Here is a 144,179-nt window from a genome sequence, read left to right as displayed (position 1 = left end):
CCATTATGTTACTAGTGCCTTATTTTCTAGTACATGATGAAGCATGTATAACCTGCAGCCAATTTTCTGAAAGCAACCTGCAGCCTTATTTTTTACCACTTTTTGTACAATATATTTAGCTAGAGATCAAGAATCAAATGTCAGTTGTATTATAGCCTCGAATTATGTGGGTTAGGCTTTTTTTAACAATGGAAAATCATGATTTTCGGAGGCATGTTTCTACCAGTGATAGACCAATGTTGAGCTAAAATGACCAATGAACTTAAAAATAGTTTTTTTTTTCTTGCATTGCGCTAACCTCCTTTTGCTTCGGTTAGTTGGGTATTCATTTAGAGTGGACAATAGTACACATGTGAATCATTTGTATTGAATTATATTAATTCATATATCAAAAGCTGGCTAAAGATTTTTGTAAGACAAATATTTAGGCTTCCAGGCAATTGCCTCCATTGAGACTTCCCACAACTCCAAAAGTATTTCCAACTTCTTCCTTAGTAAGTTATTAGTAGAAATGGCAGTTATAAATAGATATATAGAGAGAGAGAAAGCATCACATACCCGGCCCTAGAACTCAGTTTACTAAACTACTCCAAGATAGACAAGAGGCATGTGTGTCTTAAGGAAATAGCATGGAAGGCTTCCGAAAGCTCATGCATTCTTGAAACATTTTCCAGTGATATATCCTTGAAAATAAAAATAAAAGAGTCATCAGGTGCCCACAATCTAATTCAAAGCAGTAAAGGAATTCATATCCAAAAAATCGAGCTCCTTAACTCACATGGGCAATGGTACACTCACAGGGACGCTTTATCCCTACAAGAGATACTGATCAGTAGCTATGAGGAGATCTTGTGCAATATCCAATATAATTTCTACAGATCCAGTGTATATAAATCTGTACAAAAATAGAATGTCAGTAAATAAGAAAAGCTCAAGTCAATTTGTAGATGGAGCAGTGATGCAGACAAGATTAAATTTCCATCTGAGTTGTCCAAGGCCTAATTTGGTTCTTGGTGTTAAACCTCATTCAGATAGATCAGGAATCATTGTCCTTCTGCAAGATAAAGCTAGAAGTAGAAGGTCTTCAAGTTTTCAAAGATGATAAATTGTTTAGGATGTTGCCTAGATAGAATTGAAAAGGAGAATAAGGGAATCAAGGTGTAATTTTTTCTTCTCCCTAATATAATAAGACAACAATAGACAATGCTAAACAAGTTAAAATCTTATTTATTCAAAGCAAGTCTTCAAGGGGCATATTGTTTCAAAAGAAAAAGAAAAAATTTAATGACATTAATCAGAAATCTTCCAGAGTCAAAAGCCCCTAAATGATGTGACAATCATATTCAAGTGTATTGATATTTACCCACCTCACCAACATTGCTCATGGCAAAGAAAAGTGTCCCTGCAACAAGGAGTGTATCACCAATTAGAGGTTTCAAACCTTCTAAGAGACAAATACAAGTTTGTCTGATAGTTGATACTGTACTAATAAATAATAATGTAAAATTTTCAGTAATGAATTAGAAAATGACTCAATGACAAAACAAAGCTCTAGTTCTAGAATTTTCAGGTGGATTAAGTCATACTCTATTTTGCTGAATTTCATGATAGTTATGCACTAATTCTTGGAAGATAAAGGTTTTTGGCACCATAAAAATATGTCGCACATAACAGTCTATGCATGATTTAGACCTTTAAGTTCAAAAGAGAGAAGAGATCATGGTGATACAGTTTTTGTCCAAAGCCTAGATTCAGAAACTTCCATTTTCAAGGTTATCTTTCACTAAAAATTGCTACTTATCTGTTTCTATTCATTTATTCATGAAAAAAATCATTATAATAATTTAATTGATGAATGGTAGGATGAGAAGGGAGAGGATTTTAACCTTTAGCTTTGATAGGGTTTCTATCGTGGATTTGAGCAAGTTGATGTTTATGAATTTCTAGCCCAGCCTTTTTTTTTTTTGATAGGTAAAAAAAGTTCATGGTAAATCAAAATACCAAAGAACACGATGAAACTTCAAAAATTCAAAACCTAGAACTTTCTTACAGGTAGTTTTATTTGACTTAAAAAGATTAAAAAACTATCTGTTTTTTTAATTACAATTTCTGCACAACTAAACAGCACATTAACAAACGAATGGACTAAAAAAAACAGATCTACAATAACCATGAAAGAATCATCATCAAAAACTAATTCCCCAAAACAAAGAATCAGACCCGTGGAGGGAATAAATTAAAAATTAAAAATTAAAAACCAAAAAAGAACAAATCATAAAAAATAAAAACAAAAGGACTCGGATCCAATTTTCTAAGAACCCTATTATTATTCTTGGTTTAAACCAAAACCTACGAATTTCATCACAATCATCAAGAACCCGGATTCATAACTCACCTGTAGGGGGGCGAAAGTCTACCGATCCCGGCGAGCAAACTCCCAAGAACTTGATGCGAGTCCCTCTATCTTGCAGCAAACCTAAAGACTCAGACCTCTCGTGCTTCTTCCATGAGAGAATAAATTCAAAATTAAAAACCTAAAAGGAACAATTCATAAAAAACAAAAGGGCTCGGAGACCAAATTTTCCAAGAACCCGACTATTTTTCTTGGTATAAAGCAAAACCGACATCATCAAGAACCCAGTGGGATTCAACTCACCTGTAGGACGGTGCAAGTCAGCCGATTCCGACGAGCAAACTCCCAAGAACCCTGATGCGAGTCCTCTATCTTGCAGCAAACTTAAAGACTCCGACCTCTCGTGCTTCCTCTCCTCTCCTTGAAGAAGTCCTTCCGATCCCAAGGCAGTGGTTTTGACAGCATGAAAACCCAGTCAATCGCAAGGGCAGCCCCGCCCCTAGCTTAATCAGCCAACCACACAACCCTGACCCAAATCTAAGGTTTCCAAAATCCCACAACCACAAAACCACTACGTAATAAGTTGATTCCCCGAGCTTCCACACCGAGATCGAACCAAATCACACCGTGCCCTAGCCTCTCGGCCAATAAAACTCAAAAGTCCTCCGCCTTTCACTTCCCCTTCTTTCCGCCGAGCCCTAGATTCCACTTCGGGGAGACGCCACCATAGATGAGACACAAAAGCCTCGTCTTCCTACCTCCAGTTTCTTTCACTTTCTAAGCTAGCAGGGGAAAAAATTTGTTTGGAACAAGAAGGTGAGATCGTGACGACGATAAGGTCCATAAAAGAGAAGAGGAGAAGAAAAAGAGGTGAAAGAGAGGAAAGTCTCGAGACTAAAGAATGAGTGTGGTATATCTGAATTTATATAATATTTTCATGTCCCAATAATTCATTTCATTTGTCCTAGTTTATTTATTTTCAAGGTCTATTTAGACATGTTTTTTTAAACTTGAACACAGGGTAATTTTTAATTTAAAGATCCTTCCTAAATTAGGGAGAAAAAAAGTCATAACTAAAAGTCCGTTTAACAGTAATTCTAATAAAAGTGTTGTTCTTAAAAGTATTTTATTTTTATGAAAAACAGTTATATAAGAATCAGAAAAAACAATTCTAATAATGTTTTTGATAATATGTTGTACAAGTATAAAAACACTTTTAATATTAATAAATTACCAAAAATGACATATAATTTTAATTACAAAAAGAAAATAGTATGATAAACAAAAAACTTTTCAAAAGAATATATATATATATTGTTAAAAAAAAACTAAAAATAAATTTTTTATTTAAATAAAATTTTGAAAAATGTTTACAAAAGGATGGAATAAAAGATAATTTTGAAAATAAAATAATATATGATTACCTATTAATTTCTCAAAAAAAAAAAAACTTTTCTAATTAAAATTAATAATTTTTTATCATTATAATAAAAATTTTAAAAATATTTACAAAAAAACAGCTAAATCAATAAATAAAAAATAAACATTGAATAAAAGATAATTTTCAAATAAAACAATACATGATTGCCCAAAACCCACACAATAGAACCCCAACTTATAGCAGATTGAGTACATATCGTCTTCCACTTTGAATGGCTTCATGTATTCTTGTTGTTTGCCATATCCCATTCTACGATGAACTCCTCCTTCTACTTTGGCTTCTCATGGACCAATCATCGAACACCTGGTGGATGCAAACACAGTGGGAACTGAGAACACTTGGTGTATTGCCGATTTCAACTCCTGAAACAAATTATCTTCCTCCATAGACCAAGGATTTGAATACTGATATTATGATCGGAAAAACTGACTTATTACAACATGCATAAATGGGACCGTTGTTCTTCTCAATTGAAATTGTTGTTCCCATTATGCTTCCCTCAACCTCAACACATAGGTCATAAATAGGCTTAACCACACGGTTCAGATATGCATTCTCATTCGGAATTGACGGCAACATAGGGCGACCTATGTTTTCATCAATGTTAATTCTCAAGAACTCGAGTAGATAGAGGCTGGGGTAGAATAATCTGCAATCCGAATTGGGCATAGAATCTTGAATCCAAACAATTCGATTTCTGGCTGAACAGAGGGTCTTCCTACTATGCAGTCTTGGATAGAGAGCGATGGATGAAGAGAATGAAGGAGAGAGGTATGAGTGAAAGGAAAAGGAAGGTATCGGGAATCACTTGGGGGCATTTTTGGAATATTTCAAAATTTTTGAAGTGTTTTTTTTTTTAAAAAAAACACCTGTCAAGTGATTCTCTAAAAATCACTTTAAGTGTTTTTCTGGATTTTCAAAAGTGTTTTTAAAATTTTGCCAAACACCTTATTTTTCATCCCAAAAACACTTACAATGTTTTTAAAGGTAGAAACACTTTTGAACATCACTACCAAACAGGCTCTAAATTTTTTTAAAATAAAAGTATTTGACAAGATGTTTTAAAAAATAGTTTTTTTAAACAAAAAAACAGTTTTTTTTTTTTAAAAAAAAACAGTTTTTTAAACAAAAAAACTCATTTATAAATTTTGATTTTTAATAATATAAAATCAAATTCAAGTTAAGTCATGTTAACAAAATAAAAATTAAATCTACAATTATCTATAAATTAAAGATAAATAATTTTTTTTAATTATAAAACAATTTTTTATTCTAGTGATATAAAGATTACTAAAAGATAAAAATAATTTTAATATTCAACCATGATTTCTCATGCTTGTTTTTAAAAACCATTTTTAAGTTAAAAAATAAAATAAAAAATTTAAAAAATAAGGGTATTTGGCAAGTTATTTTTATAAAAGGATTTTAAAAATAAAAAAACAAAAATACTTGTTTGGATAAATAATTTTTTTTTAAATATATATTTTCATTTTGTAAAAATAAAATAAATTAAATTTATATAATATTAATTAATTAAATTTAATTGAAGTCTTGTTGAAAATGAAAATAATTTTGTAATTATAAATAAATTAAAAAAATAGATTGTTTTTAGTAAAATATAAATACTAATATTATAATAAAACCATAAATAATATTTTTAGTAGAAAATATACTATTTTATTATATATTAGAAACATAAGGATATTAACATCTTTGTATTTTTTATTTTTTATTTTGTTAAAATGAATAATACTAATTGTCAATAGTATTTTATTTAAAATGAATAATGAATAAAGTTTTTTTTTAACATATAAATGAGCAAGTTTTTTTATTACATATGCGCACATTTAATATTCAATTTTGAACATAATATTCTACAATGTTTTGATTTAATTTACAATTAATTGGGCCAATATTTTTATTACAAATCATTCTTAAAATTAAATGATTTATTAAATAATTAAAATTATTAATCATGTCCTACTTAATTTATAACCTATTTACCTAGTGAGAAAATTTTCAAAAGAATAGTTGTGTGTATAGGTTAAATAGTAAAATTATGACTCATGATATATATGTTTTTTTTTTCAATGATTAGATTTATTTTTGAGTTGCAAATTATTTCAAAAAAAAATTAAACTCATTAATAAATTCAATAAAAAGTACCACTTGATTTGAAGTTCATTTTTCTAGTGAAAAAAAATTATAAAAAAATAATTATGTGCATAAAATAAATAATAGAGTCATTATAAACCAATTTTTATTCATAAATTTATGGTTTTAATAAGTTTATTATTTGAGTTTTAAATTATTTTAAAAAATTATTAGAGTTGTTAATGAATCCAATATATGAAGTCTTATTTAATTTGAAGTTCATCTGCATATTGAAAAAAAAAATCATAAAATAATAATTTTATATAGAAGAGAAACAATAAAGTTGTTTTAAACCAATTTTTATTTATAAATTTTTTATATTAATGAGTTTATTATTTAAGTTTTAAATTATTTTTAAAAATTAATAGACTTGTTAACAAATCTAACATATTAAGTCTTATTTAATTTGAAGTTAATTTGCCCAACAAAAAAAATCGAAAAATAATGATTCTATGTAAAAGAAATAATAGAATGTGTGTTTTTCTATTAGTTTTAAAAATCGATGAAAACAACTTTTACTTGTTATTTAAAATTTATTCTCTATTTCACTTTGATTTTAAAAATTAGAATCAGAGAACAATAATTAAATGGTATTATGAATTTTTAAAAACAATTTTATGTTTCTAAAAAACAAAAAGTTGTTTTTAAAAACTCCGCTAAACAGGCTCTAATTTTTAAAAAATGTTTTTAAACTAAAGAACAAGAAAGAGTTTTATGATGTTTTATTAAAACCTAACTCATACTTTTAAAATAAATTTTGGTCTATAGCTTATTAATATTATTGAGTTCCTTCTTAATATTAATTAAATTGGTTTTTGAGTTTTAAATTATTTTTAAAAATTAATAAATTTTATGTATCAAGTATAATTTGATTTGAAATTTATTTGTGTAATGAAAAATTTTAAAGAAATTAAAAAAATAGAAAAATACATGTAATATAAAGGAAAATCATATTTTAAAATTTTTTATATCAGTATTATATCGTAAAAAGAGAAAGGGAATGGGATCAAATTCAATTTTATTTCTTTTTATTATTTTTCTAAAATTTTATGTGTTTTACTACTATTTTTAAAAACTGGTGAAAACAATTTTTACTTGTTCTCTAAAAACTATTCTTTATTTCACCTTGTTTTTAAAATTGTTTCCTAAGAACAACGGTCAAATAGTGTTCGGAATTTTTAAAAACGGTATTTTGTTTTTTTTATAAAGATTGTATGATATGTAATAAGACAAACATTGATATAGACTAAAAAACATTAGAAGATAGTTTCACTATACACAAGATACTATAGATCCAAAGGTATAGAGATGCAACATTCCGATTACTTCCAATACATAAGTACTTCATCATAGTGGGAGGTTTATACTCTATATATTATGATGAAGCAATGAGTGTGTTGGTGCTCATAACTTGACAAGGAGCTATGAATGATAGTTAGAATCGTTGTAATTTTAATGTAGTCTGGGTTCTTGTAGAAGCACCCGAAGGGATAAAACCCATAAGTGGAAGTTGGTCTACAAAAGGAACAAAGGAGTAGATGGAAAGGTTGAGATTTAAGTGGTTAGGTTGTAGCTAAAGTTTGTAGTTTGAAACATTGTTTTGAATATAGGAAACCTTTTCACCAGTAGTTATAATCAAATCCATTAGAGTACTCCTATCCATTGTGGTGCATCTCATTTATGAGATATTGCAATAAGATGTCAAGATAGTGTTCTTAAACTTTTATCTTGATATTAACATCTATATGATGTAACCATATATTTTCATAACAAATGGTCTTGTGTGTACAAGAAGGTGAAGGGAAGTGTGGTAGTGCTCTAAGATCTTGTAGGTAGATAACAATCTACTCATTGAGAATGATGTAGAGATATTTTCATCAACCAAGATAAGTTTTTCTACTCAATTCTACAAGGGACACCATCTAAGTTTATCTATCTAAGTTTATTGTTTGTTCCTTTGGTTATTCATCATTGGGACACCATCCTAAGTTCTAAGTTTATTCTTTGTTTCTTTGGACTTTTTATCATTGGGATGCTATCATAGGCTACATCTAAGTTAATTATTTGTTCATTTGGTTTCTAATTATTGAGACACCATCCTAGGTTCAATCTAATGTTATTCTTTATTTCTTTAGACTCTTATCATTGTGGTACTATCCTACGTTGTATCTAACTTAATTCAATTTTCCTTTGGACTCTTATCTAAATTTATTCTATGTTCCATTGGCTTCTCATTATTGGGACACCATCATAGGTGTAATCTAAGTTCATTATTCGTTCCTTTGGATCCTTATCATTAGGACGTTATCCTGGGTCCTATCTAAGTTTGTTATTTGTTCCTTTGGTTTCCTATCATTGGGATATCATCGTAGGTTCAATCTAAATTTATTTTTTGTTCCTTTGGACTCTTATCTTTGGGACATCATCCTAGGTTCTATCTAAGCTTATTATTTGTCCCTTCGGTTTCTAATCATTAGGACACCATCCTAGCCGCAATTTGAGTTTATTCTTTGATCCTTAGGACTCTTATCATTAGGATGTCATCTTAGGTTCTAGTTAAGTTTATTATTTGTTTTTTTTTTTTTTTTTCTAATCATTGGGATACCATCCAAGGTTCAATATAAGTTTATTATTTGTTCCTTTGAACTCTTATCATTGGGACGCCACCCAAGGTTCTATCTAAATTTATTATTTGTTCCTTTGGTTTCTTATCATTGGAACACAATCCTAAGTTAAATCTAAGTTTATTCTCTGTTCCTTTTAGAGTTTTATCATTAGGATGTCATCCTAAATTGTAATACCTAGCACCAATGAATTAAATAGGCAATAATGATTATCTTAGTACTTAACTTTAAACGTGCTTAATTAGATGTTAAAACTAGTTTAGTGTTAATCCTATTTAATTATAAATTAAACTTTGATTAATGTTAAGTTAGATTAGTTAATGACAACCATGCTTATTAGGTTCTTAGGGGCTGATTATAATTATGAAAACATAAAGGACTAATGGGTAATTATGGGTTTAATTTTTGATAACCTGAAAGACTAAAGTGCAAAATTGGGAAGTTGGAGTCAGTGGCAGCCAAGTGGCCTGCCACCTCCTACTTGGGTGGGTTGGTGGCCGCCATGTGGCCTGCCACCTTCTACTTGGCTGCATGGAGAACCCTATATAAGGGCATGCAACTCATTTTGCACCATTTTACCTACAACAACTTGGGTTAGAGAGAGGATCTAGAGAGAAAAAGTGTAGATTTGAGGTAAGCAAGTTGTTTAATTTAGTGCTTTCAGTTCATTTTTGTTCCTAATGGTGTACTGAAACAAATTAATGGTAAAATTTTTGTAAAAGTTGAGTATAATTAGCTATAAACATGTTTTAGTTAAAAATCAAAATTAATTAAGGATTAAAGTATTTTAGCTTAAATATTTTATTAATGGTAAGATCAGTATAAATCTTTGTTTAATTTGGTTTAATTGAAAAATAGATTAGTAAACATGTGATTAATTAGGTTATTTGGACCCTTGGGATTTGTTAATGGGTTAGGCTTTAAGAAAATCAAAACAATTAGTGTTTGGTAATTAATTAGAGAATATTAATATGCATTATAAATATTGTTTAATTCAATTCAAATTTGATTTAAAAACCTGTAGGCATGTAGATTAGAGAACATTAGAATTAAAAATTAGCAACAGTAAATTGTATAAATTTTCATCATTCGAAAGTCTAAATTATGTGTTTCATTTCAATTCCTTGTAATAGGTAAAGATCGCCTACATAGAAGAATCATAGAAGGAAAGTCTGTGTAAGGTAGGGGATTTTATGCTAACCCATGGTGTATCTGATTTCTTTCCTTGAAAGATTTATTGGAAATTTCATGTCATTTCTATGATTTCATAAAATGTTTTAATGTGTCATTGCATCTCGGTTTATTGTGTTGAAATGTTACATTGAGATTGGAACTCACATTGGTATGAAGATTCATGGTTCTGTGTTGTGGAAATGGTTCATGGTGTGGTTGCATTGACAAAAGGATATGGAATAATCACAGATGATATTCAAAGAATTGATTGGTGGGAAGTATCTGTGCGATACTACAGGCATTATCCTTTGATATATTATTTATGTGGGATCGTGGGTCCTTGGGTGAAAGTCCCTAAAGCCCTCGAGGAAGACACTCCGATGTGGGTGTATAGGGTTGGTCCTGCCCTTAGGTATGAGTCCTAAAAGGCACGGGGTATGACTTGCCTTTTGGTGATGTCCCAAAATAGTCATTATTATATTGATAATGTATCTTGTGGAGCATTGATATATGATATATAGATTAGTGGAGGTGAACAATTTATCAGTCGTGAAAGGATGTACAAGGTAAAGTAAAGATGAAACCAGCAAACACATGCATACATGTTTGACATGATTGCATATTTGTTAATGGTTATAAAATGTTTATCAGGCATGCTATTACATGTTTAATTCAAAGTTTTTAAGGGTATGTTTAGGATGGTTATAAACTTTCCTACTGAGTTGTGAACTCACCCTATCCCTTCCATCTTTAAATGCAGGTCAGAAGACCTATGCGGGAAATAATGCTTGAGCATTGCTTTACTATGATTGGATGTTGTTTGCTCGCATTGATGGTGTTTTGAGGATTTGCCTTTGTATTAAAGACCAAATCTTTTTTTAGGAATGATGTAATATATATATTTGTTAGGTACACTTGTAGTATGGGCTACCCGTAGTGAACCATGGGATTTTGGTATATGTAAATTAATGTAGTACAAGTTTCTTTTGTGAAACAAAACATATTTTGTTAACAAATAGTTACGAAGTTTAATACAAGATGCACTCTTTATAACAGATTTTGCATATTCTCTTTTTGCACAAAATCAAGTAGAAACTCGGCATTTAAATTCTTGTATCCCCATATCTTTGAGAGCACTTATACTGTATTTGAGTATCAATTGTTCAGTTTGAAAAAAAAAAAAACTGGGGTGTGACATAAATTCTATCTAAGTTGATTATTTGTTCCTTTCATTTCTTATCATTAGGACACCATCCTAGGTTGAATCTAAGTTTATTCTTTATTCTTTTGGACTCTTATTATTGGGACCCTATCCTAGGTTTTATGTTAGTTTATTCTATATTCCTTTGGTAACTCATCATTGGGACACAATCCTAGATTCTAACTAAGTTCATTTTTTGTTCCTTAAGTTACTAATCATTGGGAAACCATCATACGTCCAATCTAAATTCATTCTTTGTTCTTTTGGACTCTTATCATTGGGATGTCATCCTAGGCTATATTCTTTGTATATTATTTGTTCATTTGGTTTCTAATAATTAGGACACCATCCTAGGTTAAATCTAAGTTCATTGTTTCTTTAGACTCTTATCATTGAGACGACACCTTAGGTTCTATCTAAGTTTATTCTTTGTTTCTTTGGACTCTTATCATATATATATATATATATAAATTTATTATTTGTTCCTTTTGCTTGTAATTATTAGGACACCGTCCTAGGTTTAATATAATTTTATTCTTTGTTCCATTGGACTCTTATCATTTGGACACCATTCTACATTTGATCAATTTTAGTTAATATTTATATTGACTAATCCTAGTAATAAATTTATTTATAAGACATATATCATAAATGTATAAGATAATTAAAAAAATATTTATTTATGAGACATATATCATAGATGTATAAGATAATTAAAAAATATTTATTATAAAATATGAGTTGTTAAAGATTCATGGTTGTGTAATGCCTTTTGAGAGTATATGAGGTAAAAGAGATTTGCAATTAAAAATAAGTAAATTATTTTGATTTAATAGTTAAAAGGTTATTTTTGATATTAAGTTATGTTATTGAATTATTTTATCAAACACATTTAATTTATTCATCAATTTAAATTTAAATCATTAAATTGATTTATTGAATATCTTCTAACTATTGAGTGGATGAAGTGACAAGGAAAACTAAGGAAGTGCTTTGTAAAACTTAATATTTATTACTTAATAATTTAAGTTGACTTTAAGTTAAATTATACTTAAGTTATTGACTTAAATCTTATTATTTAATTCTTATTTTAAATATTAAAGTTGTTTGATAAAATTAACTTAAATCTTATTCTTAATCATAAAATTGACATATAACCTCATAAATTATAATTATAGCAAAGAAGGTTGAGTAATGGTGGAGGTTGTAAAGTAGCAAAAATAATCCTAAAGGTAATTAGAATAAATGAGGGAAAAAAAGTAAAATGAAGATGTTAACTTAAGAATAAGTTAATTGTTTTTACTTAATACTTGAAGTTACCTTTGACTTGAAGTCACATCATTAAGTTATTTTATTAAGCATACGTAATTTACTTAATAACTTAAATTTAAGTTATTAAGTTGGTTTACCTATAAAATGACTAGGAAGCTAAGCTTGGGAACACATGTAAAAAAACCTTGATATGGATCAACCAAAAATGATAACCCTTTTGATTTGCTTATCCAAAAGATAAGCCTACTTTTTTTAAGTCACTAAAGATTTTCTTACATGTCCAAGCAATTTTAGCATATGTGGCTCTGAAAGACCTTAATCTGTCTAATTCCTCAGAACGTTGCATCAGGCAGGAACCTCAGGCTTGGAATCCTCCAACTCTGAACACACACTTCCTTTCCTCAAGTATCCATATCCACCAAATGCATTCCTCTTTCTTAGAATTTATAACGTCCATTTCTTTGTGAATTAAACAAATTGATATAAATACACTATTGCTTCCTCTAATTCACATTTTAGCTACCACTGAAAGTTACCTATGTTTAATGAAACTTTGTAATATCGAAATTCTCTTCTAAAATTATGAATTTAACTTCAAAAACCTATCTCAATTAAAGTCTTAAAATGTGTTTGGTAGTTATTTTAGGAAGTGTTTCTAGTTTTTTTATGCTTGAAAGATAAAAAATTTCAAGTGTTAAAAAGATTAGAAACTATTCCTAAAATCACTGTCAAATGCACTCTTACTCTAGGATGATTTCTAAAATTATCAGACATTAGAATGGGTCAAGAATTCCAGATTCTTGGCTTTAGCATGTTTTTAATTTCAAGCTTCATTTTCAAAAATATGATTCATTTACGGTTGAAGAAGCTAACTGCAAATATTTTTTTTCCTTTATCCAAGTAACCATGTGGTAAAAAAATTCTGCCAAGATACCAGCTTAGGCAACACAGAAAAAGGTGTTGATGAGAAATGATGGGAACTCGTGGATCATTTATAGCAGCATTCTGTTAATGCTTAGCATCAGTCCTTCATTCTCTACTCTCAATCTCTCTCTCTCTCTCTCATCCCTCATCATCAAGTTGCCCCTGCTCACCAACTAGTCCAATTGATCGAGGTCGGAATCCTCATATTGTGTTTGAATCAATGTTATCAAAATTAATCTAGAGTAGTTAGACACTGCTAATTGAGTTCGTTTTCAGTCTGGGCTAGGGTTAAAATATGACCTCTCATGGTTGGAATTTAGGACAGATAAATAGGATGAATTTCCACTCAAAGACTCTTATATGATTGCGGTTGTTACAATGAATTGAGATTCAACAAATTACAACACTAGGTTACTTTTCCATTGCAATCTCTTACAACTACTAGGAACTGAACGCACACCTCAAATTATAATTACTAGGAACATCCGACTTCCTTTGCGTTCTCTTTTTTATATAACACTAACATTCTGAGGCAACTGCCAATATTATCTCATCAAGGGCTTATGGTAGAAAAAGATAAAACAAATCCTCACCAAGAAACGGTCAGTTGCAGCAACAAATTATCCGAACATTTTGTTGAATAATTGGCGGGTCTCTTCCATCCAAGAAAGCACCTCTAGTGCCTCTGAAACATGAGAAATACTGATCATTCCACCACTCTTGACAATATGGTCATTAATTAAACAATGAAATGAGTAAATTCATTACCGAGAAGCAACCAGAATTGTAAGTAACTCAAGTTTGTCTTAAATTTGGAGAACATGATCATACCCATAAAATCTGAAAATCCAGCAGGAACAAGATTTACTTGGCAGAAGCTTAACAACAAAATTGTTTCTTGGACAACTTGCTGGAGTTGTGTGCACGTTTTACTACGTTTTACCAGAATCAGGATTCAGTTTGGGGGAGTGGCAATATAATGCATATTTGCCATAGACTAGTAGCGCACTCGTTGTGGAGCACCCAACTTGCTACATAAATACCTCAGTAGCCCACTGCAACAGAATAACAAAGGGGGTAAAAGCGGTGAAACAATTTCTTCAGTCAACATCTATTTGAGAAAAGAACTACTTTTTCCTTTCTTAGTCTGTACGCAATATTGTAACAAAGTCAGGTGGCAGAGATTCCATGAATGGATGATATGTCCTCCATCTTGAGGAACTTCAATTCCTGCTTTAGTTTTTTCTTCTCTTCATTTGACATTCCGTTCCCGAAAGCTAATTTACTGCAAAACACATAATTTGTTAATATTTCTAAAGCACTATAGCAACCATGAAAAAAAAAAAAAAACATGGTTCAATGTTTTGCCTTAAGATAATCTTGAGGAAATGAAGGAAAGGTATACCAATTAAAGATATGACCTTCTCCCTTAAAACACTATCCAAGAGCTTGATTTGAGGGCTTTTGACAAATGTAGGGTTTGTTTGGAGCCATGCAGTTGTTTGTCAAGTTAAATGAGGATAAGACTACATCTTTAAGAGATGAGTCAACATTCCAAAACCAAGGCCATATTCAAGCATCTAGGTTTCAATATATTCTAAAACATGATATAATCCTAAGCTGACTGCACCCATGTTGAATTCAAGACCAAATTTAGATTCCATTCCGTCTTATTCACACCTCACACACCTTATAATCACCTCAGGGGTTGAAAATAGGATGAGCTTGTAGCCTAGTAAGGGAAAATAAAACAAGGAAGATCAACTAAAAGTTTGAAAGAGAAATCAAAATAGCGAATATCATATTCACAACATATTAACCAAATTCATTTTCTCAAAACAGATATCATAAATCTTTCAAATATAACCTTTTCTTTTTTCTTAGTCATGACTTGATTCCTTTACTTTTTTCCTTGTGTCAAATAAAATATGGTTAAAATATACCAACCAATCTAAAAGATCTAAAGTTCAATAGTATTAAAAAGCCTCTAACTTAACCCTCTAAGGGTTGGGGTACAATGCCTTAGAACCCCCAACAAGGGTGCATAGGATCTCAAATCATATGAGCTTAGATGAAATATATATGCAAATATTCCCAAACTACCAATTCCAATAATCAAAATGTAAACTAAATTTCACAAAGGAATTGCAAGATCTACATTTTTAGGTTCATTATACAAAAACTTAATTCACATGATTCTTTCAAATGATTCTTATAGAATGATAGGTCATAACATTGCCCTTTACCTTGGGTATTTTGATGACCAATCAGCCCCAGATGCCATTAAGCAAACTTTCTTCTCCTATTGTCAAACAAATAAATGGGTAAATATGTTGCCCTATATTCCCAATACTAGGTTGTACTTGAGTTAATCTAATTCTGTTTGGGTTGGGCCTTAACTAGGAGTGTGATCTTATATCCACTGTTGGTCTGTTTGCTAAAAGTATTAAATGGTTATCTGGTATTGGATCCATTCCATTCTTTGATAATCCTAAGTTTATAGAGCATAAAAAAGATCATGATCAAATTCGTAGTCACTGATTACAATCTTTAGTCTTAGAGCCTTTTCCTTTTGTATCAAAAGATCAGTTTTGTTTCTCTCTAATCTACTTTGTATTTATATTTCAGAAATTCAAATGGGTATTTGATATTTACACCATCATTGAGAAACAATGAGGTTATTTTAGTTAAAATCAATGACAAAAATTACATATAATGGTCCTCTCACTTCATTTAATGGAAGCCATTAGGCAATATCTTCATGGAATAAACATAGAATCAGCTGCATGTAGTAGATCCATAGCCACTTCGACCAAGAATGACTCTAAAGTGGTTGCTTGAATTCTATCTACTACAACACAAGTCATTCTTTACAAACTTTCACTAGACTCCACTCTTTCTAATGCCACACCTAATAAGATCATATCAACTATCCTGATGTAGGATAACCATAGAGTTGTAAGGAAGGGAACAAGGAATTAAGATTGTGACAGTGGGAACAAAAAATTATAAAAAAACAAAAAAAAAAAAAAGAAATATAGGTAAATCCTATGATATACAGATATGTTAACTTCAACTAAACTATTTGTGTCAAGTGTCAACATAATACCACATGGGTGCACGTATGAGATTAATGTTTGATATGCTTATATTGCATTGAATACGATCTTGTTAAAATGTTGTATTTGGGAGAGAAGCAGAGGTATCTCTTCATGGATTAGATTCGGGGAGGTTAGTTTACGGTGCTTATTGGAAGAGTAGAAGTCTATTGTAGAGAGATTGATAACTGAAGTTGGGTTCTTGGTTGGGAAGAGGGGGGAAGGAAGTATAGGCTGGAGTGACGTTTTAATGAGGCAAGAAGGTTCATTCTTTGCTCTGTCCATGATCTTGAGTAAAAAAAAAAATCAGCATTCTCTTTCCAAAAGGTTGTCTGATGGTAGGAATCCTCTGGTCGAGAGGTTGAGAGGTCTTGGAGTGGTCCCTATAGGAGGCTTAAAGGAAACTAGAGTTCCAGAGGTTTCGCTGAGGGTGAAGGGGGACCCGAAGGTTTTGTGAAGGGAAAAGGAGGTGGAGACAAAGTCCTACACATATGCTGTAAAGTCAAAATTGGGAAGAATAGGCGATTCAGTTTGGTTAGAGGTGGGGGAAAGAGAAGTGCGAGGAAGGTTACATAAGATGAAGTAGTGTCTGGTGGGCTGGTGGGGTAATAATTCAGCTCCATTACCTGAGTTGGATTTCGTAAGGAAATGGACGCATCAACATTGGCTTTTAAAGGGGAATCTGAGTGTTGCTGTGTTAGGCAGAGGACTCTTTCTGTTTGAATTTGAGATGCCAAGTGAGATTGAGCGAGTTCTAGCTAGAGGCAAAAGAAGTATTAAGGAGAATTTTCTTATTTTGGATAGATGAAACCTAAAGGTGGGGTGTCTTTGCAAGGACTCCTTTACTAATGAGGCTTGGGTGAGGGTAGTAGTGGGGCTCCCGCTTCACTTGTGGAGTCATGAGGTGTTTAAAAGAATCGACGATGGGTGTGGAGGCTTTGTTGCAGTGGATGAAGATACCGATTCTTTGACTGAGCTGCAGTGGGCTCAAATCTTGGTGAAACTTGCGGTAAGGGTTTTACTATGCTCAGGTTGTTGTGGGGTCGGGATGCTATTCCTTTCATTTGTGGTGGGAGACTCCACCTTATTTCCTGTAGGTGGTGTCGATGGGAAGAAACTATGGAGAGGGCGTTTCATGGGAAGGAGAAGAAGAAGGGGGAAGTTCACGCGTTGCTTGCTTTGGGAGTCAAAGGTAGAAGGTGGAGCAATTGAACTTGCAGCTTGGGGTACAGGATGTGTCGTTAGTTAGAGGAAACCCAACTACCCTTCCTGTTGAGGTCTCTTTTGTAGAGACTGAAGAGAGGTTTAGGGTAGGTAACTCTCCTTTCCAAGAGAGAGGGGTTGAAAAGTCTTTTTTAGACAGATGGGCGGACTTGGTTTAGGGACGGGTGGTCTTAGCTGTGGGCCTTCTGGATTGGGCCTTAGGGAGGCCTAAGGATAAGATAAGGAGCTGCAGGTGGGTTTGGGTCAAGTCTTTAAGCCCATTGCTTTAAACGATTTAAAAAGGTGCAGCAAGGGGGAGTTGGTTGTGGACCTTGAGCCCAAAGTTGTTGGAAAAATGGGAGGAGGGGATTTAATTGGGCCAGAGTCTTCAGTCCATTTTTCTAGGGCTCTAGATTAGTTTTCGCTTAGCAAGGCTAGAGAGGAAAGCGGAAACGTGGATCCTCTTGTAGGGTTGATAAGGACTGCTTTGTCATTAGAGGCCCTTGAGGTGATGGAAAGAGCGTCGTTGATTGATGAAGATCTATTTGCAGAGGCTTCTAGGTACGTCGAAAGTCTTTCGTTCTCCGTGGGGGGTCGAGAGCTCTCTTTTTCTACTAGTTCTTCTGGGTTTGGTCGGGTTGTGATGAAGGAGGGGTCTTTTGGCGGGTTGACTTCCATGGATGGTGGAGAGGAGCCGAACCTGCTGAGTATTATTTTGGTTGATGGCAGATCTGGGGAGATAACCTCTGAGGGGGAGAAGACTCTGGTTGAGGAAGGAGTGGGGAGTGAGGATGAGGAGTTGCTACAAGATTTGGAGGGGAAAGGTTGTCGATGGGACGACAACTGTCTGGCGAGGTTCAACAAGTTTTTGGGTTTTTCAACGGAAGGGTTTAAATGTGAAATTTTGAATTTGCTTCTAAGGACCAAGAGAAAAAGAGAGTAAAGTATTAAGAGGGGAACCACAGGGTTTACTAAGTTTGATCGAGAACTGAAAAGATTAAAGTGGTCCATTAATTATAATGGTGCGAGCAAGGAGAACTTTGTGGTTAGAGGAGGTGGGACCAAACTCTCAACCCTTAGATGAAGTTAAAATTTTTATCTTGGAATGTTAGAGGAGCTAATGACATAAATAAAAGGAAGATAATCAAGGCCTTGATCAGGTCTCAAAGAGTGGATTTGGTGTATTTTCCAGGAGACTAAAATTCAGGACATATCCCTAGGGGTTAGTGCACAGTCTTGGAGTGGGACTATTTTTAGGTTGGGGAGCAGTGAATGCAAGAGGGGCAGCTAGTGGGGTGGTAGTTATCTGGGATAACAAAGTTTTAGAGTTAGTAGGCATGGAGGTGGGTCTTTTCTCAATTTTGTGTCGCTTTAAAAATTGCAAGGATGGCTTCTTGTGAACCTTTACGAGGGTTTACGAACCTACCTTGAAAAGATACAGAGAATTTTTTTGGGAAGAGTTAGGTGTCATTTGAGGGGACTTTAATGTGATTAGATTTCCCAGTGAGCGTAGTAGAGAAGGAAGAATGTCTAGGTCCATGAAAAGGTTTTCGGAGTGATTGATGAGCCGGCTTTAAAAGACCTGCCTCTACAGGGGGCCCTTTACATGGAGTGGAGGGCTGAATGGTCAATCCAGGTCAAGACTGGATCGGTTTCTGGTTTTGGAGGATTGAGAGACTCATTTTAGCGGGGTGATGTAGTGTACTCTCCCAAGGCCAGTGTCTGACCATTTTCCAATTCCGTTAGATGGGGGTGGAGTGAGGAGAGGTCCAATTCCTTTTTGATTTGAAATTATGTGGTTGAAGGAGGAGGGGTTTAAGGAGATGCTGAAGGACTGGTGGCAAGGTTTCAACTTTAGTGGGTCTTATAGCTTTATCCTGACAAAAAAATTAAAGGCTTTAAAAAACAATTTGAAGATTTGAAACAAGGAAGTGTTTGAAAAAGTGGGGGTGAACAAGAGGCTGGCTGTAGACAGAGTGTCCTTTTGAAATGATCAGGAACAACTAAGAGTTTTAAACGGGTAGGAGTTAGAGGCTAGAAAGGAGGTTAGGGAGGATTTCAAGAAGTGGGCGCTTATGAAGGAAATTTCGTGGAGACAAAAATCAAGAGAAACGTGGTTGAAGGAAGGAGATAAGAACACAAGATTCTTCCATAGGATGGCAAATTCTAAGAGAAAGAGGAATTGTTTGAAAAAGATTAAAATTAATGGCCTCTGGTTGTCAGAAGAACAAGAAATTAAGAGGGGTGTGGTTAGGGCCTACCAGAATCTGTTATCGGATCCTGGTGGTTGGCACTTTAGTTTGAACAGTTTGGAGTTTGACAGAATTGGGGTTGAGGAGGTAGCCGGTTTGGAGGTGTTCTCTATGGAAGAGGTTTACTCGGCCCTTTCGGAGCTGAATGGGGACAAGACGCCTGGTCCGAACGAGTTCACCCTCGCTTTCTGGCAGTTCTGTTGGGATTTCATTAAAGATGAGTTAATGGGGTTCTTCAAAAAAATTTATGAGAGGGGAAGATTCGTCAGAAGCTTGAACACCACATTCCTGGTTTTAGTCCCAAAAAAAGGTGAGGCAAATGATTAGAAAGATTTTAGACCCATCAGTTTGGTGGGAGGATTGTACAAGCTGCTTGCAAAGGTCTTAACTAATAAGCTAAAGAAGGTAATGGGAAAGGTGGTGTCATTAACCCAAAATGCCTTTGTTGAAGGAAGACAAATTCTCGATGCTGCGTTAATTGCTAATGAGGCCATAGACTCTTTGTTGAAAAGGAATGAAAGTGAAGTGTTGTGTAAATTGGATTTAGAGAAGCTTATGATCATATTCATTGGAATTTTCTGTTGATAGTGATGCAAAAAATGGGTTTTGAGGAAAAATGGGCTGGTTGGATTAGTTAGTGTATATCCACGGCTACGTTTTCAGTTTTGATTAATGGCTCACCAACGGGTTTTTTTCAAAGACTAAGGGGTTAAGGCAAGGGGACCCCCTATCCTCTTACTTATTTGTGATTGGGATGAAGGCTTTAAGTTGTCTCATTAATAGAGCAGCAAGGGGGGGGAGGGGGTTTCCTAACAGGCTATAGGATAAGGGGAAGGGGTGGCGACGGTCTCCAAATTACTCACTTGCTGTTCGCTGATGATACACTGGTTTTTTGTGAGGCTTCTTAGGAGCAAATGTCTTTTTTAAGTTGGTTGCTAATGTGGTTTGAAGCCATTTCAGGGATGAGTATCAATTTGGATAAGAGTGAAATTTTTTGTCAGTGGGAAGAGTAGAGAATGTAGAGTTGTTGGCCCTAGAGCTTGGATGCAAAGTGGGAGCTCTTCTTTCCACTTATTTGGGGCTCCCTTTGGGTGCTTCGCACAAATCGGTGGTGGTTTGGGATGGTGTAAAGGAGAGGATTCGGAAGAGACTAGCCTTGTGGAAGAGGCAATTCATTTCTAAGGGAGGGAGAATTACTCTCATTTGGAGCACTTTGGTTAGCATGCCAATCTATCTCATGTCCTTGTTGCGTATGCCAAGAGTTGTTAAATTGAGACTAGAACAAATCTAAAGGGACTTTTTTTTTGGGGTGGGGAGCTTTGGAGAAGAGGCCCCCTCTTGTAAAGTGGGCAATTGTTTGTTCAAATAAAAAAAATGGTGGATTGAGTGTTAAAAATCTTTCTATCCTCAATAGGGCCCTTTTATGTAAGTGGAGTTGGCGTTATACGATTGAAAGGGAGTCCTTGTGGAAGCTTGTTATTAGTAGGAAGTTTAGGGAGGAAGGAGGAGGGTGGAGTACTTGTGAAATAAGGGAGGGCTATGGGGTGGGGTTTTGGAAGGAAATTAGTAAGGAAGGTTCCTTGAGGCTTAAAAATATTACTTTCTCTGTGGGGGATGGTAGAAGGGTGAGATTTTGGAAGGGCAAATGGTGTGGGAATAATACCCTTCATGATTCTTTTCCTTCTTTGTTTGACTTAGTAGTTTCTAAAGATGCGTGGGTAGTGGATTGTTGGGATTCCTTGGAGAAAGGGGGCGGGGACGGGGGGTGGAATCCTTGTTTCTCTAGATCTTTTAGTGATTGAGAGGTGGAGGCGGTGGAGAGGGCTCCTTTCGACTCTTTAAGGAAAGAGACTAGTTGTTGGTTTGGAGGACAAGGTGGTGTGGAAAGAGACAAAGAATGAGATTTTTTCCGTTTCCGTGGAGCATCATTCGGAGCCCTTGTGTTCCTACTAAGGTGGGTTTTTTTTGCTTGGGAAGCTTCATGGGGAAAGGTCCTAACCCTAGATCAACTCAAGAGGAGGGGGTGGAACTTAGGTAACAGATGTTTCTTGTGTTGTGTTGAAGAGGAGACGATTAATCACATTCTTATTCATTGCTCTAAGGCGAGGGTTTTGTGGGAGCTTGTGTTTACATTGTTTGGTGTTAATTTGGTCCTTTCACTTTCGGCTAGAGACACTCTTAGGTTGGCGTGATTCCTTTGTGGGCAAGAAGCATAGAAAGTCTTAGTTGGCAACCGCTTTTTGCTTATTTTAGATGATTTGGAAGGAAAGAAACAAGATAGCTTTTGTTAATGAGGATTTTTCAATTCAAATGATGAAAAATTCGTTTGTTTGTAATCTTTGGTCTTTGTCTAGGTCTTGTTTAGATGTAGGACCTTTACCTTTAATCAACTTTTTTGATTGGTTTGGTTCTAGTTGAGGGTTGATAAGTGTTTGCTTCTTTTTGTTCTTGCCTTTTGGCGTCTCTTGTATACTCTCTATATGCTTTGGGTTGCCTCTTAAGCACCCATTTTCTTAATATATTTTCTGTGTGTTTATCTATAAAAAAAAAAAAAAAAATACGATCAGGCTAATGATTTGGTTTATCTCCTTCTTTAATTTTTTAATTTATTTTTACATTGCATACATGTAGTTATTTTTCTCTTTCTCTCCTTTCTACTTTTTATTTTAGATTATATCAAATAATAGTATAAAATAAAGTGTAATAAAAAATAAAGAATTTTTAAATCAATTTCCAACTCGTTGGTTTTCTTTTTTCTTTTTTTTTTTCTTTTTTAAACAAACATTATAATAGATAGATTTTAAAGATAAATATAATATAAAATTTATAGATAAATATAATAATTAAACCTATGTATTGTGGTGCTCTTTTTCGCTAAGCACTATTAATTTATTTGCTTCATTTGCCTCTTAAAAAAGATAAATATAATAATTAATAACATAAAAAATCTAAATATAAATATCAAAATTATTATCTTAAAAAATCTAAAGCTTAATGATTACTACTCAAAAAGTTTTATTTTATAGCTTGTAATTAACTCTTTTAAACACTTTTGAGTAGTAGTTATTACTTTTTAACTCAATTGAAGGACCCTTGCAATCGTTTCTAATCAAAATTGTGTTAAGTTTTGGTGTTTTTGATAGCTTTTTGATTACCAAAGCAATCTAAGATGAGGGACAGTTCTATATAATCCATGGCAAAGCAAATGGAAGCTCATTTACAAGAAGAATCCAAACTTTGGAGCTTTGTAGTCCTTTGCCAAAAGCAAATCATGAATGCAAGGAGGGAAAGCAAAGAGAGAAATCTAACATGAAGAATTCAAGAGGACAGCAACTGTTGGACACATTTCGAGTACTTCCTGGAGATGCATAATATATGTCGTTTTGAAGCTCGCGAAGTCAGGAGTCCAACACTTCAAACGGTGCGTGAATTGGAGTTGAAACGAAGAAGTTATGGCCATTTGAAGACAACTGCATCAAGTTGTGCGAAAATTTCGCAACTACGAAATCAGCTGCGAAATCAACATTTCGTTGTGAAAATTTCACAGCCCAAAGCCCATATCGTAGTTGCGAAATGAGTTGCGAAATCCACCTGTGTAAACTCAGATATTTGCAATCGACTTAGTTAGATTTTTTCTCAAGATATTTTGTGTAAATTTCTATTTTCTCTTTGTAATCAGTCAAAGATATTATTGAGATATTTATTAGAAAATATCTTCTCTATATATATCTTTGAACCAATGTAAAGAACGAATCAATCCATCATAGATCTGATATATGTAATCCACGAGAAGAGGATCATAGAAGAAATATATTTTTACAGAGCACTTGCTCTGTTTTTCCTTCATATTTTTGTTTTCTCGTTATTTTTATTTCTAGCAAATCAAACTTTGAGGATGTTTCCTAAGAGGATGAGTGGCTAGGCTCTTTGTCTCTTGGAGTGAAGAAAGCCGGGTAAGTTTCCACATGCAAAAATTGGAAGTTTTGTTGTTTCAGCTTTTAATGAAGAGAAAGTGTGACCCGTTAATGGTTTTTATCTTTTTAGTTAACTTAAAACTCCTTAAAATCACCTGGGCCAACATTTGGTAAGGCAAGTGGTCTCCATCCATTGAGATACACTAGTTTATCTCTTGCGAGCCTTTGGGAGGTGGTTCAAAGGTAGGATTTTCTGGAATAGCCAACACTTGGTAAGCTTTTGGACTCTAAGGAGACATCCATTGGTTATCTCTTGCTAGCTTTTGACAGGTAATCCAAGGTTAAGGATCACCTTAAATGGCAAAATGCTAGGTGAGGGGCACGAGCCATTGCAAGATGCATCAGTGAGAGGGATTTAGTGTTTGAACCTATTAAGGGGAAGCATCTGTACCACACCGGTTCGGGAAATAACTATATGTTAAATCCCTAACGCGAGGAAAAGATTCAAGTGACCGGAGCTCCCTTTTTGTATAAGGAACCTGAGCCTAGTGATCTGAAACTCCAAGAAACACTTTTCTTTGTAATTAAAATCAGTTACTATTTTTGTTAGCTTAAAACCAACTTTTTCAAACATCTTTATGTCTTCTTTTAAAGCTAACATTGAAATGAAAAGATACCAATTCAGCTTTAAATTAATATCAATTGTGGAGTGAAAACCCATCCCAGTGAACGATCCTAGAGCCACTATGCTATGCTAGCTAAGGCTATCTTAGTACATGGTGTAATAGGTTATAAATTTTGTTGATTACTCCCGTCTGAGGACAACAATCAAGGTATACCAGCTGGGCATGAATCAAATGGCGCCGTTGCCGGGGACCATTGAGAGGACATGAATCAGTTGATACACCAATTGGGAACGAATCACTTAATTATAATAATTGATATAAAAATTCAAAATTTTTCCATAATAAAAAAATTGAATATGAATTATATTTTATCAACATCTAATGTATTATAAGAATTTTATGACAAAATCATTACAACTTTTTAATACTTTAAACTAATCAAAGTTTACTAATAATGTGACATAATATTTTCTTAAAGATTTTTTCTCAGCATTCCATTAAATTAGGTTCTTTAAGTACAATTAGCATTAATATCATGTAGTATTATAGATAACTTATACTTACATTACTATGCTTATGTTTAGTGTTAATTTATTTATTTTTATTAATGTTGTATCCAAGTACCCACACCCATAGTTGAGATCCTTTTAAGCCAAATTCCTATGTTCTAAAATTTTAGGATGCAAATGATCCAACACCTAGACATATACCCACACTTACACATCCAAATGTAATGTAGGGAAAATCCTATAATAAGCCTTACCATTAGAAATTCAAAATATGCATGAAAAAACAGAAACAAAAAAGTAAACATGATTCATCATTTTATTCATTTTTCTCTTGGTTATATTACATAGCCTCGTTTATAAGCTCTAGATAACCTAAAAGACTCGACAGACTATAGAAAAAGAAACCTAACCTATATAGTAACTTTGTAGAAAAACCTAAAAGACTAGACAGACTATAGGAAAAGAAACCTAACCTACATAGTAACTTTGTAGAAGTCATCATTCTTCTATACCATTTGAGCCTTTTAAATAACTGAATTAAAAGGAAAATAGAAACTTTAAGCAAATAGAGAAACTTTAGAAAATAGATGCTTTTAGAAAATAGAAACTTAAAAAATATATCATCTTAGAGAAAGACATCCTTTTAAAAAATCAGAAACTTAAAAGTATAAGAACTTATTGTAATATATAAGAGATTTCTAAGAAAGAAGACTAGAATTCTAAATAACCAAATAACCAACTACCATAAACTTGAACTCCAAATGATTTGAATAAGAAGAATTACAAAAACGCCTTTCATTCCTTTTCATGAATGACTCATATCGCCAACTTTTCTTGTATAGCATGTAGCCTAAATCAAATTCACTTTCTACACTAAAAATTTTCTCTTGGCTGCCCAAAATGCCAACTATAAGAATAATCAATGCATTGGCAACACTCATTGATAGCCACTCCCCACCGGTAGAAGGTGGTGCATGAACTCTTAGCATAATTTCCTTTCCTTTCCTTACAACCACCTAATTGATTGCCCTATTTGCCACAACATTTAAGTATTACTACAATTTTCCATTGTCATCCATTAGAGCAAAATGCTTTTGATTGCCATGGAGTTGAGATCTTTTGGAAGCTTTGAGTACTCCTTAAACTTCTTGAGAATTGGAACATATGCCTCAATAAGAGATACGACTCATCAAGTAAACTTTCCTGCATAAAAATATGTCCATAGGATGATATAAAAAAATGACCATATGCTCCTTACCAACCATAGCGATGTTTTCTTTGGGAAATCAAACATTGACTTCCCTTTGGCTTTTAAAGCTCCTAAATGACAAGCAATTCGAGTATAACCTAGGGGTCATATTTCTCTATGTTGGTAATTGAAACCTGTGTCATGACACACATAACATGTGCTTGGTGCATTTGTTAATCCGAAAATCATGACCAAATCCCTCATATAATACATAAAGATTTAATCTTTCTTCAATATTCTTCAATAAACAACTCATCAACTCATCTTTTAAGCTCTACATACTCCATGCAATGTGTATGGTACATCAGTAAATTAGGGAAAGAAGAATCTAAAGCTAGATTAATTGCATTTGGTAGGTTTGCATAATTGACAATTCATACCATAGTTTATTATTGGGAGTCAAGTTGCTAGAATCAACCAGTAGCTATTGCACTTCTTTTGCCACTTTCACAATCTGTTTTGGGATGGGTTTTACTACATCTTGAGGTATAGATGCATCATAGGCAAAACCTTTCCTCTTTGCCCTCATCTTCAAATTGCTATTTGATGAAAGTATATGATGGTTCTTTTGTTTCAAAGGATGCTAATTTTTCTACTAGTTCTTTGATGGTAGAATTTCTTTCATTAAATAAAGAATCTTCATTCGCCTAATGCACAAGAGTACAAATGTTCTCAAATCCATCAGGTTAGACTTCTTGATATAAAAGACAAGGTCTTCTTAGTAAAATATGGGCAACTATCATTGGCCAACAACAAACCATATCAACTACTTAAAATTATTATTTATAAGAAATGTTAATAGACAACAAAAACTCCAAAAGTCAATTCCAGATCACCCTACTTTCACAACAGAATTGGCTTGAATTTCAAGGGAGAATGTGATTCTTTGAGATTAATCTAAACCCAATGTGATTCTTCGAGATCAATCTAAATCCCTTAAGACAACTAATTAAATGCCTTCTTTAAGTTCTATAATCCCCGTATGATATGAATAGAATATTTCTGAAAGAAGAAAAAAAAAATATTAACACCTTTTTGTTTCTCATAAAAATTGTTATCAAAAAAGGGAAAAAATTATCTATAAAGAAAATTTTAAAAATAAGTTAAAAACAAGATATTGATCATATGTAAATCTTGCTATTTGACATGAAAACATTTTGAAAATATATAACACTTATATAACATAAGTTCACTTAGTACTCCTTTAGTTTTATTATTATTATTTTTTCTGTTAATTAATATTTACTGACATGTATATCAAAGTAAGGTGAACAGATGGTCTACATTTCTTCCCAAGATGGTAAGTGATATTAATTCACAGGTTTATATAAATTCATTGTGGGAAACAAGGTCAGTTCAACAATAAATATAAAACAAATTCATGTATATCATCAAGAGGAATCAAAAATCAATCAATCGCCAAACAATCATCTCACTTGAATCAATATTGAAGGAGATAATGTGGATGTTGGGTCCCCACCAAAACCTATTTATTTTGCATGGATTGGTTTAATGAGTTCCATTATTTGGAACCATGAAGTTTGTTCATGCTTATTGAAAAATCAAGAAAATTATTAAATAAGTTGAGAAAGGTGCTTGCTGAAGGAATATGGCAGCAAGTGTTATTAAAAACTGAATTTTATTTTCTAAAAAAAAATCTCCTAAGGATGAAATTTGAAGAAAATTGAAACCGTTTTAACGAAAAATATTTTGAAATCCAATTTTAAAATGTATAATATCACAAGAAGAAGATAAAGAAACATTAGGGGGAGGATGATGTGCACCAAGGTGGCCAAGTTAGAGAAAGACGCGGGAGTGTGATTGGGACAACATTGTTGGTGGTCACATGAGGAGTCTTCTGTAGATTATTGATAGGTCTAGTTTCTCATAACCATAACTCAAATCATCAATAGAAGCTTGCGGTGAAGCAATAAAATCCAGTTTCAGATCAGATCTCCTGTACTGTTGCTCTATTCCGTTAGTTGGAGATGCATTCTCAAATTTATCAATATACTCAAATTCAATTACTGAGTTGCTTTTCTTCCACTTTAAGTTTCTGTGCCCACTGCTCCCCAATTGGTAAGCCATCTCTTATCCCAACAGAACTCCGAATTAAGATAATCGATGTAGACACAACCATATTAGCATGCTACACTGCCACTTCTTGGAGAGGCACTCAAGCTTTTTGTAAGAAGGTAGTTGCTTTTTGCAACAGTTCGCGAAGCATGGCAACGTTTGAGAAAGTAGTCATTTCAGCTTTCCTGATGTTTTTGAACCTGGTAAAAAGGGCAATGTCGTTGTAGATGGTGCTGAATCATCTTCGGTCTTTAATCAGTATCAATTCCAATCGAAACCATGCGATCTACTCGTGTACTAGTGCTTTCAAAATCATTTTTTGGCTTTCCTCTACATACTGTTGTTTGACTATGGTACTGTTGCCTGTGTCCTAGAACCATTTGCATAGGGAAAAATAAAGCCTAATGTAGTTCCAGTGTATAGGTGGCCGATTCGTCTCTAGTTTCTCACTAACCATCGCCATCTTTCATACAATGAATGAATGACAACGAATGCATTTCATGATACTCCGGACATCTGGACTATCAAAGGATGGAAGATCTTGAGACTCGGAATTGATAAAACTTGAAAGAAAGACCAATACGAACTGAGGAAACCAAACCTACAGCCAAGGAAACAAGGGCAAACCAAATAGATGATGCATAATCTTCAAGGTTACAAAGGAACTCAACAAAAGTAGCAATTGCTCCAATTGTTTTTTCAAACCAATCAATTTGGTCCAATGCATTCTCTGCCTAACTTTGAACTCAATAAGTGCTCTTGGATCCAACCAGGAGGTCATGATTATCCATGTAATTAGAGTGCAGGGCATGTGCCATGTCAACAGATACAAGAAAACTCCCTTGATAACTACTGATATTTTAAACTGGCCACTTGATGTATAATGGTGCATGCCACGCAAGGTTTTGGATGAAGAGATTGTGTGAGAAAGGGGTGGCATCTGTAACTTGTCTATGAATCATGGAAATCCACTTGGATTTTAAGTGGATTATGATTAAGATTTGAAGAGCTTCCAATGCCAAGATAGTGGACCTATGATGCTAAAAAGGATGAAATTGGCGTGTTCCAAGATGGTCATGCATAGGTGGGGGCCCAAGATGCAATCTAGGGTGCACCATCTGCAATTGGCAACAAGTTGATCGTTCGTCAAGTAAAATCTGGGATTATTCTAAACATGTTCAGATTTCTCGAAACCAGACATCTCATGCCATTATGGTTACCCAAACTTGGAGGAAGTGTGAAACTTGCCCAATTCATGTAAGTGATCCTCAAGTCATTCAATTTTTCCAAACGATAAATGCTATTTAGGGATAGGTCCTTTCATTCCATTTGCATTATGACCGCACATTCTAGAATCTTCTACATAGTTCTTTTCTATTCGAAACCGCATTCCCATATTCGTAGATGTTCCAAATTCCATTATCATTTTTCTTAATGCTGCTCAAAACCCCCACTGAGATTGCATCCTGCTCCTGACATTCTGCACCTCATATCTAGCTCCCATTCGAACATCTTAGTTTCGAACAGATGCTTTGGGCAGAGATTATGAAAATTCTAGCTTGCAAGTGATTTCAGGAAAGTGTGAGAAATTCCATACTGAAGTAGCTTCTGAAACATTGCATGGAATTAGATCATTATCAAGGAAGCGGCAGATTTCTCAATGCTACTGTCTAAATGACATTCAGGAGTTGGAACCAAAGGCTTCATTTCCGAAAATAGGTATAGAAGAATGGTCTAGATGACCCCTACTGAGTAACCAAAATCACTATGCTCACAAATCTCCTCCTATTGAGTTGGTTCATAATTCTAACTTGAACCTGAATTGGGATGATGACCTGATCCAAGTAAGATAACATTTGAACAAGGTTTCCCATGCACATCGAATTCATGTTGATCAATATGCCCATTCTTGTTATATCCTAACTTTCCTAAGTGTCTTTACTATCACTTGTCTGATGAGTAGCAAATTTTCCTGAACAAATATAAATGGAGCGAGGTAATATGAGGGGGTTGTCCTCAAACCCTTGGAAGGCCTTATGGGTCACAATAGATTGAAAGAAACCATAGGAACTAGGTGCATCATACTCCAAAACTGACAAGAATTGATCGCAGTCCTTTAGATGTCACAGTTGCTGTAAGTTGCTTCTTATGAATTTGTTCAATTTTCTTGCGGCAAGAACGAGGGTGCAATGTTCGCATGTATGGCAATAGCACTACTTGGGTCATGACTGATGGCAGGATGTTGCAAGTATGGTCTAAGAATTGCAAAATCTAGTAGCCTTGCACCCATCAAATGGACGTCTAGAGTCATCTTCATTGTTCTTTGTCAAGTTGGCCATAGGGACTGCTAGATACTGAGGATACCAAGGCTGAGGACAAGCAAGAACTAGCCACACGTACACTATGGTGGCCATGCATGCACATGCGAAGGAGAGTGCACCTGGAACTCCCTAAGCATTTTGGACCTCTTGCAAGCTGAAGTCCGATGAAATAGGTTGAAGAGAAGATCAGATGGTTGTATCATCTCAGACTCAAATGGGATGAAATATCGACTTCAAGGTGGTTTAAATAGTGAACTTCAGTTTACCAAAACTAAAAAAATATTTAAACCTAAATGCTCAAGGTTCCAAGAAAACCCCCAAACATAATTCATTTACGTTATACCTAGTTCTCCAATACAGACCCAGATGGGTAAGAGAGCTAAAACTCTAAAACCCAATTGAGAGATAATCTGGTTTAAGAAAATCAACAAACAAGAAGAATTAGTTGGACAAAAAAAAAAAAAAAATCCAAATTGAAGATGTCAGTGGTTTCTCTCGGCGACAAGTGTTGGTTTGGAGTGGAGTCGAAGACCTTGAGATCTCAGTCGACGAGGCCAAGGGGAAGGTGTTGGGAACAGTTTGCGAAAAGAGCCCTAACTTTTCTTCTTGGATTCATTTCAGCAGCAAGGGCTTCTCCTTCCTCTTGGAAGGAGCTAAGACATGCTACTTTCTCAAAATGGGGAAGCGATTCAAAAAAGTTTGGATGGAAGGAGGAAGAAGATATTAGTTGGAGTTGCGCTCAAACAAAGCAGGTAGGTTTTTGTTTTGTTCGGTCTAGGACGTAGAAGGTAAGAAATTCTCATTAGCTTTCCCCGAAGGCAGGGGTGTGGTTGGAGGTTGGCAACTCTTGGCCGGGAAACTAAGAAGCCTGAGCTTCTCCTTAGCTCAAAGGGATGACGAGTTCTTAGCCACTCCCTCAGGAGGGAGGAGTCTCAACGAGACCAGTGTAGGAAAGAAGGACCTACTTCCTAAGACAGTTATTTCTGATTCTTTTGAATTCCGAAATGTTGTTTGGTTAGAAACAGAAAAGAAGGTGATTGACAGTAACAAGGAGGTTTTGAGGAGGAGCTTGGTGGGGAGTTGGGGGGGTTCCGTTCAGCCCCCTTCCCCCGACTCCCTTAATTCTTGGGCGCAGTCCAGCTGGATGTTGAGAGGACATCTTCGCTTGGCTTTGTTAGGAGGGTCGTTTATACTCTTTGAATTCGAAGATGGCGTTGAAGTTGAGCGGGTGCTACACTCAGGGGTCAAGTGGTTTAAAGGTAAATGTATTCTCTAGGACTGGTGGAATCCTTCTGTTGGTTGCCTCTTAGAGGATAGGAAGAACCGAGAAGTGTGGGTAAGAATTTTAGGGCTTCCTCTACATCTTTGGGGGATGAGTTTTTTTTAAAAGTATAGGGGATGCCTGTGGCCGTTTTATGAGTATTGATGAGGATACGAAGGAACGACAGGACTTGCAATGGGCTAGAATCCTCGTCGTAATAAGAGGATGGAATTTCCTGAGTTCATTACAATTAGTATCAGGCTCCACTTGTTTCGCGGTCTAGCTATGGTGGGAGTCTGCCCCTCGGATCAGTGAGGTGCAGTCTTCTTGGGGTTGTAGGGAAAGTGGAAGTGGGGGTAAGGTTGAGGGTGAGGTTGAGTCACGCGCCTTCTTGAGAGTTACTGAAGTCCGTCCTGGGAAAGTGGTTGGCCAAGTGTCATCGTTTGACACGCTTCCCTCTGCAAAAGAGAGAAAGGACGCTGGAGTGGTCGCTGCTCCCTATCTGACAGGTTTAGCGGCAGCTTCTGTTTGGAATGGACATCACAGCGGGGCGGGACTTCTCAAAGGGATGGGGGCTCGGTTGGGCCTTGAGTTAGAGGCCCCTGCCTTTGAGGCTTTGGGCTCTGCTTGTGGTCAGGCCCAAGGTCAGACCCAACTGGTTGTGGATCGGGCTTGTTCTTCAAAAGGGGAGGAGATTCTTCTCTCCCCCAGACGCCTTATTCCTACTCGGAGCCCTAGCCCTAACCTCCATACCTTAGCGACGAATCCTTCATCGTCGACGGGCCTTCTCTTTTCCCGATGGGATCTGCGCAAGAAGCTCCCTGTGGGTCTCTTCCCACACGAAGCCCTAGGCTCCTTCTCGCGGTGAACAAGCCCTTCGCAAGTCTTTGCTCTTTGCGTGTCTTGCCCAACGGCCCCTTTGCATGACGATCCCTGCGCGCCTCTTCCAACGGCTCCAACGACAACAGCGAAGCCCCTTGCCGATGCCGCTCTCTTAGAAGAAGTCCTCAAATTCCAAAAAGGTACGCTTCCTCCGTCTCATTCTTCTTGGGGGGAAGGGCCATCTTTTTCTTCTACTCTTTCTCGGGTGCCGCTTTCTTCTTCCTTGGGCAAAGGCCGTGGAGGGCCATCTCTGTGCTTAAAAATCTGGGGTGACTCCCCTGAGTGGGAAGCGGGTGTGTCGGAAGTAAGGGCCGACATCATAAAAAGGCCTCTCTCCATGGTTCTGCAAGATGGATCAGAGGTGGTTTTCCTTGAGAATGCCTCCTCTAAAGAGGAGAAACCATCTGACAAAGAACTCTCCAATTTCAAAGACTTCAACAGATATTTGGGAATGCCGGTTGAGGGGTACGAAGATAAAATAGTTCTGTTGTTAAAGAAGTTGAAGAAGATGACTGGTGGGGGGACACTATGTAAAAAAAGGAAAAAGAAAGTGGTATCCGCATCGCGCTCTGAAAGGGAACTGAAGAGGTTGGATTGTTCGATTAGCTATGGAGAGCCTGCGAACAGAAGGAGTGGTAGGAGCAAATGGGAATTGATCCCTGTAGATTGATGAAGATCAAAATTCTCGCTTGGAATGTTAGAGGGCTCAACGACAGGGAGAAAAGATGGATGATCAATTCAGTAGTTAGAGCCCAGAAGGTAGATTTAGTTTGTTGTTTAAAAACAAAGGTATCGGAGATGTCATTAAAGTTGGTTAAAAGCTTAGGAGCTGGAAGGTTCACGGATTGGGGGGCAGTTGATGCTGGGGGTGCCTCAGGAGACATCGTGATTTTTTTGGGACAATAGGGTTCTAGAACTCTTGGAGCTGGAGCGAGGTGTTTATTCCATTTTAGGACGCTTTAGGAATGTGGAAGACGACTTTATTTAGGTATTTACTGGTGTCTACGGACCAGTCGTTTCGAGGGCAAAAGAGGAGTTTTGGGAAGAACTAGGCGCTATCAAAGGCCTGTGGGATGAGCCTTAGTGTGTTGGGGGGGATTTCAATTCCACTAGATTTCCAGGGGAAAGGAGGTATGGTCACAATCTAACTGTAGGGTGAGAAGGTTCTCTGAGGTGATTGAAGAATTGAATCTAAAGGATTTACCCTCTCCTGGTGGTCAATTCACTTGGTTTAGCGGTCTTAATTCACAAGCTACTTCTAGATTGGATCGCTTTCTGATCAATAATGAGTGGGAAGATCACTTCTCGGGTGTCTTTCAAAGTACCATCCCTAGAATAGCCTTCGATCATTGTCCCATTCTCTTGGAAGGCGAGGGGATAAAAAAAAGGCAAGACTCCCTTCCGCTTCGAGAAAATGTGGCTTCTTTCGGATGGGTTCAAAGAGCTGGTTCGAGCATGGTGGACTGGTTACTCAGTTGTAGGATCTACCAGTCACTGTCTTGTTGAAAAACTGAAATCCCTTAAAAGGGACCTAAGAAAGTGGAAAAAGGAAGTTTTTGGTAACGTTTATGCTAAAAAAGCTGAGGCTCTTTCTCGAATACAATTCTGGGATTCAAAGGAGAGACTTAATCCCCTATCCTCTAAGGAAGCATAGGCTCGTTTGGGGGATTTGGAGGAGTATAAGAAGTGTGTTTTAATGGAAGAAACCTTTTGGAGGCAAAAATCCAAGGAGACATGGCTAAAAGAGGGGGATGAGAATACCAAATTCTTTCATAAGATGGCCAATGCCAGGGCGAGAAAGAACCTCTTATCCAAGGTGAACATCAATGGAAACCCCCTCACTAGTGCGGAAGATATCAAGGATGGGGTGTGTAGGGCTTATAGGACTTTGTTAGCGGAAACTGAGGATTGGAGACTGAGGATGGGGAATCTATAGTTTCGGGTTTTGGGTTCAAAAGGGCCAGAAGCTTAGAGGAGCCTTTTACAGAAAGAGAAGTTTTTGAAGCCCTTTACAGCCTCTTTGGAGATAAAGCGCCAAGTCCGGATGGGTTCACCATGGCCTTCTGGCAGTTCTCCTGGGATTTTACCAAAGCTGAGATCTTGGCCTCTTTTGACGAGTTTTTCCGCCTTAGCACTTTCCAGAGGAGCTTAAATTCCACCTTTCTCGTCTTAATCCCAAAAAAGGGGGTGCAGAAGAGTTGAAAGACTTCAGACCAATAAGCTTGGTAGGGAGCCTTTACAAATTACTAGCCAAAGTCTTGGCTAATAGGCTTAAACAAGCTATTGGGGAGGTTGTTTCAGAGTACCAGCATGCATTCATTCGTAATAGGTAGATTCTGGATGCTGTTCTCATTGCAAACGAGGCAATAGACTCCAGGCTGAAGGTTAACATCCCTGGACTCCTCCTGAAACTAGACATTGAGAAAGCGTTTGATCATGTCAACTTGGATTGCCTTATTTCAGTTATGTCCAAGATGGGGTTTGGGCAGAAGTGGATAAAGTGGATCAGTTGGTGCATTTCCACAACCAACTTCTCAATTTTAATCAACGGGACCCCTTCAGACTTTTTTCACAGCTCTAGGGGCTTGAGACAAGGGGATCCTTTATCCCCTTATCTCTTCCTATTAGTCATGGAAGTTCTTAGCTAGCTGCTCTTCAGAGCCAGAAGTAGGGGCTTCATTGAGGGGTTTAAGGTGGGAAATAATAACGGAATAGAAAGGGATCTGATTCATCTTCTATTTGCTAACGACACCCTTTTATTCTGCAAGGCCGACAGTGGGCAGTTGCGTTACTTGAGTTGGGTGCTCTTATGGTTCGAGGCGATCTCAGGGTTAAAAGTGAATAGGGATAAAAGTGAGGTGATCCTTGTAGGAAGGGTTGACTATCTGGAGAATATCGTCTTTATTTTAGGGTGTAGAATTAGGAATCTTCCTTCCTCTTATTTGGGACTTCCCTTGGGTGCTCTTTTCAAATCTCCAAGGGTGTGGGACGTAGTGGAGGAGAGATTCAGAAAGCACTTGTCCTTGTGGAAGAGACAATACCTTTCCAAAAGGGGAAAACTTACCTTGATAAAAAACACCCTTTCAAGCCTCCCGATTTTCCTAATGTCTCTCCTTGTTATTCTGCGGAAGGTGTGTGCAAGACTTGAAAAGATCCAAAGAGACTTCTTGTGGGGCGGTGGTGCTTTAGCCCTTATTATCTCTTTTACGCATTGACATTGATTTGAGCATTCAACCCATATCTCTTACATTGTATATAACTAGGGTGCATTAGGAGTTGCATAGAGGATACAAATCATGGGTTCCTTTTATATAGATAAGTTGTTCATAGTTAGTTCATGAATTTGGACAACCTAGCAGAGATTATAGTGTACTACCTCTTAGTTGAAGAAATGACTTGTCTTAACCATTGAGATGAGTTTCCCTTGACGAGTGCACTAATGTATGTGATGCACACTAGATAGGACTTACAATGAATCATGACGTAAGACTATCAATTGTCATGATTCACCAAACTACTATACTGCATAGACTCTGAACCTTGAGAGGATATCAAGCCTATGTTGAAATCAATAAGAGGCTTTAACCTATGGTTGAAACCTTAAAGTGGTTATAAATCCTTATAGATTGGGTCATTATTGATCAAGGCTGGTGGCAACATGAATTCTTAATATAAGAACCATGATATCTCATGAGATTGAAAGTGTGTTCCCTTGGATGATCCAAAGGACATGTGATCATGAAAACTATGATTGTAGCAATTCCTTTAATGGAATTTGACATATGCTCATTGGAGTTAGAGTATGTTAGTTGATCATATAATAAGTGAGATATGTAACTTAAGGATTAGAGAGATAATATTGATAGATGGTAACACAGCCTTGTTAGATTATGGACACTAGTTCATGGGAGGGGTCTACATGTAGTGGATAGTAGCTTACGGACCTGAGCTTTGTCTCGTTATTGTTTACATAGAGTACAAGAGTGCAATTGATTCTCTATAATGGGATGTTGAATCAACTTCAAAATTGAATTATGAGGATTCAATACTCTTGTGGGTCATAGTGGTCCTTAGAATCCGTGTGAGTTCCGAAAAATGGTAGAATCCGGGCGAGTACTAGGAAAAGGTAGAATCTGTGGGAGTACTGAAAAACTGTCCAGACTAGTATCGAAAAATGGTAGAATCCTGGCGAGTACTGCAAAAAGGTAGAATCCGTGCAAGTACCGAAATATTGTCCGGGCGAGTACCGAAAAAAGGTAGAATCCGTGTGAGTTCTGAAAAATGGTAGAATCTGAGCGAGTACCGGGAAAAGGTAGAATCCGTGGGAGTACCGAAAAACTGTCCGAGCTAGTACCGAAAAAGGGTAGAATCAGTGTGAGTACCGAAATATGGTAGAATTCGGGCGAGTTCCGAAAAATTGTCCGGGCAAGTACCGGAAAAGGGTAGAATCTGTGTGAGTTCCGAAAAATGGTAGAATCTAGACGAGTACTGGGAAAACGTAGAATCCGTGCGAGTACCGAAAAACTGTCCTGGCGAGTACCAAAAAAGGGTAGAATCCGTGGGAGTACGTAAAAATGGTAGAATCCGGGCAAGTACCGGAAAAAGGTATAATCCGTACGAGTACCGAAAAACTGTCCTGGCGAGTACCGGAAAAAGGTAGAGTCAGTGTGAGTATCGAAAAATGGTAGAATCCGGGCGAGTACCAAGACATGGTAGAACCCGTGCGAGTACCAAAAAACTGTCCGAGCGAGTATCGGAAAAGGGGTAGAATCCGTGTGAGTACCTAAAAATGGTAGAATCTGGGCGAGTACTGGAAAAAGGTAGAATCCGTGCGAGTACCGAAAAACTGTCAAGGTGAGTACCGAAAAAGGGTAGAGTCAGTGTGAGTACTGAAATTGGTAGAATCCGGGCGAGTACCCGGAAAAGGTAGAATCCGTGGGAATACCGAAAAATTGTCTGGCGTGTACCAAAAAATGGTAGAATCTGGGCGAGTACCGGGAAAAGGTAGAATCCGTGTGAGTACCGTAAAACTGTCTGAGCGAGTACCAGAAAAGTGTAGAATCAGTGTCAGTACCGAATAAGGGTAGAATCCGAGCGAGTACCAAAAAATCATAGAATCTGGGCGAGTACCGGGAAAATGGTAGAATCCGTATGAGCACGTAAAAATGGTAGAATCCGGGTGAGTGCCGGAAAAAGGTAGAATCCGTGTGAGTACCGAAAAACATTCCAGGCGAGTACCGGAAAAGGGTAGAGTCAGTGTGAGTACCAAAATTGGAAGAATCCGGGCGAGTACCCGGAAAAGGTAGAATCCAGCCGAGTACCGAGAAAAGGTAGAATCCGTGGGAGTATCGAAAAACTGTCCGGGCGAGTACCGAAAAATGGTAGAATCAGTGTGAGTACCAAAAAATGGTAGAATCCGAGCGAGTATCGGGAAAAGGTAGAATTCGTGCGAGTACTGAAAATTTGTCCTAGGGAGTACGGGAAAAGGGTAGAATCCGTGTGAGTACGTAAAAATGGTAGAATCCGGGCGAGTACCGGAAAAATGTAGAATCCGTGCGAGTACCGAAAAACTGTCCAAGCGAGTACAGGAAAAGGGTAGAGTCAGTGTGAGTACCAAAATTGGTAGAATCCGGGCGAGTACCCGAAAAAGGTAGAATCCGGGAGAGTACCGAGAAAAGGTAGAATCCGTGCGAGTACCGAAAAACTGTTCGGGCGAGTACTAGAATAGGGTAGAATCAGTGTGAGTACTAGAAAATCGTAGAATCCAGGCGAGTACTGGAATAGGATAGAATTAGTGTGAGTACCGAAAAATAGTAGAATCCGGGCGAGTACCGGGAAAAGTTAGAATCCGTGCGAGTACCGTAAAAACTGTCCGTGTGAGTACCGGAAAAGGGTAGAATCAGTGTGAGTACCAAAAAATGGTAGAATCCAGGCGAGTATCAGAAAATTGTAGAATTCGTACGAGTACCGGAAAACTGTCTGGGCGAGTACCGGAAAAAGGTAGAATCCGCGTGAGTACCGAAAAATAATAGAATCGGGCGAGTACCAAGAAAAGGTAGAATCCGTACGAGTACCGAAAAACTGTCCGGGCGAATACCAAAATAGGGTAGAATCTGGGGGAGTACCGGAAAAAGGTATAATCCTTGCGAGTACCGAAAAACTGTCAAGGCGAGTACCGGAAAAGGGTAGAGTGAGTGTGAGTACCAAAATTGGTAGAATCCGGGCGAGTACCCGGAAAAGATAGAATCTGGGCGAGTACCGGGAAAAGATAGAATTCGTGCGAGTACTGAAAAATTGTTCGTGTGAGTACTGGAATAGGGTAGAATCAGTGCGAGTACCAAAGAATCATAGAATCCGGGTGAGTACCGAGAAAAGGTAGAATTCGTGCGAGTACCGGAATAGGGTAGAATCAGTGTGAGTACCGAAAAATAGTAGAATCCGGGTGAGTACTGGGAAAAGTTAGAATCCGTGCGAGTACCTTAAAAAATGTCCAGGTGAGTACCGAAAAAGGGTAGAATTAGTGTGAGTACCGAAAAATGGTAGAATCCGGGCGAGTATCAGAAAATTGTAGAATCCGTTCGAGTATCGAAAAACTGTCCGAGCGAGTACCGGAAAAGGGTAGAATCCTTGTAAGTACTGAAAAATAATAGAATCCGGGCGAGTACCGGGTAAAGGTAGAATTCGTGTGAGTACCGAAAAACTGTCCGAGCGAATATCGAAATATGGTAGAATCCGTTGGAGTACGTAAAAATGGTAGAATCCAGGCGAGTATCGGAAAAAGGGATAATCCGTGCGAGTACTGAAAAACTATTCAAGCGAATACCGAAATAGGGTAGAATCCGTGAGAGTATGTAAAAATGGTAGAATCCGGGCGAGTACCGGAAAAGGGTAGTGTTAGTGAGAGTACCGGGAAAAGATATAATCCGTGCGAGTACCGAAAAACTGTTCGTGCGAGTTCCGGAATAGGGTAGAATCAATTTGAGTACCAGGGAATCATAGAATCCGGGCGAGTACTTAAATAGGGTAGAATCAATGTGAGTACCGAAAAATAGTAGAATCCGGGTGAGTACCGGGAAAAGTTAGAATCCATGCGAGTATCGTAAAAACTGTCCGGCTAGTACTGGAAAAGGGTAGAATCAGTGTGGGTACGGAAAAATGGGAGAATCCAGGCGAGCATAGGAAAATTGTAGAATCCGTACGACTATCGAAAAACTGTCCGAGTGAGTACTGGAAAATGGTAGAATCCGTGTAAGTACCGAAAAATAATAGAATCTGGGCGAGTACCAGGTAAAGGTAGAATTCGTGCGAGTACCAAAAAACTGTACGGGCGAATACCGAAATAGGGTAGAATCCGTTGGAGTACATAAAAATGGTAGAATTCGGGCAAGTACAGGAAAAGGGATAATCTGTGCGAGTAGTGAAAAACTATCCGGGCGAATACCGAAATAGGGTAGAATCTGTGAGAGTACGTAAAAATGGTAGAATCAGGGCGAGTACCGAAAAAAGGTATAATCTGTGCGAGTACCGAAAAACTATAAAGGCGAGTACCAGAAAAGGGTAGAGTGAGTGTGAGTACCGAAATTGGTAGAATCTGAGCGAGTACCCGGAAAAGGTAGAATTCGGGCGAGTACCGGGAAAAGATACAATCCGTGCGAGTACCGGAATAGGGTAGAATCAATGTGAGTACCAGGGAATCATAGAATCCGGGTGAGTACCGAGAAAAGGTAGAATTTGTACGAGTACCGTAAAAATTGTCCGAGCGAGTACCGAAATAGGGTAGAATCAGTGTGAGTACCGAAAAATAGTAGAATCGGGGTGAGTACCGGGAAAAGTAAGAATCCATACGAGTACCGTAAAAATTGTCCGGGCTAGTACTTGAAAAGGGTAGAATCAGTGTGAGTACCGAAAAATAAGAGAATCCGAGCGAGTATTGAAAAGCTGTAGAATCCGTACGACTATCGAAAACTGTCTGAGCGAGTACCGGAAAAGGGTAGAATCCGTGTAAGTACCTAAAAATAATAGAATCCGGGCGAGTATCGGGCAAAGGTAGAATTTGTGCGAGTACCGAAAAACTGTCCGAGTGAATACCGAAATGGGGTAGAATCCATTGGAGTACGTAAAAATGGTAGAATCTGGGCGAGTACCGGAAAAAGGTATAATCCGTGCGAGTACCGAAAAATTGTCCAGGTGAGTACCGAAAAAGGGTAGAGTGAGTGTGAGTACCGAAATTGGTAGAATCCGGGCCAGTACCTGGAAAAGGTAGAATCCGGGCGAGTACCGGGAAAAGATACTATTCGTGTGAGTACCGAAAAACTATTTGTGCTAGTACTGGAATAGGGTAGAATCAATCTGAGTACCAGAAAATCGTAGAATCTAGGCGAGTACCGAGAAAAGGTAGAATCCATGCGTGTACCGTAAAAACTGTCTGGGCAAGTACCGGAAGAGGGTAGAATCAGTCTGAGTATCAAAAAATAGTAGAATCCGAGCGACTACCGGGAAAAGTTAGAATCCGTGCAAGTACCGTAAAAACTGTCCGGGCGAGTACCGAAAAAGAGTAGAATCAGTGTGAGTAGCGAAAAATGGTAGAATCCGGGAGAGTACCGGGAAAAGGTAGAATTCATGCGAGTACCAAAAAACTATCCGGGTGAGTACCGGAAAAGGGTAGAATCAGTGTGAGTACCGAAAAATGGTAGATTCCGGGCGAGTACCGAAAAAACGTAGAATCTGGGCGAGTACTAGGAAAAGGTCGAATCTGTGCGAGTACTGAAAAACTATCTGGCATAGTACCGAAAAATGGTAGAATTAGTGTTAGTAGCGGAAAATAGTAGATTACGGGCGAGTACCAGGAAAAGATAGAATCCATGCGAGTACCAAAAAAATGTCTGGGCGAGTATCGAACAAGGGTAGAATTAGTGTGAGTATCGAAAAATGGTAAAATCTGGGCGAGTTCCGGAAAATCGTAGAATCCGGACGAGTACCGAGGAAAGGTAGAATCTGTGCGAGTACCAAAAAACTGTCCAGGCGAGTACCAGATAAGGGTAGAATCCGTGCGAATACCGAAAAACAGTCCGGACGAGTATTAGAGAAGGGTAGAATCAATGTGAGTACTGAAAAATGGTAGATTTCGGGCTAGTACCGGAAAAACGTAGAATCCGGGCTAGTACCAGGAAAAGGTAGAATCCATGCGAATATCGAAAAAACTGTCCGGACGACTACCAAAAAATGGTAGAATCAATGTGGTTACCGGAAAATGGCAGAATCAGGGCGAGTACCAGGAAAAGGTAAAATCCGTGCGAGTACCGAAAAATTGTCCGGGCGAGTACCAGGAAAAGGTAGAATCCGTGCGAGTACCAAAAAATTGTATGGGCGAGTACCGGACAAGGGTAGAATCAGTGTGAGTACCGAAAAATGCTAGAATTCGGATGAGTACCCCGGAAAATGGTAGAATCCGGGCGAGTACCGGGAAAAGGTAGAATTCGTGCGAGTATCGAAAAACAGTCCGGGAGAGTACCGGAAAAGGGTTGAATCAGTGTGAGTACCGAAAAATGGTAGAATCAGTGTCAGTAGCGGAAAATATTTGATTTCGGGCGAGTACCAGGAAAAGATAGAATCCGTGCGAGTACCAAAAAACTATCCAGACAAGTACTTGATAAAGGTAGAATCAGTGTGAGTACCAGAAAATCGTAGAATCTGGGCGAGTATCGGGGAAAGGTAGAATTCGTGCGAGTACCGAAAAACTGTCTGGGCGAGTACCGGAAAAGGGTAGAATCAGTGTGAGTACCGGGAAAAGGTAGAATCCGTGCGAGTACCGAAAAACTGTCTGACATAGTATTGGAAAAGGGTAGAATCAGTGTTAGTAGCGGAAAATAATAGATTCCGGGCGAGTACCAGGAAAAGGTAGAATCCGTGCTAGTACCAAAAAACTGTCTGGGCGAGTACCGGATAAGGGTAGAATCAATGTGAGTACCGGAAAATGGTAGAATCCGGGCAAGTACCTAAAAATCGTAGAATCCGGGCGAGTACCTGAAAATGGTAGAATCCGGGCGAGTACCGGAAAATGGTAGAATCCAGGCGAGTACCGAGGAAAGGTAGAATACGTGCGAGTACCAAAAAACTGTCCGGGCAAGTACCGGACAAGGGTAGAATCTGTGCGAGTACTAAAAAACTATCCGGGCGAGTACTAGAAAAAGGTAGAATCAATGTGAGTACCGAAAAATGGTAGATTTCGGGCGAGTACCGGAGAAACGTAGAATCCGGGCGAGTACCAGGAAAACGTAGAATCCGTGCGAATATCGAAAAAACTGTCTGGACGACTACCAACAAAACGGTAGAATCAATGTGAATACCTAAAAATGGTAGAATTAGGGCGAGTACCGGAAAAAGGTACAATCCGTGCGAATACTGAAAAATTGTCCTGGAAAATAACAGGAAAAGGTAGAATCCATGCAAGTACCAAAAAATTGTTCGGGCGAGTACCGGACAAGGGTAGAATCATTGTGAGTACCGGAAAAAGGTAGAATCCCTGCGAGAACCCCGAAAAATTGTAGAATCCGGGTGAGTATCGGGGAAAGGTAGAATCCGTGAGAGTACTGAAAAACTGTCCGGGCGAGTACCGGAAAAGGTAGAATCAGTGTGAGTACCGGAAAATGGTAGAATCAGTGTGAGTTATGAAAAATAGTAGATTCCGGGCGAGTACCAGGAAAAGGTAGAATCCGTGCGAGTAACAAAAACTGTCCGGGCGAGTACCAGACAAGTGTAGAATTAGTGTGAGTACCGGAACATGGTAGAATTCGGGCGAGTTCCAGAAAATCGTAGAATCCGAGCGAGTACCGAGGAAAGGTAGAATTTGTTCAAGTACCGAAAAACTGTCCGGGCGACTACCGAAAACGGGTAGATTCTGGGCGAGTACCGGAAAAACTGTCTGGCATAGTACTGGAAAAGGGTAGAATCAGTGTTAGCAGCGGAAAATAGTAAATTCCGGGTGAGTACCCGGAAAAGGTAGAATCTGTGCGAGTACCAAAAAATTGTTCGGGTGAGTACCGGACAAGAGTAGAATCAGTGTGAGTACCGAAAAAATTATAGAATCCGGGCGAGTACCCCGGAAAATCGTAGAATCCAGGCGAGTACCGGGGAAAGGTAGAATCCATGTGAGTATCGAAAAACTGTCCAGACGAGTACTAGAAAAGGGTATAATCAGGGTGAGTACCGGAAAAGGGTAGAATTAGTGTGAGTACCGAAAAATGGTAGAATCAATGTGAGTAGCGAAAAATAGTAGATTCCGGGCGAGTACCAGGAAAAGGTAGAATCCGTGCGAGTAACAAAAAACTGTCCGGGCGAGTACCAGACAAGTGTAGAATTAGTGTGAGTACCAGAACATGGTAGAATTCGGGCGAGTTCCAGAAAATCGTAGAATCCGAGCGAGTACCGAGGAAAGGTAGAATTTGTTCAAGTACCGAAAAACTGTCCGGGCGACTACCGAAAAAGGGTAGATTCTGGGCGAGTACCGGAAAAACTGTCTGGCATAGTACTGGAAAAGGGTAGAATCAGTGTTAGCAGCGGAAAATAGTAAATTCCGGGTGAGTACCCGGAAAAGGTAGAATCTGTGCGAGTACCAAAAAATTGTTCGGGTGAGTACCGGACAAGAGTAGAATCAGTGTGAGTACCGAAAAAATTATAGAATCCGGGCGAGTACCCCAGAAAATCATAGAATCCAGGCGAGTACCGGGGAAAGGTAGAATCCATGTGAGTATCGAAAAACTGTCCGGACGAGTACTAGAAAAGGGTAGAATAAGGGTGAGTACCGGAAAAGGGTAGAATTAGTGTGAGTACCGAAAAATGGTAGAATCAGTGTGAGTAGCGAAAAATAGTAGATTCCGGGCGAGTACCAGGAAAAGGTAGAATCCGTGCGAGTACCAAAAAACTTTCCGGGCGAGTACAGAACAAGGGTAGAATCAGTGTGAGTACCGAAAAATGGTAGAATCCGGGAAAGTTTTGAAATATTGTAGAATCCGGGCGAGTACCGGGGAAAGGTAGAATTCGTGCGAGTACCGAAAAACTGTTCGAGCGAGTACCGGAATAGGGTAGAATCAGTGTGAGTACCAGGGAATCGTAGAATCCGGGCGAGTATTGAGAAAAGGTAGAATCCGGGTGAATACCGTAAAAACTATCCGGGCAAGTATCGGAAAAGGGTAGAATCAGTGTGAGTAGCGGAAAATGGTAGATTCCGGGTGAGTACCGAAAAAACGTAGAATCCCGGTGAGTACCGGGAAAAGGAAGAATCCGTGCGAGTACGGAAAAACTGTCTGGCATAGTATCAGAAAAGGGTAGAATCAGTGTTAGTAGCGGAAAATAGTAAATTTCGGGCGAGTACCAGGAAAAGGTAGAATCCGTGCAAGTACCAAAAAACTGTTCGGGCGAGTATCGGAGAAGGGTAGAATCAGTTTGAGTACCGAAAAATGGTAGAATCTAGGCGAGTACAGGAAAATCGTAGAATCCGGGCGAGTACCGGGGAAAGGTAGAATCCGTGCGATGACCGAAAAACTGTCCGAGTGAGTACCGGAAAAAGGTAGAATCAGTGTGAGTATCGAAAAATGGTAGATTCCGGGCGAGTACCGAAAAAACTTAGAATCCGACCAGGAAAAGGTAGAATCCGTCCAAATATCGAAAAACTGTCCGGACGACAACCAAAAAATGGTAGAATCAATGTGTGTATCGAAAAATGGTAGAATGAGGGCGAGTACTGAGAAAAGGTAGAATCCGTGTGAGTACCAAAAAATTGTCCGGGCGAGTACCGGACAATGGTAGAATCAGTGTGAGTATTGAAAAATGGTAGAATACGGGCGAGTACCGTAAAATCGTACAATCCGGGAGAGTACCGGGGAAAAGTAGAATCCGTGCAAGTACGGAAAAACTGTCCGGGTGAGTATCGGAAAAGGGTAGAATCAGTGTGAGTACCGGAAAATGGTAGAATCAGTGTGAGTAGCGAAAAATAGTAGATTCCGGGCGAGTACCTGGAAAATAGAGAATCCGTGCGAGTACCAAAAAACTGTCCGGGTGAGTACCGGACAAGGGTAGAATCAGTGTCTGTACTTGAAAGTGGTAGAATCCGGGCGAGTACCGAAAAAGGGTAGAATCAGTGTGAGTACCGAAAAATGGTAGAATCAGGGCGAGTACCGGGAAAAGGTAGAATCCGTGCAAGTACCGAAAACCTGTCCGGGCGAGTACCGGGAAAAGGTAGAATCTGTGCGAGTACCAAAAAACTGTACGGGCGAGTACCAGACAATGGTAGAATTAGTGTGAGTACATGCAAAATGGTATAATCCGGGCGAGTACAGGGGAAAGGTAGAATCCGTGCGAATACCGAAAAACTGTCCGGGTGAGTACCGAAAAAGGGTAGAATCAGTGTCAGTACCGGATAATGGTAGAATCAGTGTTAGTAGCGAAAAATAGTAGATTTCGGGCGAGTACCCGGAAAAGGTGGAATCCGTGCGAGTATCGTAAAACTGTCCTGGCGGATACCGAAAAAGGGTAGAATTAATGTGAGTACCAAAAAATGGTAGAATCCGGGTGAGTAGCCGGAAAAGGTAGAATCCGTGCAAGTACCGAAAAACTGTCGGGACGAGTACCGAAAATGGGTAAAATCAGTGTGAGTACCGAAAAATAGTAGAATCAGGGCGAGTACCGGCAAAAGGTAGAATCAGGTTAAGTACCGAAAAACTGTTCGGGCGAGTACCAGAAAAGGGTAGAATCAGTGTGAAAATCGAAAAATTGTAGAATCCTGAGAAGTACCACAAAATTGTAGAATCCGGGTGAGTACCGGGGAATGGCAGAATCCGTGCGAGTATCGAAAAATTATCAGGGCAAGTACCGAAAAATGGTAGATTCCGGGTGAGTACCGAAAAATGGTAGAATCAGGACGAGTACCAGGAAAAGGTAGAATCCGTGCGAGTATCGAAAAACTGTCTGGGCGAGTATCGGAAAAGTATAGAATCATTGTGAGTATCGAAAAATTGTAGAATCCGGACGAGTACCGGGAAAAGGTAGAATCCTTGTGAGTACCGAAAAATTGTCCGGGTGAGTACCGGGAAATGGTAGAATCCGTATGAGTACCGAAAAATGGTAGAATCAGGGTGACTACCGAAAAAGGTAGAATTTGTGCAAGTACAGAAAAACTGTCCGGGCGAGTACCAGAAAAGGGTAGAATTAGTGTGAGTATAAAAAAATCGTAGAATCCGAACGAGTACCAAGAAAAGGTAGAATTCTTGTGGGTACTGAAAAACCATCCATGCGAGTACCGAAAAAAGGTAGAATCCGTGTGAGTATCGAAAAGTGGTAGAATCGGGGCGAGTACCAGGAAAAGGTAGAATCCGTGTGAGCACTGAAAAACTGTCCGGGCTAGTATCGGAAAGGGGTAGAATAAGTGTGAGTACCGAAAAATCGTAGAATCCGGGCGAGTACCGGAAAATGGTAGAATCCGGGCGAGTACCGGGAAAAGGTAAAATCTGTGCGAGTAACAAAAAACTGTCCAAGCGAGTATCGAAAAAATGTATATTTAGTGTGAGTGCCGAAAAAATGGTAGAATTCAGGCGAGTACCGAAAAATTGTCCGAGCTAGTACCGGAAATGGGTAGAATCAGTGTGAGTATCGGAAAGTTGTAGAATCTGGGAGAGTACCAAAAAATTGTTGAATCCGAGCGAGTACCGGGAAAAGGTAGAATCCGTGTGAGTACCGAAAAATTGTTTAGGTGAGTACCAGAAAAGAGTAGAATCAGTGTCAGTTCCGGAAAATGGTAGAATTCAGGCGAGTACCGGGAAAAGGTAGAATCCGTGCAAGTACCGAAAAACAGTACGGGCGAGTACCGGAAAAAGGTAGAATCAGTGTGAGTACTGGAAAATGGTATTATCCGGGCGAGCACCCGAAAAACGTAGAATCCGTGTGAGTACCGAAAAGTTGTTCGGGTGAGTACCAGGAAAAGGTAGAATCAGTGCGAGTATTGAAAAAGGGTAGAATCCGTGTGAGTTCCGGAAAATATTAGAATTCGGGCGAGTACCGAAAAATTGTAGGATCCGGGTGAGTACTGGAAAAGGGTATAATTTGTGCGAGTACCTAAAAAATGTTCAGACGAGTATTGAAAAAGGGTAGAACATGTGTGAGTTCCGGAAAATGGTAGAATTTGGGCGAGTACCGAAAAATCGTAGATTACAGGTGAGTACCAGGAAAAGGTAAAATCCGTGTGAGTACCGAAAAACTGTCCAGGCGAGTATCGAACAATGGTAGAATCAGTGTGAGTATTGGAAAATTGTAGAATCCCAGCAAATACCGAGAAAAGGTATAATCTGTCCAAGTACCAAAAAAACTGTCCGACGTCAACCACAAAATGGTAGAATTAGTTTGAGTACAGAAAAATGGTAGAATCTGGGCGAGTACTGGGAAATGGTAGAATCACAGTGAGTACCGAAAAATGGTAGAATCCAGGCGAGTACCGGGAAAAGGTAAAACCCGTGCGAGTACCAAAAAACTTTTCGGGCGAGTACCGGAAAATGATGGAATCAGTGTGAGTTGTGGAAAATGGTAAATCCGATTGAGTATCGAAAAATCGTAGAATCCGAGCGAGTACCAGGAAAAGGTAGAATCCGTGCGAGTACCGAAAAATTGTTCGGGCGAGTACCAAAAAAGGGTAGAATCAGTCTGAGTATCAAAAAATGGTAGAATCCGGGCGAGTATCAGGAAAAGCTAGAATCCGTGTGAGTACCGAAAAACTGCTCGGTCGGGTAGTGAAAATGGGTGGAATCAGTGTGAGTACGGGAAAATTGTAGAATCTGGGCGAGTTCCGAAAAAGTGTAGAATCCATGTGAGTATCGAAAAATGGTAGATTCCGAGCGAGTACTGGGAAAAAGTAGAATTCATGTGAGCACCGAAAAATGATAGAATACGAGTGAGTACCGGGAAAAGGTAGAATTCGTGCGAATATTGTAAAATTGTCCGGGTGAGTACCTGAAAAGGGTAGAATCAGTGAGACTACCGAAAAATGGTAGAATCCGGGCAAGTACTGAAAAATCGTAGAATCCGGGCGAATACCGGGAAAAGGTAGAATCCGTGCAAGTATCGAAAAACTGTCCGGGCGAGTACCAGAAAAGGTTAGAATCAGTGTGAGTATCGAAAAATTGTAGAATCCAGGTGAGTACAGGAAAATCGTAGAATTCAGGCAACTACTAGGAAAAGGTAGAATCGTGTGAGTAATGAAAAACTGTTCGGTCGAGTACCGAAAAATGGTAGAATCCGGAAGAGTACCGGAAAAAGGTAGAATTTGTGCGAGTACCGAAAAAATGTCCGGGTGAATACCGAAAAAGGGTAGAGTCAGTGTGATTAGCGAAAAATGGTAGAATCCAGGAGAGCACCAAGAAAAGGTAGAATTTGTGCGAGTACCAAAAAACTGTCCTGGCGAGTACTAGAAAATGGTAGAATAAGTGTGAGTATCGGAAAATTGTTGAATCCAGGTGAGTACCGAAAAATCGTATAATTCGGGAGAGTACCCGGGAAAGGTAGAATCCGTGTGAATACCGAAAAACTGTCCGGGCGAGTACCATAAAAAGGAAGAATCAGTGTGAGTATCGGAAAATTGTAGAATCTCGGTGAGTACCGGGAAAAGGTAGAATCCATGCGAGTATTGAAAAACTGTCCGGGCGAGTACCGGAAAAGGGTCGAATGAGTGTGAGTACCGAAAAATGGTAGAATCTGGGAGAGTACCGGGAAAAGGTAGAATTCGTGTGACTACTGAAAAACTGTCCGGGCGAGTACCGAAAAAGGGTAGAATCAATGTCAGTTCCGAAAAATCGTAGAATCCGGGCGAGTACCGGAAAATCGTACAATCCGGGCGAGTCACCAGGAAAAGGTAGAATCTGTGCGAATACCGAAAAACTCTTAAGGCGAGTACTGAAAAAGGGTAGAATCCGTGTGAGCACCGAAAAATGGTAGAATTTGGGCGAGTACCGGGAAAAGGTAGAATTCGTGTGAGTACGTAACAATGGTAGAATCCAAGAGAGAACCAGGAAAAGGTCAAATCCGTGCGACTACCGAAAAACTGTCCAGACGAGTACCAAAAAAGGGTAGAATCAGTGCGAGTACCGGGAAAAGGTAGAATCCATGCGACTACCAAAAAACTGTCCGAACGAGTACCTAAAAAGGGTAGAATCGGTGTGAGTACCGAAAAATCGTAGAATCCGAGCGAGTACCGAGAGAAGGTAGAATCCGTGCGACTACCAAAAAGTTTTCAGGGCGAGCACCGGAAAAGAGTAGAATGAGTGTGAGTTCGAAAAAATGGTAGAATTCGAGCGAGTACCCAAAAAAGTTAGAATCCGGGCAAGTACTTGGAAAAGGTAGAATCCGTGCGAATACAGAAAAACTGTCCGGGCGAGTACCAGAAAAGGGTAGAATCTGTGTGAGTATTGAAAAATTGTAGAATTCGGGCGAGTATCAGAAAATCGTAAAATCCGGGCAAGTACAGGGAAAAGGTAGAATCTATGCGACTACCAAAAAACTGTTCGGATGAGTACCGAAAAATGGTAGAATCAGTGTGAGTATCAGAAAATTGTAGAATACAGGTGAGTATCAGAAAATCGTAGAATCCGGGCGAGTACCGAAAAAATGTCCGGGCGAGTACCGGAAAAGAGTAGAATCATTGTGAGTTTCAAAAAATTGTAGAATCCAGACGAGTACAGAAAAACTGTTCGAGAGAGTACCAAAAAAGGGTAGAATCCGTATGAGTACCAAAAAAAAGATAGAATCCAGGCGAGTACCGGGAAAAGGTAGAATCCGTGCAAGTACCATAAAACTGTCCGGGTGAGTACCGAAAAAGGGTAGAATTAGTGTGAGTACCGGGAATTGGTAGAATTCGAATGACTATCCGAAAAAGGTAGAATCCGTGAGAGAACCAAAAAACTGTCAAGACGAGTAACGGAAAAGGGTAGAATCCTTGTGAGTACCAAAAAAGTGTAGAATCCGGGCGAGTACCAGAAAGGAGTTCGGGCTAGTACCGAGAAAAGGGTAGAATCTATGGGAGTACTGAAAAATGGTAGAATCCTGGCGAGTACCGGGAAAAGGTAGAATCCGTGTGAGTTCCGAAAAACTGTTCCGACGTGTATCGAAAAAGGGTAGAATCCGGGTGAGTACCAAAAAAGTGTACAGTCCGAACGAGTACCGGAAAATGGTAGAATCCGTTTGAGTATCGAAAAATGGGTAGAATCGGAGTGAGTACCGGGACTAGGTAGAATCCGTGCGAGTACCAACAAACTGTTCGGACGAGTACCGGAAAAGGGCAGAATCCGGCGAGTACCAGAAAAGTGTAAAATTCGGGCAAGTACCGAAAAGGGTACAATCCGTGGGAGTACCGAAAAATGGTAGAATCCGGGCGAGTACCGGGAAAAGGTAGAATACGTGCGAGTATTGAAAAACTGTGCAGACGAGTACCGGAAAATGGTCGAATCAGTGTGAGTACCAAAAAAACTGGTAGAATCCGGGCGAGTACCGGGAAATGGTAGAATCCGTGTGAGTATCAAAAAACTTTCCAGGCGAGTACCGGAAAAGGGTCGAATCAGTGCAAGTACTGAAAAATGGTAGAATTCGGGTAAGTATTGGGAAAAGGTAGAATCTGTGTGAGTAACGAAAAATTGCCCAGGCGAGTACCAAAAAAGGGAAGACTTAGTGAGAGGACTTAAAAATGGTAGAATCCGGGCGAGCACCGAGAAAAGGTAGAATTCGTGCGTGTATCGAAAAACTGTCCGGGCGAGTACCGAAAAAGGGTTGAATCAGTGTGAGTAACGAAAAATGAAGAATACGGGCAAGTACCGGGAAAAGGTGGAATCCGTGTGAGTATCGAAAAACTGTCCGGACGAGTACCTGAAAAGTATCGAATCAGTGTGAGTACCGAAAAGTGGTAGAATCCGGGCGAGTACTGGGAAAAGGTAGAATTCGTGCGAGTATCAAAAAACAATCCGGGCAAGTACCTAAAAAGTATTGAATCAGTGTGAGTACCGAAAAGTGGTAGAATTCGGGCGAGTACCGGGAAAAAGGTGGAATCCGTACGAGTATCGAAAAACTGTTTGGGCGAGTACCGAAAAAGGGCAGACTCAGTGAGAGGACTTAAAAATGGTTTAATTCGGGCGAGTTCGGGAAAATGTAGAATCTGTGCGAGTATTGAAAAACTGTCCGGGCGAGTACCGAAAAAGTCTCGAATCAGTGTTAGTACCGAAAAATGATAGAATTCGGGCGAGTATTGGGAAAAGGTAATATCCATGCGAGTATCGAAAAATTGTTCGTGCGAGCACCGGAAAAGGGTCAAATCAGTGTTAGTATCAAAAAATGGTAGAATCAGGGCGAGTATCGAGAAAAGGTAAAGGGAGACTCAGTGAGAGGACTTAAAAAAGGTCGAATTCGGGTGAGTAACAGGAAAAGGTAGAATCCGTGCAAGTATCGAAAAACTGTCCGGGCAAGTACCAGAAAAGGGTCGAATTAGTGTGAGTACAGAAAAATGGTAGAATATGGGCGAGTATCGGGAAAAAATAGAATCCATGCAAGTATCGAAAAACTGTTTGGGCGAGTAACGAAAAATGGTGTAATCCGGGTGAGTACCGGGAAAAGGTAGAATCCGTGCGAGTCTCGAAAAACTGTCCAGGCGAGTACCGGAAAAGGGTCGAATTAGTGTGAGTATAGAAAAATGGTAGAATCCGGGCGAGTACTGGGAAAATGTACAATCCGTGCGAGTATTGACAAACTGTCTAGGCGAGTACCAAAAAAGGGTCGAATCAGTGTGAGTAACGAAAAATGGTAGAATCCGAGCGAGTATCGGGAAAAGGTAGAATCCTTGCGAGTATCGAAAAACTGTTCGGGAGAGTTCCGGAAACGAGTCGAATCAGCGTCAGTACTGAAAAATGGTAGAATCCAGGCGAGTACCAGGAAAAGGTCGAATCCTTGCGAGTATCGAAAAACTGTCCGAGAGAGTACCGAAAAATGGTCGAATCCGTGTGATAACGAGAAAAGGTAAAATCCGGGCGAGTACCGGGAAAAGGTAGAATCCGTACGAGTATCGAAAAACTGTTCGTGCGAGTACCGAAAAAGGGTCGAATCAGTGTTAGTATCGAAAAATGGAAGAATTCGGGCGAGTACCGAGAAAAGGTCGAATCCGTGCGATTATCGAAAAACTGTCCGAGTCAGTATCGAAAAATGGTCGAATCCGTGTGAGTGCCGACAAATGGTAGAATCCGGGCGAGTACCGGAAAAGGGTCGAATTAGTGTGAGTACAAAAAAATGGTAGAATCCGGGCAAGTATTGGGAAAAGGTACAATCCGTTCGAATATCGAAAAACTATTCGAGCGAGTACCGAAAAAGGGTCGAATTAGTGTGAGTAACGAAAAATGGTAGAATCTGGGCGTGTACCGGGAAAAGGTAGAATCCAAGCAAGTTTCGAAAAACTGTCCGAGAGAGTACCAAAAAATGGTCGAATCAGTGTGAGTAACGAGAAATGGTAGAATCCGAGCGAGTACCGGGAAAAGGTAGAATCCGTGCGAGTCTCAAAAAACTATCTGGGCGAGTACTGGAAAAGCATCAAATGAGTGTGAGTATAGAAAAATGGTAGAATCCGAGCGAGTACTGGGAAAAGGTACAATCCGTGCGAGTATCGAAAAACTGTCCAGGCGAGTACCGAAAAAGGGTCGAATCAGTGTGAGTAACGAAAAATAGTAGAATCCGGCCTAATATCGGGAAAAGGTGGAGTCCGTGCTAGTATCGAAAAACGATGCGGGCGAGTACCGAAAAAGGGTCGAATCCGTATAAGTACCGAAAAATGGTAGAATACGGGCAAGTACCAGGAAAAGGTAGAATCCGTGCAAGTATTGAAAAACTATTCGTGCGAGTACCGGAAAAGCGTCAAATAAGTGTGAGTATAGAAAAATGGTAGAATCCGAGTGAGTACTGGGAAAAGGTAGAATCTGTGCGAGTATCGAGAAACTGTCCGAGAGAGTACCGAAAAATGGTCGAATCCGTGTGAGTAACGAGAAATGGTGGAATCCGAGCGAGTACCGGGAAAGGGTAGAATCCGTGCGAGCATCGAAAAACTGTTCGTGCGAGTAACAGAAAAGGGTTGAATCAGTGTGAGTAACGAGAAATGGTAGAATCCGTGCGAGTATAAAAAAACTGTTCGTGCGAGTACCAGAAAAGGGTGGAATGAGTGTCAGTATCGAAAAATGGTAGAATCCAGCCGAGTAGTGGGAAAATGTGAAATCTGTGCTAGTATCAAAAAACGATGCGGGCGAGTACCGAAAAATGGTCGAATTCGTATCAGTACTGAAAAATGGTAGAATCCGGGTGAGTACCGGGAACAGGTAGAATCCGTGCGAGTATCGAAAAACTGTTCGTGTGAGTACCGGAAATGGGTCTAATTAGTGTGAGTACCGAAAAATGGCAGAATCCGGGCGAGTACCAGGAAAAGGTAGAATCCGTGCGAGTATTCAAAAACTGTCAAGGCGAGTACCGGGAAAAGGTAGAATCCGTGTGGGTATAAAAAAAATTGTCTCGGCGAATACCGAAAAGGTGTCGAATGAGTGTGAGTACCGAAAAATGGTAGAATCGAGGCGAGTACCGGGAAAAGGTAGAATCAGTGTGAATATCAAAAAACGGTCCTGACGAGTACCGAAAAAGGGTCGAATCAATGCGAGTACCGAACAATGGTAGAATCCGGGCGAGTATCGGGAAAAGGTAGAATCGGTGCGAGTATCGAAAAAGTGTCCCGACGAGGACCGGAAAAGGGTCGAATTAGTGTGAGTACCGAAAAGAGGTAAATGAGTGTGAGTAACCAGAAATGGTAGAATCTGGGCGAGTACCGGGAAAAGGTAGAATCCGTGCGAGTATCGAAAAAACTGTCTCGGCGAATACCGAAAAGGGGTCAAATGAGTGTGAGTACTGAAAAATGGTAGAATCCGAGCGAGTACCGACAAAAGGTAGAATCCGTGCTAGTATCCAAAAAGTGTTAGGGCGAGTACCAGAAGAGGGTCGAATCAGTGTGAGTACCGAAAAATGGTAGAATCCGGGCGAGTATCAGGAAAATTTAGAATCCGTGCGAGTATCGAAAAAACTGTCTCGGCGAATACCGAAAACATGTCAAATGAGTGTGAGTACCGAAAAAATGGTAGAATCTAGGGGAGTACCGGCAAAAGGTAGAATCCCTGCAAGTATCGAAAAAGTGTCCGGGCGAGTACCAGAAAAGGGTCGAATCAGTGTGAGTACCGAAAAATGGCAGAATCCGGGTGAGTATCGGGAAAAGGTAGAATCTGTGCGAGTATCGAAAAAACTGTCTCGGCGAACACCGAAAAGGGGTAAAATGAGTGTGAGTACCGAGAAATGGTAGAATCCGGGCGAGTATCGGGAAAATTTAGAATCCGTGCGAGTATCGAAAAAACTGTCTCGGCGAATACCGAAAACATGTCAAATGAGTGTGAGTACCGAAAAAATGGTAGAATCCGTGCGAGTATCGAAAAAGTGTCCGGGCGAGTACCAGAAAAGGGTCGAATTAGTGTGAGTACCGAAAAATGGTAGAATCCGGGTGAGTATCGGGAAAAGGTAGAATCTGTGCGAGTATCGAAAAAACTATCTCTGCGAACACCGAAAAGGGGTCAACTGAGTGTGAGTACCGAAAAATGGTAGAATCCGGGCGAGTACCGGGAAAAGGTAGAATCCGTGCGAGTATCGCAAAAATGTGCCGACGAGTATCGGAAAAGGGTCGAATTAGTGTGAGTACCGAAAAATGGTATATTTTGGGCGAGTACCGGGAAAAGGTAGAATCCGTGCGGGTATCGAAAAAACTGTCCCGACGAATACCGAAAAGGGGTCAAATGAGTGTGAGTACCGAAAAATGGTAGAATCCGGGCGAGTACCGAAAAAAGGTAGAATCCGTGCTAGTATCGAAAAAGTGTCAGGGCGAGTACCAGAAGAGGGTCGAATCAGTGTCAGTACCGAAAAATGGTAGAATTCGGGCAAGTATCGAGAAAAGGTAGAATATGTGCGAGTATCGAAAAAACTGTATCGGCGAACACCGAAAAGGGGTCAAATGAGTGTGAGTAATGAAAAATGGTAGAATCCGGGCGAGTACCGGGAAAAGGTAGAATCCGTGCGAGTATTGAAAAATTGTTCCGACGACTACTGGAAAAGGATCGAATCAGTGTGAGTACCGAAAAATGGTAGAATCCGGGCGAGTACCGGGAAAAGGTAGAATCCGTGCAAGTATCGAAAAATTGTCCCGACGAGTACCGAAAAAGGGTCGAATTAGTGTGAGTACCGAAAAATGGTAGAATCCGGGCGAGTACCGGTAAAAGGAAGAATCCGTGCGAGTATCGACAAAGTGTCAGGGCGACTACCAGAAAAGGGTTGAATCAGTGTGAGTACCGAAAAATGGTAGAATCCGGGCCAGTATCAGGAAAATTTGGCATCCGTGCGAGTATCGAAAAAACTGTCTCGACGAATACTGAAAAGATGTTAAATGAGTGTGAGTACCGAAAAATGGTAGAATCCGGGCGAGTACCAGCAAAAGGTAGAATCCGTGCGAGTATCGAAAAAGTGTCCGGGTGAGTACCAGAAAAGGGTCGAATCAGTGTGAGTACCGAAAAATGGTAGAATCCGGGTGAGTATCGGGAAAAGGTAGAATCTATGCGAGTATCGAAAAAACTGTCTCGGCGAACACCGAAAAGGGGTAAAATGAGTGTGAGTACCGAGAAATGGTAGAATCCGGGCGAGTATCGGGAAAATTTAGAATCCGTGCGAGTATCGAAAAAACTGTCTCGGTGAATACCGAAAACATGTCAAATGAGTGTGAGTACCGAAAAAATGGTAGAATCCGGGGGAGTACCGGCAAAAGGTAGAATCCGTGCTTGTATCGACAAAGTGTCCGGGCGAGTACCAAAAAAGGGTCGAATCAGTGTGAGTACCGAAAAATGGTAGAATCCGGGTGAGTATCGGGAAAAGCTAGAATCTGTGCGAGTATCGAAAAAACTGTCTTGGCGAACACCGAAAAGGGGTAAAATGCGTGTGAGTACCGAGAAATGGTAGAATCCGGGCGAGTATCGGGAAAATTTTGAATCCGTGCGAGTATCGAAAAAACTGTCTCGGCGAATACCGAAAACATGTCAAATGAGTGTGAGTACAGAAAAAATGGTAGAATCCGGGGGAGTACCGGCAAAAGGTAGAATCCGTGCGAGTACCAGAAAAGGGTCGAATCAGTGTGAGTACCGAAAAATGGTAGAATCCGGGTGAGTATCGGGAAAAGGTAGAATCTGTGCGAGTATCGAAAAAACTATCTCTGCGAACACCGAAAAGGGGTCAACTGAGTGTGAGTACTGAAAAATGGTAGAATCCGGGCGAGTACCGGGAAAAGGTAGAATCCGTGCGAGTATCGAAAAAATGTGCCGACGAGTATCGGAAAAGGGTCGAATCAGTGTGACTACCGAAAAATGGTATATTTTGGGCAAGTACCGGGAAAAGGTAGAATCCGTGCGGGTATCGAAAAAACTGTCCCGGCGAATACCGAAAAGGGGTCAAATGAGTGTGAGTACTGAAAAATGGTAGAATCCGGGCGAGTACCGAAAAAAGGTAGAATCCGTGCTAGTATCGAAAAAGTGTCAAGGCGAGTACCAGAAGAGGGTCGAATCAGTGTCAGTACCGAAAAATGGTAGAATCCGGGCAAGTATCGAGAAAAGGTAGAATATGTGCGAGTATCGAAAAAACTGTCTCGGCGAACGCCGAAAAGGGGTCAAATGAGTGTGAGTAATAAAAAATGGTAGAATCCGGGCGAGTACCGGGAAAAGGTAGAATCCGTGCGAGTATTGAAAAATTGTCTCGACGAGTACTGGAAAAAGGTCGAATCAGTGTGAGTACCGAAAAATGGTAAAATCTGGGCGAGTATAGGGAAAAGGTAGAATCCGTGCAAGTATCGAAAAAACTGTCTCGGCGAATACCGAAAACATGTCAAATGAGTGTGAGTACCGAAAAAAAGTAGAACCCAGGCGAGTACCAGGAAAAGGTAGAATCCGTGCGAGTATCGAAAAATTGTCCCGACAAGTACTAGAAAAAGTGTCCGGGCGAGTACCAGAAAAGGGTCGAATCAGTGTGAGTACCGAAAAATGGTAGAATCCGTGCGAGTATCGAAAAAACTGTCTTGGCGCATATCGAAAAAATGTCAAATCAGTGTGAGTACCGAAAAATGGTAGAATCCGGGCGAGTACCGACAAAATGTAGAATCTGTGCGAGTATCGAAAAGGTGTGCCGACAAGTACCGGAAAAGGGTCGAATCAGTGTGAGTATCGAAAAATGGTAGAATTCGAGCGAGTATCGGCAAAGGCGAGTACCGGTAAAAGGTAGAATCCGTGTGAGTATCGAAAAATTGTCCCGACGAGTACCGGAAAAGGGTCGAATCAGTGTGAGTACCGAAAAAAGGTAGAATCCGAGCGAGTACCGGGAAAAGGTAGAATCCGTGCAGGGATCAAAAAAACTGTCTCGGCGAATACCGAAAAGGAGTCAAATGAGTGTGAGTACCGAAAAATGGTAGAATTCGGGCGAGTACCGGCAAAATGTAGAATCCGTGCGAGTATCGAAAAGGTGTGCCGACGAGAACCGGAAAAGGGTTGAATCAGTGTGAGTATCGAAAAATGGTAGAATCCGGGTGAGTATCGGAAAAATTTAGAATCCGTGCGAGTATCGAAAAAACTGTCTCGGTGAATACCAAAAAGAGTTGAAATGAGTGTGAGTACCGAAAAATGGAATAATCCGGGCGAGTACCGGCAAAAGGTAGAATCCGTGCGAGTATCGAAAAATTATCCCGACAAGTACTAGAAAAAGTGTCCGGGCGAGTACCAGAAAAGGGTCGAATCAGTGTGAGTACCGAAAAATGGTAGAATCCGTGCGAGTATCGAAAAAACTGTCTTGGCGCATATCGAAAAGATGTCAAATCAGTGTGAGTACCGAAAAATGGTAGAATCGGGCGAGTACCGACAAAATGTAGAATCCGTGCGAGTATCAAAAAGGTGTGCCGACGAGTACCGGAAAAGGGTCGAATCAGTGTGAGTATCGAAAAATGGTAGAATCCGAGCGAGTATCGGCAAAGGCGAGTACCGGTAAAAGGTAGAATCCATGCGAGTATCGAAAAATTGTCCCGACGAGTACCGGAAAAGGGTCGAATCAGTGTGAGTACCGAAAAAAGGTAGAATCCGGGCAAGTACCGGGAAAAGGTAGAATCCGTGCAGGGATCAAAAAAACTGTCTCGGCGAATACCGAAAAGGAGTCAAATGAGTGTGAGTACCGAAAAATGGTAGAATTCGGGCGAGTACCGGCAAAATGTAGAATCCGTGCGAGTATCGAAAAGGTGTGCCGACGAGTACCGGAAAAGGGTTGAATCAGTGTGAGTATCGAAAAATGGTAGAATCCGGGTGAGTATCGGAAAAATTTAGAATCCGTGCGAGTATCGAAAAAACTGTCTCGGTGAATACCAAAAAGAGTTGAAATGAGTGTGAGTACCGAAAAATGGAATAATCCGGGCGAGTACCGGCAAAAGATAGAATCCGTGCGAGTATCGAAATAGTGTCCGGGCGAGTACTAGAAAAGGGTTGAATCAGTGTGAGTACCGAAAAATGGTAGAATCCGGGCGAGTATCAGGAAAATTTAGCATCCGTGCGAGTATCGAAAAAACTGTCTCGGCGAATACCGAAAAGATGTCAAATCAATGTGAGTACCGAAAAATGGTAGAATCCGGGCGAGTACCGGCAAAAGGTAGAATCCGTGCGAGTTTAAAAAAGGTGTGCCGACGAATACCGGAAAAGGGTCGAATCAGTGTGAGTTTCGAAAAATGGTAGAATCCGAGCGAGTATCGGCAAAGGCGAGTACCGGTAAAAGGTAGAATCCGTGCGAGTATCGACAAATTGTCCCGACGAGTACCGGAAAAGGGTCGAATCAGTGTGAGTACCGAAAAAAGGTAGAATCCGAGCGAGTACCGGGAAAAGGTAGAATCCGTGCGGATATCGAAAAAACTTTCTCGGCGAATACCAAAAAGGAGTGAAATGAGTGTGAGTACCGAAAAATGGTAGAATCCGGGCGAGAACAACCAAAAGGTAGAATCCATGCTAGTATCGAAAAAGTGTCAGGGCGAGTACCAGAAGAGGGTCGAATCAGTGTGAGTACCGAAAAATGGTAGAATCCAAGCGTCTACCGGGACAAGGTAGAATCCGTGCGAGTATCGAAAAATTGTCCCGACGACTACTGGAAAAGGGTCGAATCAGTCTGAGTACCGAAAAATGGTAGAATCCGAGCGAGTACCGGCGAAGGCGAATACCAGGAAAAGGTAGAATCCGTGCGACTATCGAAAAAGTGTCAGGGCGAGTACCGGAAAAGGGTAGAATAAGTGTGAGTACTGAAAAATGGTAGAATCCGGGCAAGTACCGGCAGAAGGTAGAATCCGTATGAGTATCGAAAAAGTGTCAGGGCGAGTACCAGAAGAGGGTCGAATCAGTGTGAGTACCGAAAAATGGTAGAATCCGGGCGAGTATCGGGAAAATTTAGAATCCGTGCGAGTATCGAAAAAACTGTCTCGGCCAATACCGAAAAGATGTCAAATGAGTGTAAGTACCGAAAGATAGTAGAATCCGGGTGAGTACCGACAAAAGGTAGAATCCGTGCGAGTATCGAAAAACTATCTGGGCGAGTACCAGAAAAGGGTCGAATCAGTGTGAGTACCGAAAAATGGTAGAACCCGGACGAGTATCGGAAAAAGGTAAAATCTGGGCGAGTATCGAAAAAACTGTCTCGGACAATACCGAAACGGGGTCGAATGAGTGTGAGTACCGAAAAATAATTGAATCCAAGCGTGTACCGGGAAAAGGTAGAATCTGTGCGAGTATCGAAAAAGTGTGCCGACAAGTACCGCAAAAGGGTCGAATCAGTGTGAGTACCGAAAAATGGTAGAATCCGGGTGAGTAACGGGAAAAGGTAGAATCCGTGCAAGTACCGAAAAAACTGTCTCGACGAATACCGAAAAGGGGTCCAATGAGTGTGAGTACCAAAAAGAGGTCAAATGAGTGTGATTAACGAGAAATGGTAGAATCTGGGCGAGTACCGGGAAAAGGTAGAATCCGTGCGAGTATCAAAAAAACTGTCTCGGCGAATACCGAAAAGGGGTCAAATGAGTGTGACTACCAAAAAATGGTAGAATCCGGGCGAGTACCGACAGAAGATAGAATCCGTATGAGTATCGAAAAAGTGTCAGGGCGAGTACCAGAAGAGGGTCGAATCAGTGTGAGTACCGAAAAATGGTAGAATCCGGGCGAGTATCGGGAAAATTTAGAATCCGTGCGAGTATCGAAAAAACTGTCTCGGCGAATACCGAAAACATGTCAATTGAGTGTGAGTACTGAAAAAATGGTAGAATCTAGGGGAGTACCGGCAAAAGGTATAATCCCTGCGAGTATCGAAAAAGTGTCCGGGCGAGTACCAGAAAAGGGTCGAATCAGTGTGAGTACCGAAAAATGGTAGAATCCGGGCGAGTACCGGGAAAAGGTAGAATCCGTGCGAGTATTGAAAAAGTGTGCCGACGAGTACCTGAAAAGGGTCGAATCAGTGTGAGTACCGAAAAATGGTAGAATCCGGGCGAGTAACGGGAAAAGGTAGAATCCGTTCGAGTACCGAAAAAACTGTCTCGACGAATACCGTAAAGGGGTCCAATGAGTGTGAGTACCGAAAAATGGTAGAATCCAGGCGACTACCGGGAAAATTTAGAATCTGTGCGAGTATCGAAAAAACTATCTCGACGAATCCCGAAAAGATGTCAAATGAGTGTGAGTACCGAAAAAAAAGTAGAACCCAGGCGAGTACCGGGAAAAGGTAGAATCCGTGCGAGTATCGAAAAATTGTCCCGACAAGTACCAGAAAAGGGTCGAAGCAGTGTGAGAACCGAAAAATGGTAGAATCCGGGAGAGTACCGGGAAAAGGTAGAATCCGTGCCAGTATCGAAAAAGTGTCCCGACGATTATCGTAAAAAGGTCGAATCAGTATGAGTACTGAAAAATGGAAGAATCCGGGCAAGTACCGGGAAAACGTGGGATCCGTGCGAGTATTGAAAAATTGTCCCGACGAGTACCGGAATAGGGTCGAATCAGTGTGAGTACCGAAAAATAATAGATTACGGGAGAGTACCAAGAAAAGGTAGAATCTGTGCGAGTATCGAAAAATTGTCCCGGCATTTACTGAAAAAGGGTCGACTCAGTGTGAGTACCGAAAAATGGAAGAATCCGGGCGAATACGTGGAAAACTTGGAATCCGTGCGAGTATCGAAAAAATCTCCCGACGAGTACCGGAAAAGGGTCGAATTAGTGTGAGTACCGAGAAATGGTAAAATCGAGGTGAGTACTGGGAAAAGGTAGAATCCGTGCGAGTATCGAAAAACTGTACCGACGAGTACCGGAAAAGGGTCGAATCAGTGTGAGTATCGAAAAATGTTAGAATCCGGGCAAGTACCGTGAAAAGGTAGAATCCGTGCGAGTATCGAAAAAACTGCCTCGGCGAATACCGGAAATGGGTCGAATCAGTGTGAGTACCGAAAAATGGTAGAATCCGGGCGAGTACCGGCAAAAGGTAGAATCTGTGCGAGTATCGAAAAAGTGTCCCGGCGTTACCAAAAAAGGCTCGAATCAAGATGACTACCGAAAAATGGTAGATTCCGGGCGAGTACCGATAAAAGGTAGAAACCGTGCGAGTATCGAAAAATTGTCCAGTCGATTACCAAAAAAGGCTCGAATCAATGTGAGTACCGAAAAATGGAAGAATCCGGGCGAGTACCGGGAAAAGGTAGAATCCGTGTGAGTATCGAAAAATATTCCCGACGAGTACCGGAAAAGGTTCGCATCAGTGTGAGTACCGAAAAATGGTAGAATCCGGGAGAGTACCGGGAAAACGTAGAATCCGTGCGAGAATAAAAAAACTGTCCTAGCGATTACCGAAAAAGGGTGGAATCAGTGTGAGTACCGAAAAAGGGTAGAATCCGGGAGAGTACAAGGAAAAGGTAGAATCCGTGCGAGTATCGAAAATGTGTCCCGACGATTACATAAGAAGGCTCGAATCAATGTGAGTACCGAAAAATGGTAGAATCTATGTGAGTATCGAAAAATTGTCCCGACGAGTACCGGAAAAGGGTCGAATTAGTGTGAGTACCGAATAATGGTAGAATCCGAAAGAGTACTGGGAAAAGGTAGAATCCAGGCGAGTATCGAAAAAACTGTCTGGGCGAATACCGAAAAATGGTCGAATCAGTGTGAGTACCGAAAAATGGTAGAATCCGGGAGAAAACCGGGAAAAGGAAGAATCTGTGCACGTATCAAAAAATTATCCCGGCGATTACTGAAAAAAGGTCGAATCAGTGTGAGTACCGAAAAATTGAAGAATCCGGGCAAGTATCGAGAAAAGGTGGAATCCGTGTGAGGATCGAAAAATTGTCCCGACGACTACCGGAAAATGGTCGAATCAGTATGAGTACCGAATAATGGTAGAATCCGGGAGAGTATCGGGAAAAGGTAGAATCCGTGCGAGTATCGAAAAACTATCCAGGCGATTACCGAAAAACGGTCAAATTAGTGTGAGTACCGAAAAATGGTTGAATCCGGGCGAGTATTGGGAAATGGTAAAATACGTCCGAGTATCAAAAAAATAGTCTCGACGAATACCGAAAAAGGGTCGAATGAGTGTGAGTACCGAAAAATGGAAGACTCGAGGCGAGTACCGGGAAAAGGTACAATACGTGCGACTATTGAAAAAGTGTCCCGACCAGTACCGGAAAAAGGTCGAATCAGTGTAAGTACCGAAAAATGGATGAATTCGGGCGAGTACCGGGAAAAGGTAGAATCCGTGCGAGTATCGAAAAAATTGTCCCGACGAATACCGAAAAAGGGTCGAATCAGTGTGAGTACCGAAAAATGGAAGAATCCGGGACAATATCGGGAAAAGGTAGAATCCGTGAGAGCATCGAAAAAGTTTTCCGGCGATTACCAAAAAAGACTCGAATCAATGTGAGTACCAAAAAATTGTAGCATCGGGGTGAGTATCGGGAAAAGGTAGAATCCGTGCGAGTATCGAAAAACTGTCCCGGCGATTACCAAAAACTGATCGAATCAATGTGAGTATCGAAAAATGGCAAAATCCGGGCAAGTACCGAGAAAAGGTAGAATCCGTGCGAGTATCGAAAAAATTGTCTCGACGAATACCGGAAAAGGGTCGAATCAATGTGAGTACCGAAAAATTGAAGAATCCGGCGAGTACCGGGAAAAGGTAGAATCCGTTCGAGTATCGAAAAATTATCCCGACGAGTACCAGAAAAGGGTCGAGTCAGTGTGAGTACCGATAAATGCTAGAATCCGGGAGAGTACCAGGAAAAGGTAGAATTTGTGCGAGTATCGAAAAACTGTCCCGGCGTTTACTGAAAAAAGGTTGAATCAGTGTGAGTACCGAAAAAATGAAAGAATTCGGGCGAGGACCGAGAAAAGCTGGAATCCGTGCGAGTATCGAAAAATTGTCCCAACGAGTACCGAAAAAGGGTCAAATCAGTGTCAGTACCGAAAAATGGTAGAATCCAGGAGAAAACCGAGAAAAGGTAGAATCCGTGCGAGTATCGAAAAGTTGTCCCGGCGATTATTGAAAAATGGTCGAATTAGTGTGAGTACCGAAGAATGGTGGCATCTGGGCGAGTATCGGGAAAAGTAGAATTCGTGCCAGCATCGAAAAAATTGTCTCAGCGATTACCGGAAAGAGGTCGAATGAGTGTGAGTACCGAAAAATTGTAGAATCGAGGCGAGTACCGGGAAAAGGTAGAATCCGTGCGAGTATGGAAAAAGTTTTCCGGCGATTACCAAAAAAGGCTCGAATCAATGTGAGTACCGAAAAATTGGTGCATCAGGGCGAGTACCGGGAAAAGGTAGAATCCATGCGAGTATCGAAAAAGTGTCCCGACGAGTACCGGAAAAGGGTCGAATCAGTGTGAGTACCGAAAAATGGTAGAATCCGGGAGAGTATCGGGAAAAGGTAGAATTCGGGAGAGTATCGTGCGAGTATCGAAAAAGTGTGCCGATGATTACAAAAAAAGGCTCGAATCAATGTGAGTACCGAAAAATGATAGAATCCGGGCGAGTACCGGGAAAAGGTGGAATCCGTGCGAGTATCGAAAAATTGTCTTGACGAGTACCAAAAAAGGGTCGAATGAGTGTGAGTACCGAAAAATGGTAGAATCCGGGAGAGTAGCTGGAAAAGGTAGAATCCGTGCGAGTATCGAAAAGCTGTCCCGGCGATTACCGAAAAAGGGTCGAATTAGTGTGAGTACCGAAAAATGTTAAAATCCGGGCTAGTGTTGAGAAAAGGTAGAATCCGTGCGAGTATCGAAAAAATTGTCTTGGCGAATACCGGAAAGAGGTTGAATGAATGTGAGTACCGAAAAATGGAATATTCGAGGCGAGTACCGGGAAAAGGTAGAATCCGTGCGAGTATCGAAAAAGTGTTCCGACGATTACCAAAAAAGGCTCGAATCAATGTGAGTACCGAAAAATGGTAAAATCCGGGCGAGTACCGGTAAAAGGTAGAATCCGTGCGAGTTTCGAAAAATTGTTCCGTTGATTAGCAAAAAAGGCTCGAATCAATGTAAGTACCGAAAAATAGAAGAATCCGGGCGAGTACCGGGAAAATGTAGAATCTGTGCGAGTATCGAAAAAGTGTCCCGACGATTACCAAAAAAGGCTCGAATGAATGTGAATACCGAAAAATGATGGAATCCGGGAGAGTACCAGGAAAAGGTAGTATCCGTGCGAGTATCGAAAACGTGTCCCGACGATTACCAAAAAAGGCTCGAATCAATGTGAATACCAAAAAATGATAGAATCCGGGCGAGTACCAGGAAAAGGTGCAATCCGTGCGAGTATCGAAAAAGTGTCTCGGCGATTACCAAAAAAGGCTCGAATCAATGTGAGTACCGAAAAATGGAAGAATCCGAGCGAGCAGCGGTAAAAGGTAGAATCCGGGAGAGTACCGGGAAAAGGTAGAATCCGTGCGAGTATCGAAAAAGTGTCCCGACGAGTACTAGAAAATGGTGGAATCAGTGTGAGTACCGAAAAATGGTAGAATCCGGGAGAGTACCGGGAAAAGGTCGAATCAGTGTGAGTACCGAAAAATAGTAGTATCCGGGAGAGTACTGGGAAAAGGTAGAATCTGGGCGAGAATCCAAAACTGTGTCGGCGATTACCAGAAAATGGTCGAATCAATGTGAGTACCGAAAAATAATAGAATCCGGGCGAGTACCGGGAAAAGGTAGAATCCATGCGAGTATCAAAAAATTATCCTGATGACTACCGGAAAATGGTCGAATCAGTTTGAGTACCAAAAAATAATAGTAACCGGCAGAGTACCGGGAAAAGGTAGAATCCGTGCGAGTATCGAGAAACTGTCCCGGCGATTACCAAAAAAGGGTCGAATCAATGTGAGTACCGAAAAATAATAAAATTCGGGCGAGTACCAGGAAAAGGGAGAATCCGTGCGAGTATCGAAAAATTGTCCCGACGAGTACTAGAAATGGGTGGAATCAGTGTGAGTACCGAAAAATGGTAGAATCTGGGAGAGTACCGGGAAAAGGTAGAATCCGTGCGAGTATCGAGAAACTGTCCCGGCGATTACCAGAAAAGGGTCGAATCAATGTGAGTACCGACAAATAATAGAATCCGGGCGAGTACGGGGAAAAGGTACAATCCATGCGAGTATCAAAAAATTGTCCGGACGAGTATCGGAAAAGGGTCGAATCAGTTTGAATTCCGAAAAATAGTAGTAACCGGGAGAGTATTGGGAAAAGGTACAATCCGTGCGAATATCGAGAAACTGTCCCGGCGATTACCAAAAAAAGGTCGAATCAATGTGAGTACCGAAAAATAATAAAATTCGGGCGACTAACGGGAATAGGGAGAATCCGTGCGAGTATCGAAAAATTGTCCCGACGAGTACTAGAAAAGGGTGGAATCAGTGTGAGTACCGAAAAATGGTAGAATCCGGGAGAGTACCGGGAAAAGGTCGAATCAGTGTGAGTACCGAAAAATAGTAGTATCCAGGAGAGTACCGGAAAAAAGTAGAATCTGTGCGAGTATCCAAAAACTGTGTCGGCGATTACCAGAAAAGGGTCGAATCAATGTGAGTACCGAAAAATAATAGAATCCAGGCGAGGACCGGGAAAAGGTAGAATCCATGCGAGTATCAAAAAATTATCCTGATGAGTAGCGGAAAAGGGTCGAATCAGTTTGAGTACCGAAAAATAATAGTAATCGACAGAGTACCGGGAAAAGGTAGAATCCGTGCGAGTATCGAGAAATTGTCCTGGCGATTACCAAAAAAGGGTCGAATCAATGTGAGTACCGAAAAATAATAAAATTCGGGCGAGTAACGGGAAAAGGGAGAATCCGTGCGAGTATCGAAAAATTGTCCCGACGAGTACTAGAAAAGGGTGGAATCAGTGTGAGCACCGAAAAATGGTAGAATCCGGGAGAGTACCGGGAAAAGGTCGAATCAGTGTGAGTACCGAAAAATAGTAGTATCCGGGAGAGTACCGGGAAAAGGTAGAATCTGTGCGAGTATCCAAAAACTGTGTCGGTGATTACCAGAAAATGGTCGAATCAATGTGAGTACTGAAAAATAATAGAATCCGGGCGAGTACCGGGAAAAGGTAGAATCCATGCGAGTATCAAAAAATTATCCTGATGAGTACCGGAAAAGGGTCGAATCAGTTTGATTACCGAAAAATAATTGTAACCGGCAGAGTACCGGGAAAAGGCAGAATCCGTGAGAGTATCAAGAAACTGTCCCGGCGATTACCAAAAAAGGGTCGAATCAATGTGAGTACCGAAAAATAATAAAATTCGGGCGAGTACCAGGAAAAGGGAGAATCCGTGCGAGTATCGAAAAATTGTCCCGACGAGTACTAGAAATGGGTGGAATCAGTGTGAGTAACGAAAAATGGTAGAATCCGGGAGAGTACCGGGAAAAGGTAGAATCCGTGCGAGTATCGAGAAACTGTCCCGGCGATTACCAAAAAAAGGTCGAATCGATGTGAGTACCGAAAAATAATAAAATTCGGGGGAGTACCGGGAAAAGGGAGAATCCGTGCGAGTATCGAAAAATTGTCCCGACGAGTACTAGAAATGGGTGGAATCAGTGTGAGTACCGAAAAATGGTAGAATCCGCGAGAGTACCAGGAAAAGGTCGAATCAGTGTGAGTACCAAAAAATAGTAGTATCCGGGAGAGTACCGGGAAAAGGTAGAATCTGTGCGAGTATCCAAAAACTGTGTCGGTGATTACCAGAAAATGGTCGAATCAATGTGAGTACTGAAAAATAATAGAATCCGGGCGAGTACCGGGAAAAGGTAGAATCCATGCGAGTATCAAAAAATTATCCTGATGAGTACCGGAAAAGGGTCGAATCAGTTTGATTACCGAAAAATAATTGTAACCGGCAGAGTACCGGGAAAAGGCAGAATCCGTGCGAGTATCAAGAAACTGTCCCGGCGATTACCAAAAAAGGGTCGAATCAATGTGAGTACCGAAAAATAATAAAATTCGGGCGAGTACCAGGAAAAGGGAGAATCCGTGCGAGTATCGAAAAATTGTCCCGACGAGTACTAGAAATGGGTGGAATCAGTGTGAGTAACGAAAAATGGTAGAATCCGGGAGAGTACCGGGAAAAGGTAGAATCCGTGCGAGTATCGAGAAACTGTCCCGGCGATTACCAAAAAAAGGTCGAATCGATGTGAGTACCGAAAAATAATAAAATTCGGGGGAGTACCGGGAAAAGGGAGAATCCGTGCGAGTATCGAAAAATTGTCCCGACGAGTACTAGAAATGGGTGGAATCAGTGTGAGTACCGAAAAATGGTAGAATCCGCGAGAGTACCAGGAAAAGGTCGAATCAGTGTGAGTACCAAAAAATAGTAGTATCCGGGAGAGTACCGGGAAAAGGTAGAATCGGTGCGAGTATCGAAAAATTGTCCCGGCGATTACCAGAAAATGGTCGAATCAATGTGAGTATCGACAAATAATAGAATCCGGGCGAGTACCGGGAAAAGGTAGAATCCATGCGAGTATCAAAAAATTGTCCAGACGAGTATCGGAAAAGGGTCGATTCAGTTTGAGTACCGAAAAATAGTAGTAACCGGGAGAGTACCGGGAAAAGGTACAATCCGTGCGAATATCGAGAAACTGTCCCGGCGATTAACAAAAAAGGGTCGAATCAATGTGAGTACCGAAAAATAATAAAATTCGGGCGACTAACGGGAAAAGGGAGAATCCGTGCGAGTATCGAAAAATTGTCCCGACGAGTACTAGAAAATAGTGGAATTAGTGTGAGTACCGTAAAATTGTACAATCCGGGAGAGTACCGGGAAAAGGTCGAATCAGTGTGAGTACCGAAAAATAGTAGTATCCGGGAGAGTACCGGGAAAAGGTAGAATCTGTGCGAGTATCCAAAAACTGGCTCGGCGATTACCAGAAAAGGGTCGAATCAATGTAAGTACCGAAAAATAATAGAATTCGGGCGAGTACCGGGAAAAGGTAGAATCCATGCGAGTATCAAAAAATTATCCTGATGAGTACCGGAAAAGGGTCGAATCAGTTTGAGTACCAAAAAATAATAGTAACCGGCAGAGTACCGGGAAAAGGTAGAATCCGTGCGAGTATCGAGAAATTGTCCCGGCGATTACCAAAGAAGGGTCGAATCAATGTGAGTACCCAAAAAAAATAAAATTCGGGCGGGTACTGGGAAAAGGGAGAATCCGTGCGAGTATCGAAAAATTGTCTCGACGAGTACTAGAAAAGGGTGGAATCTGTGTGAGTACCGAAAAATGGTAGAATCCGGGAGAGTACCGGGAAAAGGTAGAATCCGTGCGAGTATCGAGAAGTTGTCTCGGCGATTACTAGAAATGGGTGGAATCAGTGTGAGTACCGAAAAATGGTAGAATCCGCGAGAGTACCAGGAAAAGGTCGAATCAGTGTGAGTACCGAAAAATAGTAGTATCCGGGAGAGTACCGGGAAAAGGTAGAAACGGTGCGAGTATCGAAAAATTGTCCCGGCGATTACCAGAAAAGGGTCGAATCAATGTGAGTATCGACAAATAATAGAATCCGGGCGAGTACCGGGAAAAGGTAGAATCCATGCGAGTATCAAAAAATTGTCCGGACGAGTATCGGAAAAGGGTCGATTCAGTTTGTGTACCGAAAAATAGTAGTAACCGGGAGAGTACCGGGAAAAGGTACAATCCGTGCGAATATCGAGAAACTGTCCCGGCGATTAACAAAAAAGGGTCGAATCAATGTGAGTACCGAAAAATAATAAAATTCGGGCGACTAACGGGAAAAGGGAGAATCCGTGCGAGTATCGAAAAATTGTCCCGACGAGTACTAGAAAATGGTGGAATTAGTGTGAGTACCGTAAAATGGTACAATCCGGGAGAGTACCGGGAAAAGGTCGAATCAGTGTGAGTACCGAAAAATAGTAGTATCCGGGAGAGTACCGGGAAAAGGTAGAATCTGTGCGAGTATCCAAAAACTGGCTCGGCGATTACTTGAAAAGGGTCGAATCAATGTGAGTACCGAAAAATAATAGAATTCGGGCGAGTACCGGGAAAAGGTAGAATCCATGCGAGTATCAAAAAATTATCCTGATGAGTACCGGAAAAGGGTCGAATCAGTTTGAGTACCAAAAAATAATAGTAACCGGCAGAGTACCGGGAAAAGGTAGAATCCGTGCGAGTATCGAGAAACTGTCCCGGCGATTACCAAAGAAGGGTCGAATCAATGTGAGTACCCAAAAAAAATAAAATTCGGGCGGGTACCGGGAAAAGGGAGAATTCGTGCGAGTATCGAAAAATTGTCTCGACGAGTACTAGAAAAGGGTTGAATCTGTGTGAGTACCGAAAAATGGTAGAATCCGGGAGAGTACCGGGAAAAGGTAGAATCCGTGCGAGTATCGAGAAACTGTCCCGGCGATTACCAAAAAAAGGTCGAATCAATGTGAGTACCGAAAAATAATAAAATTCGGGGGAGTACCGGGAAAAGGGAGAATCCGTGCAAGTATCGAAAAATTGTCCCGACGAGTATTAGAAATGGGTGGAATCAGTGTGAGTACCGAAAAATGGTAGAATCCGCGAGAGTACCGGGAAAAGGTCGAATGAGTGTGAGTACCGAAAAATAGTAGTATCCGGGAGAGTACCGGGAAAAGGTAGAATCGGTGCGATTATCGAAAAAGTGTCCCGGCGATTACCAGAAAAGGGTCGAATCAATGTGAGTACCGAAAAATAATAAAATTCGGGCGAGTACCGGAAAAAGGGAGAATCGGTGCGAGTATCGAAAAATTGTCCCGACGAGTACTAGAAATGGGTGGAATCAGTGTGAGTACCGAAAAATGGTAGAATCCGAGAGAGTACCGGGAATAGGTAGAATCCGTGCGAGTATCGAAAAATTGTCCCGACGACTACTAGAAATGGGTGGAATCAGTGTGAGTACCGAAAAATGGTAGAATCCGCGAGAGTACCGGGAAAAGGTCGAATCAGTGTGAGTACCGAAAAATAGTAGTATCCGGGAGAGTACCGGGAAAAGGTAGAATCGGTGCGAGTATCGAAAAATTTTCCCTGCGATTACCAGAAAAGGGTCGAATCAATGTGAGTACCGACAAATAATAGAATCCGGGCGAGTACCGGGAAAAGGTAGAATCCATGCGAGTATCAAAAAATTGTCCGGACGAGTATCGGAAAAGGGTCGATTCAGTTTGAGTACCGAAAAATAGTAGTAACCGGGAGAGTACCGGGAAAAGGTGCAATCCGTGCGAATATCGAGAAACTGTCGCGACGATTAACAAAAAAGGGTCGAATCAAAGTGAGTACCGAAAAATAATAAAATTCGGGCGACTAACGGGAAAAGGGAGAATCCGTGCGAGTATCGAAAAATTCTCCCGACGAGTACTAGAAAATGGTGGAATCAGTGTGAGTACCGTAAAATGGTACAATCCGGGAGAGTACCGGGAAAAGGTCGAATCAGTGTGAGTACCGAAAAATAGTAGTATCCGGGAGAGTACCGGGAAAAGGTAGAATCGGTGCGAGTATCCAAAAACTGGCTCGGCGATTACCAGAAAAGGGTCGAATCAATGTGAGTACCCAAAAAAAATAAAATTCGGGCGAGTACTGGGAAAAGGGAGAATCCGTGCGAGTATCGAAAAATTGTCCCGACGAGTACTAGAAAAGGGTGGAATCTGTGTGAGTACAGAAAAATGGTAGAATCCGGGAGAGTACCGAGAAAAGGTAGAATCCGTGCAAGTATCGAGAAACTGTCCCGGCGATTACCAAAAAAAGGTCGAATCAATGTGAGTACCGAAAAATAATAAAATTCGGGGGAGTACCGGGAAAAGGGAGAATCCGTGCGAGTATCGAAAAATTGTCCCGACGAGTATTAGAAATGGGTGGAATCAGTGTGAGTACCGAAAAATGGTAGAATCCGCGAGAGTACCGGGAAAAGGTCGAATGAGTGTGAGTACCGAAAAATAGTAGTATCCGGGAGAGTACCGGGAAAAGGTAGAATCGGTGCGAGTATCGAAAAACTGTCCCGGCGAGTACCAGAAAAGGGTCGAATCAATGTGAGTACCGACAAATAATAGAATCCGGGCTAGTACTGGGAAAAGGTAGAATCCATGCGAGTATCAAAAAATTGTCCGGACGAGTATCGGAAAAGGGTCGAATCAGTTTGAGTACCGAAAAATAGTAGTAACCGGGAGAGTACCGGGAAAAGGTAGAATCCGTGCGAATATCAAGAAACTGTCCCGGCGATTACCAAAAAAGGGTTGAATCAATGTGAGTACCGAAAAATAATAAAATTCGGGCGAGTACCGGGAAAAGGGAGAATCCGAGCGAGTATCGAAAAATTGTCCCGACAAGTACTAGAAATGGGTGGAATCAGTGTGAGTACCGAAAAATGGTAGAATCCGGGAGAGTACCGGGAAAAGGTAGAATTCGTGCGAGTATCGAGAAACTGTCCCGGCGATTACCAAAAAAAGGTCGAATCAATGTGAGTTCCGAAAAATAATAAAATTCGGGCGAGTACCAGGAAAAGGGAGAATCCGTGCGAGTATCGAAAAATTGTCCCGACGAGTACTAGAAATGGGTGGAATCAGTGTGAGTACCGAAAAATGGTAAAATCCGGGAGAGTACCGGGAAAAGGTTGAATCGGTGCGAGTATCGAAAAACTGTCCCGGCGATTACCAAAAAAGGGTCGAATCAATTTGAGTACCGAAAAATAATAAAATTCGGGCGAGTATCGGGAAAAGGCAGAATCCGTGCGAGTATCGAAAAATTGTCTTGACGAGTACTAGAAATGGGTAAATCAGTGTGACTACCGAAAAATGGTAGAATCCGGGAGAGTACAAGGAATAGGTAGAATCCGTGCGAGTATCGAGAAACTCTCCCGGCGATTACCAAAAAAAGGTCGAATCAATGTGAGTACCGAAAAATAGTAGAATCCGGGCGAGTACCGGAAAAAGGTAGAATCCATGCGAGTATCAAAAAATTATCCTGATGAGTACCGGAAAAGGGCCGAATCAGTTTGAGTACCGAAAAATAGTAGTAACCGGGAGGGTACCGAGAAAAGGTACAATCCGTGCGAATATCGAGAAACTGTCCCGACGATGACCAAAAAAGGGTCGAATCAATTTGAGTACCGAAAAATAATAAAATTCGGGCAAGTACCGGGAAAAGGGAGAATCCGTGCGAGTATCGAAAAATTGTCCCGACGAGTATTAGAAATGGGTGGAATCAGTGTGAGTATCGAAAAATGGTAGAATCAGAGAGAGTATCGGGAAAAGGTAGAATCCGTACGACTATTGAGAAACTGTCCCGGCGATTACAAAAAAAAGGTCGAATCAATGTGAGTACCGAAAAACAATAAAATTCGGGGGAGTACCGGGAAAAGGGAGAATCCGTGCGAGTATCGAAAAATTGTCCCGACGAGTACTAGAAATGGGTGGAATCAGTGTGAGTACCGAAAAATGGTAGAATCCGCGAGAGTACCGGGAAAAGGTCGAATCAGTGTGAGTACCAAAAAATAGTAGTATCCGGGAGAGTACCGGGAAAAGGTAGAATCGGTGCGAGAATCGAAAAACTGTCCCGGCGATTACCAGAAAAGGGTCGAATCAATGTGAGTACCGACAAATAATAGAATCCGGGCGAGTACTGGGAAAAGGTAGAATCCATGCGAGTATCAAAAAATTGTCCGGACGAGTATCGGAAAAAGGTCGAATCAGTTTGAGTACCAAGAAATAGTAGTAACCGGGAGAGTACCGGGAAAAGGTACAATCCGTGCGAATATCAAGAAACTGTCCCAGCGATTACCAAAAAAGGGTCGAATCAATGTGAGTACCGAAAAATAATAAAATTCGGGCGACTAACGGGAAAAGGGAGAATCCGTGTGAGTACCGAAAAATAGTAGTATCCGGGAGAGTATCGGGAAAAGGTAGAATCTGTGCGAGTATCCAAAAATTGTGTCGGCGATTAGCAGAAAAGGGTCGAATCAATGTGAGTACCGAAAAATAATAGAATCCGGGCGAGTACCGGGAAAAGGTAGAATCCATGCGAGTATAAAAAAATTATCCTGATGAGTACCGGAAAAGGGTCGAATCAGTTTGAGTACCGAAAAATAATAGTAACAGGCAGAGTACCGGGAAAAGGTATAATCCGTGCGAGTATCGAGAAACTGTCCCGGCGATTACCAAAATGGGTCGAATCAATGTGAGTACCGAAAAATAATAAAATTCGGTCGACTACTAGGAAAAGGGAGAATCCGTGCGAGTATCGAAAAATTTTCCCGACGAGTACTAGAAATGGGTGGAATCAGTGTTAGTACCGAAAAATGGTAGAATCCGGGAGAGTACCGGGAAAAGGTAGAATCCGTGCCAGTATCGAGAAACTGTCCCGGCGATTACCAAAAAAAGGTCGAATCAATGTGAGTACCGAAAAATAATAAAATTCGGGGGAGTACCGGGAAAAGGGAGAATCCGTGCGAGTATCGAAAAATTGTCCCGACGAGTATTAGAAATGGGTGGAATCAGTGTGAGTACCGAAAAATGGTAGAATCCGCGAGAGTACCGGGAAAAGGTCGAATGAGTGTGAGTACCGAAAAATAGTAGTATCCGGGAGAGTACCGGGAAAAGGTAGAATCGGTGCGAGTATCGAAAAACTGTCCCGGCGATTACCAGAAAAGGGTCGAATCAATGTGAGTACCGACAAATAATAGAATCCGGGCTAGTACTGGGAAAAGGTAGAATCCATGCGAGTATCAAAAAATTGTCCGGACGAGTATCGGAAAAGGGTCGAATCAGTTTGAGTACCGAAAAATAGTAGTAACCGGGAGAGTACCGGGAAAAGGTAGAATCCGTGCGAATATCAAGAGACTGTCCCGGCGATTACCAAAAAAGGGTTGAATCAATGTGAGTACCGAAAAATAATAAAATTCGGGCGACTACCGGGAAAAGGGAGAATCCGAGCGAGTATCGAAAAATTGTCCCGACAAGTACTAGAAATGGGTGGAATCAGTGTGAGTACCGAAAAATGGTAGAATCCGGGAGAGTACCGGGAAAAGGTAGAATTCGTGCGAGTATCGAGAAACTGTCCCGGCGATTACCAAAAAAAGGTCGAATCAATGTGAGTTCCGAAAAATAATAAAATTCGGGCGAGTACCAGGAAAAGGGAGAATCCGTGCGAGTATCGAAAAATTGTCCCGACGAGTACTAGAAATGGGTGGAATCAGTGTGAGTACCGAAAAATGGTAAAATCCGGGAGAGTACCGGGAAAAGGTTGAATCGGTGCGAGTATCGAAAAACTGTCCCGGCGATTACCAAAAAAGGGTCGAATCAATGTGAGTACCGAAAAATAATAAAATTCGGCCGAGTATCGGGAAAAGGCAGAATCCGTGCGAGTATCGAAAAATTGTCCTGACGAGTACTAGAAATGGGTAAATCAGTGTGACTACCGAAAAATGGTAGAATCCGGGAGAGTACAAGGAATAGGTAGAATCCGTGCGAGTATCGAGAAACTCTCCCGGCGATTACCAAAAAAAGGTCGAATCAATGTGAGTACCGAAAAATAGTAGAATCCGGGCGAGTACCGGAAAAAGGTAGAATCCATGCGAGTATCAAAAAATTATCCTGATGAGTACCGGAAAAGGGCCGAATCAGTTTGAGTACCGAAAAATAGTAGTAACCGGGAGGGTACCGAGAAAAGGTACAATCCGTGCGAATATCGAGAAACTGTCCCGACGATGACCAAAAAAGGGTCGAATCAATTTGAGTACCGAAAAATAATAAAATTCGGGCAAGTACCGGGAAAAGGGAGAATCCGTGCGAGTATCGAAAAATTGTCCCGACGAGTATTAGAAATGGGTGGAATCAGTGTGAGTATCGAAAAATGGTAGAATCAGAGAGAGTATCGGGAAAAGGTAGAATCCGTACGACTATCGAGAAACTGTCCCGGCGATTACAAAAAAAAGGTCGAATCAATGTGAGTACCGAAAAACAATAAAATTCGGGGGAGTACCGGGAAAAGGGAGAATCCGTGCGAGTATCGAAAAATTGTCCCGACGAGTACTAGAAATGGGTGGAATCAGTGTGAGTACCGAAAAATGGTAGAATCCGCGAGAGTACCGGGAAAAGGTCGAATCAGTGTGAGTACCAAAAAATAGTAGTATCCGGGAGAGTACCGGGAAAAGGTAGAATCGGTGCGAGAATCGAAAAACTGTCCCGGCGATTACCAGAAAAGGGTCGAATCAATGTGAGTACCGACAAATAATAGAATCCGGGCGAGTACTGGGAAAAGGTAGAATCCATGCGAGTATCAAAAAATTGTCCGGACGAGTATCGGAAAAGGGTCGAATCAGTTTGAGTACCAAAAAATAGTAGTAACCGGGAGCTTACCGGGAAAAGGTACAATCCGTGCGAATATCAAGAAACTGTCCCGGCGATTACCAAAAAAGGGTCGAATCAATGTGAGTACCGAAAAATAATAAAATTCGGGCGACTAACGGGAAAAGGGAGAATCCGTGTGAGTACCGAAAAATAGTAGTATCCGGGAGAGTATCGGGAAAAGGTAGAATCTGTGCGAGTATCCAAAAACTGTGTCGGCGATTAGCAGAAAAGGGTCGAATCAATGTGAGTACCCAAAAATAATAGAATCCGGGCGAGTACCGGGAAAAGGTAGAATCCATGCGAGTATAAAAAAATTATCCTGATGAGTACCGGAAAAGGGTCGAATCAGTTTGAGTACCGAAAAATAATAGTAACAGGCAGAGTACCGGGAAAAGGTAGAATCCGTGCGAGTATCGAGAAACTGTCCCGGCGATTACCAAAATGGGTCGAATCAATGTGAGTACCGAAAAATAATAAAATTCGGTCGACTACTAGGAAAAGGGAGAATCCGTGCGAGTATCGAAAAATTTTCCCGACGAGTACTAGAAATGGGTGGAATTAGTGTTAGTACCGAAAAATGGTAGAATCCGGGAGAGTACCGGGAAAAGGTAGAATCTGTGCGAGTATCGAGAAACTGTCCCGGCGATTACCAAAAAAAGGTCGAATCAATGTGAGTACCGAAAAATAATAAAATTCGGGGGAGTACCGGGAAAAGGGAGAATCCGTGCGAGTATCGAAAAATTGTCCTGACGAGTACTAGAAATGGGTGGAATCAGTGTGAGTACCGAAAAATGGTAGAATCCGGAAGAGTACCGGGAATAGGTAGAATCCGTGCGAGTATCGAGAAACTGTCCCGGCGATTACCAAAAAAAGGTCGAATCAATGTGAGTACCGAAAAATAATAAAATTCGGGGGAGTACCGGGAAAAGGTAGAATCCATGCGAGTATCAAAAAATTATCCTGATGAGTACCGGAAAAGGGTCGAATCAGTTTGAGTACCGAAAAATAATAGTAACCGGCAGAGTACCGGGAAAAGGTAGAATCCGTGCGAGTATCGAGAAACTGTCCCGACGATTACCAAAATGGGTCGAATCAATGTGAGTACCGAAAAATAATAAAATTCGGTCGACTACCAGGAAAAGGGAGAATCCGTGCGAGTATCGAAAAATTGTCCCGACGAGTACTAGAAATGGGTGGAATCAGTGTAAGTACCGAAAAATGGTAGAATCCGGGAGAGTACCGGGAAAAGGTAGAATCTGTGCGAGTATCGAGAAACTGTCCCGGCGATTACCAAAAAAAGGTCGAATCAATGTGAGTACCGAAAAATAATAAAATTCGGGGGAGTACCGGGAAAAGGGAGAATCCGTGCGAGTATCGAAAAATTGTCCTGACGAGTACTAGAAATGGGTGGAATCAGTGTGAGTACCGAAAAATGGTAGAATCCGGAAGAGTACCGGGAATAGGTAGAATCCGTGCGAGTATCGAGAAACTGTCCCGGCGATTACCAAAAAAAGGTCGAATCAATGTGAGTACCGAAAAATAATAAAATTCGGGGGAGTACCGGGAAAAGGTAGAATCCATGCGAGTATCAAAAAATTATCCTGATGAGTACCGGAAAAGGGTCGAATCAGTTTGAGTACCGAAAAATAATAGTAACCGGCAGAGTACCGGGAAAAGGTAGAATCCGTGCGAGTATCGAGAAACTGTCCCGACGATTACCAAAATGGGTCGAATCAATATGAGTACCGAAAAATAATAAAATTCGGGCGAGTACCGGCAAAAGGGAGAATCCGTGCGAGTATCGAAAAATTGTCCCGACGAGTACTAGAAATGGGTGGAATCAGTGTGAGTACCGAAAAATGGTAGAATCCGGGAGAGTACCGGGAAAAGGTCGAATCAGTGTGAGTACCGAAAAATAGTAGTATCCGGGAGAGTACCGGGAAAAGGTAGAATCGATGCGAGTATCGAAAAATTGTCCCGTCGATTACTAGAAAAGGGTCGAATCAATGCGAGTACCGACAAATAATAGAATCCGGGCGAGTACCGGGAAAAGGTAGAATCCATGCGAGTATCGAAAAATTGTCCTGACGGGTACCGAAAAAGGTTCGAATCAGTGTGAGTATCGAAAAATAGTAGTATCCGGGAGAGTACCGGGAAAAGGTAGAATCCGTGCGAGTATCGAAAAACTTTCTCGGCAATTACCAGAAAAGGGTCCAATCAATGTGAGTACCGAAAAATAATAGAATCAGTGTGTTTACCGAAATATAGTAGTATCCGGGAGAGTACCGGGAAAAGGTAGAATCTTTGCGAGTATCGAGAAACTGTCCCGGCGATTACCAAAAAAGGGTCGAATCAATGTGAGTACCGAAAAATAATAAAATTCGGGCGAGTACTGGGAAAAGGGAGAATCCGTGCGAGTATCGAAAAATTGTCCCGACGAGTACTAGAAAAGGTTTGAATCAGTGTGAGTACCGAAAAATTGTAGAATACGGGATAGTACAGGGAAAAGGTCGAATCAATGTGAGTACCGAAAAATATTAGTATCCGGGAGAGTACCGGGAAAAGGTAAAATCGGTGCGACTATCGAAAAACTGTCCCGGCGATTACCAAAAAAAGGTCGAATCAATGTGATTACCGACAAATAACAGAATCTGGGGGAGTACCGGGAAAAGGAAGAATCTGTTCGAGTATCGAGAAACTGTCCCGGCGATTACCAAAAAAGGGTTGAATCAATATGAGTACCGAAAAATAATAAAATTCGGGCGAGTACCGGCAAAAGGGAGAATCCGTGCGAGTATCGAAAAATTGTCCCGACGAGTACTAGAAATGGGTGGAATCAGTGTGAGTACCGAGAAATGGTAGAATCTAGGAGAGTACCGGGAAAAGGTCGAATCAGTGTGAGTACCGAAAAATAGTAGTATCCAGGAGTGTACCGGGAAAAGGTAGAATATGTGCGAGTATCCAAAAATTGTCCCGGCGATTACTAGAAAAGGGTCGAATCAATGCGAGTACCGACAAATAATAGAATCCGGGCGAGTAGCGGGAAAAGGTAGAGTCCATGCGAGTATCGAAAAATTGTCCTGACGGGTACCGGAAAAGGTTCGAATCAGTGTGAGTACCGAAAATCAGTAGTATCCGGGAGAGTACCGGGAAAAGGTAGAATCCGTGCGAGTATCGAAAAACTTTCTCGGCAATTACAAGAAAAGGGTCCAATCAATGTGAGTACCGAAAAATAATTGAATCAGCGTGTTTACCGAAAAATAGTAGTATCCGGGAGAGTACCGGGAAAAGGTAGAATCCTTGCGAGTATCGAGAAACTGTCCCGGCGATTACCAAAAAAGGGTCGAATCAATGTGAGTACCGAAAAATAATAAAATTCGGGCGAGTACTGGGAAAAAGGAGAATCCGTGCGAGTATCGAAAAATTGTCCCGATGAGTATTAGAAAACGGTGGAATCAGTGTGAGTACAGAAAAATGGTAGAATCCGGGAGAGTACCGGGAAAAGGTCGAATCAGTGTGAGTACCGAAAAATAGTAGTATCCGGGAGAGTACCGGGAAAAGGTAGAATCTGTGCGAGTATCCAAAAACTGTGTCGGCGATTACCAGAAAAGGGTCGAATCAATGTGAGTACCGAAAAATAATAGAATCCGGGCGAGTACCGGGAAAAGGTAGAATCCATGCGAGTATCAAAAAATTATCCTGATGAGTACCGGGAAAGGGTCGAATCAGTTTGAGTACCGAAAAATAATAGTAACCGGCAGAGTACCGGGAAAAGGTAGAATCCGTGCGAGTATCGAGAAACTGTCCCGGCGATTACCAAAAAAGGGTCGAATCAATGTGAGTACCGAAAAATAATAAAATTCGGGCGAGTACCGGGAAAAGGGAGAATCCGTGCGAGTATCGAAAAATTGTCCCGACGAGTACTAGAAATGGGTGGAATCAGTGTGAGTACCGAAAAATGGTAGAATCTAGGAGAGTACCGGGAAAAGGTCGAATCAGTGTGAGTACCGAAAAATAGTTGTATCCAGGAGTGTACCGGGAAAAGGTAGAATATGTGCGAGTATCCAAAAACTGTCCCGGCGATTACTAGAAAAGGGTCGAATCAATGCGAGTACCGACAAATAATAGAATCCGGGCGAGTAGCGGGAAAAGGTAGAATCCATGCGAGTATCAAAAAATTATCCTGATGAGTACCGGGAAAGGGTCGAATCAGTTTGAGTACCGAAAAATAATAGTAACCGGCAGAGTACCGGGAAAAGGTAGAATCCGTGCGAGTATCGAGAAACTGTCCCGGCGATTACCAAAAAAGGGTCGAATCAATGTGAGTACCGAAAAATAATAAAATTCGGGCGAGTACCGGGAAAAGGTAGAATCTGTGCGAGTATCGAAAAATTGTCCCGACGAGTACTAGAAATGGGTGGAATCAGTGTGAGTACCGAAAAATGGTAGAATCTGGGAGAGTACCGGGAAAAGGTCGAATGAGTGTGAGTACCGAAAAATAGTAGTATCCAGGAGAGTACCGGGAAAAAGTAGAATCTGTGCGAGTATCCAAAAACTGTCTCGACGATTACTAGAAAAGGGTCGAATCAATGTGAGTACCGAAAAATAATAGAATCCGGGCGAGTACCGGGAAAAGGTAGAATCCATGCGAGTATCAAAAAATTATCCTGATGAGTACCGGAAAAGGGTCGAATCAGTTTGAGTACCGAAAAATAAAAGTAACCGGCAGAGTACCGGGAAAAGGTAGAATCCGTGCGAGTATCGAGAAACTGTCCCGGCGATTACCAAAAAAGGGTCGAATCAATGTAAGTACCGAAAAATAATAAAATTCGGGCGAGTACCGGGAAAAGGGAGAATCCGTGCGAGTATCGAAAAATTGTCCCGACGAGTACTAGAAATGGGTGGAATCAGTGTGAGTACCGAAAAATGGTAGAATCCGGGAGAGTACCGGGAATAGGTAGAATCGGTGCGAGTATCGAAAAACTGTCCCGGCGAATACTAGAAAAGGGTCGAATCAATGCGAGTGCCGACAAATAATAGAATCCGGGCGAGTACCGGGAAAAGGTAGAATCCATGCGAGTATCGAAAAATTCTCCTGACGGGTACCGGAAAAGGTTCGAATCAGTGTGAGTACCGAAAATCAGTAGTATCTGGGATAGTATCGAGAAAAGGTAGAATCCGTGCGAGTATCGAAAAACTTTCTCGGCAATTACCAGAAAAGGGTCCAATCAATGTGAGTACCGAAAAATAATAGAATCAGTTGGTTTACTAAAATATAGTAGTATCCGGGAGAGTACCGGGAAAAGGTAGAATCCTTGCGAGTATCGAGAAATTGTCCCGACAATTACCAAAAAAGGGTCAAATCAATGTGAGTACCGAAAAATAATAAAATTCGGGCGAGTACTGGGAAAAGGGAGAATCCGTGCGAGTATCGAAAAATTGTCCCGACAAGTACTAGAAAAGGTTGGAATCAGTGTGAGTACCGAAAAATTGTAGAATACGGGAGAGTACAGGGAAAAGGTCGAATCAGTGTGAGTACCGAAAAATAGTAGTATCCGGGAGAGTACCGGGAAAAGGTAGAATCGGTGCGACTATCGAAAAACTGTCCCGGCGATTACAAAAAAAGGGTCGAATCAATGTGAGTACCGACAAATAATAGAGTCCGGGCGAGTACCGGGAAAAGGTAGAATCCATGCGAGTATAAAAAAATTATCGTGATGAGTACCGGAAAAGGGTCGAATCAGTGTGAGTACCGAAAAATAATAACATTCGGGCGAGTACCGGGAAAAGGGAGAATTCGTGCAAGTATCGAAAAATTGTCCCTACGAGTACTAGAAATGGGTGGAATCAGTGTGAGTACCGAAAAATGGTAGAATCCGGGAGAGTACCGGGAAAAGGTCGAATCAGTGTGAGTACCGAAAAATAGTAGTATCCGGGAGAGTACCGGGAAAAGGTAGAATCGATGCGAGTATCGAAAAATTGTCCCGTCGATTACTAGAAAAGGGTCGAATCAATGTGAGTACTGAAAAATAATAAAATTCCGGCGAGTACCGGGAAAAGGGAGAATCCGTGCGAGTATCGAAAAATTGTCCCGACGAGTACTAGAAAAGGGTGGAATCAGTGTGAGTACCGAAAAATGGTGGAATCCGGGAGAGTACCGAGAAAAGGTCGAATCAGTGTGAGTACCGAAAAATAGTAGTATCCGGGAGAGTACCGGGAAAAGGTAGAATCGGTGCGAGTATCGAAAAACTGTCGCGGCGATTACTAGAAAAGGGTCGAATCAATGTGAGTACCGACAAATAATAGTAAACGGCAAAGTACTGGGAAAAGGTAGAATCCGTGCGAGTATCGAGAAACTGTCCCGACGATTACCAAAAAATGGTCGAATCAATATGAGTACCGAAAAATAATGATATTCGGGCGAGTACCCGGAAAAGTGAGAATTCGTGCGAGTATCGAAAAATTGTCCCTACGAATACTAGAAATGGGTGGAATCAGTGTGAGTACCGAAAAATGGTGGAATCCGGGAGAGTACCGGGAAAAGGTAGAATCCGTGCGAGTATCTAAAAACTGTCCCGGCGATTACCAAAAAAGGGTCAAATCAATGTGAGTACCGACAAATAATAGAATCCGGGCGAGTACCGGGAAAAGGTAGAATCCATGCGAGTATCGAAAAATTGTTCTGACGGGTACCGGAAAAGGGTCGAATCAGTGTGAGTACCGAAAAATAGTAGTATCCGGGAGAGTACCGGGAAAAGGTAGAATCCGTCCGAGTATTGAGAAACTGTCCCGGCGATTACCAGAAAAGGGTCGAATCAGTGTGAGTATCGAAAAATAGTAAAAACTAGGAGAGTACCGGGAAAAGGTAGTATTTGTGCGAGTACCGAAAAACTGTCCCGGCGATTACAAAAAAAGGGTCGAATCAATGTGACTATCGAAAAATAATAGAATCCGGGCGAGTACCGGGAAAAGGTAGAATGCATGCGAGTATCGAAAAACTGTCCCTGCGATTACCAAAAAAGGGTCGAATCAATATGAGTACCGAAAAATGGAAGAAACCAGGCGAGTACCGGGAAAAGGGAGAATCCGTGCGAGTATCGAAAAATTGTCCTAACGAGTACCAGAAAAGGGTCGACTCAGTGTGAGTACCGAAAAATAGTAGAATCCGGGAGAGTACCGGGAAAAGGTAGAATCTGTGCGAGTATCGAAAAACTGTCCCGGCGATTACCAAAAAAGGGTCGAATTATTATGAGTACCGAAAAATGGAAGAAACCGGGCGAGTACCGGGAAAAGGTAGAATCCGTGCGAGCATCGAGAAACTGTCCCGGCGATTACCAAAAAAGGGTCGAATCAATGTGAGTACCGACAAATAATAGAATACGGGCGAGTACCGGGAAAAGGTAGAATCCATGCGAGTATCGAAAAATTATCCTGACGGGTACCGGAAAAGGGTCGAATCAGTGTGAGTACCGAAAAATAGTAGAATCCGGGAGAATACCAGGAAAATGTAGTATTTGTGCGAGTACCAAAAAACTGTCCCGGCGATTACAAAAAAAGGGTCGAATCAATGTGACTATCGAAAAATAATGGAATCCGGGCGAGTACCGGGAAAAGGTAGAATGCATGCGAGTATCGAAAAACTGTCCCGGCGATTACCAAAAAAGGGTCGAATCAATATGAGTACCGAAAAATGGAAGAAACCGGGCGAGTACTAGGAAAAGGTAGAATCCGTGCGAGTATCGAGAAACTGTCCCGGCGATTACCAAAAAAGGGACGAATCAATGTGTGTACCGAAAAATAATAAAATTCGGGCGAGTACTGGGAAAAGGGAGAATCGTGCCAGTATTGAAAAATTGACCCGACGAGTACTAGAAAAGGGTGGAATCAGTGTAAGTACCGAAAAATGGTAGAATCCGCGAGAGTACCGGGAAAAGGTCGAATTAGTTAGAGTACCGAAAAATAGTAGTATCCGGGAGAGTACCGGGAAAAGGTAGAATCTGTGCGAGTATCGAAAAACTGTCCCGGCGATTACGAGAAAAGGGTCGAATCAATGTGAGTACCCAAAAATAATAGAATTCGGGCGAGTACCGGGAAAAGGTAGAATCCATGCGAGTATCGAAAAATTGTCCTGACGAGTACCCGAAAAGGGTCGAATCAGTGTGAGTACCGAAAAATAGTAGTATCCGGGAGAGTATCGGGAAAAGGTAGAATCCGTGCGAGTATCGAAAAATTGTCACGGTGATTACCAAAAAAGGGTCGAATCAATGTGAGTACCGAAAAATAATAAAATTTGGGCGAGTACTGGGAAAAGGGAGAATCTGTGCCAGTATCGAAAAATTGACCCGACGTGTACTAGAAAAGGGTGGAATCAGTGTGAGTACCGAAAAATGGTAAAATTCGGGACAGTACCGGGAAAAGGTCGAATCAGTGTGAGTACCGAAAAATAGTAGTATCCGGGAGAGTACCGTTAGAAGGTCAAATCTGTGCGAGTATCGAAAAACTGTCCCGGCGATTACCAAAAAAAGGTCGAATCAATATGAGTACCGAAAAATGGAAGAAACCGGGCGAGTATCAGGAAAAGGGAGAATCCGTGCGAGTATTGAAAAATTGTCCTAACGAGTACCAGAAAAGGGTCGACTCAATGTGAGTACCGACAAATAATGGAATCCGGGCGAGTACCGGGAAAAGGTAGAATCCATGCGAGTATCAAAAAATTGTCCTGACGGGTACCGGAAAAGGGTCGAATCAGTGTGAGTATCAAAAAATAGTAGTATCCGAAAAAAGGTAGAATCCGTGCGAGTATCGAGAAACTGTCCCGGCGATTACCAGAAAAGGGTCGAATCAGTGTGAGTACCAAAAAATAGTAAAAACCGGGAGAGTACCGGTAAAAGGTATTATTTGTGCGAGTACCAAAAAACAGTCTCGGCGATTATAAAAAACGGGTCGAATCAATGTGACTATCGAAAAATAATAGAATCCGGGGGAGTACCGGGAAAAGGTAGAATGCATGCGAGTATCGAAAAACTGTCCCGACGATTACCAAAAAAGGGTCGAATCAATATGAGTACCGAAAAATGGAAGAAACCGGGCGAGTACCGGGAAAAAGGGAGAATCCATGCGAGTATCGAAAAATTGTCCTAACGAGTACCAGAAAAGGGTCGACTCAGTGTGAGTACCGAAAAATAGTAGAATCCGGGAGAGTACCGGGAAAAGGTAGAATCTGTGCGAGTATCGAAAAACTGTCCCGACGATTACCAAAAAAGGGTCGAATCAATATGAGTACCGAAAAATGGAAGAAACCGGGCGAGTACCAGGAAAAGGTAGAATCCGTGCGAGTATCGAGAAACTGTCTCGACGATTACCAAAAAAGGGTCGAATCAATGTGAGTACCGAAAAATAATAAAATTCGGGCGAGTACTGGGAAAAGGGAGAATCTGTGCCAGTATCGAAAAATCGACCCGACGAGTACTAGAAAAGGGTGGAATCAGTGTGAGTACCGAAAAATGGTAGAATCCGGGAGAGTACCGGGAAATGGTCGAATCAGTGTGAGTACCGAAAAATAGTAGTATCCAGGAGAGTACCGGGAAAAGGTAGAATCTGTGCGAGTATCGAAAAACTGTCCCGGCGATTACCAGAAAAGGGTCGAATCAATGTGAGTACCCAAAAATAATAGAATCCGGGCGAGTACCGGGAAAAGGTAGAATCCATGCGAGTATCGAAAAATTGTCCTGACGAGTACCCGAAAAGGGTCGAATCATTGTGAGTACCGAAGAATAGTAGTATCCGGGAGAGTACCGGGAAAAAGTAGAATCTGTGCGAGTATCGAAAAATTGTCCTGACGAGTACTAGAAAAGGGTGGAATCAGTGTGAGTACCGAAAAATGGTAAAATCCGGGAGAGTACCGGGAAAAGGTCGAATCCATGCGAGTATCGAAAAATTGTCCTGACGAGTACCCGAAAAGGGTCGAATCATTGTGTGTACCGAAAAATAGTAGAATCAGGGCGAGTACCGGTAAAAGGTAGAATCCTTGCGAGTATCGAAAAATTGTCCTAACGAGTACCAGAAAAGGGTCGACTCAGTGTGAGTACCGAAAAATAGTAGTATCCGGGAGAGTACCGGGAAAAGGTAGAATCCGTGCGAGTACCGAAAAACTGTCCCGACGATTACAAAAAATGGGTCGAATCAATGTGATTACCGAAAACTAATAGAATCCGGGCGAGTACCAGCAAAAGGTAGAATCTATGCGAGTATCGAAAAATTGTCCTGAGGGGTATCGAAAAAGGATCGAATCAGTGTGAGTACAGAAAAATAGTAGTATCCGGGAGAGTACCGGGAAAAGGTAGAATCCGTGCGAGTATCGAAAAACTGTCCCGACAATTACCAAAAAAGGGTCGAATCAATGTGAGTACCGGAAAATAATAAAATTTGGGCGAGTACTGGGAAAAGGGAGAATCCGTGAGAGTATCGAAAAATTGTCCCGACGAGTACTAGAAAAGGGTGGAATCAGTGTAAGTACCGAAAAATGGTAGAATCTGGGAGACTACCGGGAAAAGGTCGAATTAGTGTGAGTACCGAAAAATAGTAGTATCCGGGAGAGTACCGGGAAAAGGTAGAATCTGTGCGAGTATCGAAAAACTGTTCCGGCGATTACTAGAAAATGGTCGAATCAATGTGAGTACCGAAAAATAATAGAATCCGGGCGAGTACCGGGAAAAGGTAGAATCCATGCGAGTATCGAAAACTTGTCCTGACGGGTACCGGAAAAGGGTCGAATCAATGTGAGTACCGAAAAATAGTAGTATCCAGGAGAGTATTGGGAAAAGGTAGAATCCGTGCGAGTATCGAAAAACTGTCCCGGCGATTACCAAAAAAGGGTCAAATCAATGTGAGTACGGAAAAATAATAGAATCCGGGCAAGTATTGGGAAAAAGTAGAATCCATGCGAGTATTGAAAAATTGTCCTGACGAGTACCGGAAAATGGTCGAATCAGTGTGAGTACCGAAAAATAGTAGAATCCGTGCGAGTATCGAAAAACTTTCCCGCCGATTACCAAAAAAGGGTCGAATTAATGTCAGTACCGAAAAATAATAGAATCCGGGCGAGTATTGGGAAAAGGTAGAATCCATGCGAGTATTGAAAAATTGTCCTAACGAGTACCGGAAAAGGGTCGAATCAGTGTGAGTACCGAAAAATAGTAGAATCCGTGCGAGTATCGAAAAACTTTCCCGGCAATTACCAAAAAAGGGTCGAATCAATGTGAGTACCGAAAAATAATAGAATCCGGGCGAGTACCAGGAAAAGGTAGAATCCATGAGTGTATCGAAAAATTGTCCTGACGAGTACCGAAAAAGGGTCGAATCAGTGTGAGTACCGAAGAATTGTAGAATCCGGGAGAGTACCGAGAAAAGGTAGTATTTGTGCGAGTACCGAAAAACTGTCCCGACGATTATAAAAAAAGGGTCTAATCAATGTGACTATCGAAAAATAATGGAATCCGGGCGAGTACCGGGAAAAGGTAGAATCCGTGCGAGTATCTAAAAACTGTCCCGACGATTACCAAAACAGGGTCGAATCAATGTGAGTACCGAAAAATAATAAAATTCGGGCGAGTACCGGGAAAAGGGAGAATCCGTGCGAGTATTGAAAAAATGTCCTCACGAGTACCGGAAAATGGTAGAATCAGTGTGAGTACCGAAAAATAGTAGAATCCAGAAGAGTATCGAAAAACTGGCCCGGGGATTACCAAAAAAGGGTCGAATCAATGTGAGTACGCAAAAATAATAGAATCCGGGCGGGTACCGGGAAAAGGTAGAATCCATGCGAGTATCGAAAAATTGTCCTGACGAGTACCGGAAAAGGGTCGAATCAGTGTGAGTACCGAAGAATGGTAGAATCCGGGCGATGACCGGGAAAAGGGAGAATCCGTGCGAGGATAAAAAAACTGTCCTGGAGATTACCGAAAAAAGGTCGAATCAGTGTGAGTACCAAAAAATGGTAGAATCTGGGAGAGTACCGGGAAAAGGTAGAATCCATGCGAGTATCGAAAAACTGTCCTAGCGATTACCAAAAAATGGTCCAATTAATGTGAGTACGGAAAAATAATAGAATCCGCTCGAGTATCGGAAAAAGGGAGAATCCGTGCGAATATCGAAAAATTGTCCCGACGAGTACTAAAAAGGGGTGGAATCAGTTTTAGTACCGACAAATAGTAGTATCCGGGAGAGTACCGGGAAAATGTAGAATCTGTGCGAGTATCGAAAAACTGTCCCGGCGATTACCAAAAAAGGGTCGAATCAATGTGAGTACCGAAAAATAATAAAATTCGGGCGAGTACCAGGAAAAGGGAGAATCCGTGCGAGTATCGAAATATTGTCCCGACGAGTACCAGAAAAGGCTGGAATCAGTGTGAGTACCGAAAAATGGTAGAATCCGGGAGAGTACCGGGAAAAGGTCCAATCAGTGTGAGTACCGAAAAATAGTAGTATTCGGGAGAGTACCGGCAAAAGGTAGAATCCATGCGAGTATCGAAAAATTGTCTTGACGAGTACAGGAAAAGAGTCGAATCAGTGTGAGTACCGAAGAATGGTAGAATCCAGGCGATGACCGGGAAAAGGGAGAATCCGTGCGAGGATAAAAAAACTGTCCTGGAGATTACCGAATAAAGGTCGAATCAGTGTGAGTACCAAAAAATGGTAGAATCTGGGAGAGTACCGGGAAAAGGTAGAATCCATGCGAGTATCGAAAAACTGTCCCAGCGATTACCAAAAAAGGGTCCAATTAATGTGAGTACGGAAAAATAATAGAATCCGCTCGAGTATCGGAAAAAGGGTGAATCCGTGCGAGTATCGAAAAATTGTCCCGACGAGTACTAAAAAAGGGTGGAATCAGTTTTAGTACCGACAAATAGTAGTATCCGGGAGAGTACTGGGAAAAGGTAGAATCTGTGCGAGTATCGAAAAACTGTCCCGACGATTACCAAAAAAGAGGCGAATCAATGTGAGAACCAAAAAATAATAAAATTCGGGCGAGTACCAGGAAAAGGGAGAATCCGTGCGAGTATCGAAAAATTGTCCCGACGAGTACCAGAAAAGGGTGGAATCAGTGTGAGTACCGAAAAATGGTAGAATCCGGGAGAGTACCTGGAAAAGGTCCAATCAGTGTGAGTACCGAAAAATAGTAGTATTCGGGAGAGTACCGGGAAAAGGTAGAATCCATGCGAGTATCGAAAAATTGTCCTCACGAGTACCGGAAAAGGGTCGAATCACTGTGAGTACTGAAAAATAGTAGAATCCGGGAGAGTACCGGGAAAAGGTAGAATCCATGCGAGTATCAAAAAACTGTCCCGATGATTACCAGAAAAGGGTCGAATCAATGTGAATACCGAAAAATAAGAGAATCCGGGCGAGTATCGGGAAAAGGTAGAATCTGTTCGAGTATCGAAAAATTGTCCCTGCGATTACCAGAAAATGGTCGAATCAATGTGAGTACCGAAAAATAATAGAATCCATGCGAGTATCGAAAAATTGTCCTGACGATTACCAGAAAATGGTCGAATCAGTGTGAGTACCGAAAAATAGTAGAATCTGGGAGAATACCGGGAAAAGGTAGAATCCATGCGAGTATCGAAAAACTTTCCCGACGATTACCAAAAAAGGGTCGAATCAATGTGAGTACTGAAAAATAATAGAATCCGGGCGAGCATCGGGAAAAGGTAGAATCCGTATTGAAAAATTGTCCTCACGAGTACCGGAAAAGGGTCGAATCAGTGTGAGTAATGAAAAATAGTAGAATCCGGGAGAGTATCGAAAAACTGTCCTGGCGATTACCAAAAAAGGGTCAAATCAATGTGAGTAAGGAAATATAATAGAATCCGGGCGAGTACCGGGAAAAGGTAGAATCCATGCGAGTATCGAAAAATTATCCTGACGAGTACCGGAAAAGGGTCGAATCAGTGTGAGTACCGAAAAATAGTAGTATCCGGGAGAGTACCGAAAAAAGGTCGAATCCGAGCAAGTATCGAAAAACTGTCCCGGCGATTACCAAAAAAGCATCGAATCAATGTGAGTACCGAAAAATAATAGAATCCGGGCGAGTACCGGGAAAAGGTAGAATCCATTCGAGTATCGAAAAATTGTCCTGACGAGTACCGAAAAAGGGTCGAATCAGTATGTGTACCGAAAAATAGTAGAATCCGTGAGAGTATTGGGAAAAGGTAGAATCCGTGCAAGTATGGAAAAACTGTCCCGGCGATTACAAAAAAAGGGTCGAATCAATGTGAGTGCCGAAAAATAATAGAATTCGGGAGAGTACCGGGAAGAGGTACAAACCATTCGAGTATCGAAAAACTGTCCCGACGATTACTAAAAAACGGTCGAATCAATGTGAGTACCGAAAAATAATAGAATCCAAGCGATTACCGGTAAAAGGTAGAATCCATGCGAGTATCGAAAAATTGTCCTGATGAGTACCGGAAAAGGGTCGAATCAGTGTGAGTACCGAAAAATAGTAGTATCCTGGAGAGTATCGGGAAAAGATAGAATCCGTGCGAGTATCGAAAAATTGTCCTAGCGATTACCAAAAAAGGGTCGAATCAATGTGAGTACCGAAAATACTAGAATCCGGGCGAGTACCGGGAAAAGGTAGAATCCATGCGAGTATCGAAAAATTGTCCTGACGAGTACCGAAAAAGGGTCGAATCAGTGTGAGTACTAAAAAATAGTAGAATCCGGGAGAGTACCGGGAAAAGGTAGAATCCGTGCGAGTATGGAAAAACTGTCCCGGCGATTACCAAAAAAGGGTCGAATCCATGTGAGTACCGAAAAATAATAGAATCCGGGCAAGTACCGGGAAAAGGTAGAATCCATGTGAGTATCGAAAAATTGTCCTGACGAGTACCGGAAAAGGGTCGAATCAATGTGAGTACTGAAAAATAGTAGAATCCGGGAGAGTACCGGGAAAAGGTAGAATCCGTGCGAGTATGGAAAAACTGTCTCGGCAATTACCAAAAAAGGGTCGAATCCATGTGAGTACCGAAAAATAATAGAATCCGGGAGAGTACCGGGAAAAGGTAGAATCCATTCGAGTAACGAAAAATTGTCCTGACAAGTACCGGAAAAGGGTCGAATTAGTGTGAGTACCTAAAAATAGGAGAATCCGGGAGAGTATCGAAAAACTGTTCCGGCGATTACCAAAAAACGGTCGAATCAATGTGAGTACCGAAAAATAATAGAATCCGGGCGATTACCGGGAAAAGGTAGAATGCATGCGAGTATCGAAAAATATTTCTGACGAGTACCGGAAAAGGGTCCAATCAGTGTGAGTACCGAAAAATAGTAGTATCCTGGAGAGTATCGGGAAAAGGTAGAATCCGTATTGAAAAATTGTCCCGGCGATTACCAAAAAAGGGTCGAATCAATGTGACTACCAAAAATAATAGAATCCGGGCGAGTACCGGGAAAAGGTAGAATCCATGCGAGTATCGAAAAATTGTCCTGACGAGTACCGGAAAAGGGTCGAATCAGTGTGAGTACTGAAAAATAATAGAATCCGTGAGAGTACCGGGAAAAGGTAGAATCCTTGCGAGTATGGAAAAACTGTCCCGGCGATTACAAAAAAAGGGTCGAATCAATGTGAGTACCAAAAAATAATAGAATTCGGGAGAGTACCGGGAAGAGGTAGAATCCATTCGAGTATCGAAAAATTGTCCTGACGCGTACCGGAAAAGAGCCGAATTAGTGTGAGTACCGAAAAATAGGAGAATCCGGGAGAGTATCGAAAAACTGTCCCGGCGATTACCAAAAAACGGTCGAATCAATGTGAGTACCGAACAATAATAGAATCGGGGCGAGTACCGGGAAAAGGTAGAAGCCTTGCGAGTATCGAAAAATTTTCCTGACAAGTACCGGAAAAGGGTCGAATAAGTGTGTGTACCGAAAAATAGTAAAATCCAGGAGAGTACCGGGAAAAGGTAGAATCCGTGCGAGTATGGAAAAACTGTCCCGGCAATTACCAAGAAAGGGTCGAATCAATGTGATTACCGAAAAATAAAAAAATCCGGGAGAGTACCAGGAAAAGGTAGAATCCATTCGAGTATCGAAAAATTGTCCTGACGAGTACCGAAAAAGGGTCGAATTAGTGTGAGTACCTAAAAATAGGAGAATCCGGGAGAGTATCAAAAAACTGTTCCGGCGATTACCAAAAAACGGTCGAATCAATGTGAGTACCGAAAATACTAGAATCCGGGCGATTACCGGGAAAAGGTAGAATCCGTGCGCATATCGAAAAATTGTTCTGACGAGTACCGAAAAAGGGTCCAATCAGTGTGAGTACCGAAAAATAGTAGTATCCTGGAAAGTATCGGGAAAAGGTAGAATCCGTGCGAGTATTGAAAAATTGTCCCGGCGATTACCAAAAAAGGGTCGAATCAATGTGAGTACCGAAAATACTAGAATCCGGGCGAGTACCGGGAAAAGGTAGAATCCATTCGAGTATCGAAAAATTGTCCTGACGAGTACCGGAAAAGGGTCGAATTAGTGTGAGTACCGAAAAATAGGAGAATCCGGGAGAGTATCGAAAAACTGTCCCGGCGATTACCAAAAAAGGGTCGAATCCATGTGAGTACCGAAAATACTAGAATCCGGGCGATTACCGGGAAAAGGTAGAATCCATGCGAGTATCGAAAAATTGTCCTGACGAGTACCCGAAAAGGGTCAAATCAGTGTGAGTACTGAAAAATACTAGAATCCGGGAGAGTACCGGGAAAACGTAGAATCTGTGCGAGTATGGAAAAACTGTCCCGGCGATTACCAAAAAAGGGTCGAATCCATGTGAGTACCGAAAAATAATGGAATCCGGGCGAGTACCGGGACAAGGTTGAATCCATTCGAGTATCGAAAAATTGTCCAGACGAGTACCGGAAAAGCGACGAATTAGTGTGAGTACCGAAAAATAGGAGAATCCGGGAGAGTATCGAAAAACTGTCCCGGCGATTACCAAAAAACGGTCGAATCAATGTGAGTACCGAAAAATAATAGAATCGGGGCGAGTACCGGGAAAAGGTAGAAGCCTTGCGAGTATCAAAAAATTTTCCTGACAAGTACCGGAATAGGGTCGAATAAGTGTGTGTACCGAAAAATAGTAGCATCCAGGAGAGTACCGGGAAAAGGTAGAATCCGTGCGAGTATGGAAAACCTGTCCCGGCAATTACCAAGAAAGGGTCGAACCAATGTGATTACCGAAAAATAAAAAAATCCGGGAGAGTACCGGGAAAAGGTAGAATCCATTCGAGTATCGAAAAATTGTCCTGACGAGTACCGGAAAAGGGTCGAATTAGTGTGAGTACCTAAAAATAGGAGAATCTGGGAGAGTATCGAAAAACAGTTCCGGCGATTACCAAAAAACGGTCGAATCAATGTGAGTACCCAAAAATAATAGAATCCGGGCGAGTACCGGGAAAAGGTAGAATCCAAGCGAGTATCGAAAAATTGTCCTGAGGAGTACCGGAAAAGGGTCGAATGAGTGTGAGTACCGAAAAATAGTAGTATCCGGGAGAGTACCGGGAAAGGGTAGAATCCGTGCGAGTATCGAAAAAATGTCCCGGCGATTACCAAAAAAGGGTCGAATCAATGTCAGTACCGAAAATAATAGAATCCGGGCGAGTACTGGGAAAAGGTAGAATCCATGCGAGTATCGAAAAATTGTCCTGACGAGTACCGGAAAAGGGTCGAATCAGTGTGATTACCGAAAAATAGTAGTATTCGGGAGAGCACCAGGAAAAGGTACAACACGTGCGAGTATGGAAGAACTGTCCCGGCAATTACCAAGAAAGCGTCGAATCAATGTGATTACCGAAAAATAAAAAAATCCGGGAGAGTACCGGGAAAAGGTAGAATCCATTCGAGTATCGAAAAATTGTCCTGACGAGTACCGGAAAAGGGTCGAATTAGTGTGAGTATCGAAAAATAGGAGAATCCGGGAGAGTATCGAAAAACTGTCCCGGCGATTACCAAAAAACGGTCGAATCAATGTGAGTACCGAAAAATAATAGAATCGGGGCGAGTACCGGGAAAAGGTAGAAGCCTTGCGAGTATCAAAAAATTTTCCTGACAAGTACCGGAAAAGGGTCGAATAAGTGTGTGTACCGAAAAATAGTAGCATCCAGGAGAGTACCGGGAAAAGGTAGAATCCGTGCGAGTATAGAAAACCTGTCCCGGCAATTACCAAGAAAGGGTCGAATCAATGTGATTACCGAAAAATAAAAAAATTCGGGAGAGTACAGGGAAAAGGTAGAATCCATTCGAGTATCGAAAAATTGTCCTGACGAGGACCGGAAAAGGGTCGAATTAGTGTGAGTACCTAAAAATAGGAGAATCCGGGAGAGTATCGAAAAACTGTTCCGGCGATTACCAAAAAACGGTCGAATCAATGTGAGTACCGAAAAATAATCGAATCCGGGCGATTACCGGGAAAAGGTAGAATCCATGCGAGTATCGAAAAATTGTTCTGAGGAGTACCGGAAAAGGGTCCAATTAGTGTGAGTACCGAAAAATAGTAGTATCCTGGAGAGTATCGGGAAAAGGTAGAATCCGTGCGCGTATGGAAAAATTGTCCCGGCGATTACCAAAAAAGGGTCGAATCAATGTGAGTACCGAAAATAATAGAATCCGGGCGAGTACCGGGAAAAGGTAGAATCCATGCGAGTATCGAAAAATTGTCCTGACGAGTACCGGAAAAGGGTTGAATCAGTGTGAGTACTGAAAAATAATAGAATCCGTGAGGGTACCGGGAAAAGGTAGAATCCGTGCGAGTATGGAAAAACTGTCCCGGCGATTACAAAAAAAGGGTCGAATCAATGTGAGTACCGAAAAATAATAGAATTCGGGAGAGTACCGGGAAGAGGTAGAATCCATTCGAGTATCAAAAAATTGTCCTGACGAGTATCGGAAAAGGGTCGAATAAGTGTGAGTACCGAAAAATTGTAGTATCTGGGAGAGTACCGGGAAAAGGTAGAATCCGTGCGAGTATCGAAAAATTGTCCCGGCGATTACCAAAAAAGGGTAGAATCAATGTGAGTACCGAAAATAATAGAATCCGGGCGAGGTCCCAGAAAAGGTAGAATCCATGCGAGTATCGAAAAATTGTCCTGACGAGAATCGGGAAAGGGTCGAATCAGTGTGAGTACTGAAAAATAGTAGAATCCGGGAGAGTACCGGGAAAAGATAGAATCCATGCGAGTATCAAAAAATTGTCCTGACGAGTATCGGAAAAGGGTCGAATCAGTGTGAGTACTGAAAAATTGTAGTATCCGGGAGAGTACCGGGAAAAGGTAGAATCCGTGCGAGTATCGAAAAATTGTCCCGGCGATTACCAAAAAAGGATCGAATCAATGTGAGTACCGAAAATAATAGAATCCGGGCGAGTACCCAGAAAATGTAGAATCCATGCGAGTATCGAAAAATTGTCCTGACGAGTACCGGAAAAGGGTTGAATCAATGTAAGTATTGAAAAATAGTAAAATCCGGGAGAGTACCGGGAAAAGGTAGTATCCGTGCGAGTATGGAAAAACTGTTCCGGCAATTACAAAAAAATGGTCGAATCAATGTCAGTACTGAAAAATAATAGAATCCGGGAGAGTACCGGGAAAAGGTAGAATCTGTGCGAGTATCGAAAAATTGTCCCGGCGATTACCAAAAAAGGGTCGAATCAATGTGAGTACCGAAAATAATAGAATCCGGGCGAGGTCCCAGAAAAGGTAGAATCCATGCGAGTATCGAAAAATTGTCATGACGAGTACCGGAAAATGGTCGAATCAATGTAAGTATCGAAAAATAGTAAAATCCGGGAGAGTACCGGGAAAAGGTAGTATCCGTACGAGTATGGAAAAACTGTTCCGGCAATTACAAAAAAAGGGTCGAATCAATGTCAGTACTGAAAAATAATAGAATCCGGGAGAGTACCGGGAAAAGGTAGAATCCGTGCGAGTATCGAAAAATTGTCCCGGCGATTGCCAAAAAAGGGTCGAATCAATGTGAGTACCGAAAATAATAGAATCCGGGCGAGGTCCCAGAAAAGGTAGAATCCATGCGAGTATCGAAAAATTGTCCTGACGAGTACCGGAAAAGGGTTGAATCAATGTAAGTATCGAAAAATAGTAAAATCCGGGAGACTACCGGGAAAAGGTAGTATCCGTGCGAGTATGGAAAAACTGTTCCAGCAATTACAAAAAAAGGGTCGAATCAATGTCAGTACTGAAAAATAATAGAATCCGGAAGAGTACCGGGAAAAGGTAGAATCCGTGCGAGTATCGAAAAATTGTCCCGGCGATTACCAAAAAAGGGTCGAATCAATGTGAGTACCGAAAATAATAGAATCCGGGCGAGTACCCAGAAAAGGTAGAATCCATGCGAGTATCGAAAAATTATCCTGACGAGTACCGGAAAAGGGTCGAATCAATGTAAGTATCGAAAAATAGTAAAATCCGGGAGAGTATCGGGAAAAGGTAGTATCCGTGCGAGTATGGAAAAACTGTTCCGGCAATTACAAAAAAAGGGTCGAATCAATGTCAGTACCGAAAAATAATAGAATCCGGGAGAGTACCGGGAAAAGGTAGAATCCTTTCGAGTATCGAAAAATTGTCCTGACGAGTACCGGAAAAGTGTCGAATTAGTGTGAGTACCGAAAAATAGGAGAATCCGGGAGAGTATCGAAAAACTGTCCCGGCGATTACCAAAAAACGGTCGAATCAATGTGAGTACCGAAAAATAATAGAATCCGGGAAAGTACCGACAAAAAGTAGAATCCATTCGACTATCGAAAAATTGTCCTGACGAGTACCGGAAAAGGGTCGAATTAGTGTGAGTACCGAAAAATAGGAGAATCCGGGAGAGTATCGAAAAACTGTCCCGGCGATTACCAAAAAACGGTCGAATCAATGTGAGTACCGAAAAATAATAGAATCCCGGCGATTACCGGGAAAAGGTAGAATCCATGCGAGTATCGAAAAATTGTCCTGACGAGTACCGGAAAAGGGTCGAAGCAGTGTGAGTATCGAAAAATAGTAGAATCCGGGAGAGTACCGGGAAAAGGTAGAACCCGTGCAAGTATGGAAAAATTGTCCCGACGATTACAAAAAAAGGGTCGAATCAATGTGAGTACCGAAAAATAATAGAATCCGGGAGAGTACCGGGAAAAGGTAGAATCCATGCGAGTATCGAAAAATTGTCCTGACGAGTACCGGGAAAAGGTAGAATCCATGCGAGTATCGAAAAATTGTCCTGACGAGTACCGGAAAAGGGTCGAATTAGTGTGAGTACCGAAACATAGTAGTATCCGGGAGAGTACCGGGGAAAGGTAGAATCCGTGTGAGTATCGAAAAACTGTTCCGGCGATTACGAAAAAAGGGTCGAATCAATTTCAATTCCTAAAAATAATAGAATCCGGGCGAGTACCGGGAAAAGGTAGAATCCGTGCGAGTATCGAAAAATTGTCCTGACGAGTACCGGAAAAGGGTCGAATCAGTGTGAGTACCGAAAAATAGTAGTATCCGGGAGAGTACCGGGGAAAGGTAGAATCCGTGTGAGTATCGAAAAACTGTCCCGGCGATTAGGAAAAAAGGGTCGAATCAATGTCAATTCCGAAAAATAATAGTATTCGGGAGAGTACCGGGAAAAGGTAGAATCCGTGCGAGTATCAAAAAATTGTCCTGGCAATACCGGAAAAGGGTCGAATTAGTGTGAGTACCGAAAAACAGTAGTATCCGGGAGAGTGCCGGGGAAAGGAAGAATCCGTGTGAGTATCGAAAAACTGTCCCGGCGATTACGAAAAAAGGGTCGAATCAATGTCAATTCCGAAAAATAATAGAATCCGGGCGAGTACCGGGAAAAGGTAGAATCCGTGCGAGTATCGAAAAATTGTCCTAACGAGTTCCGAAAAAGGGACGAATTAGTGTGAGTACCAAAAAATAGTTGTATCCGAGAGAGTACCGGGAAAAGGTAGAATCCGTGCGAGAATCGAAAAACTATCCCGGCGATTACAAAAAAATGGTCGAATCAATGTGAGTACCGAAAAGAGTAGTATCTGGGAGAGTACCGGGGAAAGGTAGAATCCGTTCGAGTATCAAAAAACTGTCCTGACGAGTACCGGAAAAGGGTCGAATCAGTGTGAGTACCGAAAAAGAGTAGTATCTGGGAGATTACCGGGGAAAGGCAGAATCCGTGCGAGTATCGAAAAATTGTCCCAACGATTACCAAAAAAGGGTCGAATCAATGTGGGTACCGAAAATAATAGAATCCGGGCGAGTACCGGGAAAAGGTAGAATCCATGCGAGTATGGAAAAATTGTCCTGACGAGTACCGGAAAAGGGTCGAATCAGTGTGAGTACCGAAAAATAGTAGTATCCGGGAGAGTACCGGGAAAAGGTAGAATCCATGCGAGAATCGAAAACCTATCTCGGTGATTACAAAAAAATGGTCGAATCAATGTGAGTACCGAAAAATAATAGAATCAGGGCGAGTACCGGGAAAAGGCAGAAGCCTTGCGAGTATCGAAAAATTGTCCTGACAAGTACCGGAAAAGGGTCGAATAAGTGTGTGTACCGAAAAATAGTAGAATCCGTGCCAGTATGGAAAAACTGTCCCGGCGATAACTAAAAAAGGGTCGAATCAATGTTAGTACCGAAAAATAATAGAATCCGGGAGAGTACCGAGAAATGGTAAAATCCATTCGAGTATCGAAAAACTGTCCCAGCGATTACCAAAAAATGGTCGAATCAATGTGAGTACCGAAAAATAATAGAATCCGGGCGATTACCGGGAAAAGGTAGAATCCATGCGAGTATCGAAAAATTGTCCTTACGAGTACCGGAAAAGGGTCGAATTAGTGTGAGTACCGAAAAATAGTAGTATCCGGGAGAGTACCGGGGAAAGGTAGAATCCGTGTGAGTATCGAAAAACTGTCCCGGCGATTACGAAAAAAGGGTCGAATCAATGTCAATTCCGAAAAATAATAGTATTCGGGAGAGTACCGGGAAAAGGTAGAATCCGTGCGAGTATCGAAAAATTGTCCTGGCGATTACGAGAAAAGGGTCGAATCAATGTGAGTACCCAAAAATAATAGAATCCGGGCGAGTACCGGGAAAAGGTAGAATCCGTGCGAGTATCGAAAAATTGTCCTGACGAGTACCAGAAAAGGGTCGAATCAGTGTGAGTACCGAAAAATAGTAGTATTCGGGAGAGCACCAGGAAAAAGTACAATCCGTGCGAGTATGGAAGAACTGTCCCGGCAATTACCAAGAAAAGGTCGAATCAATGTGATTACCGAAAAATAAAAAAATCCGGGAGAGTACCGGGAAAAGGTAGAATCCATTCGAGTATCGAAAAATTGTCCTGACGAGTACCGGAAAAGGGTCGAATCAGTGTGAGTACCAAAAAATAGTAGTATCCGGGAGAGTACCGGGGAAAGGTAGAATCCGTGTGAGTATCGAAAAACTGTCCCGGCGATTAGGAAAAAAGGGTCGAATCAATGTCAATTCCGAAAAATAATAGTATTCGGGAGAGTACCGGGAAAAGGTAGAATCCGTGCGAGTATCGAAAAATTGTCCTGGCGATTACCGGAAAAGGGTCGAATTAGTGTGAGTACCGAAAAATAGTAGTATCCGGGAGAGTACCGGGGAAAGGTAGAATCCGTGTGAGTATCGAAAAACTGTCCCGGCGACTACGAAAAAAGGGTCGAATCAATGTCAATTCCGAAAAATAATAGAATCCGGGCGAGTACCGGGAAAAGGTAGAATCCGTGCGAGTATCGAAAAATTGTCCTGACGAGCACCGGAAAAGGGTCGATGAGTGTGAGTACCGAAAAATAGTAGTATCCGGGAGAGTACCGGGAAAAGGTAGAATCCGTGCGAGTATCGAAAAATTGTCCTGACGAGTACCGGGAAAGGGTCGAATCAGTATGAGTACCGAAAAAGGGTAGTATCCGGAAGAGTACCGGGGAAAGGTAGAAACCGTGTGAGTATCGAAAAACTGTCCCGGCGATTACGAAAAAAGGGTCGAATCAATGTCAATTCCGAAAAATAATAGAATCCGGGCGAGTACCGGGAAAAGGTAGAATCCGTGCGAGTATCGAAAGATTGTCCTGACGAGCACCGGAAAAGGGTCGAATGAGTGTGAGTACCGAAAAATAGTAGTATCCGGGAGAGTACCGGGAAAAGGTAGAATCCGTGCGAGAATCGAAAAACTATCACGGCGATTACAAAAAAATGGTCGAATCAATGTGAGTACCGAAAAATAATAGAATCGGGGCGAGTACCGGGAAAAGGTAGAAGCCTTGCGAGTATCGAAAAATTGTCCTGACAAGTACCGGAAAAGGGTTGAATAAGTGTGTGTACCGAAAAATAGTAGAATCCGGGAGATAACCGGGGAAAGTTAGAATCCGTGTGAGTATCGAAAAATTGTCCCGGCGATTACGAAAAAAGGTGGAATCAATGTCAATTCCGAAAAATAATAGAATCCGGGCGAGTATTGGGAAAATGTAGAATCCATGCGAGTATCTTAAAATTGTCCTGACGAGTACCGGAAAAGGGTCGAATCAGTGTGAGTACCGAAAAATAGTAGTATTCGGGAGAGCACCAGGAAAAGGTACAATCCGTGCGAGTATGGAAGAACTGTCCCGGCAATTACCAAGAAAGGGTCGAATCAATGTGATTACTGAAAGATAAAAAAATCCGGTAGAGTACCGGGAAAAGGTAGAATCCATTCGAGTATCGAAAAATTGTCCTGACGAGTACCGGAAAAGGGTCGAATTAGTGTGAGTATCGAAAAATAGGAGAATCCGGGAGAGTATCGAAAAACTGTCCCGGCGATTACCAAAAAACGGTCGAATCAATGTGAGTACCGAAAAATAATAGAATCCAGGCGATTACCGGGAAAAAGTAGAATCCATGCGAGTATCGAAAAATTGTCCTGACGAGTACCGAAAAAGGGTCGAATCAGTATGAGTACCGAAAAATAGTAGTATCCGGGAGAGTACCGGGGAGAGGTAGAATCCGTGTGAGTATCGAAAAACTGTCCCGGCGATTACGAAAAAAGGGTCGAATCAATGTCAATTCCGAAAAATAATAGAATCCGGGCGAGTACCGGGAAAAGGTAGAATCCGTGCGAGTATCGAAAAATTGTCCTGACGAGTACCAGAAAAGGGTCGAATCAGTGTGAGTACCGAAAAATAGTAGTATTCGGGAGAGCACCAGGAAAAAGTACAATCCGTGCGAGTATGGAAGAACTGTCCCGGCAATTACCAAGAAAAGGTCGAATCAATGTGATTACCGAAAAATAAAAAAATCCGGGAGAGTACCGGGAAAAGGTAGAATCCATTCGAGTATCGAAAAATTGTCCTGACGAGTACCGGAAAAGGGTCGAATTAGTATGAGTACCGAAAAAGGGTAGTATCCGGGAGAGTACCGGGGAAAGGTAGAAACCGTGTGAGTATGGAAAAATTGTCCCAGCGATTACGAAAAAAGGGTCGAATCAATGTCAATTCCGAAAAATAATAGAATCCGGGCGAGTACCTGGAAAAGGTAGAATCCGTGCGAGTATCGAAAAATTGTTCTGACGAGCACCGGAAAAGGGTCGAATGAGTGTGAGTACCGAAAAATAGTAGTATCCGGGAGAGTACCGGGAAAAGGTAGAAGCCTTGCGAGTATCGAAAAATTGTTCTGACAAGTACCGGAAAAGGGTCGAATAAGTGTGTGTACCGAAAAATCGTAGAATCCGGGAGATAACCGGGGAAAGGTAGAATCCGTGTGAGTATCGAAAAACTGTCCCGGCGATTACGAAAAAAGGGTCGAATCAATGTCAATTCCGAAAAATAATAGAATCCGGGCGAGTACCGGGAAAAGGTAGAATCCGTGCGAGTATCGAAAAATTGTCCTGACGAGCACAGGAAAATGGTCGAATGAGTGTGAGTACCGAAAAATAGTAGTATCCGGGAGAGTACCGGGAAAAGGTAGAATCCGTGCGAGTATCGAAAAATTGTCCTGACGAGTACCGGAAAAGGGTCGAATCAGTATGAGTACCGAAAAAGGGTAGTATCCGGGAGAGTACCGGGGAAAGGTAGAAACCGTGTGAGTATCGAAAAACTGTCCCGGCGATTACGAAAAAAGGGTCGAATCAATGTCAATTCCGAAAAATAATAGAATCCGGGCGAGTACCGGGAAAAGGTAGAATCCGTGCGAGTATCGAAAAATTGTCCTGACGAGCACCGGAAAAGGGTCGAATGAGTGTGAGTACCGAAAAATAGTAGTATCCGGGAGAGTACCGGGAAAAAGTAGAATCTGTGCGAGTATCGAAAAACTGTCCCGGCGATTACGAGAAAAGGGTCGAATCAATGTGAGTACCCAAAAATAATAGAATCCGGGCGAGTACCGGGAAAAGGTAGAATCCATGCGAGTATCGAAAAATTGTCCTGAGGAGTACCGGAAAAGGGTCGAATCAGTGTGAGTACCGAAAAATAGTAGTATCCGGGAGAGTACCGGGAAAGGGTAGAATCCTAGCGAGTATCGAAAAAATGTCCGGGCGATTACCAAAAAAGGGTCGAATCAATGTCAGTACCGAAAATAATAGAATCCGGGCGAGTACTGGGAAAAGGTAGAATCCATGCGAGTATCGAAAAATTGTCCTGACGAGTACCGGAAAAGGGTCGAATCAGTGTGAGTACCGAAAAATAGTAGTATTCGGGAGAGCACCAGGAAAAGGTACAATCCGTGCGAGTATGGAAGAACTGTCCCGGCAATTACCAAGAAAGGGTCGAATCAATGTGATTACTGAAAGATAAAAAAATCCGGTAGAGTACCGGGAAAAGGTAGAATCCATTCGAGTATCAAAAAATTGTCCTGACGAGTACCGGAAAAGGGTCGAATTAGTGTGAGTATCGAAAAATAGGAGAATCCGGGAGAGTATCGAAAAACTGTCCCGGCGATTACCAAAAAACGGTCGAATCAATGTGAGTACCGAAAAATAATAGAATCCAGGCAATTACCAGGAAAAAGTAGAATCAATGCGAGTATCGAAAAATTGTCCTGACGAGTACCGAAAAAGGGTCGAATCAGTATGAGTACCGAAAAAGAGTAGTATCTGGGAGAGTACCGGGGAATGGTAGAACCCGTGTGAGTATCGAAAAACTGTCCCGGCGATTACGAAAAAAGGGTCGAATCAATGTCAATTCCGAAAAATAATAGAATCCGGGCGAGTACCGGGAAAAGGTAGAATCCGTGCGAATATCGAAAAATTGTCCTGACGAGCACCGGAAAAGGGTCGAATGAGTGTGAGTACCGAAAAATAGTAGTGTCCGGGAGAGTACCGGGAAAAGGTAGAATCCGTGCGAGAATCGAAAAACTATCACGGCGATTACAAAAAAATGGTCGAATCAATGTGAGTACCGAAAAATAATAGAATCGGGGCGAGTACCGGGAAAAGGTAGAAGCCTTGCGAGTATCGAAAAATTGTCCTGACAAGTACCGGAAAAGGGTCGAATAAGTGTGTGTACCGAAAAATAGTAGAATCCGGGAGATAACCGGGGAAAGTTAGAATCCGTGTGAGTATCGAAAAACTGTCCCGGCGATTACGAAAAACGGGTGGAATCAATGTCAATTCCGAAAAATAATAGAATCCGGGCGAGTACCGGGAAAAGGTAGAATCCGTGCAAGTATCGAAAAATTGTCTGACGAGTACCGGAAAAGGGTCGAATCAGTGTGAGTACCGAAAAAGAGTAGTATCCGGGAGAGTACCGGGAAAAAGTAGAATCTGTGCGAGTATCCAAAAACTGTCCCGGCGATTACGAGAAAAGGGTCGAATCAATGTGAGTACCCAAAAATAATAGAATCCGGGCGAGTACCGGGAAAAGGTAGAATCCAAGCGAGTATCGAAAAATTGTCCTGAGGAGTACCGGAAAAGGGTCGAATGAGTGTGAGTACCGAAAAATAGTAGTATCCGGGAGAGTACCGGGAAAGGGTAGAATCCGTGCGAGTATCGAAAAAATGTCCCGGCGATTACCAAAAAAGGGTCGAATCAATGTCAGTACCGAAAATAATAGAATCCGGGCGAGTACTGGGAAAAGGTAGAATCTATGCGAGTATCGAAAAATTGTCCTGACGAGTACCGGAAAAGGGTCGAATCAGTGTGATTACCGAAAAATAGTAGTATTCGGGAGAGCACCAGGAAAAGGTACAACACGTGCGAGTATGGAAGAACTGTCCCGGCAATTACCAAGAAAGCGTCGAATCAATGTGATTACCGAAAAATAAAAAAATCCGGGAGAGTACCGGGAAAAGGTAGAATCCATTCGAGTATCGAAAAATTGTCCTGACGAGTACCGGAAAAGGGTCGAATTAGTGTGAGTATCGAAAAATAGGAGAATCCGGGAGAGTATCGAAAAACTGTCCCGGCGATTACCAAAAAACGGTCGAATCAATGTGAGTACCGAAAAATAATAGAATCTAGGCGATTACCGGGAAAAGGTAGAATCCATGGGAGTATCGAAAAATTGTCCTGACGAGTACTGCAAAAGGGTCGAATCAGTGTGAGTACCGAAAAATAGTAGTATTCGGGAGAGTATCGGGAAAAGGTACAATCCGTGCGAGTATGGAAAAACTGTCCCGGCAATTACCAAGAAAGGGTCGAATCAATGTGAGTACCGAAAATAATAGAATCCGGGCGAGTACTGCGAAAAGGTAGAATCCATGCGAGTATCGAAAAATTGCCCTGACGAGTACCGGAAAAGGGTCGAATTAGTGTGAGTACCGAAAAATAGTAGTATCCGGGAGAGTACCGGGAAAAGGTAGAATCCGTGCGAGTATCGAAAAATTGTCCCGGCGATTACCAAAAAAGGGTCGAATCAATGTGAGTACCGAAAATAATAGAATCCGGGCGAGTACTGCGAAAAGGTAGAATCCATGCGAGTAACGAAAAATTGTCCTGACGAGTACCGGAAAAGGGTCGAATCAGTGTGAGCACCGAAAAATAGTAGAATCCGGGAGAGTATCGAAAAACTGTCCCGGCGATTACCAAAAAATGGTCGAATCAATGTGAGTACCGAAAAATAATAGAATCCGGGCGATTACCGGGAAAAGGTAGAATCCTTGCGAGTATCAAAAAATTGTCCTGACGAGTACCAAAAAAGGGTCGAATGAGTGTGAGTACTGCGAAAAGGTAGAATCCATGCGAGTATCGAAAAATTGTCCTGACGAGTACCGGAAAAGGGTCGAATTAGTGTGAGTACCAAAAAATAGTAGTATCCGGGAGAGTACCGGGAAAAGGTAGAATCCGTGCGAGTATCGAAAAATTGTCCTGACGAGTACCGGAAAAGGGTCGAATCAGTGTGAATACCGAAAAATAGTAGTATTCGGGAGAGTACCGGGAAAAGGTACAATCCGTGCGAATATGGAAAAACTGTCCTGGCAATTACCAAGAAAGGGTCGAATCAATGTGAGTATCGAAAATAATAGAATCCGGGCGAGTACTGCGAAAAGGTAGAATCCATGCGAGTATCGAAAAATTGTCCTGACGAGTACCGGAAAAGGGTCAAATCAGTGTGAGTACCGAAAAATAGTAGTATTCGGGAGAGTACCGGGAAAAGGTATAATCCGTGCGAGTATGGAAAAACTGTCCCGGCAATTACCAAGAAAGGGTCGAAGCAATGTGAGTACCGAAAATAATAGAATCCGGGCGAGTACTGCGAAAAGGTAGAATCCATGCGAGTATCGAAAAATTGTCCTGACGAGTACCGGAAAAGGGTCGAATTAGTGTGAGTACCGAAAAAAAGTAGTATCCGGAAGAGTACCGGGAAAAGGTAGAATCCGTGCGAGTATCGAAAAATTGTCCTGACGAGTACCGGAAAAGGGTCGAATTAGTGTGAGTACCGAAAAATAGTAGAATCCGGGAGAGTACCGGGAAAAGGTAGAATCCGTGCGAGTATGGAAAAACTGTCCCGACGATTACAAAAAAATGGTCGAATCAATGTGAGTACCAAAAAATAATAGAATCGGGGCGAGTACCGGGAAAAGGTAGAAGCTTTGCGAGTATCGAAAAATTGTCCTGACGAGTACCGGATAAGGGACGAATAAGTGTGTGTACCGAAAAATAGTAGAATCCGGGAAAGTATCGAAAAACTGTCCCGGCGATTACCAAAAAATGGTCGAATCAATGTGAGTACCGAAAAATTATAGAATCCGGGCGGTTACCGGGAAAAGGTAGAATCCATGCGAGTATCGAAAAATTGTCCTGACGAGTACCGGAAAAGGGTCGAATCAGTGTGAGTACCGAAAAAGAGTAGTATCCGCGAGAGTACCGGGGAAAGGTAGAATCTGTGTGAGTATCGAAAAACTGTCCCGGCGATTACGAAAAAAGGGTCAAATCAATGTCAATTCCGAAAAATAATAGAATCCGGGCAAGTACCGGGAAAAGGTAGAATCCGTGCGAGTATCGAAAAATTGTCCTGACCAGTACCGGAAAAGGGTCGAATTAGTGTGAGTACCGAAAAATAATAGTATCCGGGAGAGTACCGAGAAAAGGTACAATCGATGCGAGTATAGAAAAATTGGCCCGGCGATTACCAAAAAAGGGTCGAATCAATGTGAGTACCGAAAATAAGAGAATCCGGGCGAGTACTGCGAAATGGTAGAATCCATGCGAGTATCGAAAAATTGTCCTGATGAGTACCGGAAAAGGGTTGAATTAGTGTGAGTACCGAAAAATTGTAGTATTCGGGAGAGTACTGGGAAAAGGTACAATCCGTGCGAGTATGGAAAAACTGTCCCGGCAATTACCAAGAAAGGGTCGAATCAATGTGATTACCGAAAAATAAAAAAATCCGGGAGAGTACCGGGAAAAGGTAGAATCAATTCGAGTACCGAAAAATTGTCCTGACGAGTACCGGAAAAGGGTCGAATTAGTTTGAGTACCGAAAAATAGGAGAATCCGGGAGAGTATCGAAAAACTGTCCCGACGATTACCAAAAAACGGTCGAATCAATGTGAGTACCGAAAAATAATAGAATCCAGGCGATTACCAGGAAAAGGTAGAATCCATGCGAGTATCGAAAAATTGTCCTGACGAGTACCGGAAAAGGGTCGAATCAGTGTGAGTACCGAAAAATAGTAGTGTCCGGGAGAGTACCGGGATAAGGTACAATCCGTGCGAGTATGGAAAAACTGTCCCGGCGATTACAAAAAAATGGTCGAATAAATGTGAGTACCGAAAAATAATAGAATCGGGGCCAGTACCGGGAAAAGGTAGAAGCCTTGTGAGTATCGAAAAATTGTTTTGACGAGTATCGGAAACGGGTCAAATCAGTGTGAGTACCGAAAAAGAGTAGTATCCGGGAGAGTACCGGGGAAAGGTAGAATCTGTGTGTGTATCGAAAAACTGTCCCGGCGATTACTAAAAAAGGGTCGAATCAATGTAAGTACCGAAAAATAATAGAATCCGGGAGAGTACCGAGAAAAGGTAAAATCCATTCAAGTATCGAAAAACTGTCCCGACGATTACCAAAAAATGGTCGAATCAATGTGAGTACCGAAAATAATAGAATTCGGGCGATTACCGGGAAAAGGTAGAATCCATGCGAGTATCGAAAAATTGTCCTGACGAGTACCGGAAAAGGGTCGAATCAGTGTGAGTATCGAAAAATAGTAGAATCCGGGAGAGTTCCGGGAAAATGTAGAATCCGTGCGAGTATGGAATAACTGTCCCGGCGATTACAAAAAAAGGGTCGAATCAATGTGAGTACCGAAAAATAATAGAATTCGAGAGAGTACCGGGAAAAGGTAGAATCCATTCGAGTATCGAAAAATTGTCCTGACGAGTACCGGAAAGGGGTCGAATAAGTGTGAGTACCGAAAAATAGGAGAATCCGGCAGAGTAACGAAAAACTATCCCGGCGATTACCAAAAAACGGTCGAATCAATGTGAGTACCGAAAAATAATAGAATCCGGGCGATTACCGGGAAAAGGTAGAATCCATGCGAGTATCGAAAAATTGTCCTGACGAGTACCAAAAAAGGGTCGAATCAGTGTGAGTGCCGAAAAAAAGTAGTATCCGGGAGAGTACCGGGAAAAGGTAGAATCCGTGCGAGTATCGAAAAATTGTCCCGGAGATTACAAAAAAAGGGTCGAATCAATGTGAGTACCGAAAAATAATAGAATTCGGGAGAGAACCGGGAAAAGGTAGAATCCATTCGAGTATCGAAAAATTGTCCTAACGCGTACCGGAAAGGGGTCGAATTAGTGTGAGTACAAAAAAATTGGAAAATCCGGGAGAGTAACGAAAAACTGTCCCGGCGATTACCAAAAAACGATCGAATCAATGTGAGTACCCAAAAATAATAGAATTCGGGCGATTACCGGGAAAAGGTAGAATCCATACGAGTATCGAAAAATTGTCCTGACGAGTACCGGAAAAGGGTCGAATCAGTGTGAGCACCGAAAAATAGTAGAATCCGGGAGAGTACCGGGAAAAGGTAGAATCCGTGCGAGTATCGAAAAATTGTCCCGGCGATTACCAAAAAAGGGTCGAATCAATGTGAGTACCGAAAATAATAGAATCCAGGCGAGTATTGAAAAATTGTCCTGACTAGTACCGGAAAAGGGTCGAAGCAGTGTGAGTATCGAAAAATAGTAGAATCCGGGAGAGTACCGGGAAAAGGTAGAACCCGTACAAGTATGGAAAAACTGTCCCGACGATTACAAAAAAAGGGTCGAATCAATGTGAGTACCGAAAAATAATAGAATCCGGGAGAGTACCGGGAAAAGGTAGAATCCATTCGAGTATCGAAAAATTGTCCTGACGAGTACCGGAAAAGGGTCGAATTAGTGTGAGTACCGAAAAATAGGAGAATCCGGGAGAGTATCGAAAAACTGTCCCGGCGATTCCCAAAAAACGGTCGAATCAATGTGAGTACCGAAAAATAATAGAATCCCGGCGATTACCGGGAAAAGGTAGAATCCATGCGAGTATCGAAAAATTGTCCTGACGAGTACCGGAAAAGGGTCGAAGCAGTGTGAGTATCGAAAAATAGTAGAATCCGGGAGAGTACCGGGAAAAGGTAGAACCCGTGCAAGTATGGAAAAATTGTCCCGACGATTACAAAAAAAGGGTCGAATCAATGTGAGTACCGAAAAATAATAGAATCCGGGAGAGTACCGGGAAAAGGTAGAATCCATTTGAGTATCGAAAAATTGTCCTGACGAGTACCGGAAAAGGGTCGAATTAGTGTGAGTACCGAAAAATAGGAGAATCCGGGAGAGTATCGAAAAACTGTCCCGGCGATTACCAAAAAACGGTCGAATCAATGTGAGTACCGAAAAATAATAGAATCCCGGCGATTACCGGGAAAAGGTAGAATCCATGCGAGTATCGAAAAATTGTCCTGACGAATACCGGAAAAGGGTCGAATCAGTGTGAGTACCGAAAAAGAGTATTATCCCGGAGAGTACTGGGGAAAGGTAGAATCCGTGTGCGTATCGAAAAATTGTCTCGGCGATTACGAAAAAAGGGTCAAATCAATGTCAATTCCGAAAAATGATGGAATCCGGGCGAGTACCGGGAAAAGGTAGAATCCGTGCGAGTATCGAAATATTGTCTTGACGAGTACTTGAAAAGGGTCGAATCAGTGTGAGTACCGAAAAATAGTAGTATTCGGGAGAGTACCGGGAAAAGGTAGAATCCGTGCGAGTATCGAAAAATTGTCCAGGCGATTACCAAAAAAGGGTCGAATCAATGTGAGTACCAAAAATAATAGAATCCAGGCGAGTACCGGGAAAAGGTAGAATCCATGCGAGTATCGAAAAATTGTGCTGACGAGTACGGGAAAAGGGTCGAATCAGTGTGAGTATCGAAAAATAGTAGAATTCGGGAGAATACCGGGAAAAGGTAGAACCCGTGCGAGTATGGAAAACCTGTCCCGGCGATTACAAAAAAAGGGTCGATTCAATGTGTGTACCGAAAAATAATAGAATCCAGGAAAGTATCGGGAAAAGGTAGAATCCATTCGAGTATCGAAAAATTGTCCTGACGAGTACCGGAAAAGGGTCGAATTAGTGTGAGTATCGAAAAATAGGAGAATCCGGGAGAGTATCGAAAAACTGTCCCGGCGATTACCAAAAAACGGTCGAATCAATGTGAGTACCGAAAAATAATAGAATCCCGGCGATTACCGGGAAAAGGTAGAATCCATGCGAGTATCGAAAAATTGTCCTGACGAATACCGGAAAAGGGTCGAATCAGTGTGAGTACCGAAAAAGAGTATTATCCCGGAGAGTACTGGGGAAAGGTAGAATCCGTGTGCGTATCGAAAAACTGTCTCGGCGATTACGAAAAAAGGGTCAAATAAATGTCAATTCCGAAAAATGATAGAATCCGGGCGAGTACCGGGAAAAGGTAGAATCCGTGCGAGTATCGAAATATTGTCCTGACGAGTACTTGAAAAGGGTCGAATCAGTGTGAGTACCGAAAAATAGTAGTATTCGGGAGAGTACCGGGAAAAGGTAGAATCCGTGCGAGTATCGAAAAATTGTCCAGGCGATTACCAAAAAAGGGTCGAATCAATGTGAGTACAAAAAATAATAGAATCCAGGCGAGTACCGGGAAAAGGTAGAATCCATGCGAGTATCGAAAAATTGTGCTGACGAGTACGGGAAAAGGGTCGAATCAGTGTGAGTATCGAAAAATAGTAGAATTCGGGAGAGTACCGGGAAAAGGTAGAACCCGTGCAAGTATGGAAAAATTGTCCCGACGATTACAAAAAAAGGGTCGAATCAATGTGAGTATCGAAAAATAATAGAATCCGGGAGAGTACCGGGAAAAGGTAGAATCCATTCGAGTATCGAAAAATTGTCCTGACGAGTACCGGAAAAGGGTCGAATTAGTGTGAGTACCGAAAAATAGGAGAATCCGGGAGAGTATCGAAAAACTGTCCCGGCGATTACCAAAAAACGGTCGAATCAATGTGAGTACCGAAAAATAATAGAATCCCGGCGATTACCGGGAAAAGGTAGAATCCATGCGAGTATCGAAAAATTGTCCTGACGAATACCGGAAAAGGGTCGAATCAGTGTGAGTACCGAAAAAGAGTATTATCCCGGAGAGTACTGGGGAAAGGTAGAATCCGTGTGCGTATCGAAAAACTGTCTCGGCGATTACGAAAAAAGGGTCAAATCAAAGTCAATTCCGAAAAATGATAGAATCCGGGCGAGTACCGGGAAAAGGGAGAATCCGTGCGAGTATCGAAATATTGTCCTGACGAGTACTTGAAAAGGGTCGAATCAGTGTGAGTACCGAAAAATAGTAGTATTCGGGAGAGTACCGGGAAAAGGTAGAATCCGTGCGAGTATCGAAAAATTGTCCAGGCGATTACCAAAAAAGGGTCGAATCAATGTGAGTACCAAAAATAATAGAATCCAGGCGAGTACCGGGAAAAGGTAGAATCCATGCGAGTATCGAAAAATTGTGCTGACGAGTACGGGAAAAGGGTCGAATCAGTGTGAGTATCGAAAAATAGTAGAATTCGGGAGAGTACCGGGAAAAGGTAGAACCCGTGCGAGTATGGAAAAACTGTCCCGGCGATTACAAAAAAAGGGTCGATTCAATGTGTGTACCGAAAAATAATAGAATCCAGGAGAGTATCGGGAAAAGGTAGAATCCATTCGAGTATCGAAAAATTGTCCTGACGAGTACCGGAAAAGGGTCGAATTAGTGTGAGTACCGAAAAATAGGAGAATCCGGGAGAGTATCGAAAAACTGTCCTGGCGATTACCAAAAAACAGTCGAATCAATGTGAGTACCGAAAAATAATAGAATCCAGCCGATTACCGGGAAAAGGTAGAATCCATGCGAGTATCGAAAAATTGTCCTGACGAGTACCGGAAAAGGGTCGAATAAATGTGAGTACCGAAAAAGAGTATTATCCGGGAGAGTACTGGGGAAAGGTAGAATCCGTGTGAGTATCGAAAAACTGTCTCGGCGATTACGAAAAAAGGGTCGAATCAATGTCAATTCCGAAAAATAATAGAATCCGGGCGAGTACCGGGAAAAGGTAGAATCCGTGCGAGTATCGAAATTTTGTCCTGACGAGTACTTGAAAAGGGTCGAATCAGTGTGAGTACCGAAAAATAGTAGTATTCGGGAGAGTACCGGGAAAAGGTAGAATCCGTGCGAGTATCGAAAAATTGTCCCGGCGATTACCAAAAAAGGGTCGAATCAATGTGAGTACCAAAAATAATGGAATCCGGGCGAGTACCGGGAAAAGGTAGAATCCATGCGAGTATCGAAAAATTGTGCTGACGAGTATGGGAAAAGGGTCGAATCAGTGTGAGTATCGAAAAATAGTAGAATTCGGGAGAGTACCGGGAAAGGGTAGAACCCGTGCGAGTATGGAAAAACTGTCCCGGCGATTACAAAAAAAGGGTCGATTCAATGTGTGTACCGAAAAATAATAGAATCTAGGAGAGTATCGGGAAAAGGTAGAATCCATTCGAGTATCGAAAAATTGTCCTGACGAGTACCGGAAAAGGGTCGAATTAGTGTGAGTACCGAAAAATAGGAGAATTCGGGAGAGTATCGAAAAACTGTCCTGGCGATTACCAAAAAACAATCGAATCAATGTGAGTACCGAAAAATAATAGAATCCAGCCGATTACCAGGAAAAGGTAGAATCCATGCGAGTATCGAAAAATTGTCCTGACGAGTACCGGAAAAGGGTCGAATCAGTGTGAGTACCGAAAAAGAGTATTATCCGGGAGAGTACTGGGGAAAGGTAGAATCCGTGTGAGTATCGAAAAACTGTCTCGGCGATTACGAAAAAAGGGTCGAATCAATGTCAATTCCGAAAAATAATAGAATCCGGGCGAGTACCGGGAAAAGGTAGAATCCGTGCGAGTATCGAAAAATTGTCCTGACGAGTACCTGAAAAGGGTCGAATCAGTGTGAGTAACGAAAAATAGTAGTATTCGGGAGAGTACCGGGAAAAAGTAGAATCCGTGCGAGTATCGAAAAATTGTCCCGGCGATTACCAAAAAAGGGTCGAATCAATGTGAGTACCGAAAATAATAGAATCCGGGCGAGTACCGGGAAAAGGTGGAATCCATGCGAGTATCGAAAAATTGTCCCGACGATTACGGGAAAAGGGTCGAATCAGTGTGAGTATCGAAAAATAGTAGAATCCGGGAGAGTACAGGGAAAAGGTAGAATCCTTGCGAGTATGGAAAAACTGTCCCGGCGATTACAAAAAAAGGGTCGAATCAATGTGAGTACAGAAAAATAATAGAATCCGGGAGAGTACCGGGAAAAGGTAGAATCCATTCGAGTATCGAAAAATTGTCCTGATGAGTACCGGAAAAGGGTCGAATTAGTATGAGTACCGAAAAATAGTAGAATCCGGGAGAGTACCGGGAAAAGGTGGAATCCGTGCGAGTATCGAAGAACTGTCCCGGCGATTACAAAAAAATGGTCGAATCAATGTGAGTACCGAAAAATGATAGAATCCGGGCGAGTACCGGGAAAAGGTAGAATCCATGCGAGTATCGAAAAATTGTCCTGACGAGTACCGGAAAAGGGTCGAATAAATGTGAGTACCGAAAAATAGTAGAATCCGGGAGAGTACTGGGAAAAGGTAGAATCGGTGCGAGTATCGAAAAATTGTCCCAGCGATTACAAAAAAATGGTCGAATCAATGTGAGTACCGAAAAATAATAGAATCCGGGCGAGTACCGGGAAAAGGTAGAAGCCTTGCGAGTATCGAAAAATTGTCCTGACAAGTACCGTAAAAGGGTTGAATCAGTGTGTGTACCGAAAAAAAGTAGAATCCGAGAGAGTGCGGGGAAAAGGTAGAATCCGTGCGAGTATGGAAAAACTGTCTCGGCGATTTCCAAAAAAGGGTCGAAGCAATGTTAGTATTGAAAAATAATTGAATCTGGGAGAGTACCGGGAAAAGGTAGAATCCATTCGAGTATCGAAAAATTGTCCTAACGAGTACCGGAAAAGGGTCGAATTAGTGTGAGTACCGAAAAATAGGAGAATCCAGGAGAGTATCGAAAAACTGTCCCGGCGATTACCAAAAAACGGTCGAATCAATGTGAGTACCGAAAAATAATAGAATCCGGGCGATTATCGGGAAAAGGTAAAATCCATGCGAGTATCGAAAAATTGTCCTGACGAGTACCGGAAAAGGGTCGAATCAGTGTGAGTACCGAAAAATAGTAGTATCCGGGAGAGTACCGAGAAAAGGTAGAATCCGTGAGAGTATCGAAAAATTGTCCCAGCTATTACCAAAAAAGGGTCGACTCAATGTGAGTACCGAAAATAATAGAATCCGGGCGAGTACCGGGAAAAGGTAGAATCCATTCGAGTATCGAAAAATTGTCCTGACGAGTACCAGAAAAGGTTCGAATCAATGTGAGTATCGAAAAATAGTTGTATCTGGGAGAGCATAGGGAAAAGGTAGAATCCGTGCGAGTATCGAAAAATTGTCCCGGCGTTTACCAAAAAAGGGTCGAATCAATGTGAGTACCGGAAAATAATTGAATCCGGGCGAGTACCGGGAAAAGGTAGAATCCATGCGAGTACCGGAAAAGGGTCGAATCAGTGTGAGTATTGAAAAATAGTTGTATCTTGGAGAGTACCGGGAAAAGATAGATTCCGTGCGAGTATGGAAAAACTTTCCCGGCGATTACCAAAAAAGGGTCGAATCAATGTGAGTACCAAAAAATAAAAGAATCCAGGCGAGTACCGGGAAAAGGTAGAAGCCTTGAGAGTATTGAAAAATTGTCCTGACAAGTACCGGAAAAGGGTCGAATCAGTGTGTGTACCGAAAAATAGTAGAATTCGGGAGACTACCGGGAAAAGATAGAATTCGTTCGAGTATCGAAAAACTGTCCCGGCGATTACAAAAAAATGGTCGAATCAATGTGAGTACCGAAAAATGATAGAATCCGGGCGAGTACCGGGAAAAGGTAGAATCCATGCCAGTATCGAAAAATTGTCCTGATGAGTACCGGAAAAGGGTCGAATAAATGTGAGTACCGAAAAATAGTAGAATCCGGGAGAGTACTGGGAAAAGGTAGAATCCGTGCGAGTATCGAAAAACTGTCCCGGCGATTACAAAAAAATGGTCGAATCAATGTGAGTACCGAAAAATGATAGAATCCGGGCGAGTACCGGGAAAAGGTAGAGTCCATGCGAGTATCGAAAAATTGTCCTGACGAGTACCGGAGAAGGGTCGAATCAGTGTGAGTACCGAAAAATAGTACAATCCGGGAGAGTACTGGGAAAAGGTAGAATCCGTACGAGTATCGAAAAACAGTCCCGGCGATTACAAAAAAATGGTCGAATCAATGTGAGTACCGAAAAATGATAGAATCCGGGCGAGTACCGGGAAAAGGTAGAGTCCATGCGAGTATCGAAAAATTGTCCTGACGAGTACCGGAGAAGGGTCGAATCAGTGTGAGTACCGAAAAATAGTAGAATCCGGGAGAGTACCGGGAAAAGGTAGAATCCGTGCGAGTATCAGAAAACTGTCCCGGCGATTACAAAAAAAGCGTCGAATCAATGTGAGTACCGAAAAATGATAGAATCCGGGCGAGTACCGGGAAAAGGTAGAATCCATGCCAGTATCGAAAAATTGTCCTGACGAGTACCGGAAAAGGGTCGAATAAATGTGAGTACCGAAAAATAGTAGAATCCGGGAGAGTACTGGGAAAAGGTAGAATCCGTGCGAGTATCGAAAAATTGTCCCGGCGATTACAAAAAAATGGTCGAATCAATCTGAGTACCGAAAAATGATAGAATCCGGGCGAGTACCGGGAAAAGGTAGAATCCATGCGAGTATTGAAAAATTGACCTGACGAGTACCGGAGAAGGGTCGAATCAGTGTGAGTAGCAAAAAATAGTAGAATCCGGAAGAGTACCGGGAAAAGGAAGAATCCATGCGAGTATTGAAAAACTGTCTCGGCGATTACAAAAAAATGGTCGAATCAATGTGAGTACCGAAAAATAATAGAATCCGGGCGAGTACCGGGAAAAGGTAGAATTCATTCGAGTATCGAAAAATTGTCCTAACGAGTACCAGAAAAGGTTCGAATCAGTGTGAGTATCGAAAAATAGTTGTATCTGGGAGAGCACAGGGAAAGGGTAGAATCGTGCGAGTATCGAAAAACTGTCCCGGCGATTACCAAAAAACCGTCGAATCAATGTGAGTACCGAAAAATAATATAATCCGGGCGAGTACCGGGAAAAGGTAGAATCCATGCGAGTACCGGAAAAGGGTCGAATCAGTGTGAGTATCGAAAAATAGTTGTATCTTGGAGAGTACCGGGAAAAGGTAGATTCCGTGCGAGTATGGAAAAACTTTCCCGGCGATTACCAAAAAAGGGTCGAATCAATGTGAGTACCGAAAAATAATAGAATCCGGGCGAGTACCGGGAAAAGGTAGAAGCCTTGCGAGTATCGAAAAATTGTCCTGACAAGTACCGGAAAAGGTCGAATCAGTGTGTGTACCGAAAAATAGTAGAATCCGGAAGAGTACCGGGAAAAGGAAGAATCCGTGCGAGTATTGAAAAACTTTCCCGGTGATTACAAAAAAATGGCGAATCAATGTGAGTACCGAAAAATAATAGAATCCGGGCGAGTACCGGGAAAAGGTAGAATCCATGCGAGTATCAAAAAATTGTCCTGACGAGTACCAGAAAAGGGTCGAATCAGTGTGAGTAACGAAAAATAGTAGAATCCGGGAGAGTACCGGGAAAAGGTAGAATCCGTGCGAGTATCGAAAACCTGTCCCGGCTATTACAAAAAAATAGTCGAATCAATGTGAGTACCGAAAAATGATAGAATCCGGGCGAGTACCGGGAAAGGTAGAATCCATGCGAGTATCAAAAAATTGTCCTGACGAGTACCAGAAAAGGGTCGAATCAGTGTGATTAACGAAAAATAGTAAAATCCGGGAGACTACCGGGAAAAGATAGAATCCGTGCGAGTATCGAAAAACTGTCCCGACGATTACAAAAAAATGGTCGAATCAATGTGAGTACCGAAAAATGATAGAATCTGGGTGAGTATCGGGAAAAAGTAGAATCCATGCCAGTATCGAAAAATTATCCTGACGAGTACCGGAAAAGGGTCGAATAAATGTGAGTACCGAAAAATAGTAGAATCCGTAAGAGTACCGAGAAAACGTAGAATCCGTGTGAATATCAAAAAATTGTCCTGGCGATTACAAAAAAATGGTCGAATCAATGTGAGTACCGAAAAATAATAGAATCCGTGCGAGTACCGGGAAAAGGAAGAATCCATGAGAGTATCGAAAAAATGTCCTGACGAGTACTGGAAAATGATCGAATCAGTGTGAGTACCGAAAAATAGTAGAATCCGGGAGAGTACCGAGAAAAGGTAGAATCAGTGCGACTATCGAAAAACTGTCCCGGCGATTACAAAAAAATGGTCGAATCAATGTGAGTACCGAAAAATGATAGAATCCGGGCGAGTACTGGGAAAAGGTAGAATCCATGCGAGTATTGAAAAATTGTCTTGTCGAGTACCGGAAAAGGCTCGAATCAGTGTTAGTACCGAAAAATAGTAGAATCCGGGAGACTGCCGGGAAAAGATAGAATCCGTGCGAGTATCGAAAAACTGTCCCGGCGATTACAAAAAAATGGTCGAATCAATGTGAGTACCGAAAAATAATAGAATCCGTGCGAGTACCGGGAAAAGGTAGAATCCATGCGAGTATCGAAAAATTGTCCTGACGAGTACCGGAGAAGGGTCGAATCAGTGTGAGTACCAAAAAATGGTAGAATCCGGAAGAGTACCGGGAAAAGGAAGAATCCGTGCGAGTATTGAAAAACTGTCCCGGCGATTACAAAAAAATGGTCGAATCAATGTGAGTACCGAAAAATGATAGAATCCGGGCGAGTACCGGGAAAAGGTAGAATCCATGCCAGTATCGAAAAATTGTCCTCACAAGTACCGGAAAAGGGTCGAATAAATGTGAGTACCGAAAAATAGTAGAATCCGGGAGAGTACTGGGAAAAGGTAGAATCCCTGCGAGTATCGAAAAATTGTCCCGACGATTACAAAAAAATGGTCGAATCAATGTTAGTACCGAAAAATGATAGAATCCGGGCAACTACGGGAAAAAGGTAGAATCCATGTGAGAATTGAAATATAGTCCTGACGAGTATCGGAAAAGGGTCGAATCAGTGTGAGTACCAAAAAATAGTAGAATCCAGAAGAGTACCGGGAAAAGGTAGAATCCGTGCGAGTATCGAAAACCGGTCCTGGCTATTACAAAAAAATGGTCGGATCAATGTGAGTACCGAAAAATGATAGAATCCGGGCAACTACGGGAAAAAGGTAGAATCCATGAGAGTATCGAAAAATTGTCCTGACGAGTACCGGAAAAGGGTCGAATCAATGTGAGTACCGAAAAATAGTAGAATCCGGAAGAGTACCGAAAAAAGGTAGAATCCGTGCGAATATCGAAAAATTGTCCTGGCGATTACAAAAAAATGGTCGAATCAATGTGAGTACCGAAAAATGATAGAATCTGGGCGAGTACCGGGAAAAGGAAGAATCCATGCGAGTATCGAAAAATTGTCCTGACGAGTATCGGAGAAGGGTCGAATCAGTGTGAGTACCAAAAAATAGTAGAATCCGGAAGAGTACCGGGAAAAGGAAGAATCCGTGCGAGTATTGAAAAACTGTCCCGGCGATTACAAAAAAATGATCGAATCAATGTGACTACCGAAAAATAATAGAATCCGGGCGAGTATCGGGAAAAGGAAGATCCATGCGAGTATCGAAAAATTGTCCTGTCGAGTACCGGAAAAGGCTCGAATCAGTGTGAATACCGAAAAATAATAGAATCCGGGAGACTACCGGGAAAAGATAGAATCCGTGCGAGTATCGAAAAACTGTCCCGGCGATTACAAAAAAATGGTCGAATCAATGTTAGTACCGAAAAATGATAGAATCCGGGCAACTACGGGAAAAAGGTAGAATCCATGTGAGAATTGAAATATAGTCCTGACGAGTATCGGAAAAGGGTCGAATGAGTGTGAGTACCGAAAAATAGTAGAATCCGGGAGAGTACCGGGAAAAGGAAGAATCCGTGCGAGTATTGAAAAACTTTCCCGGGGATTACAAAAAAATGGCGAATCAATGTGAGTACCGAAAAATAATAGAATCCGGGCAACTACGGGAAAAAGGTAGAATCCATGTGAGTATCGAAAAATTGTCCTGACGAGTACCGGAGAAGGGTCGAATCAGTGTGAGTACCAAAAAATAGTAGAATCCGGAAGAGTACCGGGAAAAGGAAGAATCCGTGCGAGTATTGAAAAACTGTCCCGGCGATTACAAAAAAATGGTCGAATCAATGTGAGTACCGAAAAATGATAGAATCCGGGCGAGTACCGGGAAAAGGTAGAATCCATGCCAGTATCGAAAAATTGTCCTCACAAGTACCGGAAAAGGGTCGAATAAATGTGAGTACCGAAAAATAGTAGAATCCGAGAGAGTACTGGGAAAAGGTAGAATCCTTGCGAGTATCGAAAAATTGTCCCGACGATTACAAAAAAATGGTCGAATCAATGTTAGTACCGAAAAATGATAGAATCCGGGCAACTACGGGAAAAAGGTAGGATCCATGTGAGAATTGAAATATAGTCCTGACGAGTATCGGAAAAAGGTCGAATCAGTGTGAGTACCAAAAAATAGTAGAATCCAGAAGAGTACCGGGAAAAGGTAGAATCCGTGCGAGTATCGAAAACCGGTCCTGGCTATTACAAAAAAATGGTCGGATCAATGTGAGTACCGAAAAATGATAGAATCCGGGCAACTACGGGAAAAAGGTAGAATCCATGAGAGTATCGAAAAAAGGTAGAATCCGTGCGAATATCGAAAAATTGTCCTGGCGATTACAAAAAAATGGTCGAATCAATGTGAGTACCGAAAAATGATAGAATCTGGGCGAGTACCGGGAAAAGGAAGAATCCATGCGAGTATCGAAAAATTGTCCTGACGAGTATCGGAGAAGGGTCGAATCAGTGTGAGTACCAAAAAATAGTAGAATCCGGAAGAGTACCGGGAAAAGGAAGAATCCGTGCGAGTATTGAAAAACTGTCCCGGCGATTACAAAAAAATGATCGAATCAATGTGACTACCGAAAAATAATAGAATCCGGGCGAGTACCGGGAAAAGGAAGATCCATGCGAGTATCGAAAAATTGTCCTGTCGAGTACCGGAAAAGGCTCGAATCAGTGTGAATACCGAAAAATAATAGAATCCGGGAGACTACCTGGAAAAGATAGAATCCGTGCGAGTATCGAAAAACTGTCCCGGCGATTACAAAAAAATGGTCGAATCAATGTTAGTACCGAAAAATGATAGAATCCGGGCAACTACGGGAAAAAGGTAGAATCCATGTGAGAATTGAAATATAGTCCTGACGAGTATCGGAAAAGGGTCGAATGAGTGTGAGTACCGAAAAATAGTAGAATCCGGGAGAGTACCGAGAAAAGGTAGATTCCGTGCGACTATCAAAAAACTGTCCCGGCGATTACAAAAAAATGGTCGAATCAATATGAGTACCGAAAATTAATAGAATCCGGGTAACTACGGGAAAAAGGTAGAATCCATGTGAGTATTGAAATATAGTCCTGACGAGTACCGGAAAAGGGTCGAATCAGTGTGAGTACCGAAAAATAGTAGAATCCGGGAGAGTACCGGGAAAAGGTAGAATCCGTGCGAGTATCGAAAAACAGTCCCGGTGATTCTAAAAAAATGGTCGAATCAATGTGAGTACCGAAAAATGATAGAATCCGGGCGAGTACCGGGAAAAGGTAGAATCCATGCGAGTATCGAAAAATTGTCCTGACGAGTACCGGAAAAGGGTCGAATCAGTGTGAGTACCAAAAAATAGTAGAACCCGGGAGAGTACAGGGAAAAGGTAGAATCCGTGCGAGTATCGAAAACCAGTCCCGGCTATTACAAAAAAATGGTCGAATCAATGTGAGTACCGAAAAATCATAGAATCCAGGAGAGTACCGGGAAAAGGTAGAATCCATGCGAGTATCGAAAAATTGTCCTGACGAGTACCGGAAAAGGGTCGAATCAGTGTTAGTACCGAAAAATAGTAGAATTCGGGAGAGTACCGGGAAAAGGTAGAATCTGTGCGAGTATCGAAAAATTGTCCCGGCGATTACAAAAAAATGGTCGAATCAATGTGAGTACCGAAAAATGATAGTATCCGGGCGAGTACCGGGAAAAGGTAGAATCCATGCGAGTATCGAAAAATTGTCCTGACGAGTACCGGAAAAGGGTCGAATCAGTGTGAGTACCGAAAAATAGTAGAATTCGGGAGAGTACCGAGAAAAGGTAGAATCCGTGCGAGTATCGAAAAACTGTCCCGGCGATTAGAAAAAAATAGTCGAATCAATGTGAGTACTTAAAAATGATAGAATCCGGGCGAGTACCGGGAAAAGGTAGAATCCATGCGAGTATCGAAAAATTGTCCTGACGAGTACCGGAAAAGGGTCGAATCAGTGAGAGTAACGAAAAATAGTAGAATCCGGGAGAGTACTGGGAAAAGGTTGAATCCGTGCTAGTATCGAAAACCAGTCCCGGCTATTACAAAAAAATAGTCGAATCAATGTGAGTACCGAAAAATGATAGAATCCGGGCGAGTACCGGGAAAAGGTAGAATCCATGCGAGTATTTAAAAATTGTCTTGACGAGTACCGGAGAAGGGTCGAATCAGTGTGAGTACCAAAAAATAGTAGAATCCGGAAGAGTACCGGGAAAAGGAAGAATCCGTGCGAGTATTGAAAAACTTTCCTGGCGATTACAAAAAAAGGGCGAATCAATGTGAGTACCGAAAAATAATAGAATCCGGGCGAGTACCGGGAAAAGGTAGAATCCATGCGAGTATCAAAAAATTGGCCTGACGAGTACCAGAAAAGGGTCGAATCAGTGTGAGTACCGAAAAATAGTAGAATTCGGGAGAGTACCGGGAAAAGGTAGAATCCGTTCGAGTATCGAAAAACTGTCCCGGCGATTAGAAAAAAATGGTCGAATCAATGTAAGTACCGAAAAATGATAGAATCCGGGCGAGTACCGGGAAAAGGTAGAATCCATGCGAGTATCGAAAAATTGTCCTGACGAGTACCGGAAAAGGGTCGAATCAGTGTGAGTACCGAAAAATAGTAGAATTCGGGAGAGTACCGGGAAAAGGTAGAATCCATGCGATTATCGAAAACCAGTCCCGGCTATTACAAAAAAATAGTCGAATCAATGTGAGTACCGAAAAATGATAGAATCCGGGCGAGTACCGGGAAAAGGTAGAATCCACGCGAGTATTTAAAAATTGTCTTGACGAGTACCGGAGAAGGGTCGAATCAGTGTGAGTACCAAAAAATAGTAGAATCCGGAAGAGTACCGGGAAAAGGAAGAATCCGTGCGAGTATTGAAAAACTTTCCCGGCGATTACAAAAAAATGGCGAATCAATGTGAGTACCGAAAAATAATAGAATCTGGGCAACTACGGGAAAAAGGTAGAATCCATGTGAGTATCAAAAAATTGTCCTGACGAGTACCGGAAAAGGGTCGAATGAGTGTGAGTACCGAAAAATAGTAGAATCCGGAAGAGTACCATGAAAAGGAAGAATCCGTGTGAGTATTGATAAACTGTCCCGGCGATTACAAAAAAATGATCGAATCAATGTGAGTACCGAAAAATAATAGAATCCGGGCGAGTACCGGGAAAAGGTAGAATCCATGCGAGTATCAAAAAATTGTCCTGACGAGTACCAGAAAAGGGTCGAATCAGTGTGAGTAACGAAAAATAGTAGAATCCGGGAGAGTACCGGGAAAAGGTAGAGTCCGTGCGAGCATCGAAAACCTGTCCCGGCTATTACAAAAAAATAGTCGAATCAATGTGAGTACCGAAAAATGATAGAATCCGGGCGAGTACCGGGAAAAGGTAGAATCCATGCGAGTATTTAAAAATTGTCTTGACGAGTACCGGAGAAGGGTCGAATCAGTGTGAGTACAAAAAAATAGTAGAATCCGGAAGAGTACCGGGAAAATGAAGAATCCGTGCGAGTATTGAAAAACTTTCCTGGCGATTACAAAAAAATGGCGAATCAATGTGAGTACCGAAAAATCATAGAATCCGGGCGAGTACCGGGAAAAGGTAGAATCCATGCGAGTATCGAAAAATTGTCCTGACGAGTACCGGAAAAGGGTCGAATCAGTGTGAGTACCGAAAAATAGTAGAATTCGGGAGAGTACCGGGAAAAGGTAGAATCCGTTCGAGTATCGAAAAACTGTCCCGGCGATTAGAAAAAAATGGTCGAATCAATGTAAGTACCGAAAAATGATAGAATCCGGGCGAGTACCGGGAAAAGGTAGAATCCATGCGAGTATCGAAAAATTGTCCTGACGAGTACCGGAAAAGGGTCGAATCAGTGTGAGTACCGAAAAATAGTAGAATTCGGGAGAGTACCGGGAAAAGGTAGAATCCATGCGATTATCGAAAACCAGTCCCGGCTATTACAAAAAAATAGTCGAATCAATGTGAGTACCGAAAAATGATAGAATCCGGGCGAGTACCGGGAAAAGGTAGAATCCACGCGAGTATTTAAAAATTGTCTTGACGAGTACCGGAGAAGGGTCGAATCAGTGTGAGTACCAAAAAATAGTAGAATCCGGAAGAGTACCGGGAAAAGGAAGAATCCGTGCGAGTATTGAAAAACTTTCCCGGCGATTACAAAAAAATGGCGAATCAATGTGAGTACCGAAAAATAATAGAATCTGGGCAACTACGGGAAAAAGGTAGAATCCATGTGAGTATCGAAAAATTGTCCTGACGAGTACCGGAAAAGGGTCGAATGAGTGTGAGTACCGAAAAATAGTAGAATCCGGAAGAGTACCATGAAAAGGAAGAATCCGTGTGAGTATTGATAAACTGTCCCGGCGATTACAAAAAAATGATCGAATCAATGTGAGTACCGAAAAATAATAGAATCCGGGCGAGTACCGGGAAAAGGTAGAATCCATGCGAGTATCAAAAAATTGTCCTGACGAGTACCAGAAAAGGGTCGAATCAGTGTGAGTAACGAAAAATAGTAGAATCCGGGAGAGTACCGGGAAAAGGTAGAGTCCGTGCGAGCATCGAAAACCTGTCCCGGCTATTACAAAAAAATAGTCGAATCAATGTGAGTACCGAAAAATGATAGAATCCGGGCGAGTACCGGGAAAAGGTAGAATCCATGCGAGTATTTAAAAATTGTCTTGACGAGTACCGGAGAAGGGTCGAATCAGTGTGAGTACAAAAAAATAGTAGAATCCGGAAGAGTACCGGGAAAATGAAGAATCCGTGCGAGTATTGAAAAACTTTCCTGGCGATTACAAAAAAATGGCGAATCAATGTGAGTACCGAAAAATCATAGAATCCGGGCGAGTACCGGGAAAAGGTAGAATCCATGCGAGTATCGAAAAATTGTCCTGACGAGTACCGGAAAAGGGTCGAATCAGTGTGAGTACCGAAAAATAGTAGAATTCGGGAGAGTACCGGGAAAAGGTAGAATCCATGCGATTATCGAAAACCAGTCCCGGCTATTACAAAAAAATAGTCGAATCAATGTGAGTACCGAAAAATGATAGAATCCGGGCGAGTACCGGGAAAAGGTAGAATCCACGCGAGTATTTAAAAATTGTCTTGACGAGTACCGGAGAAGGGTCGAATCAGTGTGAGTACCAAAAAATAGTAGAATCCGGAAGAGTACCGGGAAAAGGAAGAATCCGTGCGAGTATTGAAAAACTTTCCCGGCGATTACAAAAAAATGGCGAATCAATGTGAGTACCGAAAAATAATAGAATCCGGGCAACTACGGGAAAAAGGTAGAATCCATGTGAGTATCGAAAAATTGTCCTGACGAGTACCGGAAAAGGGTCGAATGAGTGTGAGTACCGAAAATAGTAGAATCCGGAAGAGTACCGGGAAAAGGAAGAATCCGTGCGAGTATTGAAAAACTTTCCCGGCGATTACAAAAAAATGGCGAATCAATGTGAGTACCGAAAAATAATAGAATCCGGGCAACTACGGGAAAAAGGTAGAATCCATGTGAGTATCGAAAAATTGTCCTGACGAGTACCGGAAAAGGGTCGAATGAGTGTGAGTACCGAAAAATAGTAGAATCCGGAAGAGTACCATGAAAAGGAAGAATCCGTGTGAGTATTGATAAACTGTCCCGGCGATTACAAAAAAATGATCGAATCAATGTGAGTACCGAAAAATAATAGAATCCGGGCGAGTACCGGGAAAAGGTAGAATCCATGCGAGTATCAAAAAATTGTCCTGACGAGTACCAGAAAAGGGTCGAATCAGTGTGAGTAACGAAAAATAGTAGAATCCGGGAGAGTACCGGGAAAAGGTAGAGTCCGTGCGAGCATCGAAAACCTGTCCCGGCTATTACAAAAAAATAGTCGAATCAATGTGAGTACCGAAAAATGATAGAATCCGGGCGAGTACCGGGAAAAGGTAGAATCCATGCGAGTATTTAAAAATTGTCTTGACGAGTACCGGAGAAGGGTCGAATCAGTGTGAGTACAAAAAAATAGTAGAATCCGGAAGAGTACCGGGAAAATGAAGAATCCGTGCGAGTATTGAAAAACTTTCCTGGCGATTACAAAAAAATGGCGAATCAATGTGAGTACCGAAAAATCATAGAATCCGGGCGAGTACCGGGAAAAGGTAGAATCCATGCGAGTATCGAAAAATTGTCCTGACGAGTACCGGAAAAGGGTCGAATCAGTGTGAGTACCGAAAAATAGTAGAATTCGGGAGAGTACCGGGAAAAGGTAGAATCCATGCGATTATCGAAAACCAGTCCCGGCTATTACAAAAAAATAGTCGAATCAATGTGAGTACCGAAAAATGATAGAATCCGGGCGAGTACCGGGAAAAGGTAGAATCCACGCGAGTATTTAAAAATTGTCTTGACGAGTACCGGAGAAGGGTCGAATCAGTGTGAGTACCAAAAAATAGTAGAATCCGGAAGAGTACCGGGAAAAGGAAGAATCCGTGCGAGTATTGAAAAACTTTCCCGGCGATTACAAAAAAATGGCGAATCAATGTGAGTACCGAAAAATAATAGAATCCGGGCAACTACGGGAAAAAGGTAGAATCCATGTGAGTATCGAAAAATTGTCCTGACGAGTACCGGAAAAGGGTCGAATGAGTGTGAGTACCGAAAAATAGTAGAATCCGGAAGAGTACCATGAAAAGGAAGAATCCGTGTGAGTATTGATAAACTGTCCCGGCGATTACAAAAAAATGATCGAATCAATGTGAGTACCGAAAAATAATAGAATCCGGGCGAGTACCGGGAAAAGGTAGAATCCATGCGAGTATCGAAAAATTGTCCTGACGAGAAACGGAAAAGGGTCGAATGAGTGTGAGTACCGAAAAATAGAAGAATCCGGGAGAGTACCGGGAAAAGGTAGAATCCGTGCGAGTATCGAAAAACTGTCCCGGCGATTAGAAAAAAATGGTCGAATCAATGTAAGTACCGAAAAATGATAGAATCCGGGCGAGTACCGGGAAAAGCTAGAATCCATGCGAGTATCAAAAAATTGTCCTGACGAGTACCAGAAAAGGGTCGAATCAGTGTGAGTAACGAAAAATAGTAGAATCCGGGAGAGTACCGGGAAAAGGTAGAGTCCGTGCGAGTATCGAAAACCTGTCCTGGCTATTACAAAAAAATAGTCGAATCAATGTGAGTACCGAAAAATGATAGAATCCGGGCGAGTACCGGGAAAAGGTAGAATCCATGCGAGTATTTAAAAATTGTCTTGACGAGTACCGGAGAAGGGTCGAATCAGTGTGAGTACCAAAAAATAGTAGAATCCGGAAGAGTACCGGGAAAAGGAAGAATCCGTGCGATATTGAAAAACTTTCCCGGCGATTACAAAAAAATGGCGAATCAATGTGAGTACCGAAAAATAATAGAATCCGGGCGAGTACCGGGAAAAGGTAGAATCCATGCGAGTATCAAAAAATTGTCCTGACGAGTACCAGAAAAGGGTCGAATCAGTGTGAGTAACGAAAAATAGTAGAATCCGGGAGAGTACCGAGAAAAGGTAGAGTCCGTGCGAGTATCGAAAACCTGTCCCGACTATTACAAAAAAATAGTCGAATCAATGTGAGTACCGAAAAATAATACAATCCGGGCGAGTACCGGGAAAAGGTAGAATCCATGCGAGTATTTAAAAATTGTCTTGATGAGTACCGGAGAAGGGTCGAATCAGTGTGAGTACCAAAAAATAGTAGAATCCGGAAGAGTACCGGGAAAAGGAAGAATCCGTGCGAGTATTAAAAAACTTTCCCGGCGATTACAAAAAAATGATCGAATCAATGTGAGTACCGAAAAATAATAGAATCCGAGCGAGTACCGGGAAAAGGTAGAATCCATGCGAGTATCGAAAAATTGGCCTGACGAGTACCAGAAAAGGGTCGAAAGAGTGTGAGTACCGAAAAATAGAAGAATCCGGGAGAGTACCGGGAAAAGGTAGAATCCGTTCGAGTATCGAAAAACTGTCCCGACGATTAGAAAAAAATTGTCGAATCAATGTAAGTACCGAAAAATGATAGAATCCGGGCGAGTACCGGGAAAAGGTAGAATCCATGCGAGTATCGAAAAATTGTCCTGACGAGTACCGGAAAAGGGTCGAATCAGTGTGAGTACCGAAAAATAGTAGAATTCGGGAGAGTACCGGGAAAAGGTAGAATCCGTGCGAGTATCGAAAACCAGTCCCGGCTATTACAAAAAAATAGTCGAATCAATGTGAGTACCGAAAAATGATAGAATCCGGGCGAGTACCGGGAAAAGGTAGAATCCATGCGAGTATTTAAAAATTGTCTTGACGAGTACCGGAGAAGGGTCGAATCAGTGTGAGTACCAAAAAATAGTAGAATCCGGAAGAGTACCGGGAAAAGGAAGAATCCGTGCGAGTATTGAAAAACTTTCCCGGCGATTACAAAAAAATGGTGAATCAATGTGAGTACCGAAAAATAATACAATCCGGGCGAGTACCGGGAAAAGGTAGAATCCATGCGAGTATCAAAAAATTGTCCTGACGAGTACCAGAAAAGGGTCGAATCAGTGTGAGTAACGAAAAATAGTAGAATCCGGGAGAGTACCGGGAAAAGGTAGAATCCGTTCGAGTATCGAAAAACTGTCCCGACGATTAGAAAAAAATGGTCGAATCAATGTAAGTACCGAAAAATGATAGAATCCGGGCGAGTACCGGGAAAAGGTAGAATCCATGCGAGTATCAAAAAATTGTCCTGACGAGTACCAGAAAAGGGTCGAATCAGTGTGAGTAACGAAAAATAGTAGAATCCGGGAGAGTACCGGGAAAAGGTAGAATCCGTGCGAGTATCGAAAACCAGTCCCGGCTATTACAAAAAAATAGTCGAATCAATGTGAGTACCGAAAAATGATAGAATCCGGGCGAGTACCGGGAAAAGGTAGAATCCATGCGAGTATTTAAAAATTGTCTTGACGAGTACCGGAGAAGGGTCGAATCAGTGTGAGTACCAAAAAATAGTAGAATCCGGAAGAGTACCGGGAAAAGGAAGAATCCGTGCGAGTATTGAAAAACTTTCCCGGCGATTACAAAAAAATGGTGAATCAATGTGAGTACCGAAAAATAATAGAATCCGGGCGAGTACCGGGAAAAGGTAGAATCCATGCGAGTATTTAAAAATTGTCTTGACGAGTACCGGAGAAGGGTCGAATCAGTGTGAGTACCAAAAAATAGTAGAATCCGGAAGAGTACCGGGAAAAGGAAGAATCCGTGCGAGTATTGAAAAACTTTCCCGGCGATTACAAAAAAATGGTGAATCAATGTGAGTACCGAAAAATAATACAATCCGGGCGAGTACCGGGAAAAGGTAGAATCCATGCGAGTATCAAAAAATTGTACTGACGAGTACCAGAAAAGGGTCGAATCAGTGTGAGTAACGAAAAATAGTAGAATCCGGGAGAGTACCGGGAAAAGGTAGAATCCGTTCGAGTATCGAAAAACTGTCCCGACGATTAGAAAAAAATGGTCGAATCAATGTAAGTACCGAAAAATGATAGAATCCGGGCGAGTACCGGGAAAAGGTAGAATCCATGCGAGTATCGAAAAATTGTCCTGACGAGTACCGGAAAAGGGTCGAATCAGTGTGAGTACCGAAAAATAGTAGAATTCGGGAGAGTACCGGGAAAAGGTAGAATCCGTGCGAGTATCGAAAACCAGTCCCGGCTATTACAAAAAAATAGTCGAATCAATGTGAGTACCGAAAAATGATAGAATCCGGGCGAGTACCGGGAAAAGGTAGAATCCATGCGAGTATTTAAAAATTGTCTTGACGAGTACCGGAGAAGGGTCGAATCAGTGTGAGTACCAAAAAATAGTAGAATCCGGAAGAGTACCGGGAAAAGGAAGAATCCGTGCGAGTATTGAAAAACTTTCCTGGCGATTACAAAAAAATGGTGAATCAATGTGAGTACCGAAAAATAATACAATCCGGGCGAGTACCGGGAAAAGGTAGAATCCATGCGAGTATCAAAAAATTGTCCTGACGAGTACCAGAAAAGGGTCGAATCAGTGTGAGTAACGAAAAATAGTAGAATCCGGGAGAGTACCGGGAAAAGGTAGAATCCGTTCGAGTATCGAAAAACTGTCCCGACGATTAGAAAAAAATGGTCGAATCAATGTAAGTACCGAAAAATGATAGAATCCGGGCGAGTACCGGGAAAAGGTAGAATCCATGCGAGTATCAAAAAATTGTCCTGACGAGTACCAGAAAAGGGTCGAATCAGTGTGAGTAACGAAAAATAGTAGAATCCGGGAGAGTACCGGGAAAAGGTAGAGTCCGTGCGAGTATCGAAAACCTGTCCCGACTATTACAAAAAAATAGTCGAATCAATGTGAGTACCGAAAAATGATAGAATCCGGGCAAGTACCGGGAAAAGGTAGAATCCATGCGAGTATTTAAAAATTGTCTTGATGAGTACCGGAGAAGGGTCGAATCAGTGTGAGTACCAAAAAATAGTAGAATCCGGAAGAGTACCGGGAAAAGGAAGAATCCGTGCGAGTATTGAAAAACTTTCCCGGCGATTACAAAAAAATGGTGAATCAATGTGAGTACCGAAAAATAATACAATCCGGGCGAGTACCGGGAAAAGGTAGAATCCATGCGAGTATCAAAAAATTGTCCTGACGAGTACTAGAAAAGGGTCGAATCAGTGTGAGTAACGAAAAATAGTAGAATCCGGGAGAGTACCGGGAAAAGGTAGAATCCGTTCGAGTATCGAAAAACTGTCCCGACGATTAGAAAAAAATGGTCGAATCAATGTAAGTACCGAAAAATGATAGAATCCGGGCGAGTACCGGGAAAAGGTAAAATCCATGCGAGTATTTAAAAATTGTCTTGACGAGTACCGGAGAAGGGTCGAATCAGTGTGAGTACCAAAAAATAGTAGAATCCGGAAGAGTACCGGGAAAAGGAAGAATCCGTGCGAGTATTGAAAAACTTTCCCGGCGATTACAAAAAAATGGTGAATCAATGTGAGTACCGAAAAATAATACAATCCGGGCGAGTACCGGGAAAAGGTAGAATCCATGCGAGTATCAAAAAATTGTCCTGACGAGTACCAGAAAAGGGTCGAATCAGTGTGAGTAACGAAAAATAGTAGAATCCGGGAGAGTACCGGGAAAAGGTAGAATCCGTTCGAGTATCGAAAAACTGTCCCGACGATTAGAAAAAAATGGTCGAATCAATGTAAGTACCGAAAAATGATAGAATCCGGGCGAGTACCGGGAAAAGGTAGAATCCATGCGAGTATCGAAAAATTGTCCTGACGAGTACCGGAAAAGGGTCGAATCAGTGTGAGTACCGAAAAATAGTAGAATTCGGGAGAGTACCGGGAAAAGGTAGAATCCGTGCGAGTATCGAAAACCAGTCCCGGCTATTACAAAAAAATAGTCGAATCAATGTGAGTACCGAAAAATGATAGAATCCGGGCGAGTACCGGGAAAAGGTAGAATCCATGCGAGTATTTAAAAATTGTCTTGACGAGTACCGGAGAAGGGTCGAATCAGTGTGAGTACCAAAAAATAGTAGAATCCGGAAGAGTACCGGGAAAAGGAAGAATCCGTGCGAGTATTGAAAAACTTTCCCGGCGATTACAAAAAAATGGTGAATCAATGTGAGTACCGAAAAATAATACAATCCGGGCGAGTACCGGGAAAAGGTAGAATCCATGCGAGTATCAAAAAATTGTCCTGACGAGTACCAGAAAAGGGTCGAATCAGTGTGAGTAACGAAAAATAGTAGAATCCGGGAGAATACCGGGAAAAGGTAGAATCCGTTCGAGTATCGAAAAACTGTCCCGACGATGAGAAAAAAATGGTCGAATCAATGTAAGTACCGAAAAATGATAGAATCCGGGCGAGTACCGGGAAAAGGTAGAATCCATGCGAGTATCAAAAAATTGTCCTGACGAGTACCAGAAAAGGGTCGAATCAGTGTGAGTAACGAAAAATAGTAGAATCCGGGAGAGTACCGGGAAAAGGTAGAGTCCGTGCGAGTATCGAAAACCTGTCCCGACTATTACAAAAAAATAGTCGAATCAATGTGAGTACCGAAAAATGATAGAATCCGGGCGAGTACCGGGAAAAGGTAGAATCCATGCGAGTATTTAAAAATTGTCTTGATGAGTACCGGAGAAGGGTCGAATCAGTGTGAGTACCAAAAAATAGTAGAATCCGGAAGAGTACCGGGAAAAGGAAGAATCCGTGCGAGTATTGAAAAACTTTCCCGGCGATTACAAAAAAATGGTGAATCAATGTGAGTACCGAAAAATAATACAATCCGGGCGAGTACCGGGAAAAGGTAGAATCCATGCGAGTATCAAAAAATTGTCCTGACGAGTACCAGAAAAGGGTCGAATCAGTGTGAGTAACGAAAAATAGTAGAATTCGGGAGAGTACCGGGAAAAGGTAGAATCCGTGCGAGTATCGAAAACCAGTCCCGGCTATTACAAAAAAATAGTCGAATCAATGTGAGTACCGAAAAATGATAGAATCCGGGCGAGTACCGGGAAAAGGTAGAATCCATGCGAGTATTTAAAAATTGTCTTGACGAGTACCGGAGAAGGGTCGAATCAGTGTGAGTACCAAAAAATAGTAGAATCCGGAAGAGTACCGGGAAAAGGAAGAATCCGTGCGAGTATTGAAAAACTTTCCCGGCGATTACAAAAAAATGGTGAATCAATGTGAGTACCGAAAAATAATACAATCCGGGCGAGTACCGGGAAAAGGTAGAATCCATGCGAGTATCAAAAAATTGTCCTGACGAGTACCAGAAAAGGGTCGAATCAGTGTGAGTAACGAAAAATAGTAGAATCCGGGAGAGTACCGGGAAAAGGTAGAATCCGTTCGAGTATCGAAAAACTGTCCCGACGATTAGAAAAAAATGGTCGAATCAATGTAAGTACCGAAAAATGATAGAATCCGGGCGAGTACCGGGAAAAGGTAGAATCCATGCGAGTATCGAAAAATTGTCCTGACGAGTACCGGAAAAGGGTCGAATCAGTGTGAGTACCGAAAAATAGTAGAATTCGGGAGAGTACCGGGAAAAGGTAGAATCCGTGCGAGTATCGAAAACCAGTCCCGGCTATTACAAAAAAATAGTCGAATCAATGTGAATACCGAAAAATGATAGAATCCGGGCGAGTACCGGGAAAAGGTAGAATCCATGCGAGTATTTAAAAATTGTCTTGACGAGTACCGGAGAAGGGTCGAATCAGTGTGAGTACCAAAAAATAGTAGAATCCGGAAGAGTACCGGGAAAAGGAAGAATCCGTGCGAGTATTGAAAAACTTTCCCGGCGATTACAAAAAAATGGTGAATCAATGTGAGTACCGAAAAATAATACAATCCGGGCGAGTACCGGGAAAAGGTAGAATCCATGCGAGTATCGAAAAATTGTCCTGACGAGTACCAGAAAAGGGTCGAATCAGTGTGAGTAACGAAAAATAGTAGAATCCGGGAGAGTACCGGGAAAAGGTAGAATCCGTGCGAGTATCGAAAACCAGTCCCGGCTATTACAAAAAAATAGTCGAATCAATGTGAGTACCGAAAAATGATAGAATCCGGGCGAGTACCGGGAAAAGGTAGAATCCATGCGAGTATTTAAAAATTGTCTTGATTAGTACCGGAGAAGGGTCGAATCAGTGTGAGTACCAAAAAATAGTAGAATCCGGAAGAGTACCGGGAAAATGAAGAATCCGTGTGAGTATTGATAAACTGTCCCGGCGATTACAAAAAAATGATCGAATCAATGTGAGTACCGAAAAATAATAGAATCCGAGCGAGTACCGGGAAAAGGTAGAATCCATGCGAGTATCGAAAAATTGGCCTGACGAGTACCAGAAAAGGGTCGAAAGAGTGTGAGTACCGAAAAATAGAAGAATCCGGGAGAGTACCGGGAAAAGGTAGAATCCGTGCGAGTATCGAAAAACTGTCCCGGCGATTAGAAAAAAATGGTCGAATCAATGTAAGTACCGAAAAATGATAGAATCCGGGCGAGTACCGGGAAAAGGTAGAATCCATGAGAGTATCGAAAAATTGTCCTGACGAGTACCAGAAAAGGGTCGAATCAGTGTGAGTAACGAAAAATAGTAGAATCCGGGAGAGTACCGGGAAAAGGTAGAATCCGTGCGAGTATCGAAAACCTGTCCCGGCTATTACAAAAAAATAGTCGAATCAATGTGAGTACCGAAAAATGATAGAATCCGGGCGAGTACCGGGAAAAGGTAGAATCCATGCGAGTATTTAAAAATTGTCTTGATTAGTACCGGAGAAGGGTCGAATCAGTGTGAGTACCAAAAAATAGTAGAATCCGGAAGAGTACCGGGAAAAGGAAGAATCCGTGCGAGTATTGAAAAACTTTCCCGGCGATTACAAAAAAATGGCGAATCAATGTGAGTACCGAAAAATAATAGAATCCGAGCGAGTACCGGGAAAAGGTAGAATCCATGCAAGTATCGAAAAATTGTCCTGACGAGTACCAGAAAAGGGTCGAAAGAGTGTGAGTACCGAAAAATAGAAGAATCCGGGAGAGTACCGGGAAAAGGTAGAATCCGTGCGAGTATTGATTAACTGTCCCGGCGATTACAAAAAAATGATCTAATCAATGTGAGTACCGAAAAATAATAGAATCCGGGTGAGTACCGGGAAAAGGAAGAATCCATGCGAGTATCGAAAAATTGTCCTGTCGAGTACCGGAAAAGGGTCGAATCAGTGTGAGTACCGAAAAATAGTATAATTCGGGAGAGTACCGGGAAAAGGTAGAATCCGTGCGAGTATCGAAAAATTGTCACGGCGATTACAAAAAAATGGTCGAATCAATGTGAGTACCGAAAAATGATAGAATCCGGGCGAGTACCGGGAAAAGGTAGAATCCATGCGAGTATCGAAAAATTGTCCTGACGAGTACCGGAAAAGGGTCGAATGAGTGTGAGTACCGGAAAATAGTAGAATCCGGAAGAGTACCGGGAAAAGGAAGAATCCGTGCGAGTATTGATAAACTGTCCCGGCGATTACAAAAAAATGATCGAATCAATGTGAGTACCGAAAAATGATAGTATCCGGGCGAGTACCGGGAAAAGGTAGAATCCATGCGAGTATCGAAAAATTGTCCTGACGAGTACCGGAAAAGGGTCGAATGAGTGTGAGTACCGAAAAATAGAAGAATCCGGGAGAGTACCGGGAAAAGGTAGAATCCGTGCGAGTATCGAAAAACTGTCCCGGCGATTAGAAAAAAATGGTCGAATCAATGTGAGTACCGAAAAATGATAGAATCCGGGCGAGTACCGGGAAAAGGTAGAATCCATGCGAGTATCGAAAAATTGCCCTGACGAGTACCAGAAAAGGGTCGAATCAGTATGAGTAACGAAAAATAGTAGAATCCGGGAGAGTACCGGGAAAAGGTAGAATCCGTTCGAGTATCGAAAACCAGTCCCGGCTATTCCAAAAAAATAGTCGAATCAATGTGAGTACCGAAAAATGATAGAATCCGGGCGAGTACCGGGAAAAGGTAGAATCCATGCGAGTATTTAAAAATTGTCTTGACGAGTACCGGAGAAGGGTCGAATCAGTGTGAGTACCAAAAAATAGTAGAATCCGGAAGAGTACCGGGAAAAGGAAGAATCCGTGCGAGTATTGAAAAACTTTCCCGGCGATTACAAAAAAATGGCGAATCAATGTGAGTACCGAAAAATAATAGAATCCGGGCGAGTACCGGGAAAAGGTAGAATCCATGCGAGTATCAAAAAATTGTCCTGACGAGTACCAGAAAAGGGTCGAATCAGTGTGAGTAACGAAAAATAGTAGAATCCGTGCGAGTATCGAAAACCAGTCCCGGCTATTACAAAAAAATAGTCGAATCAATGTGAGTACCGAAAAATGATAGAATCCGGGCGAGTACCGGGAAAAGGTAGAATCCATGCGAGTATTTAAAAATTGTCTTGACGAGTACCGGAGAAGGGTCGAATCAGTGTGAGTACCAAAAAATAGTAGAATCCGGAAGAGTACCGGGAGAAGGAAGAATCAGTGCGAGTATTGAAAAACTTTCCCGGCGATTACAAAAAAATGGCGAATCAATGTGAGTACCGAAAAACCATAGAATCCGGGCAACTACGGGAAAAAGGTAGAATCCATGTGAGTATCGAAAAATTGTCCTGACGAGTACCGGAAAAGGGTCGAATGAGTGTGAGTACCGAAAAATAGTACAATCCGGAAGAGTAGCGGGAAAAGGAAGAATCCGTATGAGTATTGATAAACTGTCCCGGCGATTACAAAAAAATGATCGAATCAATGTGAGTACCGAAAAATAATAGAATCCGGGCGAGTACCGGGAAAAGGTAGAATCCATGCGAGTATCGAAAAATTGTCCTGACGAGTACCAGAAAATGGTCGAAAGAGTGTGAGTACCGAAAAATAGAAGAATCCGGGAGAGTACCGGGAAAAGGTAGAATCCGGGCGAGTATTGATAAACTGTCCCGGCGATTACAAAAAAATGATCGAATCAATGTGAGTACCGAAAAATAATAGAATTCGGGTGAGTACCGGGAAAAGGAAGAATCCATGCGAGTATCGAAAAATTGTCCTGTCGAGTACCGGAAAAGGGTCGAATCAGTGTGAGTACCGAAAAATAGTAGAATTCGGGAGAGTACCGGGAAAAGGTAGAATCCGTGCGAGTATCGAAAAACTGTCCCGGCGATTAGAAAAAAATGGTCGAATCAATGTAAGTACCGAAAAATGATAGAATCCGGGCGAGTTCCGGGAAAAGGTAGAATCCATGCGAATATCGAAAAATTGTCCTGACGAGTACCGGAAAAGGGTCGAATCAGTGTGAGTACCGAAAAATAGTAGAATTCGGGAGAGTACCGGGAAAAGGTAGAATCCGTGCGAGTATCGAAAACCAGTCCCGGCTATTACAAAAAAATAGTCGAATCAATGTGAGTACCGAAAAATGATAGAATCCGGGCGAGTACCGGGAAAAGGTAGAATCCATGCGAGTATTTAAAAATTGTCTTGACGAGTACCGGAGAAGGGTCGAATCAGTGTGAGTACCAAAAAATAGTAGAATCCGGAAGAGTACCGGGAAAAGGAAGAATCCGTGCGAGTATTGAAAAACTTTCCCGGCGATTACAAAAAAATGGCGAATCAATGTGAGTACCGAGAAATAATAGAATCCGGGCGAGTACCGGGAAAAGGTAGAATCCATGCGAGTATCAAAAAATTGTCCTGACGAGTACCAGAAAAGGGTCGAATCAGTGTGAGTAACGAAGAATAGTAGAATCCGGGAGAGTACCGGGAAAAGGCAGAATCCGTGCGAGTATCGAAAACCTGTCCCGGCTATTACAAAAAAATAGTCGAATCAATGTGAGTACCGAAAAATGATAGAATCCGGGCGAGTACCGGGAAAAGGTAGAATCCATGCGAGTATTTAAAAATTGTCTTGATGAGTACCGGAGAAGGGTCGAATCAGTGTGAGTACCAAAAAATAGTAGAATCCGGAAGAGTACCGGGAAAAGGAACAATCCGTGCGAGTATTGAAAAACTTTCCCGGCGATTACAAAAAAATGGTGAATCAATGTGAGTACCGAAAAATAATACAATCCGGGCGAGTACCGGGAAAAGGTAGAATCCATGCGAGTATCAAAAAATTGTCCTGACGAGTACCAGAAAAGGGTCGAATCAGTGTGAGTAACGAAGAATAGTAGAATCCGGGAGAGTACCGGGAAAAGGCAGAATCCGTGCGAGTATCGAAAACCTGTCCCGGCTATTACAAAAAAATAGTCGAATCAATGTGAGTACCGAAAAATGATAGAATCCGGGCGAGTACCGGGAAAAGGTAGAATCCATGCGAGTATTTAAAAATTGTCTTGACGAGTACCGGAGAAGGGTCGAATCAGTGTGAGTACCAAAAAATAGTAGAATCCGGAAGAGTACCGGGAAAAGGAAGAATCCGTGCGAGTATTGAAAAACTTTCCCGGCGATTACAAAAAAATGGCGAATCAATGTGAGTACCGAGAAATAATAGAATCCGGGCGAGTACCGGGAAAAGGTAGAATCCATGCGAGTATCAAAAAATTGTCCTGACGAGTACCAGAAAAGGGTCGAATCAGTGTGAGTAACGAAGAATAGTAGAATCCGGGAGAGTACCGGGAAAAGGCAGAATCCGTGCAAGTATCGAAAACCTGTCCCGGCTATTACAAAAAAATAGTCGAATCAATGTGAGTACCGAAAAATGATAGAATCCGGGCGAGTACCGGGAAAAGGTAGAATCCATGCGAGTATTTAAAAATTGTCTTGATGAGTACCGGAGAAGGGTCGAATCAGTGTGAGTACCAAAAAATAGTAGAATCCGGAAGAGTACCGGGAAAAGGAAGAATCCGTGCGAGTATTGAAAAACTTTCCCGGCGATTACAAAAAAATGGCGAATCAATGTGAGTACCGAAAAATGATAGAATCCGGGCGAGTACCGGGAAAAGGTAGAATCCATGCGAGTATCGAAAAATTGTCCTGACGGGTACCGGAAAATGGTCGAATCAGTGAGAGTAACGAAAAATAGTAGAATCCGAGAGAGTACCGGGAAAAGGTAGAATCCGTGCTAGTATCGAAAACCAGTCCCGGCTATTACAAAAAAATAGTCGAATCAATGTGAGTACCGAAAAATGATAGAATCCAAGCGAGTACCGGGAAAAGGTAGAATCCATGCGAGTATTTAAAAATTGTCTTGACGAGTACCGGAGAAGGGTCGAATCAGTGTGAGTACCAAAAAATAGTAGAATCTGGAAGAGTATCGGGAAAAGGAAGAATCCGTGCGAGTATTGAAAAACTTTCCCGGCGATTACAAAAAAATGGCGAATCAATGTGAGTACCGAAAAATAATAGAATCCGGGCAACTACGGGAAAAAGGTAGAATCCATGTGAGTATCGAAAAATTGTCCTGACGAGTACCGGAAAAGGGTCGAATGAGTGTGAGTACCGAAAAATAGTACAATCCGGAAGAGTACCGGGAAAAGGAAGAATCCGTATGAGTATTGATAAACTGTCCCGGCGATTACAAAAAAATGATCGAATCAATGTGAGTACCGAAAAATAATAGAATCCGGGTGAGTACCGGGAAAAAGAAGAATCCATGCGAGTATCGAAAAATTGTCCTGTCGAGTACCGGAAAAGGGTCGAATCAGTGTTAGCACCGAAAAATAGTAGAATTCGGGAGACTACCGGGAAAAGGTAGAATCCGTGCGAGTATCGAAAAATTGTCCCGGCGATTACAAAAAAATGGTCGAATCAATGTGAGTACCGAAAAATGATAGAATCCGGGCGAGTACCGGGAAAAGGTAGAATCCATGCGAGTATCGAAAAATTGTCCTGACGAGTACCGGAAAAGGGTCGAATGAGTGTGAGTACGAAAAATATAAGAATCCGGGAGAGTACCGGGAAAAGGTAGAATCCGTGCGAGTATCGAAAAAATGTCCCGGCGATTAGAAAAAAATGGTCGAATCAATGTAAGTACCGAAAAATGATAGAATCCGGGCGAGTACCGGGAAAAGGTAGAATCCATGCGAGTATCGAAAAATTGTCCTGACGAGTACCGGAAAAGGGTCGAATGAGTGTGAATACGAAAAATAGAAGAATCCGGGAGAGTACCGGGAAAAGGTAGAATCCGTGCGAGTATCGAAAAATTGTCCCGGCGATTAGAAAAAAATGGTCGAATCAATGTGAGTACCGAAAAATGATAGAATCCGGGCGAGTACCGGGAAAAGGTAGAATCCATGCGAGTATCGAAAAATTGTCCTGACGAGTACCGAAAAAGGGTCGAATCAGTGTGAGTACCGAAAAATAGTAGAATTCGGGAGAGTACCGGGAAAAGGTAGAATCCGTGCGATTATCGAAAACCAGTCCCGGCTATTACAAAAAAATAGTCGAATCAATGTGAGTACCGAAAAATGATAGAATCCGGGCGAGTACCGGGAAAAGGTAGAATCCATGCGAGTATTTAAAAATTGTCTTGACGAGTACCGGAGAAGGGTCGAATCAGTGTGAGTACCAAAAAATAGTAGAATCCGGAAGAGTACCGGGAAAAGGAAGAATCCGTGCGAGTATTGAAAAACTTTCCCGGCGATTACAAAAAAATGGCGAATCAATGTGAGTACCGAAAAATAATAGAATCCGGGCGAGTACCGGGAAAAGGTAGAATCCATGCGAGTATCAAAAAAGTGTCCTGACGAGTACCAGAAAAGGGTCGAATCAGTGTGAGTAACGAAAAATAGTAGAATCTGGGAGAGTACCGGGAAAAGGTAGAGTCCGTGCGAGTATCGAAAACCTGTCCCGGCTATTACAAAAAAATAGTCGAATCAATGTGAGTACCGAAAAATGATAGAATCCGGGCGAGTACCGGGAAAAGGTAGAATCCATGCGAGTATTTAAAAATTGTCTTGACGAGTACCGGAGAAGGGTCGAATCAGTGTGAGTACCAAAAAATAGTAGAATCCGGAAGAGTACCGGGAAAAGGAAGAATCCGTGCGAGTATTGAAAAACTTTCCCGGCGATTACAAAAAAATGGCGAATCAATGTGAGTACCGAAAAATAATAGAATCCGGGAAACTACGGGAAAAAGGTAGAATCCATGTGAGTATCGAAAAATTGTCCTGACGAGTACCGGAAAAGGGTCGAATGAGTGTGAGTATCGAAAAATAGTAGAATCCGGAAGAGTACCATGAAAAGGAAGAATCCGTGTGAGTATTGATAAACTGTCCCGGCGATTACAAAAAAATGATCGAATCAATGTGAGTACCGAAAAATAATAGAATCCGGGCGAGTACCGGGAAAAGGTAGAATCCATGCGAGTATCAAAAAATTGTCCTGACGAGTACCAGAAAAGGGTCGAATCAATGTGAGTAACGAAAAATAGTAGAATCCGGGAGAGTACCGGGAAAAGGTAGAGTCCGTGCGAGTATCGAAAACCTGTCCCGACTATTACAAAAAAATAGTCGAATCAATGTGAGTACCGAAAAATGATAGAATCCGGCCGAGTACCGGGAAAAGGTAGAATCCATGCGAGTATCGAAAAATTGTCCTGACGAGTACCGGAAAAGGGTCGAATCAGTGTGAGTACCGAAAAATAGAAGAATCCGGGAGAGTACCGGGAAAAGGTAGAATCCGTGCGAGTATCGAAAAACTGTCCCGGCGATTAGAAAAAAATGGTCGAATCAATGTAAGTACCGAAAAATGATAGAATCCGGGCGAGTACCGGGAAAAGGTAGAATCCATGCGAGTATCGAAAAATTGTCCTAACGAGTACCGGAAAAGGGTCGAATCAGTGTGAGTACCGAAAAATAGTAGAATTCGGGAGAGTACCGGGAAAAGGTAGAATCCGTGCGAGTATCGAAAACCAGTCCCGGCTATTATAAAAAATAGTCGAATCAATGTGAGTACCGAAAAATGATAGAATCCGGGCGAGTAGCGGGAAAAGGTAGAATCCATGCGAGTATTTAAAAATTGTCTTGACGAGTACCGGAGAAGGGTCGACTCAGTGTGAGTACCAAAAAATAGTAGAATCCGGAAGAGTACCGGGAAAAGGAAGAATCAGTGCGAGTATTGAAAAACTTTCCCGGCGATTACAAAAAAATGGTGAATCAATGTGAGTACCGAAAAATAATAAAATCCGGGCGAGTACCGGGAAAAGGTAGAATCCATGCGAGTATAAAAAAATTGTCCTGACGAGTACCAGAAAAGGGTCGAATCAGTGTGAGTAACGAAAAATAGTAGAATCCGGAAGAGTACCGGGAAAAGGTAGAATCCTTGCGAGTATCGAAAACCTGTCCCGGCTATTACAAAAAAATAGTCGAACCAATGTGAGTACCGAAAAATGATAGAATCCGGGCGAGTACCGGGAAAAGTTAGAATCCATGCGAGTATTTAAAAATTGTCTTGATGAGTACCGGAGAAGGGTCGAATCAGTGTGAGTACCAAAAAATAGTAGAATCCGGAAGAGTACCGGGAAAAGGAAGAATCCGTGTGAGTATTGATAAACTGTCCCGGCGATTACAAAAAAATGATCGAATCAATGTGAGTACCGAAAAATAATAGAATCCGGGCGAGTACCGGGAAAAGGTAGAATCCATGCGAGTATCGAAAAATTGTCCTGACGAGTACCAGAAAAGGGTCGAAAGAGTGTGAGTACCGAAAAATAGAAGAATCCGGGAGAGTACCGGGAAAAGGTAGAATCCGTGCGAGTATTGATAAACTGTCCCGGCGATTACAAAAAAATGATCTAATCAATGTGAGTACCGAAAAATAATAGAATCCGGGTGAGTACCGGGAAAAGGAAGAATCCATGCGAGTATCGAAAAATTGTCCTGTCGAGTACCGGAAAAGGGTCGAATCAGTGTGAGTACCGAAAAATAGTAGAATTCGGGAGAGTACCGGGAAAAGGTAGAATCCGTGCGAGTATCGAAAAATTGTCCCGGCGATTACAAAAAAATGGTCGAATCAATGTGAGTACCGAAAAATGATAGAATCCGGGCGAGTACCGGGAAAAGGTAGAATCCATGCGAGTATCGAAAAATTGTCCTGATGAGTACCGGAAAAGGGTCGAATGAGTGTGAGTACCGAAAAATAGTAGAATCCGGAAGAGTACCGGGAAAAGGAAGAATCCGTGCGAGTATTGATAAACTGTCCCGACGATTACAAAAAAATGATCGAATCAATGTGAGTACCGAAAAATGATAGTATCCGGGCGAGTACCGGGAAAAGGTAGAATCCATGCGAGTATCGAAAAATTGTCCTGACGAGTACCGGAAAAGGGTCGAATGAGTGTGAGTACCGAAAAATAGTAGAATCCGGGAGATTACCGGGAAAAGGTAGAATCCGTGCGAGTATCGAAAAACTGTCCCGGCGATTAGAAAAAAATGGTCGAATCAATGTAAGTACCGAAAAATGATAGAATCCGGGCGAGTACCGGGAAAAGGTAGAATCCATGCGAGTATCGAAAAATTGTCCTGACGAGTACCGGAAAAGGGTCGAATGAGTGTGAGTACCGAAAAATAGTAGAATCCGGGAGAGTACCGGGAAAAGGTAGAATCCGTGCGAGTATCGAAAAACTGTCCCGGCGATTAGAAAAAAATGGTCGAATCAATGTAAGTACCGAAAAATGATAGAATCCGGGCGAGTACCGGGAAAAGGTAGAATCCATGCGAGTATCGAAAAATTGTCCTGACGAGTACCGGAAAAGGGTCGAATCAGTGTGAGTACCGAAAAATAGTAGAATTCGGGAGAGTACCGGGAAAAGGTAGAATTCGTGCGAGTATCGAAAACCAGTCCCGGCTATTACAAAAAAATAGTCGAATCAATGTGAGTACCGAAAAATGATAGAATCCGGGCGAGTACCGGGAAAAGGTAGAATCCACGCGAGTATTTAAAAATTGTCTTGACGAGTACCGGAGAAGGGTCGAATCAGTGTGAGTACCAAAAAATAGTAGAATCCGGAAGAGTACCGGGAAAAGGAAGAATCCGTGCGAGTATTGAAAAACTTTCCCGGCGATTACAAAAAAATGGCGAATCAATGTCAGTACCGAAAAATAATAGAATCCGGGCGAGTACCGGGAAAAGGTAGAATCCATGCGAGTATCAAAAAATTGTCCTGACGAGTATCAGAAAAGGGTCGAATCAGTGTGAGTAACGAAAAATAGTAGAATCCGGGAGAGTACCGGGAAAAGGTAGAATCCGTGCGAGTATCGAAAACCTGTCCCGGCTATTACAAAAAAATAGTCGAATCAATGTGAGTACCGAAAAATGATAGAATCCGGGCGAGTACCGGGAAATGGTAGAATCCATGCGAGTATTTAAAAATTGTCTTGATGAGTACCGGAGAAGGGTCGAATCAGTGTGAGTACCAAAAAATAGTAGAATCCGGAAGAGTACCGGGAAAAGGTAGAATCCGTGCGAGTATC

At 41.7% G+C, this 144,179-nt stretch overlaps 1 non-coding gene across 12 annotated transcripts in view; it reads right to left on the bottom strand.

Annotated features, from left to right (window-relative positions):
- LOC104878199 (uncharacterized) overlaps positions 1-3,253 on the bottom strand; it is a 12,972-nt gene extending 9,719 nt beyond the window's left edge. For 3 of the 12 annotated variants that reach the window (XR_009465504.1, XR_009465510.1, XR_009465508.1), the window contains exons 1-5: positions 2,657-3,253; positions 2,396-2,501; positions 1,368-1,402; positions 779-895; positions 1-683 (exon numbers count right to left, since the gene is read on the bottom strand). The exon at positions 1-683 is cut by the window's left edge. This is a non-coding gene — a transcript (uncharacterized LOC104878199). Of the gene's footprint in view, positions 684-778; positions 896-1,367; positions 2,502-2,656 lie in introns of all 12 variants that reach the window. The other 9 variants (XR_009465509.1, XR_009465502.1, XR_009465503.1 and 6 more) reach the window with 6 other exon arrangements.
- Positions 3,254-144,179: the final 140,926 nt, after the last annotated feature.

Source organism: Vitis vinifera, chromosome 4 (genome assembly GCF_030704535.1).
Source record: "Vitis vinifera cultivar Pinot Noir 40024 chromosome 4, ASM3070453v1".
In the NCBI taxonomy this organism is placed as follows: Eukaryota; Viridiplantae; Streptophyta; class Magnoliopsida; order Vitales; family Vitaceae; genus Vitis; species Vitis vinifera.
Note: the sequence above shows the minus strand (reverse complement) of the source record. Positions and strands in the feature narration are given on the sequence as shown.